Raw genomic sequence first — 144,179 nt, 5'->3', positions numbered from 1 at the left:
AGGCGAGCAAACCCCAGCTGCATGGGTTCACCCCCAGACAAGTCATCCCCAGGAGGCGTGGGAGGAGAGGGAGGCACGGGTGGGACAGCAAACGTAGGCGCCAATCTGTTAGAAGACCTCCGCAGGCTCTCCTTAAAGGAAGGTCTCTCCCTGAGTCTGGTGTCAATCAAAATCAGGAAAGAAATAAGAGACTCGAGCTCCACTGGTAGGTCCTTAGCTGCAACCTCATCCTTCAAGGCATCCGAGAGACCATGAGAGAAAGCAGCGACCAGAGCCTCATTATTCCAGCCCACCTCTGCTGCCAGGGTACGAAACTCAATGGCGTATTCAGCTACGGATCGTGAAGCCTGTCTGATGGACATAAGGAGCTTCGCAGCAGAGGCAGCACGAGCCGGCACATCGAATACCTTCCGAAGAGAAGCAACGAAACCGGAAAACTCGGCAACCACCGGATTGTTGTTCTCCCATAAAGGGCTGGCCCAGGCCAAGGCCTTGTCCGAGAGCAGCGAGATCAAGAAGCCCACCTTTGATCTCTCAGTAGGAAAGGCATGTGGCAGCAACTCGAAATAAATGCCCACCTGGAAGGGGGGCAGAACCGGTCATACCCCGAAACACCGCAGGCGCAGCAACAGGTGTCGGGGTAGACTCTGGCGCAACAACCGGAGCGGCAGTAGGAGCGGGCCCAGGAGCGACAACCGACCCATCGGCAACGGAAGCTAAATGAGCCGTGCGTTCAAGCAGGGTTTGCAACGCCACAGCGAACCGACCCAACAGGTGATCCTGTTGACACATGGTCTTACCTTCTTACTGTTCTCCTTCGTTTGACATGTGCTGGCGGCCATCTTGGTTTCTGGGTTTCTTGTAGCCTCCCACCCTGCGGCTTCTCCTTCCCACTGGGAGGAGCTGGATGCCTAGCTCATATATATAGGAGGTCTGTGGCTTCAGTTCCTTGCTTGGTCCTCCTGTGTTCACATGCTTCTAAGACTGCTGCTGCTTCTGGTTCCTGATCCTGGCCTCGTCTGACTACCCCGTTGGTTCCTGATCCTGGCTTCGTCTGACTACCCTGCTGGTTCCTGATCCAGGCTTCGTCTGACTACCCTGCTGGTTCCTGATCCAGGCTTCGTCTGACTACCCTGCTGGTTCCTGATCCAGGCTTCGTCTGACTACCCTTCTGGTTCCTGACCTCTGTCTACGCAAGACCCTGCTTCGGTTTAGCCATCCGTTTGGACTTTTGCTTACAGCTTGATTTTCAATAAAGCCTTCTTATTTCCACCTATCTCTTGTTGTACGTCTGGTTCATGGTTCCATGACACAGTGTGGGGGAAATTACTGTATGGGGCAGTGTGGGGGAAATTACTGTATGGGGCAGTGTGGGGGAAATTACTGTATGGGGGTAGTGTGGGGGAAATTACTGTGTGGGGGCAGTGTGGAGGCAATTACTGTGTGGGGGCAGTGTGGGGGAAACTACTGTGGGGGGCAGTGTGGAGGAAATTACTGTGTGGGGGCAGTGTAGAGGAAACTACTGTGTGGGGACAATATGGGGTAAATTACTGTTTGGGGGCCGTGTGGGGTATACTACTGTGGGGGCAGTGTGGAGGAAATTACTGTGTGGGGGATACTACTGTGGGGGCAGTGTGGAGGAAATTACTGTGTGGGGGCAGTGTGGAGGAAACTACTGTATGGGGACAGTGTGGAGGAAATTACTGTGTGGGGGCAGTGTGGGGGACACTACTGTGTGAGGGAAACTACTGTATGGGGCAGTGTGGTCAAAATTACTGTATGTGGGCAGTGTGGGGGAAATTACTGTGTGGGGGCAATGTGGGGGAAACTACTGTATGGGGGCAGTGTGGAGGAAATTACTGTGTGAGGGCAGTGTGGGGGAAACTACTGTGGGGGGGCAGTGTGGGGGAAATTACTATATGGGCAATGTGGGGGAAACTAATGTGTGGGGGACACTACTGTATGGGGCAGTGTGAGGAGATACTACTGTATGGGGGATGTGTGAAGGAAAATTCTGTATGGGGGCAGTGTGGGGGACACTACTGTGTGGGTGACACTACTGTATGGGGGCAGTGTGGGGTAAATTACTGTATGTGGGCAGTGTGGGGGAAATTACTATGTGGGGGCAATGTGGAGGAAACTACTGTGTGGGGGCAGTGTGGAGGAAATTACTGTGTGAGGGCAGTGTGGGGGAAACTACTGTGGGGGGGGCAGTGTGGGGGAAATTACTATATGGGCAATGTGGGGGAAACTAATGTGTGGGGGACACTACTGTATGGGGGCAGTGTGAGGAGATACTACTGTATGGGGGATGTGTGAAGGAAAATTCTGTATGGGGGCAGTGTGGGGGACACTACTGTGTGGGTGACACTACTGTATGGGGGCAGTGTGGGGTAAATTACTGCATGGGGGCAGTGTGGGGGAAATTACTGTATGGGGGTAGTGTGGAGGAAATTACTGTGTGGGGGCAGTTTGGGGGAAACTACTGTGGGGGGCAGTGTGGGAGAAATTACTATATGGGGGCAGTGTGGGGGAAATTACTATATGGGGGCAGTGTAGGGGAAATTACTATATGGGGGCAGCGTGGGGGAAATTACTATATGGGGGCAGTGTGGGGGAAATTACTATATGGGGGCAGTGTGGGGGAAACTACTGTGAGGGGCAGTGTGGAGGAAATTACTGTGTGGGGGCAGTGTGTGGGAAATTACTGTGTGGGGACATTGTGGGGTAAATTACTGCATGGGGGCAGTGCGGGGGAAATTACTGTATGGGGGTAGTGTGGAGGAAATTACTGTGTGGGGCAGTGTGGGGGAAACTACTATATGGGGGCAGTGTGGGGGAAATTACAATATGGGGCAGTGTGGGGGAAATTACTATATGGGGCAGTGTGGGGGAAATTACTATATGGGGCAGTGTGGGGGAAACTACTGTGGGGGGCAGTGTGGAGGAAATTACTGTGTGGGGGCAGTGTGGGGGAAACTACGATGGGGCAGTGTGAGGGAAATTACTGTGTGGGGACATTGTGGGGGAAATTACTGTGTGGGGGCAGTGTGGGGGAAATTACTATATGGGGCAGTGTGGGGTAAATTACTATATGGGGCAGCGTGGGGGCGTTGTTATTAGGGAGGCACTGTAGGGGCAGTTCTAATATTTCTGGGAACACTATACAGGGATTATTACCTGGAGCACAATATAGGGTGTTATTATTACTGGGGGCACTCTAGGGGACATTATAGCTGCTGTGGACACTATAGGGACATTTGGGGTAATTTATCAAACTAGTGTAAAGTAGAACTGGCTTAGTTGCCCATAGCAGCTAATCAGATTCCACCTTTCATTTTTGACAGCTCTTTTGGAAATCCAGTTCTACTTTACACCAGTTTGATAAATTACCGCAATTATGTCACTATTTTTTCAGCAGTATAGTACCTGGGGCATTGGGGGGCACAACGGGCACAGTATTGAGAGTGGCAGCAGGATGACACTGTGGTGACACCAGGATGGGGAGGTTGATGGAAAAACTGAGAAATCTAACGTGTCTGTATTTCAAACTCTGTAGAGACGAGATGCGGCTGAAAGAATTTGTCATGGCGGTCTAGCGGAGGAGAAGAGGAAAGAGAAGTTCTACATGACAGGAGAGGTCCCTGGATGTAAGAGGTATGTGGTCAAGTATTGGGGGGGGAGAGGGGTGCCAGAGAAAGGACGCGCCCCACTGCGAACACCCAAGCACCTTGGTGCACAATCAACACTATTCAAACTTTCTAAATTGTGAAAATAAGTTGCCATATACTAACTATTAATATGCTCCACCATTTCAGAATGGCCAATGTTTTATTTTAAAAGGAACCTGTCACCATGAAATGCAATGTAATCTGCATGCAGCATGTTATAGAGTAGGAGGAGATGAGCAGATTGTTATATGATTTTATGTGAAGCGATTCAGTAAAACATGCAATTTATTCATTTCTGCTCTTTTTATGAATAGGAGTCATGTGTGTGGTTCTACTCAATGACTGACAGTTTTTATGTATGCTTAGTCATGTACAGCTATCACTCCCGATCCCTCTGCAAACATGCATGATCAACTCAGCCTAGCATGCATGTGTTCTCAATAGAAACAGGGGGAGGAGGGTGCTGCCAGAGGAATGTGTTTGTCTCTCTCACCATCATCTGCCAAGATGGTCGGATTTGGCCCACATACAGTACATCTAATGTGTATGGCCAGTTTATGAAACACACTTTATAAGTTACGTAGTATATAGGTTGCATTCTTGCCAGTGCATTCTTCAGACCCTATCACTTTTTTTCACATTGTGTTATGTTCCGCCTTGTACTAATAATTAAAATTCTATTTTTCCCCCCTTATTCTGCACTCAATGCCCCATAATGACTAAACTAAACTCTTCCACTGACGTAAGTATTAAGACTCTTTACTCAGGACTTAGTTAAAGCACCTTTGGCAGTGATTAGAGCCTCCAGTGTACTTGGGTATAATGCCACCAGGCTTGCACACATGGATTTGGGGAATATATGGCCCTTTTTCTCTGCAAATCCTCCTGTCAGATTGGATGGAGACCGTCAATGGACATCCATTTTTAAGTGTCTCCAGAGATGTTCGAGTCAGGGCTCTGGCTGGGCTACTGAAAGACATTCACAGATTTGTCCCTAAGCTATTCCTGTGTTATATTGGCTGTGTGCTCAGAGTCATTATCTTGTTGGAAGGTAAACCTTCAGCCCAGTCTGAGGCCCAGAGCACTCTGGATTAGGTTTTCATTAAGAATATCTCTGTACTTTGCGCCATTTAGCTTTCCTTCAACCTTACCAGTCTGTGTCCCAGGCACTGAAAAACACCACCAAAGCAGAATGCTGGCACCACTATGCTTCACTGTAGGGAAATTATTGGCCAAGTGATGGATGAGCAGTGCCTGTTTTCCTCCAGACATGACACTTAGAATTGAGGCTAAAAAGTTCTTGTTTGTCACAGTCTGGGAGTCCTTTAGGGGCTCTTTTGCAAACTCCAGGTGGGTTTTCACGTGTCTTTTACTTAGAAGAGGATTCTTTCTAGCCACTATACCATAAAACCCAGATTGGTGGAGTGCTGCAGTGATGGTTGACCTGCTGGAAGTTTCTTTCATCTGCACACAGTATCTTTGGATCTCAGCCAGAGTCACAACTGGTTTCTTGGTCACCTCTCTTACAAAGGTCTTTTCCACCTGATTACTTAGTTTGGTGGGGCGGCCAGCTCTAGGAAGAGTCCTGGTTGTTCCAAACATCTTCCATTTAAAAATTGTGGAGGCCACTGTGCCACTTGGGAACTTTCAGTACAGCAGACATTATTTTGTACCCTTCTCCAGATCTTGTATAGTCAGTTCTTTCCTCCTCGGGACTTCTTTTTTGCTCTGATATGTATTGTCAGTTGTAAGACCTTCTATAGACAGGGGTGTGTCTTTACAAATCATGTCCAATCAACTGAATTTACCATAGATGGACTCCAATCAAGGTGTCGAAACATCTCAAAGATGATCAAGAGAAATAGGAGGCCCCCAGAGCTAAATTTCAAGTGTCCTAGCAAAGGGTCCGAATACTTATGTCCATGCAAAATTTCTAAAATTCTGCTGTCATTAGCGGGCAGTGAGTGCAGAATGATGGGAAAAATTAGATTTATGAATTTATTTAAATTTTAGCACAAGGCCGCAACATAACAAATGTGAAAAAATGAAAGGGTCCGAAGACTTTCCAAACGCACAATAGGAACTACATTGGACCAAATGCAGCATACATATAAAATCAAGTCCCCCTTGTCATAGTAGCTCTCCAGTCATTTCAAAGGGCACAGAGCATGAATAACCTTTTATACGCATCACAATACTTTCCTAGCAGAAAAATGCTAAAAATGAATCATAGTTTAGACTGTAATATGGGAGCTTGCTAATTCCATTCTGAACTAATCACTGGGAACTGTGGAAGGCAGATAGAGATGCAGTCTGATGAGACTTTCTCATGCTCCACTTGGGACTCCCTTGCCAGATTTTCGGCCACTGGGAGAAATACCAAGATGTATCAGACAGGACAGAACATTGTAAACATCCCAGCCAAGCTTCCTTCCTTCCACCAGAATATGGACTGTATTGAAAAGAGAAAGAATTAATCATCTCGAGCGTGAGAAATTCTAAAACACGGGCACCGATCTGTTCATTTCCAGCCAGATAGGAGGACACGATCATGATCCAGATTATTGTCCTAGACATTGAAAGGCATTGCAGATGTCACATGAGGCTTTCATAACAATAATCTATCAGGGGGACAATTAATTTGTTTTGCAATCTGTTTGTAAAATGTAAGCTCAGAAATTATATTTTTTTGCTTTTTTTGGCATAAACTTGTAAACTGTGCAGCTGTATCAACAAAAGTGAGATGCGATGATGTCAAATGCAATTTATGAATATTATGTTTTTAAATTTGCATGCATGCTAGTATGTTTAGGCTTTTGGAGCGCACTCTGAATGAACCCGACGACCTTGGCTCTTTCAAGGTGAACAAGGCTGCCGGAGTCGATGACACGTCTTCGGAAGGCTTTGAATAAACTTAAAAAAGATTCCAAGAAAGGTCACATAAAATGAACTACGCAAACTATCCCATGGAAAACATGAAAATAATTTAATTGAAACCTTTTTTACAGGAAAGAACAAATCACTTGTACTTTGCTTCATATTGATCTATTTTTTCTTCATCATTTGACACTAAGTTCAGACAGTTGAGTTTCCGTTATCAGGGTTCTCTGGGAATTATTTAAAATGGCCTCCAGCAACCTGTCCTAGAATGTGAGTTGGACTGGCTGTCTCCACTTTCAGAGCTGCCTATGAGGGGGGTTGTGGGACCAGGCCTTACTAGACACTATGTTCTGGTACTTACATATACTACATATTGGTGAGTGTTTCTGTCAGGCTGCTCAGCCATGATGGCATATCATAGGATCACATCATTACCATCTATTTTAGAGCATTGTAGTGTGTAGTGAGGTCCCTGTCCCCTTACCCACCTAGGCAGCTCTGCAAGTGGTAGCAACCAGTACTGCTCACATTCTAGGGCAGGCTGCTGGTGGACATTTTAAATGATTCCCAGAGAACCCCTTTAAAAGCTGGCCCTGAAGTACAAGTCAATCTTGTGTTTTGGCCTGCGACATTGGCTGAATTTCCTTGGGACCACCAGAGGAAACTATTCTGAGGGCCCAACCTCTTTATATAGGACTTATGCATGTTCACATTTAGGTTATTTTTCTTATCATTGCACCTTCAGGACTTATCGTCAATAAGATTTAATAGGATACCTGATATATGAGCTCCAAATTATTCTCCTCAAGACCTTAAAGGCCCTGTTTTATAAAAGGCTGTTTCATAAAAGGCCTATTATTCTGTCAAAGCTTGGGCATAACGGGAGGTTCCTCAGGGACTCTGGTGGGCCACATCAACCTTGTAGACCTTGTGAGGTAGTGACAGGCCTCATGGCTGTTAGGGGAGGTGTATGGCAGGTTTTTCCAACTCTTCCCCGTCAATCATCAGGTCTGAGGCAGCACCAGGTGCCACAATCATTACTGGGGAGTAAAAGCCCATCCCAGACTGTCAGTTGGGGGTGCGGTTACAACCAGAGGCCAGGTGAGGCTCTGGATGTGTGGTTTCAGCCGGGCTTGGCTGAGAAAGCATGAGGCTGGGAAATAGCCTGGACTGACCGTGACAGCATGGGGGCTGGTTTACGCTTGGCTGAGGAGCCGGATATGATACTTTATCTGAACAGCACTGTGTAGGTGAGTCAGGGATTGTATTGTATGTTTAGTTAGAGCCCAGCCGGGCAGGTGTTTGCTTATTGTTTTGTCGTTCTGGTATTGCTGATGTGCCAAAATAAATGCACTGTTTGGACTGCAACACGGTTTTCAGCGAGATATCTGTGACCGAAACCCCAAAGATAGAGCTAATCCCTCACGACCTATATACAAAATTTACAATTTAGAGAAGAGGAGAAATAGGATCTGCTTATTACATTTTCTCTCCCTTGAAGGGGTTATTGCTATGATTATCAGGCTTCATATAGTACGTGACTTTCTCTTTCTAATAAATGAAGAACTGGCCCTGTACCTCAAATGGATCCAGTGATCTCCCCATTTATTTTTCCAATTGTTCTGCTATATTTTAGCCTGGCAGCTCAGCCAGTGTGTCCTTTCTAAGGGGCGTGTTCTGTCTGCTGCAGGTGGTGGCAATTGAAGGATGGAACTGAGCATATGTGTCCACCCCAGGAGGGGGACAGAGAAATTAGAAAAATAGCAAAGAGCAGGTGGTGCTATACAGATAGATTTCATTGAATATTTCAGTGGCTATGCTAAATTTTTATTACATCCAATTACAAAAGTATTCAGACCCAGGTGCTGGTTGGAAAACTGTAGAATATTTTTCCCTGGGACAACCCATTTAATGATTCCTTTATGATCCACACCTGATTTTAGATTCAAAAACTATATTAGAAAACCTGAACAAAAACTGGTACAGGCAGCCTAATTGTATAACCCCTTTATTAACTACATCAGCAAATTACAGCAAATATCCCATATACCAAAGGAATTGCAGCAAAACAAAGTGTAAATGCAGACATAGAGCAGGATCAATACAGTAGTTCCTCAGACCACCATAAAGTGGAAGAAAGGGTCTCTTTACTGTACATGCTGTTACGCTGTGCAATAATCACACCAGGAGATGGATGGATTGAAGCAGAAATAATCACCCCTTTAAGAAAGTCTATGATGATTTCTTTGAAACAAAATGACATCAATGCTTCTGTAAATATAAGCATTGATACAGTCTGGCATTTACAGTAGACTAGCTTATGTGTTGTTGTTTTATTCCTTTCCTTGAATCAATATAAGATATTTAAGTTCTATAGGCCTATTCTTCCAACTTTCTTCCACATCAAATCAACTTAAAGGGGATTTCCAAGTGTTTTTTAACTGATGACCTATTATTTGGATAAGTCATCAGTATCTGATCAGGACCCTGGAAGGCCTTTGTGCTACTGTGAGCACAGGTGCCTTTTCAGAAAGATGATTGGTGGGGTCCAGAGGATAGGTCATCAGTTAAAAATAATAGTTCTAAAAGTCCTTTAATGAGAATATATACTATGTGATCAGTATGGCTCTGGAATTCTTGTTGCTACAGATGGGATTCTTAGAGTACTTTGGAAAGTGGTGAACTCCTGGGATCTTCAGCCATATTGGTCTCTAGGGTTACTGGGAATGATGCTAAAGACTAAACACGTCTACTCTTTGGTGAAAACCCCTTGGTAAGAATAGGACCACAGGATGTGGTTGGAGGCACACAGCCAAGCTCTCTCCACCCACAGCGGCTAGTGGGTGCATGATTCTACTGCCATTAGCTGGGATGTGGTCTCAAGCTTAGCACAAGCAGTCAGACAATCAGATTGATTTTAACACTTCAGATGGTGGTGGAAAGTTGTGCGGAATGTTTTATTTTCATACATTATATCACTTAAAGGGATTTAACCGTAATATTCATTTCTTAGCACCCTGCCCCCTGATACACAAGATTCATACTTACCTGCTCCACACCACTCCAGTCCTCCACACTGCCTCTAGTGTCTCCATATTCCAGACTCTGCAATGTTTACACCTGGCAGTGCATGGACATGGTCACATGCACTGCTCCAACCAACGACTGGCTTTCACGGTGACGTGCAGCTTGTGGCCAAAACATCACAGCTACAAGCCACCACAAATAAGACAAAATGGTTTATTAGAATTGATTCGCCCATCCCTACTGCCGTTGCTCGGCTGTGCCCATATTGGGGGGCCACAAACAGCGGGTCCACAATATATAGTCACCGGCCGTGTGCACACCATATCACAAATGCAGACCTATTCACTTGAATGGCTCCGCAATCTGGAAGGAGAGGTGCGGAATGGAGGCACAGAACCCCACGGAAGCACTATGGAGTGCTCCCGTGGGGCTTCTCTCCGTGCCTCCGCATCGCAAAAAAAATAGAACATGTTCTATTTTTTGTGGTGCAGATGGATCACAGACCAATTCAAGTTGATTGGGTCTGGCTCCGTCTACGGCAACCTCACGAATGGTCCCCATTGCACGGAACAGCCTGGACACGTTCGTGTGCATGAGCCCTAATAGTGATTACAAAAAAAAGCTGAAATCATTTTCTCTACTATAGTATATTACCAATGTCTGAGCCCCAACAGGTTGACCAATGTTAACATTATGTAATGTTTTACCTTATGTATAAAGAAAACTCGAAAAAACTCAAAGGCGCCGTTTTTTTTTATCATTGTTGCTTTCCTTTAAATAAATGCAACAGTTAATGTTATAATGTAATTCTCCATTCAATGAACAAAATATCCAAAGGGCTTTCAGGTCTTGATGGCCTCCACGTGAAGCTATAGAATAGTGAAAGCTTACAATGTAGTTTCCAGTAACTCATTAAAGATATTACATTTACATTTTTCAGCTTTTTAGAACAAATGTAAATTGCATCCTCATTTACTTCCATATACAAACACATTAATCTTTCTCCTTGTTCTTCCATCACATTTATCCTGATATGCCCTTTTCTTTCCTGCTCTGATTGATGCATATCCTAGTTTCTTGCTTTCTAAATTCCATAACCCAGTGCATCTTGTCTCTAGTCAATCAAGGTATGTTTCTGCCACTTCTACACCTTCATAGGCATTGTAGGAGCAATGTTAAAATTAAAGGCTTTTCCAAGTAAAAACACTGATGTTTTATCCCACCTCAGAAACTCGCAGATCAGCAGAAGAAATGGGCAACAGCTACAATGTTCAGCATAGGGTCGTCCATAAAAATGTGTCTGTGAATGGGTCTGAACATGGTTGAGCTTCAGTACCTTGCACAGCCGCAATCGCATCGAGACTGCAGTTTTGAGAATTGCAATACTGCCATTTCTTTTGCAAATTATCGGGGTACCTGAGGTCAGGATCCCCATGATCTTACCTTGATCGACTATCTAAAGGTTAGGCCATCAATGCAAGGTTTAAAGAAGAGCATGTTTTAGAGGGAAAAGGCAAGACTAGTTTACCATCAAAACCAGACAGACTGACTTTTTGGATGTCTGGTTTAGCTGTGGTATTATGTCTGACGTCTTGTTTTTGTTTGGAAATGCAGCTTTGTCATTCCCATTTAGTATTACTGAAGTTCTAATGCAAGTCTATGAGAGACAATAATTGTAACATTGCATTTGTTTGGGTTGTTTTTCTCCACTCCACCCACTAGAAGGTTCTAGTTCATCTAGAAACTGTATATAAGGAGAGCAGTCAGAGCCCCTAGTGTTCAGCAGTTAGGAATCAGTGCTCAGAAGAAAAGACTCTGCCAGATTACATGAGTGGCCAAAAGAAGAAGACGCTGAGACGGGGATACTCTACGACAGACCCTGGGCTACCAGCCTTTATCAAAGGTACCAGCCTTCTGAGAGACGGCGAGAGACAGAGGGACTTCTAGTTCAGTCCTTTCCTCAGCACCAAACCTTCTTCTGCCAGGGGAGAAGATTGGGGAAGCCAGCCTATACCTCGCCTGTATTGTTTTGCACTTGAATTCCTCCAGTAAAAAAGTACACTGGTTTACTGAAGTCCCTGACTCTTATTGCCCATTGGGGTGCACTACACCTTACCATCCCTTCTGGAGAATAGCAACACGTGGTGACACCTAGATGGTGTCCAGGGGACCAAGCATAGCGTTGGGGCCACCCCAAACACGGCCACCGCACATGTAAAATTGCTATCTGGCTCACCCACTTTACCCATCTTCTACATCGGGAAGGGTGGTACAAATACTTCATAAATATAGCACTCATGTTTCCCAATGTATTTACAATAGACATATGTCATAAATACATTGATAAACATCCTGCTTCCTTTAAGTAGTATAAAGCCACCACTAGAGGGAGCTCAGTATACAGGAATGTATACAGTTAATGGAAACTGTTAGGCTACATTCACACGACTATATGTGTTTTGCGGTCTGCAAATTGCATATCCTCAATGTCCGTATGGCATCCGTTTTTTTTGTGGATCCATTGTAACAATGCCTATCCTTGTCCGCAAAACAGAGAAGAATAGGACATGTTCGATTTTTCTTGCAGGGCTACGGAACCGACATACGGAAGGGGATAGCACACGGTGTGCTGTCTGCGTTTTTCGCAAACCTATTGAAATGAATGGGTCTGCATCCTATCTGCAAAAAAAAAACGGAACGGACATGGAAACAAAATATGTCCGTGTGAATGTAGCCTTAACAAACTCTTTGCACTGTCAGTGTGAAAAACTCTGCAAACATGAGATGTCGCTGAAAGAAACCAGGTCTGAGCTGAAGTGAGATGATGAGGAAAGAGAAACATATAAAATCAGAGGAGAGGTCACTGGATGTAATAGTTATGTATTCTGTATTTTCCTTTAGTGTCACTGAAGGCAATGCTGGCTCAGTGCTCTGGCACACGCCTCTCCTCTTCAGGTCCCACCTCAATATCTTAATCTTTCACAACTGGTGGAAGAGGACAGAGCATGGCAGCTGGCGGAGACCACCATAGAGGGGCAGCTTCTAGGAAGGGTTTTTTCTGCTGCACTGTGGTATTTGTTGCTGCTGGGGTGGTATTTTGTGCTGCGCTGTTGTATTGATGACCAATCTACTTGTGTTGGCCCCTCCTTCTGTCAATTTGGGCAGACCTACAACGTGAGGCTACTTTTAGTTTATTTCAGGGAATTTTTAAGTTCCAAAAATGAGGGGGAATGGGTTATCAGAAAACAAAAGTGGAAGAGATGCTCATAGCTACTACTTATGTTACTTCTTTTACCTAATATCAGATGACCTGACACCAAGTCTACTTTAACTGATGCTGATATAGATCTAATGTTCAGCTATGAATAGGGTGGGGTTGGAGGGGTTGCAACATAACAAGAATATATTTAATTTCACTCTGTTTTCAAAGGAGTAGAAATATTTAGCAGGCCTCTTGGATCCCAGCCTCAGAACATAGAGATAACTTTTCTATCACTATTAGTATTAGCTTTTGGCCCATAGGAAGTTCTCTCCCTCAGTTTTCTTTTAACACACAACTGCAAAGTTATAAGAACGGAAGATATTGGGGTCAGGATCCAGCAATCATTGCCAGACGACGTTGCCAGCTGCAAAAAAAAAAAAAAGAGTAAATTTAAAAAAATTAACTATTTTTTAACAAGATAGACTAAAGTATGTCACAAGATGGAGCATTGCAGAACGATCCTTTAACGAAGGAAGTGAAAGGGTAGCACTCGCAGCTGCAGGTCTGAAAAGAAGGAATGCTGATTCTTCATTTATGACTGACTCATTCATATCCTCCGCACAAAGAGATGGCAATGAGGAAGTCCTCAAACTTACTGTGCAACTAACCAACAGTACTGTGATTCATTGATGAGCTATTCTCAGATGCATAAGGAAGTCCATTGCAGATCTATTCCATATATTCTGTGTTTTCAGTACCAAAAGTCCCATTTTCCTATTTTTTTATATATACGTGCATAAAACGCGTCTATGGAAGATTATGGAGAATTCTTTGAAACAGACAGTATTAAGAATAAGAGGACTTTATAAGATAGATAAGAAGTACACTGAGGCCAATTTCATAGACTGCAATGTTAAGCCAACATGCTGTCCAGCATGTATGTGGACATAGGGCTTTGGGTGAATGAAGGATCTACAGTATCAGTCACAAAGAGGTGCTCCTGGAATCCATAACCCCGGAATAACGGAACACTAGACATACTCTGATTCCCACTATTCACTGGAGCAAGGCCCCTTTGTACTATGGACGTTTGTGGACATTTGACCCTATTGCTACTATGCAAAGCCATCAACTCCTTTATAAACTACTTTAGTGTACTTGGATGGTTTAACTTGCACTATGATTTATGCTGTTCTTTACACTTATATATATCCTGTTCATTGCACTGTGGAAAGGGTCAATGTATAGCCAGCTAATACAGAGAGACTGGTCTTTTCTATCTATGCCCCGACATTTACATTAAAGAGCTATGTAAAGTTTTGGATGGTAAACACAGACACACTGACCTTTTGATTTTCTGGTTTAGCTCTGTTGCTTACATCTGAAAACTTGTTTATGTCTGGAAAAACTGCTTCATCTTTCCCCTTGACTTGTATTGAGACTCTGTACAAGTCTATGGCAGACTAAAACTGCAACTGTTTAGTCACTGATTCTCCACTGTACCCCTCCCACTAGAAGGTTCTAGTTCGGATAGAAACTGTATATAAAGAAAGCAGGGAAGAGGGGTTTGCGTGGGATACGTGATGGCAGAAGGGATACGCCCCCTGTTTCTGAGTGAAATGCATCTAGCTGTGCAGCTGAAACAGGGAATAATATGGCTGAAAAAAACATTAAGGAACCCTAAAAAAATAATGATTGTCAAAGAAGCATAGCCATTATGCATACTTTTTTGGAAAACTCAGGTACGCTTTAAGTTAAAGTTCTTCACATTAACCAGGGGTCCGAGACAAAGCCGGATTGACTTAACTTGTCGGTACTAACAGCTTTTTGTTCTACCAGCCTATGTACAAGATGTTCACATACAAGTCTGTGTGTTAAATAAAGCAGGGATATAGTTTTACCCTTTTTTTTGTTTCTCCATCATTCCCCTTGCTGTGTGAACCTGGACACAGACAATGAGGATTCAATAGAGTGGAGTTTGGAGACAGTGAGCATGCAAGCTGAAGAAGCTGAAGCAGAGAGGACTACAAGGGTAGAGGACACTAATGTGATGGACATTGTGGGTGTGGTGAGCAAACCCCCATAAGAAAAACTGAGCGATAAGTCTGTGTGTGGACAGAGTTTTACATTTAACTGACACATTGCATCCAACTTCTGCCCCGAGGCAAATAACATTCTATACAGCTGTGTGGCGGACTACCGGAGCTACAGCAGACCTCACCGCATCTCTGTTATCTGTGTGCGCTCTATTTTATTTGTTTTTATTGGGTGCAATCTGCTAATGCATTTTAACCCCTTCCCGGCAGCCGCCGTACATGTACGGCAGATGTCTGGTCTTTTAAACATGGCGCCCAATCATGAGCTGAGAGGCACGATAGCCCTTTGGTGGTTGCTGTTTTACACAGCAGACAACTGGTGACAGAGTCTGTGATAAGAGACAACCACAATCATAGACTTTTAACCCCTCATGCGCCATCTGCATCTGAGAGGTCATTTGCAGGGAGTGCTATTTCCTCAAATGGCTAAGTAATTGGAAAATTGAAAAAAGTTATGGCTTCGTAAAGGTCGTGAGTAGAAAATGCCAAAAAATGGAAAACCTCTGAAGCTAGAAGGGGTTAAACTTGTCTGAGAATAGAAAAAAGGGTCAATTTTCTTCCACAAAAAGACAATTTGTCTTGTACTGTGGCTCTACCACATTCACTAGAATTGGACTAACCTGCATTACCAGATACATGGACAAGAATGGCACCGTTTCTTCTAATTTAACTCTTTCTCCATGAAAACATGTTGCAATAGGATGTGTGGCTATTCATAAAAATGTAGTAATTCACTTCAATGGGGCCGCAAAAGATGCGGACAACACTCCGTGTGCTGTCCGCATCCGTTGCTCCATTCCGTGGTCCGCAAAAAAAATATAACCTGTCCTATTCTTGTACGTTTTGCCGAAAAGAATAGACAGTTATATCAATGGCTGTCCGTGCCGTTCCACAAATTGCGGAACGCACACGGACACCATCCGTGTTTTGCGGATCTGCAATTTGCGGACCGCAAAACACACAACGGTCGTGTGCATAAGGCCTAACAAAGATAGAACAAGCCCTGTACCTTACATGGATCCTCATTCATTCAGTTCTTTGCTAGATTTATTTAAAGCTGGCAGCTCATTGGGTGTGTCCTTTCTACTGCAGCTCTCCCTATCACAGCTGAGGGGGCAAGTCCTTTCTGTGCAGCTCTTTTCTTGTAACTCACAGCTTCTAACAGAAGATTGGCCTGCTGGCAGTCGAAGGATGGAGCTGAGTGTGTGTGTGTGTGTCTACCTCTTTGAGGTGGACAGAGAAATAAGTAAAAGAACAAACAGCAGGTGGTGCTGCACAGATAGATTGTATTGAATGACTCAGTGACTAAGGCCTCTTTCACACTACCATATGGCTATTTCAGTGTTTTGCAGTCCCTTTTTTTACGGATCCGTTGTTCAGTTTTTTTGTTTCCGTTGTGTTTCCGTTTCCGTTCCGTTTTTCCGTATGCCATATACAGTATACAGTAATTACATAGACAAAATTGGGCTGGGCATAACATTTTCAATAGATGGTTCCGCAAAAACGGAACGGATATGGAAGACATACGGATGCATTTCCGTATGTGTTCTGTTTTTTTTTGCGGACCCATTGACTTGAATGGAGCCACGGAACGTGATTTGCGGGCAATAATAGGAAATGTTCTATCTTTCAACGGAACAGAAAAACGGAAATACGGAAACGGAATGCATACGGAGTACATTCAGTTTTTTTTTTGCGGAACCATTGAAATGAATGGTTCCGTATACGGACCGTATATGGAACGCAAAAAATGGCCCGCAAAACTGAAAAAAATAAAAAAAAAAGTAGTGTGAAAGAGGCCTAAGGGTACTTTCACACTTGTAGCAGAGGATTCCAGCAGGCAGTTCCGTTCCGTAGGCAGATCCGGCAATTAAGACGCAAACGGATGCTGATCCGTCTGACAAATGCATTGAAATACCGGATCCGTTTCTCTGGTGTCATCCGGAAAAACGGTTCCGGTATTAATTCTTTTTTTTTGCATTTTTAAAAGGTCTAAACATGTGCAGACTGGAAAGCTGGATCCGTTTTGCCAGAACATTTAATGCCGAATCCGGCACTAATACACTTCAATGTAAATGAATGCCGGCATTCCGGCAAGTGATCAGTATTTTTGGCCGGAGAAAAAACTACAGCATGCTGCGATATTTTCTTAGTCCAAAAAACGTAAGAGGGACTGAACTGATGCATCCTGAACGGAATGCTCTCCATTCAAAATGCATTAGGATAAAACTGTGACAACTAAATACCGGAAAACAAAAACGCTGGTGTGAAAGTCCCCTAAACTAAATGTTTAAGTACATGCAATTACAAATGCATTCAGATCCAGGTGCTGGTTTGAAAAATGTAGACTATTTTTTGTGGGACAGCCCCTTTAAAAGTAGACCAGTATCCTATTTGTATGTGACCTAACGTTCTTCCACTTTCACATCTACATAAAGTAAGTCTCCTTGGAAATTAGCGAGTACATAAATATGCCCCAGTATATAATCGTTCATTTGAAAAAACGTATTCCTCGTGGTTCATTACACTCATGAATTTTTACACCTTGTCATGCATTTTATGCTCATTTTATATATCAGGGAAAACCTTCACTTGAAGAAAATGTTTATTTTTTCTAAATCTAACGGCAGCGTACTGTAAGATGTATCGGTTTATTCAAGGGAAAGAACGTCTCAGGAAAGCGAGTACATCTGGAAGAATTCTGTATATATTGTGAAGGAAATGTATAAACAGGCTTTTCTCTTTGGGGAAAACAGATGGATTTTTTTTTTTTTTCACTCTCAAAAACTTGGAATCCAAATGGTTTTAATCAAAAGTATTTTTGGTCCTGTTCCTGTAAGTAGCCTCCCACCCAGAGCAAATGCTGACAGTCCAGATATACATCTGGGAACCTTTTGCTTGCCCGGGTTGTATGCTACATTCTTATAATGTAGGTCGACAGTGTGTAAATAATATAATAATTATACCTATAGAGACGGATCGGCTCAGCCGGGAATTCCTCGGAAAAGGAAGTGATAGATGAACTGCTGCTGATGAAAACATGGAGAACAGCGTTGAGGGAATGGGGGGATAGGTAAGTACTACAGTAGAAGGCAGTGTGGCCGGCACCATATAGAGATTAGTCCTTGTAAATGCCACTATATAGTGACATTTTTTAATGGCACCATATAGGGGGTCACTGGCTGATAGTGTTTCGAGGCTCTGTTGGCATTGACTAACCTCTGTATGGAGACTATTGTGACTGACGCTGTCTGGATACAGGCTACACCAACCATTTATGTACCTAGAGAACCCCCAAAATAAGCAAAATGGGCAGCAGCACTCACTGTGGCTGTGTTTGGTACTGCAGGCAAGCCATTCATTGCAATACCAGATGTGTCCCAATGTGTATTGCCCACACTGTCAGGTCCTGGAAAAAAGGGCCTAATAATAAGCTATATAGTGTAGGTGATGGGGATTGAACTGTCATTCATCACATAAGGATAGGCTATTAACGTAGATCACAGGAAACCCCTTTTAATTAATTACTTACCCCATACTCTAAAGGGAATGTGCCTCCTAATATTTTTAGTGCCAGTTAAAACCATATAGCAACACAAAGATTTTTTTTTTAATGGGACTGGCCATCTTGCCCTGAGCTACTCTTTTTTTAAAATAAATCTTTTTTATTATTATTATTATTATTATTGTTAAAACAATTAATTACAAGCATCAAAATTTAATTATTTTTAATTATTTTTACATTATAAACACAGCATGTATGCAATTTTTTGTTGCCCACCCAATTTACCCCAGTGCCTGTTGGTCCCCTTCTGGGGGGCAAAAAAAAAAAAATTGGTCATCAAATGTGATCTGATCTTCATCAGCAGTCTCTTCTCTCTTCATTGAGCAGGACTTGCCAAAGGACCTGCGATCTGCGTAGTGTGACGTAACCACGTGGGAGCGCTCAGTGATGTCATCGCGAACCTTCGGCAGGTCCTGTTCTGTGAAGAGAGAAGAGACTGCTACAGCGCGAGCAAATAGATAGGGTGAGGGTTTATTGTTTTTTTGGGGCTGCAGGACACTATGGGGGCAATATATAAACCATGGGGGACATTATAAAGCTGGGGGCCCAAAAAAAATAAAAATAAAAAAAAAACACACTATGGGGGACATTATTCAAGATGGGGCCCTACATTGGGGGCATTATTAAAGCTAGGGGCGGTTAAAAAAATGATATACACTGTGGGGGACATTTATTTAGCTGGGGGGCCTACATGGGGGCATTCTAAAAGCTGGGGGCACTATAAAAAAATGATATACACTGTGGGGGATATTCCTGTGGGTGTTCTCAGAAGGGTGGGTCAAAATCATCAATTTTTATCCGTTTTTAACAGACATGAAAAACTGATGCAAAACGGACATTAAAAACGGACACGCGGCCAGAAAATGGATGCACAATGAAAAACTGACAGTGTGTCCGTTTTTAACGAACATTTTTTTTCACTGTTGTGTGCATGTAGCCTTAGTGTTTGTTTTTTCCTGTCACCTCTAGTTTAGGTTTCACCTTGTGTCACGGTGGGGAGTGGGGAAAACCCCCCACCGTACGATGACTGGGGGATAAGGAAAGCAACTAGGCCTGAACACAAGGATAAGGGAGCAGGTCACCTCCTAAAGCATCCCTATACCTAGCCCTAACTCCTCACCGTATGAGCGGACCTGGATGGTAGGGCAGCTCATACCCTGGATACCTAAGGCTCTGAGTCGCCCTGAGAATCCCTCACAAAGAAGCTGAGAAGAGGTGCCCTGTTCTTCCAGGACACGGAAGAACAGAAGTCTCAAAGGCCTAGAAGCAGGGAAAGGAAAAGACCATATGCAGCAAGAGAAACGGCAGGTAAGAAAACAAGACAACACACCTACCTGCTGCTGCCACAACGACTGGAACCCGTGAATACATACCGGAGCCCTAACACCAAACAGGACATCATACCAGCAACTCTCACAGGTATTCAGCACACCAGACTCCGCTAGGATCCCCATGCCGCAAGGTGTATGGCAGCCCCAGGCAGCACTGCATACAGGCTTGTGGATCAATAACACACCAAATCATAACCCCACACCAAACATACAACACATGTAAGGGAGGGAAGACATCGCTGGAGACCTCGATGTCCCACTAGGAGGCCCTCACTCTGGGAGATGGAACATGAAGACCAGGAGCATAACTCCAACACACACCATGGCTGGAGTACCACTGACACCTGGCCTCTAGCCACAAGTAAGATGAAGCACCTAGTGACCACGCCCAACAAGGTGGTTAACCTCTCCACCACCGGACAGAGGAGGGAACAACTGACAGGGGAAGTGCATACACCAGCATAAAAAGCTACACGTTGCCGCAGGCAACAACATGCAAGGCAACCATGTCACGGCACATACCACAAAGGCCGTGACACTGCCGAAACAGTAACACATTGCCACAGGCAACAGCAAGCGTGGCACAAGTGTCACAGCGCACACAAAAGGCCGTGACACCTTGTCTCCCCAGAATTCAGCCCCTTCCCTGTCATCCAAAGTCTAAGACTCAAACATGTTCACCCTAAATCTCAGTTTCATCATTGTCACCTCCTTAGGCTCCAGCCTGTCACCCCAAATCTGTGCATCTTTAAAGTTCCCTCACATCTTAGCCTTCTCCCTATGTTTCTATATTCCAGGTCTCCATGCTATGTGAGATGGGGAAACAGCTCTAATTGTCTGAACACTGTGTAGATTAAATTAAATGACCTGGACTGACATTCTGCATTTGGCCACAAGATGCCGCTGTTTCCTAAACACAGCTAACAGGCTGCATATTTTCCATATTCATGAGAGGTGGAGTTTCAGAGCCTGGAGAAGAAAAAGGAAGCATCCATCTGTGTGAGCAGAGGATCTGACGGCATCCAGGTGTGGGTGCATACCTCAGTGACCAGAGCTGCAGCTAAGTGAAGCTGATCGTGTCCAAGACCCTGATCCTGTCTGGATGAACGAGAATTGCTTCCAGGAACGCTGATGAGAGCTGAGGAGCGAAGTAACATATATTGCAGGACCGCATGCTTGTTGGAGAGGCATTTGTTCGGTTCAGAGTCACCAGCGAATGCAGACCGCAGATCGGTAAGATCGTGCACGTACTCAGTTACAGTGTTGGCGCCTAGAGACTGATACCAGGCCTGTAGTTAGTTAGTTAGGGTTTCTGTTTTTGTCAGGCCACAAGTGTTGCTATTGTTCATTGTAAGGACTCCATAACTTAAAGTGGCATTTCACATTGGAGAGCTGATAAACTTCCCACAAACTCAAGCCAGGCTGGCGTTTTGCTCAGGAGGAATACTCAGGCACGTGCTACAAGACCAGTTATGGGAGGGGGAATACTGGAATACTATAGAGCACTTTAAGATTGTAAGCTGTTGTGCTGCACCGCAGGCTAGCCCACACCACGCACCCAAACAATTGCTCTTGTTTTTTTAGGGTAATAACAGGTAAGCTGTGGCTGTTTAGTTGTGCCCGCCAGTAGGCAAATTACCGCACTTTCCTCCTGCATCCATCGGAGGGTGCCGTTCTGTGCAGCACAAGGGTGTCAGCCTTCGGGCTGGGTGTATGTAACGTTATTGTATGTTCCCAGCCTTTGTGGTTGTGTTCATTGCCACGTTTAAGTAAAATTCTGTTTTGGCAAAAGCTGGTGTTGGGGTTGCTTTCCTCATTTGTGACTTCACTGTATCCTGGGGAGCCCACCACAGTACACGGCTTACAGCTACTTTAGGCTCTGTGCTACGAAACAACAGCTAAGCTGTCAGGAGTCAGTCTGTCAACCCCCACCCCCATACCCTACCCTGGGCATAGACAGGCTGCTCTTTGATCTGACAGTCAGCAGGTCACAGACGCTGTTGTCACTATGTGCAATGCAGGCGATACTGATCTGTGGAGCAGCAGACAGAAGTCCCAACTGACCACTGATCCATCAGTCAGTCACTACCTGCACAGGAGAGGGAGGAGACGTGCTTGACTTCTTCTTTCTCTCAGTCTAAGGGCTCGTTCAGACGACCATTTGAATGAGTCCTCGTCCGTTTCACAATTTTGCAGAATGGGTGCGGACCCATTTATTTCAATGGGGCCGCAAAAGATGTGGACAGCATACCATTTGCTGTCCACATCCATACTTCCATTCCGCGGCCCCACAAAAAGATAGAGCATGTCCTAATCTTGTCTGCAATTGCAGACAAGAATAGGTATTTCTATCATAGAGCCTGCCATGTGCAGTCCACAAATTGTGAAACGCACGTGGGCCGGTATCTATGTTTTGCGGATCAGCGATTTGAATGAGCTCTAAGACATGCGCTCCATATGTGTCCCCCTTCCTCCTAAAACTTGTTGGTTTTACTAGAAAAGTCTGGCATGAGGTTAGGGAGTTAGTTGTAAAAATATGTACGGTATATATAATTGTCACCTTGCACCAACCCCCCTAGGTGCCACCCTAGGCACTGGACCTCTAGTGCATATGGACAAGTATAGCCCAGAATACAATTTAGCTCTGTCATCAGAGCTTACATAATTTACTACACATTGGTAACCAAATACCTGTGTAACTAGCCAGTAGTGAGCGGGGTTAAATTCTAGGCAGCCATATGTAGAGTGCAAGTGCATTCAAGTTTGTTTTACTGGCAGCAGAACATTTCTGGTATAGAGGTGGACACTTTCAGCAACTTATGTAGAGCCAACTAGACAGTTTACTCATGAGTAGGAATTAATTTCCTACTGATATCATCATAAAATATCAAGGCAGCCAGTGGTGTGGCTACCATGGAGGAAGACCATGCTAAGCGGCCTGGGTGGGATGGGTGTCCAGAGCTGATCTGCTTCTCCTATTCCTGACACAGATCTACTGTATTTTCCATCAGACGCCTACTAGGAGGAGCTCAGTGCAAAGAGATCTTTTACAGCTTTCATTAAAGTCAATGTTACTGTAGTCTTGTGCATTTGTCATTCTTGTGCATTGAACTCCCCCTAGTGGTGGCTGCAGTTAGTTTTATAATATGCTGTGTGAAGAGACGCAGGAGATTTACATTCATACTTTTTGTCAGAGAAATATGAGGTCAAAATCAGCGTTTTAGGCGCTTGCTGCACCTAAGTTATGTAGAGGCGCCAGCTGACGAACAACAGCCTTAAATCTGGTCCAAAAACTGGCATAGAAAATGATAAATGAGACAGGCCTGCCAGCCCACCCAAGCCACGCTCCCTTTTTTAAAATTGGCGTACGTGGCGTGGAAGGGGAAGAAGTCGCAGATCTTGCCACAAATCACCTTTACGACAAAATCTGCGCCAAATATATGCTAATAAGTGGCTTAGATTTGGTCATAAATGACCCCTATGGGTTTTTCATGACAGCTTGCCCTATTTTTGTCCATGTTCATGGATCTCCCATGCCCATTGTAGTCCATGGCATCCGTGTTTCATCTCTGTTTTTCGCGAATCATTGCTAGGAAATGCTCTTAAAATTTATTTTTAACTGAGCATTGTCCATGGAATACAGATGATACATGGAGAGCAAAAAATGGACACACAGACCAAATACGGATCCTTTACGGACATCTTCAAAGATGAACCGCTGACCATCTTGTCACGAGTGCCATCACGGACATATGAATGAGGCCTTATAGGCATGGGGGACATGGTGGAATCTGTCGTTGTGCATCATCGGCACCAAACTACCTACCAGTTTGCAATATTTTGCAGCAAGAGTCCCAGACCATCCTTAGTGGAGCTGAAGAATACCAATATAGGAGATAGAGCTTTTTACTGGACTTGTAGGTCGCACTTTGTATTGCGTGTTAGTTACATAAGGTGGTTTTAGGACGTTGTTGCGCCTGCCTTGCACTTTCTGAAGGTTAACAATATTATTATGGGTTGCCATAGCGAATAATACAATGACAATGTGTTGTTGATAAATAAATACAATGCAGAAACTCCCTCTCCCGGGATGCATAGTCTGGCACAGCAATGAGAGCTACAACATAAGGAAGGAATTTCTGTTTCTCCCAATTGGTTGCTGTACAGAGGTTATACAAGAGCAAATTAATCCCTGGGATTCTTGCAATTCTGCTTTTGACTTTTTATGGCCTAAGCTAGCGCTCCCTTGTGAAAATTAGTTACATTAATTGAGTTGTTTTAAATTCTTTTGGTGGATAACTTTGCTCTGAATTCCATCGGCCGCATTAACTCCTAATATGTCGTGGACCACTAGTTATATGGATGAAAAAATTCCCATGTCACTTAAAGGGGGCACTGCTTTCAATCATCTTCTGCCTTCACAGTAACATGTCAGAGGATGACAAGGATAGAGGTCTATTAGCTAAGGTTGGCCACAGATATGATTTTGACAGGACTGACGACTTGTCTAAAACAGAGATCAGAAACCTTTGGCAATCCAGCTGCTGTGGAACTACAACTCCCAGCATGAAAACATGTTTGGCTGTTCTTTTAACTCCCATAGAAGTGAATGAAGCATTCTGGGAGTTGTAGTTTCTGAATATCTGGAGTGCCAGAGGTTGCTGATCCCTGATCTAAACGTTACCGGGGCCTTCTATTTCTCCCCTGACGGCAGATATTGCCATGCCCGATTCTTTTGATCTCAGGGAAAATCACCTTTTACCAGATATGTCTGGCAGCATCTTGATCCCATCATCCCATTAAAAACATGTCTGTACAGCTGTGTCCACAGTGTAGCCGATTTAATATATAGGCATATAGAGTTTTCTTTCTTTTTGTACATCAGTGTACTGTGTAGTATGTGCAGTGTCCCACTACGTGATCGTGGGCACCGCAAACTTGTTTTATTGTCATATATTATGCCTGTATGCTGTATTTCATCTCATGTCATATTCTCCCATATCATTATGTGATTTTTACATGTAAGATCCTTTACACAGGCCTAGTTAGGGTGCACTACACTAGTTTCTCCACTAGATGGGGCAGTGTTACAGTGTATATATAGCTTAGCTCAGGGCTAGTTAGGGCTCTTTCTTCTTTTCCGGAAGTCTAGTCAGTGTGCTCTGCTTGCTGGAGAGAGGCCTCCTGCCTCTCTGCTCTCTCCCTGTTGGCTCCACAGTCCAGGGTTAAAGCCCACAAGATTCAGCCCAGAGGTGAGAAGTCCACTTCTACAGCTCGCTCCTCCTGGGTGACCAGTGACAAGCTGCAACTGCAGGTGTTCAAGGGGATTATTAAATGTACTTCAAGTCAAAGGTTGGAAAACGGCTGTACTCAAAGGCTTCACAGGCACCTTTGCAAGCAGGTGTAGGACACAGCTTCTGTTTAAACCCTGAGGACAGATAGGCCATCTGCTGGAAAAGCACTGGAAAATAGAGGTTTAAGGATTCTGAAAACCACCTTCCAGTCAGGTTAGAATCAGACGAGAGTTAATACCAGCCTGAGACGTTTTATACTTCAAAGCCTAGTCTGAAGCAGTAGCTTTCATATATAAAGACTAAGAGCCTGTTTTTATCTGAGGACTTACATCACCCTACCCTCGTATGCATGAGAGACTGTATTTCATACATGGATGTACCAAAGACTGTTTATTCCTTGGATGTAATGTTACCAGGAGCAACGTTCAGTAAAAGTTATAAGCTGGATTGCACCATCCTTGTCTCAGTCCCAATTCCTCAGTTAACACTACAGTAAATGGTTGTACCACCACAAAAGGTACTGGCGTCACGACTACAAGGGAACTTGCCATAGGCACATTAATACAGTCCATCAAGGGCACCTCGAACCACCATCTGCCCTGTGTCCCTTACAGAGAATTCCTGTGCCGTTCTCCTCATCACTTGTGCAGGCCTGCCCAGGGACGACATATCCGTGAGTAACCAGAACTGTATTTACCTCGGCCCACCTATCGCTCACACCGTGACCTCACGTATAATTCCCCTGTCGGTCTGGCATACTGCATATGGAGGTTATCGCTACTAGAAACTTTGAGGGATTATTTGCTAAGTGGCACGATAATACAAACGGATCCGTTCTGAGCTGATGCATGCGGTTGTATTATCGGTGCGGATCTGTCTGTGCAGATCCAGGACGGATCGGCACCAAATGCCAGTGTGAAAGTAGCCTTAAAGAGGTTGTCCACCTTTTATAAAGTCGTGGCCTATCCTCAGGATAAGCTATCACTTGCTGATCGGCAGGGGTCCTACACCAATCGGCTGTAGGCAACAGCTCCGGCGCCAGAAGCAGACAGCCTTATCTACTTTGTAGTGGACGGAGCTCATCACTGCCGCGCTGCTCCCACTGGGAAACCCTTTTAACCATGTTCATAAGTAGTGCTGAGCGAACTTGTGTTTCAAGTCCGGCGTACAAGGTTCGGGTTATCTAAGAATTCTGTTATGGATTCCACTACCACGGACCATAACTTATGGTCCGTGGTAGCAGAATCTGTAACGGAATTCTTAGATAACCCGAACCTTGTACGCCGGACTTGAAACACAAGTTCGCTCATCCCTATTCATAAGGCCTTAGTGAAGGTATGTACATGGAAGAAGAATCTCTCGGCTGATCCTTGCAATTTTAAGGGTCATCGGGTTGATTCACACCTGCTAGCTTCATACTAGTTTAACACACAGGATTTTTTTTTTAAAAAAAGTCATGTTTTTAGTGGCATTTTAATGGCTGTTTTCCCTTTTGTTTGTGGTCAGTTGTTACTTAAAACTCTATATTGAAACATAAAACACACTACAAACACACTACATACCACATTTTGGAATGCTTTCAGGTCAATAGAGTTTATGTCAAAAAGCACAGAAAGCCCTGGCTTTTTGTGATAGGATTCTTTATGGGATTTGAAAACTGCAAGGAAAACACAAGTATAAAAATTACCCAAAATAAAAAAATATTATTAAAATTACTATAAATAAGGTAATATTTCTTTCACTCATAAAAAAAAAAAAGAAAACTAATGGGAATTGTAATTTCCATCATGCCGTGACAGTCTGACAACTGTCAGAGCCAGCTGGGAGTTGGAATTAGACCACGGCCAAAGCAGCAGGGGTAGTGGACAGGAACAGGGCAGTGCTCTTTTTTTAATTGGACACAAACTGTAATGGTTCTGAAAATGGCCATTAAAAAAACTCCACTGCTCCACTGTAAATGAGGCCTAAATTTCTCACCCCTTCGGCCTTTGGTCTTTTACAGCAGTTTTGCAATGTATCATATAGGCGATCAAAGAATTGAAGGCTGAAGTCCTCTACTGTTTAAACCCCCTCCCGCAATAAAATCACCTTTTTCGTTAAAAGCAGCTTTATTTGTGTTAACCCCTTAAGGTCACCTGCCTACATGTATGCCGGATGTCCTTCTTTAACCCTTTGGCTACCAGAGGTTTTTTAGTTTTTGCGCTTTCATTTTTCTTCCCTATTTTCCGTGAGCCATAATTATAATTTTTTTCGGTCACATAGCTGTATGAGGGCTTATGTTTTGCAGGACAAGTTGTACTTTCTAATGCCACCATTAATTATGGCATAAAATGTTGTGGGAAGCGGTAAAAAAAAATTCCAAATGGGGTGGAATTGGAAAAAAAATGCAATCCTTCCACCGTTTTACGGGTTTTGTTCCCACGGCGTTTGGTTTACGCCAAAACGGACCAATGCCCTTCATTTTCTGGGTCAGTCTGATTACAACGATACTCCATATGTATAGGTTCTTTATGTCTAAATAGTGTAAAAATAAATGTCAACTTTTCTTTTTTTATATCACCATATTCTGACCCCCATAACTTTTTTATACTTATGTCTACTGAGCTGTTTAGGAGCTCATTTTTTTGCGGAACAATCTGTACTTTTCATTGGTACCATTTTGGAGTATGCCTGACTTTTTTATCACATTTTATTACTTTTTTGGGGTAAGAGAAGCGATGAAAAAATGGCAAATCGGCCATTTTGATCCTTTTTTACATTACGCCATTTGCCGTATTGGATTTTTTTTTTCTATTTTAATATTATGGGAATTTTTGGTTGCGGTGATGCCCATGATGTTTATATTTATTGTTATTTAGTGTTTTTTTTTATTATATGGAAAGGGGGGTGATTTAAACTTTTATATATTTTTTTAAAATTTTAGTGATCATTATGTGCCTCATATATCAACTTATTACATTTTTCTTTATTTTGGTTTATCAGGAATTTATTATTATCTTGTTTTGCTCACTTTTTCTCATTTCTTTCCTGGCCTGCCATCTGGTGGCCAAAATAAAAATTGCTGTTTGAATACAGTTAGCCTACTCAGTAAGGCTACCAGTATTCAGCGCAACTACCTATGCCCGGATTGGACACACAGGGTATAGGGTTTTTTGCGCATTTAGGTGCCGTGATCTCTCTTGATCACGGCATCTAAAGCATTAAATTACTGCGATCGGCATTATTGCCAGTCATGGTAATTAGCCGCAGGTCTCTGCTGTATGAAACAGCATAGGTCTGCCGGCCACGATGCCCGCTGCACGTGCGAGCGGGCGTCATGTTTACACATCGTACCAGTGCCGTACATGTATGGGTCTGATATCATAAGGGTTAAAGGTTCCTAATTTAAACAGCAAACACCTGGAGCTAATGTCTGTGATCATCAATAGCACCAACCACAGACATTTACCCTACAGATGCTGTGATCAGTTGTGAACAAGGCATCTGAAGTGGCTGATATTGGGGGAGCCATTTGTTCCTTGTGATAGCCTCAATCTCTCAGGTTATCACAGCAACAGTTCCTATGGTGGCCTGCAGGTGGCAGGGCACCAAAAGAACATAGTGCAACTCCTATAGGCTGCAATGGTAATTCATTGCACTCTATGGGACAAGCCATCTAACAATCGCTTGTCCAAGTCCCCTAATGGAACTTAAAACATGTGTAATGAAAAAAAGTAACTAAAGAGTTAGAAAAAGTAAAACAATGTTTAAAAAAAAATTAAAAATATATATAAAAATTCAAACCACCCCCTTACTCATTATAAAAATAAACAATAAAAAATAAATATCACTTGCACCACCACATCCCAAAATGCCCATACTATTAGAATAAAAACGTATTTATCCCATTTGGTGAACACATTAACGGACAAAAAAAAAATCTAAATGGTCGACTCGCCACCTTTTCATCGTTTCATCTCCCCCCCCCCCCCCCCAAAAAAAAGCATAATATTGATCAAAAAGTCATACACACTCCAAAACCAACTTACTGCTTTAAAAAAACTATACCCATAAAATTATGGCAGAATTGCAATTTATTCCAATTTCACCCCATTTGAATTTTTTCCAGCTTCCCACTACATCATATGCAACATTAAATGGAGACATTAGAAAGTACAACGTGCCCCACAAAAATCAAGCCCTCAAAAGGCTATGTGAATGGAAAATTAAAAAAGTTATGGCTTCAGGAAGGCAGGGAGTGAAAAACTAAAAACGCAAAAATTGAAAATAGCCTAGTGCTCACGGGGTTAACATAAAACTTTACGTCATTGGTTTTGATCCATCCATAATGATCCGTACAATAAAACAATTATATTATTGTCAAAATGTCAAAACCGCTGTTTATTGTTCATTCTACCACCTAAAAAAACGTAATTCTTTCTGCATCCGTATGTCCGTTCCGCAAAGGATAGAACATGTCCTATACTTGGAAGCGAATGCAGACCACAGGCCCATTGAAGTCAATCAGTCTGCAAAAAAACGGATGCAACGTGGACGTCATCCGTATTTTGCGGATCCGCGTTTTGCATACAACAAAATACCTATGGTCGTGTGAATGCACCCTTACTAGAATAAAAATAAGCTCAAAACGGATATTAAGACAATCTAGAAATAAAGCAGTAAGCACATAACCTAAAATCACTATTTAGGTTACATATCTCCAATAAGATACTGAGGCTGAGACGCCAATTTTATGATTTTTTTTTTGCCTTTGAGCGCCATCTACAGGTAAGTGGTTGGATTCACATGAGGCAGATGTTGTTGCAGAGATGTCTCAACTTTGTCATTCAGCTGACTGGAGCTTGCAAAAAATGTTATGCTCACCACCAAGACAACCAGCGCAAATGTATGGATGTGATTTTTCAATGGCAGAAAACTAACAAATCTGCTGAGTGTGAATATTCTTTAAACTGTAACAAAAAGTGAAATCTACAAGGAATAATGCACAAGGCACAAATAAGGGCTCATGCACACCAATTTTTTTTTTTTTTTCTGTGTCTGTTCAAGTTTTTTTTAAAGTTTTTTTATGGCCCATATGTGGATCCATTCACTTCAATAGGGCCGCAAAAACGGAAATGACTCTGTGTGCATTCGGTGGCCCTTTGCTCGCATGGCCTTTCTGCAAAAAAGTAGAACATGTCCTATTATTGTTCACATTACAGACAAGGATAGGACTGTTCTATTAGGAGCCAACCCTTCCGTGGCGGAATGCACACTGCCTGTATCTGTGTTTTGCGGATCCGCAATTTGCAGACCGTAAAAGATCCAACGGTCGTGTGCATGAGCCCTAAGGCCTCGTTCACACTTCTGTTTTTCACTAGCATATGCTGTCCGCGTTTTTCATGTAGAGCAAATTTACCCATTGATTTTAATATATTTGTTCACACATCAATATTTTTTTGAGGGGGTCAGTGAAAAATCACGGAGACATGCACTACTACTTTGGTCCGTAATGTTGAACAAACACGCCCATCGAAGTCTATGGGTCCATGAATATCACGGACCAAGCGCAGATGGCATCCGTGTTAGGTCCATTTTTCAATGACCACTGATAGGAGATGCTTTAGAAATTAATTTTCAGCTGAGCAGCGTCTGTGGTCTAAGGATGACACTCAGAGGGCAAAAGCTGGACACATGGACCAAACATACAGCGGGTCCGCAATGCACGGGCACCGGCCATGTGCACCCTACATCACGGATGCGGACCCATTCACTTGAATGCGTCTGCAATCCAGGAGATGTGGTGCGGTGCAGAACGGAAGGACTGTTCAGTGCTTCCGTGGTGTTTTTGTCCATACCTCCGCACCGCAAAAAAATAGAACATGTTCTATTTTTTTACTGTGCAGACGGATCACGGACAAATTCAAGTTGAATGGGTCTCGATTAGGGATTAGCGGACCCGTGGATGTTCGTGCGAACTTGACCCGAACTCGAACCCTACAGACGGATTAACTATATTAATTTCCCTGTCACATATGCAGTGCAGATGTACCTCACACCAAAAATGGGTATATGTCACCGGCCGAACTAACAGTCAGATTAATTATATCAATTTCCCTGTCACGTATAAAGTGCACGTGTATCTTACACCAAAAATGGGTATATGTCACCCACCGAACTAAGGTTACTTTCACACTCACGTTTTTACTGTATCCGGCAGGGTTCAGCAAAAACGCTTCCGTTACTGATAATAAAACCATCTGCATCCGTTATGAACGGATCCGGTTGTATTATCTTTAACATAGCCAAGACGGATCCATCATGAACTCCACTGAAAGTCAATGAAGGACGGATCCGTTTTCTATTATGGCAGATTGTAGGAGAGAAAACGGATCCGTCCCCATTGACTTGCATTGGGGGTCATGCCGTATCCGTCTTGCTCCGCATTCCAGGCGGAAAGCAAACTACAACATGTTGCGGTTTGCTCTCTGGTATGGGAATGCAACTAAACTGAATGGAATTGTCACAATCAGTGTGGGGGGAAAACTCCACGCTGAACACAGGAGGGAAGGGGAACAGTAACTGGGCCTGGAAACTAGGGAAGGAACAGGTCACCTCCTAAACAACCCTAATCCAGGCCCTAACTACCTATTAATATGAATAGACCTTGAAGGAAGGAATATTCATATGCAGGATACCTAGGCCCTTTTTTCCCTATAAGGCTCTGGAAAAAGGTTAGGACCAGAGACAACCCATTTCTCCCCAGATGGACGAATGGAAGTCACAAACACAAACAAACACGACACTTAACTTAAGTGAGCAACAAGAGCCTACACAGTGAATAGCAACTGACCGGACCCAAACTAGGGAGGATAAAGGGTGACCCCTGTCAGACCCTAAAAGCTCTCCCTAAGCTGCTATGCACATGTCCAGATCCAGATGGTGGATCGAGACATGCCCGCGTACCTAAGGCTGATGACCACTGAAACCCCTACAATAGTGGAAGGGGCACGGCCACCGGTGCCCTGCTCAGTATATGGACGGAACCGCGGGGTCGCCTTGGATCCAGTCAGCAAAGAAACAGAAACACACAATGTCTGAACACTTAACTGAAGGAGCTGAAGCTGCAGTGAAAACAGGTCCAAAGTCAGCAGACAATATCCGAAGTACTTGCTTCAGCAGAACACAGATCCAGTGAAAAGATATCACACAGGTGAAGATACTCAAGCGAGAGATACAGCTCAAATGAAAAGTATAATCCGCACCTCTACAAAGGAGGAGGGGTGATTTAAAGGCAGCGAAATCAAACACAGGAGGGACAGCTGGGAGGAAGGAAACAGAAAGTAAAGACCTCATCATAGGGGCGGAGAAACAGGGCAGAGGGAACTCCTCCAAGCTCTAGTAGTGACATCATCACAGGGGTGGAGAAACAGAGCTGTGAGAACGTCTCAAAGCTCTGGTAGTGACAGATGGCCGAGCAGGAACACCAAAGACAACCTCACACCAGCTCAACCAAACCCAAATTAAGCTATCTACCGCATAGTCAGAAGGGTGTGGTCAGACTATAAAGGGTAGAAGTGATAACCCACAAACAATGCAAATAAAATTTATATAAAATATATAAAAAGCCTTAGGTACGTTGCCTTTCTTTTAGTGCGTCGCGAGTCCAGTAGTGAAGTGGGCAAAGTTCACATCTATAAACACGTTTTCTTTGAAAGGACCACGCTGCACCCGAACAGAGCTGACAAATCCTCCCTTCCAGATCTCACAGGAATTTTTGGGATATGGGTAAGCGATCAGTCCACTTATGTTCACCTTTCCTCCAGGTAACCTTATGAGAAATCAAGGTGCCACCAATAGTGAAGTACAATCACACGAGGTTTCAACTGCAAGGCTTTTATTATACTTACAAGATGGATAAACTAACATGCGGTGTATACAAATCAAATCACCCTTGCAGTTGGAACCTCGTGTGATTGTACTTCACTATTGGTGGCACCTTGATTTCTCATAAGGTTACCTGGAGGAAAGGTGAACATAAGTGGACCGATCGCTTACCCATATCCCAAAAATTCCTGTGAGATCTGGAAGGGAGGATTTGTCAGCTCTGTCCGGGTGCAGCGCGGTCCTTTCAAAGAAAACGAGTAGAAGTGATAACCACTGAACAACAGCTGAGAAAAGGAAAGTTGTTATTAAATCAAGGAGGCTGTTAGATTCCTCTCTGCTCAGCCAGTCTCCTTGATCTCCTGAAATCAGTCACCCGAGGGACCATGACAGGAATGCATTTTGGAGCATTCCGTTCAGTTTTGTCCCCATTGACAATGAATGGGGACAAAACTGAAGCTTTTTTCCCGGTATTGAGTCCCTATGATGAGTCGCTAAAACACTAGTATGAAAGTAGCCTAACAAACAGATTAGCTATATTCATTTTCCTGTCATGTATGCAGTGCAGGTGTACCTCACACCAAAAATGGGAATATGTCACCCACAGAACTAACAGACGGATTAACTATATTAATTTACCTGTCACGTATGCAGTGCAGGTGTACCTAACACTATGTCACCCACTGAACTAACAGACAGATTAACTACCGTATTTTTCGCCCCATAAGATGCACTTTTTTTTACCCCCTAAAATGGGGTTAAAATGCTAGTGCGTCTTATGGGGTGACTACAGGGCAAAAAAAGATAAAATGTACGGCACATTGCTTGTGCACGGTACATCTCAGGCTGCGCTGCATATAAACAGCAGCCTGCAATGTATTAGACATCCGTGTTACCTGAAGAGGGAGAGCCCGGTGGCCGCAGGGCGTGCTTGTTGATGGGGACGGCCGCATCATGTGCTGGGTGGTAGGGAAAGGTCTGCTGCAGCTTGCGCTGCGTGGTAGGTTCAGGTGGTTTGTCTGGTGCCGGTTGATAGGGACCGGCCGGCCAGCAAATTTGCAGGGAGACGTTAATGGGAGCATGGGAGCAGATGAGGGGGGGAGCAGGCTTTCCTGCCACACATGCCTGCTCCGCCGCTAAGTGTTCACACATGTCTGCTCCAGTGTATGAGCTCTAGAAGCTGATTAGTGGAATGGGGTCTGATAGGAGGCATGGGGTCTGATAGGAGGCATGGGGGACTGATGATAAGAGGCATGGGGGCTGATAAGAGGCATGGGGGCTGAAAGGAGGCACGGGGCTGATAGGAGGCATGGGGGCTGATGATAAGAGGCATGGGGCTGATCTGAGGTCTGAATAAGGGTCTTATTTAGATTGGGGCTCTTATCTGAGGTCTGATTGGAGGTCATTTACATTGGGGTCTGAGCTGAGGTCTTATTGGGGTCTTATTAACATTGGGGGTCTGATTGGGGCTGTCAGCTGAGTTCTAATTACCATTGGGGGCTAACTGCTGGTCTGACCTGAGGTCTAATGAAAAATACTGTCTTATGGACCGTTGTGTCTTATAGGGTGAAAGATAAGGTATATTAATTTCCCTGTCACATATGCAGTACATGTGTATCTCACACCAAAAATGGGTATATATCACTGGCCGAACTAACAGTCAGATTAACTATATTAATTTCCCTGTCACGTATAAAGTGCACGTGTATATCACACCAAAATTGGTATATGTCACCCATTGAACTAACAGACAGATTAACTATTATATTTTTGTGTCAGGGGTACAAAGATGGTGCATTGACCCACAAAAATCACTATAGGCCACCCACAGAATTAACAGACAGATGAATTATATTTCTGTGTCAGGGGTACAAAGCTGGTTATTGCACCCACAAATCATTATAGGTCACCCACAAAACAAATAGCCAGATTCCTAACATTCTCCCTCACTTCAGCCGCCTGCTTCCTGTCCCTGCACTACTCAGAGCTGATAGGCGGTGCTACACGTGATCCAGCTTGTATAGAGGCTGGCACACATGATGCACCGGCCAATCACAGCCATTAGTAGGCATGGCTATGATGGCTTCTAAGTGCCCACATCTTAAAAGCTTGTTGATTGGCTTCCCTACAGCCTTTCAAAAGCTTTATTAAATGCCCGAACACCAAACTTGAACTTTTCCAGCAAGGTTCAGGTCCGGTTACCCGAATTCGCAAAGTTCAGAAAGGACCTGAACTTTACAGTTCTGGTTTGCTCGACACTAGTCTCCATCCATCCTGGCTGCCGCACAGATGTTGCTCCTGCATTGGGGACCGCAAATTGCAGTGCCCAATGCACGGAACGGCCGCACAACAGCCGTGTGCATGAGCCCTAATGCTGTTAGATCCTGATACAGAAGTAGAGTAGAGGCCTGGAAAATCACACTGTAATAACACTGCTTCTTTAAAAACCACATTGCAAAAACAGGTCTCAATTTGTACACATCATTTTCCCCACTAGTCAATGTATAAAATATAAGAAAATCTGAAAATCTAGAACATAATCACAAAGCAGCAGAGCGAACCAGTCAAGATTAATTATGGGTCCGGGTCGCCAAATTTTTTAACCCAAATCAGTTACTCCAATTACCCTGAAAGTTGGTATATAACCCCTCTAGCCTCCTAGGACTCATTTTTAAGAAAACGTGTTATCTCATTAGTTTATTTTTTATGATTTTTTTTCCCCCCTCCCCAAGCTCTGGAACGCAATAATAAATCATGTGGGAATGACACTGACATAAATAGCTGTGGGTAAAAGCACGGGGGTTAACATACAGTGTGTTTAAAAAGACACCGCGCCGGCAAATGTCTCATGCTTTTTCATATTCCAAAGCTTCCAAAAAATTGGCGCTTATCGGGAGCAGATGATGTTTAAACACACGGTGTTATGAGAGGAGAAATTGGCTTCAGGGAACGTGGCATTAGTGGCATGATGCAGGCTGCAACAGCAGCCGTACAGAACGTGATGGTAGGTAGGCAGACAGCAAGAGTGACAAGATGGAGCACCAGAAGCAAGGAGAGGTCTTTTGATTGCATTTTTTGTTTATTCCTGTTCCAGTCTGCCTGCCCAAAAATCCAAGGGGTCAGGGAACTGGGTACACAACAGACTGGCCGAATTTAGGTAGGCCTGCACCTGGGCCTTTGAAGTGGGACCTGACAGGTTTGCCGACTGGCCTCAGCCAGGCGCGGCACGTGGAAAACTGCTCTATCATGTTGAGGAGACTGAAATGGCTGCTGCAGCTTCTTCTGCTTGTGGCGGCGGGAGTGGGGTGAAGAGGGGCCTCTCTTTTAGACATGCTGGCGGCAGACGTCTGTTCGCCATAAGATGCAGCAAGCTGTGTACAGAGTGTTTCCTGGTAATAACTTCACTTGTCCATCATTTCTGCCAGTGGAAAACATTTCCTCATTTTGTCTTGGTAGCAGGGGGTCTAAAAGCATGACTATCAAGTAGTCATCAGACTGCTTGATGTCACCGAACTGCCTGTCACTGCATAAGCAAGCAAGTCTACAGGACACCATTGTGGCCAGCGTGCCTGAAGAGCCACTTCTTTCCGGCTTCCCACTGAGACGATTAGGTGTCTTGACCGGTGCCATCCTCATCATTGTCCTCTTGCTTCTCCACTTTGGACCCTTACTCCATCTCCTCTTGCAGTGGCAGCTCCTCATCCTCCTCCTCCATGACAGATTTTCTTTTGTGTGTCCCCAACAGCTATAGGGAGGACAGCAAGGATGCATCAGTGGCCCCCTGCGGCATGTTCTAAGATAAATATGAGAGGGTTGACATTGTTTATGCTGCCACTGTCCCTGCTGACAAACTTTGTGGCCTCTTCAAAGGGCTTCAGCACCAGACAGGTGTCTGCCACTGCCTGACCTCGAAGCAACACATGCTTCCTGCTGCTGAGGCTGTCTGGTGCATGGCAAATGCTTTCCGCTGCTCATGCAGACACTTGAGCATGTGCAATGTCGAATTCCAGCGAGTTGGCACGTCGCAGGTTAAGCGGTGTAGCGGCAGGCCGTTCTGTCGCTGCAGGTCCAGAGGAGGGCTCCTCGCCACATAAGAGTGGCTGAAGTCTCCTGGACTTTGCCAGCACCTTGCGCAAGCCAGTGTATATATTTAGAAAGCAGTGCACCACTAGGTTGATATTGTGCACCATGCAGGAAGCTTGTGTTATTTCATGCAGGTTCAGGGCGACCCCCTTGCCCAGTTGGGGTTGGAAGGGTGACAGCCAACCGGGTGTTTGCTACTTAGCGCTGTGGCTACTTTTTCCCAGGCTGATCAGCTCCAATATGGCATGGCAACGCTTGACCTGACACATGTGATAGGAAGGAGGGGTAGTGCGATCGATGCTGTGCCCTGCTGCTGTTGGGGATTGGACCATAGCCATGGAGGAGGAGGTCGAGGAGGCAGATAAGTGCCTGCTGTGGGAGACAGCCCCATGATATGGTGGGAGGTGGTCAAAAGAACCTGGTCATGTTGCTGGGGTGCTGCCTCTATCGCAAAAAAACATTGACCCAGTGGGCCGTGAAAGAAATGTACTATCCCTGCCCGTAACAGCTGTTCCAGGTGTCTACCATGGAGTGTAGCTTGATACACAGGGAGAATTGCAAGGAGTGGCCCACATTCTCTGCCATGTCAGAGTACAAGGCTCTACTTAAATGGTACTACAGTTACTGGACTGCCAGAAATGTGGCCAAGGGGGTGTTCAGCTTGTGGACAAACTAATTGCTGGTGGAGAAAAGTTTTTTCATGGCCAAACGTTCCATTATAGGTGTCTCACAATGAAGCCGAGGACAAGGAGGAGTCTTAGCAGGAGATGAAAAAGGTAATGATGATAATGACAAAGATACCGTACTGCTTTGGGATGTAAGTTGGCTGCCACAAACAGGACCAGGAAAAGGACAGACTTGTTCTGATTTGGAATGATGGCCAGTTGTATTTTCCCAAAGGATTCAGTGATGCCGCTTTATGTGCTGCAATTGACCTTTAGTACTTATAGTATAATTGTGTTTGACCGGCCACGTCTTATTTTAATCTTGCAGATCTTGCACACTGCTGTGCTTTTGTGTGCCTGCCTTGTGGAGAAAAAGCACCATATGGGAATTGCTCACACAGAGCTACAGGCCAAGCTGGACTTAACGCTGGCACCTTTTAAATCACACACAGCGTCAGTTGCATCACCAGATCCCGAAGTAGATGTGTCTGTTCTTTGGGAGGTATGTGGCCTCTGCTCTTTATTGCTACTGCCACCACTGTTGTACACAGATGTTGCCTCCTCCTCAGTACCCCGATCCGGCTCCCAGGTCGTGTCCAGCACACAATCGGCATCGGAGTACTCCCCCACCCTGCCCCTTTTATCAGACCGTGAGATATCATAGTGGGCTCCTGGGCCCCTCTCCCCTGCTCTGTTTTCCCTGACTTCCACTGTTGCTGCCCCCACCACCAATGCCATGGCTACAGGTGGCCCTATTACCACCACCATCAACATAGGCGTGACTGGGGTCACCAGCCTCCTCCTAACCTTCTCCACAGGGCAGCCCAAACGGTGAGGGCTTTCACACAAGTCATCAACAGGGAAACTCTCTTGACTATCTACTATAGGGAGTGGTGAGGTTTTACTGCCACTTCTTAGGAAAAAGGAAGGCTCCCCTCTAGGAAGGAGCAGTGAAGACTGGGAGAACTCAACTGAAAGCCTTCTTTGGGGCTGCAAGGACGAGGAGCAGGAGGAATGCTGTGTCATACTCTGAAGTCACCTTAATGCCACCCTGCTGAGACTGAGAGGAGGAGTGAGCCATCCAATCCAACATCTCATCCTCAACTATAATGTTGCGTCTTTCTGAATCCAGCAGGGATAATTGTGGCCTACTTCTACTAACACTACTTCCGGCCAGATAGATGGTGCTGCTACTGCCCACATCATGAACCCCCCCCCCCCCCCCCAAAAAAAAGAAAAGAAAAATGATTAAAAACGTGTAAAATAGGGAAACGGATTTGGGTCTAAATTTGTTATCACTCCCATATACTTTTGTGTGCTACCCTGTGTATTGGTGTAGTAATCACATATATATTCTGGTGGTTTGAATGTAATCAGTCTCCAGTAAAAGAAAAATTTATTGGAAATGTGTTTGTGAACACAAAAATAAAGGGAAACTGATTTAGCTTTAAATTTGTTATCCCACACATATATTTTTGTGTGCTGGCCTGTGTATTGGTGTTGATCATCACCTATATGCTGGCTTAATTAAACTGAACAAGTCCCAAAAACATTGAAATTCAAACCATGTGGAAACTAAAAATACATAAATGAACAACTGAGGCTTGACGCTCAATTTCTACTTAATACACACAGGTAGATTGCTGCTATACCTTGTGTCTTGTAGTAATCATATATGCTGGTTTATTTATATTTAACAATGCCCAAAAAAATATAATTGCTACCATGTGGAAACTGAAAATATGTAAATGGAGAATGGAAAATTGAGGCGTGACGCTCGTTCTCAACTTAACACACAGGTAGATTTCTGCCACACCGTGGGTATTGCTGAAGTAATCACATATACAGTACAGACCAAAAGTTTGGACACACCTTCTCATTCAAATAGTTTTCTTTATTTTCATGACTATGAAGGCATCAAAACTATGAATTAACACATGGGGAATTATATACATAACAAAAAAGTGTGAAACAACAGAAAATATGTCATATTCTAGGTTCTTCAAAGTATCCACCTTTTGCTTTGATTACTGCTTTGCACACTCTAGGCATTCTCTTGATGAGCTTCAAGAGGTAGTCACCTGAAATGGTCTTCCAACAGTCTTGAAGGAGTTCCCAGAGATGCTTAGCACTTGTTGGCCCTTTTGCCTTCACTCTGCGGTCCAGCTCACCCCAAACCATCTCGATTGGGTTCAGGTCCGGTGACTGTGGAGGCCAGGTCATCTGGCGCAGAACCCCATCACTCTCTTTCATGGTCAAATAGCCCTTACTTTCAAAGTTTTCCCAATTTTTCGGACTGACTGACCTTCATTTCTTAAAGTAATGATGGCCACTCGTTTTTCTTTACTTAGCTGCTTTTTTCTTGCCATAATACAAATTCTAACAGTCTATTCAGTAGGACTATCAGCTGTGTATCCACCTGACTTCTCCACAATGCAACTGATGGTCCCAACCCCATTTATAAGGCAAGAAATCCCACTTATTAAACCTGACAGGGCACACCTGTGAAGTGAAAACCATTTCAGGTGACTACCTCTTGAAGCTCATCAAGAGAATGCCAAGAGTGTGCAAAGCAGTAATCAAAGCAAAAGGTGGCTACTTTGAAGAACCTAGAATATGACATATTTTCAGTTGTTTCACACTTTTTTGTTATGTATATAATTCCCCATGTGTTAATTCATAGTTTTGATGCCTTCAGTGTGAATCTACAATTTTCATAGTCATGAAAATAAAGAAAACTCTTTGAATGAGAAGGTGTGTCCAAACTTTTGGTTTGTACTGTATATGTTGCGTAATTAAATTGAAAGCACTCCCCCACAAAAAAATTTTTTAATTGCAACCATGTGGACCTGAAAAAACGTAAATAGACGATTGAGGCGTGATCCTCAATTTCAACTTAACACACAGGTAGATTGCTGGGTATTACTGCAGTAATCAGGTACAGTACAGACCAAAAGTTTGGACACACCTCATTCAAAGAGTTTTCTTTATTTTCATGACTATGAAAATTGCAGATTCACACTGAAGGCATCAAAACTATGAATTAACACATGTGGAATTATATACATAACAAAAAAGAGTGAAACAACTGAAATATGTCATATTCTAGGTTCTTCAAAGTAGCCACCTTTTGCTTTGATTACTGCTTTGCACACTCTTGGCATTCTCTTGATGAGCTGCAAGAGGTAGTCACCTGAAATGGTCTTCCAACAGTCTTGAAGGAGTTCCCAGAGATGCTTAGCACTTGTTGGCCCTTTTGCCTTCACTCTGCGGTCCAGCTCACCCCAAACCATCCCGATTGGGTTCAGGTCCGGTGACTGTGGAGGCCAGGTCATCTGGCGCAGCACCCCATCACTCTCCTTCATGGTCAAATAGCACTTACACAGCCTGGAGGTGTGTTTGGGGTCATTGCCCTGTTGAAAAATAAATGATGGTCCAACTAAACGCAAACCAGATGGAATAGCATGCCGCTGCAAGATGCTGTGGTAGCCATGCTGGTTCAGTATGCCTTCAATTTTGAATAAATCCCCAACAGTGTCACCAACAAAGCACCATCACACCTCCTCCTCCATGCTTCACAGTGGGAACCAGGCATGTAAAGTCCATCCGTTCACCTTTTCTGCGTCGCACAAAGACACGGTGGTTGAAACCGAAGATCTCAAATTTGGACTCATCAGACCAAAGCACAGATTTCCACTGGTCTAATGTCCATTCCTTGTGTTCTTTAACCCAAACAAGTCTCTTCTGCTTGTTGCCTGTCCTTAGCAGTGGTTTCCTAGCAGATATTCTACCATGAAGGCCTGATTCACACAGTCTCCTCTTAACAGTTGTTCTAGAGATGTGTCTGCTGCTAGAACTCTGTGTGGCATTGACCTGGTCTCTAATCTGAGCTGCTGTTAACCTGCGATTTCTGAGGCTGGTGACTCGGATGAACTTATCCTCCGCAGCAGAGGTGACTCTTGGTCTTCCTTTCCTGGGGCGGTCCGCATGTGAGCCAGTTTCTTTGTAGCGCTTGATGGTTTTTGTGCCTGCACTTGGGGACACTTTCAAAGTTTTACCAATTTTTCGGACTGACTGACCTTCTTTTCTTAAAGTAATGATGGCCACTCGTTTTTCGTTACTTAGATGCTTTTTTCTTGCCATAATACAAATTCTAACAGTCTATTCAGTAGGACTATCAGCTGTGTATCCACCTGACTTCTCCACAACACAACTGATGGTCCCAACCCCATTTATAAGGCAAGAAATCCCACTTATTAAACCTGACAGGGCACACCTGTGAAGTGAAAACCATTTCAGGTGACTACCTCTTGAAGCTCATCAAGAGAATGCCAAGAGTGTGCAAAGCAGTAATCAAAGCAAAAGGTGGCTACTTTGAAGAACCTAGAATAGGACATATTTTCAGTTGTTTCACACTTTTTTGTTATGTATATAATTCCACATGTGTTAATTCATAGTTTTTATGCCTTCAGTGTGAATCTACAATTTTCATAGTCATGAAAATAAAGAAAACTCTTTGAATGAGAAGTTGTGTCCAAACTTTTGGTCTGTACTGTATATATATATATATATATATATATATATATATATATACATATATACTGCTTAATTATATTTTGAACCCCATAAAAAAAAAAGGGAAAATAAAAGAAAAGTGCTTGCTTGCAGGTAGCTGCTTTTGAGGTGCACCTGCACTTTTGATAGTAGGCACAGCCACAGGTCCTGTCTGACGTCCTAAAAATAGCAAAGTTCAGACAGAACTCAGTTCGCTCATCCTTATTTTACAAAAATTTAACATTCAGCTGCTACAGCATATTAACATTGCAGACACACTGCAACAACTGTCTGAACTTTGGCCATGAGGTAGGTACATTTTAGTGCCCATAATAACTAGTTGAAACTAGGGTAATTTTGGTCTTCAGGGACAGACACGGTTTATCAGTTTTTCACACGTGATTATTTAAAGTGGTTTTCTGGTTTAAAACTAGCTTCCATGTGCCCTATATTTTACCCACAAAATTTTCAGTGGTAGCCTCAAACTATTTAATAAGTGTTTTCTCATAAAAAAGAAATGTGTTTGGGCGAGCACTCTACCATAAAGCACACATTTATTCAAAGTAAGTTGCAATATAAAACAGGTTAAAAGACACAAGTAAAACAGGTTAAAAGACACAAGTAAAATACATCGATATAACCACAGTGGGGTAGATGGATATTGATCAATGTCCATAAAGGGCTATTCAATCCTCTGGCGTGAGTGGTGTCTAGAGTTCTTTATAGGGCCTTCTGATATGGCCTTAGTTTCCAGCAGAGGTCCACTAAGACCACAATGATATGTGATAGGTGTTATAAATGCCTATACAGCGCTGAAGAGGATTCTTGCAATCGACTAATACTTTTATTATGTCGGACTTCAATCCCGAAGTATTTTTATCAGAAGAAAAGGATAACGGTATTCTCAGCTAATCTGCCGCTTACCTCCTCTTTGTAGGAATATTCCACGTGTGTCCGCGGTATTTGTCGGGGAGCGGGTGATGTGGGAGACACCGGGTGATGTATGAGACACCAGCGTCTCACGTTGCTCTCCTCAATGACCGCGTTCAGTAGTCCTCGCGGGATTGCACTTACGTGGCTTCCTGTTTAGTCCGGTAGTGACGTCTTTCCTATATTCGATTCGAAGATTTGGAATTCGATTTTTCGAATATTAAAGTCCTGTCTGCATGGCCATGCGACTAAAGAGATTTCGACAGGTGTATGGCATTTACTTGTTTTATATTGCAACTTACTTTGAATAAATGTGTGCTTTATGGTAAAGTGCTCGCCCAAATACATTTCTTTATTTCTAGTCTAATCCTGAGAGGTAGGGTGTCCTCTCCCTGGGTTCGCAGAACCATACCATAGGTTATATAGGAGAGTAGCCACCACCACTACCATATATCCTTTGTATTCGTTTCACCCTAGTGAATGAGCTCCTCCATATAGCACTATGGACATTTGGCATCACATTCAAAATAAAAAAACCAAAGCTGACACATTTAAATTCAATGATGTGGATTGTGAAATAACAGTAAATGACAAGAATATGGTGGATTTATTTAGAGACCTTGAAGGCTTGTTGCAAAAACAGCTTAGGCAACATTGGGAAATAAGGTCACTCCAATTCTATATAGAACATCAAAAAGTTCCCAAAGGGTTATTGTTACACAAAACCCCAGCCCAAGATTTGATGAGTGAGACCTTTGAGGAAGAGTGGAATACACTATTACACAACCACTCTATCTCACTTATCAAACTTATTGTCAAAAGGAGAACTGAAATATTGGGAGACCTAAATAAAAAAAATTTAAGGCCTAAAGGAACAGATAGACAAATATGTGTATCGACATAATATCTGTACGGTACCCAGAAATGGCGATTTTGAAATCTGGCAAGAAAGAATATGCAGGGGATTAGATAAAATAGAAAATGAAATTATCAACAAAAAAACAAAGAAACATTTGAATACGTATAGGAATTACCAAACAGAAGAATTGGGGGATCGCCTTGACTCACCCCAGAGAGAAATTTCACAAAGGCAAATAGACCTACAAGACACTGTACACAATAATTACGCTGTGTCAGTAAATAACATATGAACAACTTTCTGACCAGCCTTTTTTAGATCACACTCCAGCTCACCACAGGACATGAATAAGACACAGAGAACAAACACCCCCTACCCACAATCAGGAATCACACAAACACCAATATAACTTGAGACAGAGATATCACCATGCACAACAAAACACAAATCAGTATTACAACACACAAAGAAAAAATCACTACTCACATTCCAATAAATCACAGGGAAAATCCGAGACACCAATATCACAGACACATAGACGAACAAGAAAGACGAGAAGGAGTAAGAGGAAAAGAGCCACCACACAAGAGACACCGATAGGGAATACAGCATCAGTAATCAACTTAAGTTCGGTCACACTTACCACAACACAGACCAAATTATTAGAAAAGGGTCTTAAATTTGCCCTGACTGAAAAAAATTGATAAATTCTCAACGTATATAGGAGTACAAAAGTTCATCAGAAGTGTTTGTTTAAAGAAACATTTCTTGAAGAACCCTATAATAAGAAATGAAGTGAGACAGGACAATTGTCAAATAAATTCCACACAAAAAAAACCTGCAATACAAAGCTCTGGTCTTAAAAATAGATCCACCATGTTCCCAAGGAATGAAATAAGCCGAGAAATGGCAGCTTTCCAGAAAAACGCGGAGGAAGATATTAGAAATTTGAAAGCTAGACCCCCTTACCGAGATAATTTAACAAAACAAGAAGTTTCAGCATTAAAATCACTACAAAAAAAAGAATCGATTACCATACGCCATGCTGATAAGGGAGGGGCAGTAGTCATATTGGACATAAAATATAACAGTGAATGCTTTAGAAAACGTATGGATGATAAAACTTACAAAAGGCTGAAAAATGACCCCCTAAAGGAATTTGACCAGGAGTTGAAAGAATATTGCAAACAAGGTCTGGAGCAGAAAATAATATCCCAGCAGGAATTCGAATTTATCTTGGGCACACAGAGAAGACTTCCAGTCTTCTACTGTCTGCCCAAGATTCATAAGGACCTAAAAAATCCCCCTGGCCGACCAATTGTATCGGGTATTGAATCAATCACATCGAATTTGTCTAGGTACATAGACACACAACTACAACCGATAGTGAAAAGAACAAGGTCATATATAAAGGATACAACCCATATCATTCAGGCCCTAGAAAGTATAGATGTCCAACCAGAATGGATTATGGAGACCCTGGATATACAATCCCTTTATACATCAATTGACCACCAACAGGGAATGGCAGCAGTAAGACAGCAAATAAAAAGAGAAGGAACAATGGAGGAAGCCCACGTTGAATTTATCGTAGATGGCATAGAGTACATCCTCAATCATAATTACTTTTATTTTGAGGGTGTCTACTACTTGCAGAAATGCGGGAATGCCATGGGGACCATATTCGCCCCCAGTTATGCCAATTTATTTTTGGCAGAATGGGAACATCAGTACATCGGGCCGAAGCTGGGGGCGGATCTGGCCCTATGGCGTCGCTACATCGACGATGTGGTCTTTATTTGGAAGGGTGAAAGGGAAACTCTAGATCTCTTTCTAAAGGAGATCAATGAAAACCAATTGAATTTAGTCTTTAGTGCTATTATTAAAGAAGAGACGGAATTCCTTGACTTGGTGATCAAGAAACAGAATAATAAATTTGTCTGTAATACCTTTTATAAACCAACTAATAGAAACAGCTTTATTCAATATTCCAGCTGCCACCTCCCAAGATGGCTGAGTAACATCCCGACCGGTCAGTTCCGTAGAATTAGGAGGAATTGTACGGAAGACCACTGTTTTGAGGAGGTGGCAGCTGGAATGTGGCAGCTATTCCGGGAGAAAGATTATCCGGATGAAATAGTACAGAAAGCCTTAGAAAAGGTTAGAAAATTAGACAGACAGACTTTCTTTGATAATCAGGTCGAAAAGAAGAAAAAATCCCAGACAACTAAAGAGATCAATAGTAGGATTGTCCTTCCCTTTAACGACGATTACAGAAAAATACAGCAAATAGTAAAGACACACTGGCACCATATACTGAATGATAGGGTGATAGGCCATCTCCTACCCACATCCCCAAAGGTCACTTTCACTAAGGCACCAAATTTGGGAATTAAAATAGCCCCCTCTGTGAAACCTAGAGATAAAAAGAGATCACTTTTGGGGACTTGGATGGATTTAAAAGGGTTTTTCAAATGCGGCTAGTGTATTGCATGCAAAATTAACAACAAACCCCGTAAGACTACCACAGTCCCCTCTACACAGAATACATTTGTCTGGGATATCAAAGACTGCCTTACGTGCAACTCTACCGGTGTGGTCTACCTGATCCAGTGCCCTTGTAATAGACAATACATTGGTAGAACCAAACGATTATTAAAGACGAGACTGGCTGAACATATAGCCAATATCAAGAAAGGTTATGAAAAACATTCCCTGTCTAAACATTACAGGGAGGTCCATAACAGTGACCCGGCCAGTCTCGACTTTACAGCGCTGGAAAAGGTAGACCAACACTGGAGAGCAGGTAACTTCATTAAACAGATGTCCAGGAAGGAGTCCCAGCGAATCTACGAGTTTGGGAGCCTGCTACCATCAGGATTAAATTCAGAGCTGGAACTGTTCGGTTTTTTGTAGGGGGGTGTCCCCGGTTCGATGGAGGGTCGTAGGTCTGGCCGTGTATCGGCACTGCGACCCTCCCTCGATCTGAGGCCTCCTGCCGACTTCGTCACTGTTGTCACTACTATTGTTGTTACTATCATCACCATTATTGTCATTATCAACACCATTGTTATCTTCCAAAAATGAAATATATGTGTAAGCCCAATATGTGGAGTATAGTCTATCATTAATTATCAGTACCCCACGTTGAGACTGCAAGAAACAATCCACATTTTTAATATTTGAATATATTTTATTTTTTAATATTCAAATATATTTTTTTTAATATTCAAATATATTTCCAACATTTTATTAAAAAGTTTTTACTTAGTGTAAATTATTGTATTATATATGCTGAAAAAAGGATGTATCCACAAATGAGGTATTTGATGAATGTATTCTCCTTCCTCAATATTCTACTATCTATATAAGAATCTGTGAGAAAAGTATAACAAAGAAAATATATCTAGAAATTATCAAAAGCCTTCTTCAAAAAAATCGACATTAAAAAATCGAAAGTTGAAAAAAATCGGAAGTCTTCGATAAATATAAACTTTAAAAAATCGGAAGTCCTAGAAATTGGAGGTATCGAATTTTACATAATCGGAAGTACCGAATCCCGAAGTTTGGTCCAGGTTTTGACGACAGCTCTGTGGAGTATATAAGGTGCACATAGACAGGTGTAGCGTAACCACTGAGGAAGGGATAGTTACAATTCCCGAAACGCGTCTGGGTAAACGCCATACACCTGTCGAAATCTCTTTAGTCGCATGGCCATGCAGACAGGACTTTAATATTCGAAAAATCGAATTCCAAATCATCGAATATAGGAAAGACGTCACTACCGGACTAAACAGGAAGCCACGTAAGTGCAGTCCCGCGAGGACTACTGAACGCGGTCATTGAGGAGAGCAACGTAAGACGCCGGTGTCTCATACATCACCCGGTGTCTCCCACATCACCCGCTCCCCGACAAATACCGCGGACACACGTGGAATATTCCTACAAAGAGGAGGTAAGCGGCAGATTAGCCGAGAATACCGTTATCCTTTTCTTCTGATAAAAATACTTCAGGATTGAAGTCCGACATAATAAAAGTATTAGTCGATTGCAAGAATCCTCTTCAGCGCTGTATAGGCATTTATAACACCTATCACATATCATTGTGGTCATAGTGGACCTCTGCTGGAAACTAAGGCCATATCAGAAGGCCCTATAAAGAACTCTAGACACCACTCGCGCCAGAGGATTGAATAGTCCTTTATGGACATTGATCAATATCCATCTACCCCACTGTGGTTATGTCGATGTATTTTACTTGTGTCTTTTAACCTGTTTTTTATTTGTTTTATATTGCAACTTACTTTGAATAAATGTGTGCTTTATGGTAGAGTGCTCGCCCAAATACATTTCTTTATTTCTAATCTAATCCTGAGAGGTAGGGTGTCCTCTCCCTGGGTTCGCAGCACCATACCATAGGTTAGATAGGAGAGTAGCCACCACCACTACCATATATCCTTTTCTCATAATAAGATCTAAATCTATTGCTGTGCTTGCATCTTCACTCTGGAAAAGACACATGCAAGCTAGTCTCCGTTCCAAAAGGAAAAGAAAACTGTCTCACACCAGGAATCCAGCTCTTTCTGGGCAACTACTCTTTAACAGAGCTGAACAAAGAAACCTTACTTGGCTGCCTGAGAGGCCTTGGGCTACTATTTTTCTTATGGAGGGCACCAAGTATGCATGAGGAGTGTCCTATTTGTAACCCAGTACACGTTCCTCTGGGTTTCTGGGAAAGATATATAAAATTTAGCACATCTTACATCTGCTGGCATCAGATAGGCTTAGAAAACCCCATTTGAATATTCAGAGGGGTATTGCCCAGCCTATAATGCTCCATACACCTACTATGCATACTAGATGCTCTCCGTAATAAGAAAGAGTGCCCCCCAGAAAACATGATCAGCACATGCAGTAGTTGTCGTATTGTCACGTGCCAGCTGCATTGATTGGCAGCTTTCTCCCCATACACAGTGTTAGGAAAAAAGTGGTCATTCATCTGTGGGAGACCAAGAAGAGAAGCAGCTAATGAATACCATGATTCCACTGCAGGCGCACATCACTAAATGGACTCCAGTGCTGGAGCACAAAAACAACTGCACAAAAAAATGTGACCCTGCATTCGAATCAGGGTCTCCATCACCAGTTTTTGTTGTCCTCATGTTAAGGTCATGTTCACACCTAGTGGGGCAGACTTACTAATCCTGTAGATGGCACCAGATTTATCACAGGATCTCAGATTGGAAGAAGCGCAAAAATGTTGCATAATAGACCATGCTTCTTTTCCACGAAGTTACACCTCCCTTGAGCCAAGCCCTCTCCTCAGGCTAGCTGCAGATATGTTCTCTAAATATTCTTACTTAGATATACCAATTTTGGAAAAAATTAACGCCAAGGTGCATTCACCTAAAAAATAAAAAAAAGTTCAGCAGCAGTCTGCAGAATCTTGTCTTGGGGGAAGAATGTATGCTCCAGCAAGACAGGGACTACACAGTGACATTTGCTTGCAGCCTCATTTGCAGTAAAGTTACAGGAGTGCTGTAAACTTAAAGGGGATGCCCAATTAAGATGACTTATCCCAAGAACCGTGGTCCCCCATTCTAATGGAGTGGTGGTCACACGTGTACAACCGCTCCATTCAGATTCCTGTGTCTGAATGGAGAAGACTTCGAACCATGTGACCCTGGCAAACCTATAGCAATATGGGCTGCATTAAATACCAATTCGCCTAAGTTCTGGCCATTAAGAGCTCATGCACACAAACGTATTTTCTTTCCGTGTCCGTACAGTTTTTTTTTTTGCGGACCATATGCAGAACCATTCTTTTCAATGGGTCTGCAAAAAAAAAAAAAAGTTACTCCGTGTACATTCTTTTTCAGTATGTCTGTTCCGCATCACGGACAAGGATAGGACTGTTCTAATAGGGGCCAGCTGTTCTGTTCCGCAAAATACGGAATGCACGCGGATGTCATCTGTATTTTTTGCGGATCAGTTTTTGCAGATCGCAAAATACATATGGTCTTGTGCATGAGCCCTAACTGCCATTCTTATCATTAGCCTGTTACACAATCTTAAAACTTTTTTTTCACGGATCCAAAACATAAAAGGGAAAAGGATTAAAGGTACTGAGTATGTAGCGCATTGTTGCTAACTGATCATTTGCATCTATCTACATAGTATCCATCTATTTGCCTATCTATCTCAGATAAATGGAGTGATGTACACTGTCACTTCCCACTGTCTTGTCTGCTATTTCAGTTGCCGATTCTATCCGTTTTCCTTGCTCTACTGCTCTCTAAAAAGGGCCGGACTGGCCTACCAAGATACCGGGAAAATTCCCGTTAGGCCGGTAGCCTTGACTGCCGCACGGCTGGTGTTCTGCCAAATCTCTATACCTTGCGAAAAGTCTATACCGGAAGTGACGCGGCCGCACAGGAATCAGCTGGAGGAGGGTGTGAGCGGTGCTGCGCTAGCGCACATCCACCAGCTTAGCAAAGAATTATTGCAGTGCCGCGATAGTACTTCGTACACCGCGCGTGCACACTTAGGGGTATAGAGATTTTGCAGCGCAAAATGTTTCATCAGATCTCCATACCCCTGAGTGCGCAGGCGCCCACAAATCATCAGTTGCAGTCCAGCTCTACTATGTGGTGAGCTCGGTATCCAGCACTCAGCTCTGCGGTAAGGATGAACTGCAACTGATGATTTGTGGGCGTATGCGCACTCAGGGGTAGGGAGATCTGATGAAACATTTTGCGCTGCAAAATCTCTATAGCCGGTGTACAAAGTACTTTGATCGCGGCGCTGCAATAATTTGCTAAGCCGGTGGATGTGCAGCGCCGCGCACACCCTCCTCCAGCGGATTCCTGTGCGGCCGCGTCACTTCCGGTATAGACTTTTCACAAGGTATAGAGATTTGGCAGAACACCGGCTGTGCAGACAGCGAGCAGGCTCCTTGGCCGGTGTAGCGAATGCCACAAACACCACACACTGTAAGGACATGCAGGATGGCTGTGCAGTTAAGTGCCTTGCCTCTGATACCGAAGGTCGTGGGTTTGAGTCCCAGCAGAAACTTTTCTGAAATACAGGCAAAATTAGAATACACAAGCACTGACTCCATATATGGACACACAGGCCAGAAGAGGCTGCATCACATCGCTGACATGGAGGTAAGTATAAGTGTTTTTTTTTGTTTTTGTTTTAATACCCGACTGTTACTGCCACATGGGGGGAGCAGGAGGCACTTGATACTGGCACATGGGGGGGGGGGGGGTTGGCACTATGATACTGTTGAGTTTTGGAGTACCGCACACCTGTATAGTTCGCTGGTGCCTGCAAGGACTTATTCAGTCACATATAATAGTAAAGAAGTTGCAGCACACAGCTTTTCTTGTTGCTATTAAGGTTTAATTTCACATTTTTTCTTTTCACATTTTTTACATGATTAAGGTTCCGGTGCTATATTTCACAGTAATGAGAAGAAAAACGACCAGACGTTTCGGCCTTTCACGGCCTTCCTCAGTGGTCTAAATCTTGTCTGCTGTGTGTTGGGTGAAGCGCCGGATGCGCAACAAGCAACAAGAAAAGCTGTGTGCTGCAACTTCTTTACTATTATAGGCACTATGATACTGGCACGTGGGGGGGAAGGAGAAAGGCACTTAATACTGGCACATTGGGGGGGAGATGGCACTAGGATACTGGCACATATTGGGGGGTGGGAAGGAGAGAGGCACTATGATACTGGCACCTTGGGGGGGAGATGGCACTATGATACTGGCACATGGGGGGAAGGAGAGAGGCACTTGATACTGGCACATTGGGGGGAGAGATGGCACTATGATACTGGCACTTTGGGGGGGGCGAGATGGCACTATGATACTGGGACATGTCGAAGGGAGGAGAGAGGCACTTGATACTGGCACATTGGGGGGGTAGATGGCACTATGATACTGGCACATTGGGGGGAGATGGCACTATGATACTGGCATATTGGGGGGGAGATGTCACTATGATGCTGGCACATGGGGGGGGGAGGAGAGAGGCACTTGATACTGGCACTTTGGGGAGGCGAGATGGCACTATGATACTGGGACATGTGGAAGGGAGGAGAGAGGCACTTGATACTGGCACATTGGGGGGACGATGGCACTATGATACTGGCACATTGGGGGGGAGATGGCACTATGATACTAGCACATGGGGGGAGAGAGGCACTTGATACTGGCACGTTGGGGGGAGAGATGGCACTATGATACTGGTACTTTGGGGGTGGCGAGATGGCACTATGATACTGGGACATGTGGAAGGAAGGAGAGAGGCACTTGATACTGGCACATTGGGGGGGAGATGGCACTATGATACTGGCACATTGGGTGGGAGAGGCACTTGATACTGGGACATTGGGGGAGAGATGGCACTATGATACTGGCACATTGGGGGGGAGAGGCACTTGATACTGGGACATTGGGGGAGAGATGGCACTATGATACTGGCACATTGGGGGGGAGAGGCACTTGATACTGGGACATTGGGGGAGAGATGGCACTATGATACTGGCAAATTGGGGGGGGGCAAGATGGCACTATGATACTGGGACATGTGGAAGGGAGGAGAGAGGCACTTGATACTGGCACATGGGGGGGGAGATGGCACTATGATACTGGCACATTGGGGGGGAGATGGTACTATGATACTAGCACATGGGGAAGGAGAGAGGCACTTAATACTGGGACATTGGGGGGAGATGGCACTATGATACTGGCACATGGGGGGAAGGAGAGAGGCACTTAATACTGGCACATTGGGGGGGGAGATGGCACTATGATACTGGCACATGGGAGGAAGGAGAGAGGCACTTAATACTGGCACATTGGGGGGAGATGGCACTATGATACTGGCACATGGGGGGAAGGAGAGAGGCACTTAATACTGGCACATTGGGTGGGAGATGGCACTATGATACTGGCACATGGGGGGAAGGAGAGAGGCACTTAATACTGGCACATTGGGGGGGAGATGGCACTATGATACTGGCACATGGGAGGAAGGAGAGAGGCACTTAATACTGGCACATTGGGGGGAGATGGCACTATGATACTGGCACATGGGGGGAAGGAGAGAGGCACTTAATACTGGCACATTGGGGGGGAGATGGCACTATGATACTGGAACATGTGGGGGGGAGGCACTTAATACTGGCACATTGGGGGGAGATGGCACAATGATACTGGCACATTGGGGGGAGGTGGCACTATGATACTGGCACATGGGGGGAAGGAGAGAGGCACTTAATACTGGCACATTGGGGGAGATGGCACTATGATACTGGCACATGGGAGGAAGGAGAGAGGCACTTAATACTGGCACATTGGGGGGAGATGGCACTATGATACTGGCACATGGGGGGAAGGAGAGAGGCACTTAATACTGGCACATTGGGGGGGAGATGGCACTATGATACTGGAACATGTGGGGGGGGAGGCACTTAATACTGGCACATTGGGGGGAGATGGCACAATGATACTGGCACATTGGGGGGAGGTGGCACTATGATACTGGCACATGGGGGGAAGGAGAGAGGCACTTGATACTGGCGCATTGGGGGGAAAGATGGCACTATGATACTGCACTTTGGGGGGGCGAGATGGCACTATGATACTGGGACATGTGAGGGGGGGAGAGAGGCACTTGATACTGGCACATTTGGGGGGGAGATGGCACTATAAAACTGGCACATTGGGGGGGGAGATGGCACTATGATACTGGCACATGGGGGGGGGAGGAGAGAGGCACTTGATACTGGCACTTTTTTTGGGGGGGGGGGCCAGATGGCACTATGATTCTAGTACATAGGGGGGAGAGGCACTTGATACTGGCACATGGGGGGGTTTGGCACTTGATACTAGCACATGGGGGGGTTGGCACTATGATACTGGGACCTAGGGGGGTGGGAAGGAGAGAGGCACTTGATACTGGCACATGGGGGGTGGGAAGGAGAGAGGCATTTGATACTGGCACATTGGGGGGGAGATGGCACTATGATACTGGCACTTTGGGGGGGCGAGATGGCACTAGGATACTGGGACATGATGGGGTGCATCTATGGGGGTCCCTTTTTACTGGCACATTATTGGGGGGCACTATGGGGGCATCTACTGAGGCCACAAAGAAGGGCTATTTTATATGGGGGGCTCTGTGTGGTACTAGTATTATCAGGGGTATTATCTGATTCTGCAGTATAGTATTGGGGAGCACAGCGGCACAGTATTGGGGGTAGTAGGATGATTTGTTTAAAAGATGCGAGAATGATGGAAAAGTAGTAAACTAAGATTTTTTTTTTTTTGTCAAACTGCAGAGACGAAAAATGGCTGAAAACTGGTGGTCTGATCTGAAGGTCTGAAAGGAGAAGATGAGGACAGAGAACATCGACGTCAAAGAGACGTCACTGGATGTAAGAGGTATGGGGCGCTGTATTACCCTGGATGTAAGAGGTATGTGTGTTAAAAAAGGACTCTTTATTTTTTCATATTAAAAGAATATTGAGTTTGGATCACTTTGTTTCTTACACCGTTCACACAATTCTTATGTACAGGATTCGAGATTCGAAAGATTCGAGAACCTTTTCGGATTCGAAAAAAATTGGATTCGTCCCACCTCTACTTTAAAGTAAAGTTCTTTGATTATTCTTAGTTCTGACCCAATTGGATGGGATAATGGCCTACTGTAGTGTTTCCCTACCAGGATGCCTCCAGCTGTTGCAAAACTACATTTCCCACATTTCCCAACATGCCCTGACAGCCAAACGCTGTCTGGGCATGCTGAGAGTTGTAGTTTTCCAACAGCTGGAGGCATCCTGGTAGGGAAAAGCTGGTCTACAGTGATATAATATGAACAATATGGGTTCTACAAAAGAGCTATTGTGGGGCAAAGTTCATATTCGTGTTTACACACGTGTTTTAAAAAGAATGCTTTCCCCTTTTATAAACAAGTAAATAATGACGCAATGCTGTAGGGCTGGTATGCAACTTTTTACAGAGCTGGTTTTTATCCCCAGTCCGGCCCTGATCACGCACATATTCACTCTCTGCCCCGAACATGTTTCGACAGATCCTTGGGGTCTTCAGGGGTTTTATTAGATATGGTCCTTGTCTTGGGAGACAAGTGGCCTTACCTCATTGTCCTTGACCTTCTCTTCTCAAATTAGTTCTGACATCAAAGTGCATATTCTGGCATGGGTCTGATCTCTTTCCTGCTCTTTTAAGCAACACAACAGTTCCGTTAACTAAATAAATCGCCATAAAAGAAAAGTATTTATTTAACCTGTGACACAAACTTGACAAACTAGTGTTTCTCTTTCTAATAATGCCATGTATACTGTATGTGACAAACATGGGAAAGAAGGCTAGGACTCATATTAATCAGGGCATGCCACGGCCGGACTTTCCCACTGCTAATTTCCATGCAGCATTCCAAGGCACCTTCAGTGTCTATTGACATATTACAACGAGGCTCCACTGGGAAAGTGGCAATTCTTTAATAAAATGTAATTGTCTGATATGGTCCCCTCCCTAGAAGAGGAGTCCTGATCACCACACTGCAAGGCTAAAGGAAATTTCAAAATGATCATGGATGCAGATAGGTCTACTCCATGGATTCCGTATGCCGCTATATCCAGCTACATCAAATGCCGTATGTGGAAGATGTTTTCACCTAGAAGCAATGCTCCGTGATATAGCATGCAAAAAAGCATGCCATAATGTTCTGTTGCAGAGACATAACTAGAAATGACTGGGCCCCACAGCAAATTTTTGAAAAGGCCCCCCCCCCCCCCCACCAGCAACTTCTTTGCAACCCCCACTCCTGTGGATAGTCAAGATCACGCTCTAAGAATAGGCCTGGCAGCCACTCCGTCCGTTTTCCTACAGTGTCACTATATATAATGTCATTGTATAATACTGTTGAGGTGGGCCTGGCAATAAAATCTTTTATTCCTCCTCCTGGGTGGGCCCTTTCTGAGTTTGGGCCCCAAAGCAGCTGCTTTCCCTGCTTCCCTATAGTTACTTCCCTGTTCTGTTGCATGGATTCCAACTAAACAAAAATCTCTGCAAGCCTCCCTATGGCATTGTACAGTACCTGATGCCTCCACCAGTGCCCTCTTACACCTCTACACAAGACTGAATTGTAATACTGTAGCGGTCAGGGAAGGAAGAGACTGCAGGGCAGGGTTCAAAAACAGTACAGCAGATAAGGAGGCTAAAGCAGATACCGGCTTTATTAAATAACAAAATAGAACAGCCGGAAAATCGGTTTAACAGTTTTGTGCCGATGCACCAGGAGCGCAATCGACAAATGACAGGAACAATGTTAACAAGTTTACACAAATTTACAGGAAGGGTAACTGATCCGTGATATACTAAATGCGCTCCAACCAGCAAACACATAAAAATACAGGCTACTCTCCTCTGATATTTTCCTGTCTGACCCCTGCTACTCGGGGCACGTTGCTACAACACTATGACTAAAGGTTCCTGCTCTATGGCCTATCGCAGGTTAGCACCGGTGCACACTCACAGTTCTGTAGGTAGCTGGGCAGAGATCAGTCAGGTCACATTCTCCCACGAGGTAGCTGCTTGTCTTGGCCTGGTGCGCGCGGGCAGGTGTCATCTGGCTCCTGATACAGTCACTTGCTTGTCCCAGTGCGTTGTCTTTTCCCCTCTCTCTCTCTCTCGCTCTGTCTCTCTAGATTGCAGGTACAGGAATCCACATCAGTTCAGTTCTGCCAGGAATCCCCCGTCTTCTGCTAGGTCCCACTAACCTATAGCACGTTAGCCAGGCCCAGTGTCCTGTCACAAGTCTCTCAATTGGACGACATCACTATTCTCAGAATCACTTTTTAGTCTCTGTGGCTCTGTCCAACTGCAGCCAGACTCTCAGCTCACCACCAGCCAGGAAGACACACACCAGACAAAGCCTGGGAACTTGAAACTCCTCCTACATCCTCTGGAACAAACAACTTCATTTCCTTCTTACTCAAAGACACAGAGGCCTCTTGTGGCTGAAAGAAGTCATTACAGTATGTGTAAAACATTATCACTAGCAATTCAATGCAACTTGGTCATTCTAGGGGCTGACCCTTACAATACGGCCATATGTATAAAGCCTACTACCAATAAACAGTAAGGGTACAGCCACATGTTTTATAAAAATCCACAGCATATCTGGCAAAAACAGTTCAGATTTTGCTTCGTATTTTAGTGTGGAAAAGCTGAGGATTTTCATGATGTCAAAAAAGGGGCCCGTTCACATGCTGTCAAAATCCGGCATCACTCTATCTACAACTGTGAGTAAAACATCTCCGGCTTATCCCTAATAACAGGCAATAACATTGTAGCGATAATACATGTGTTACGACTATTAAGCCGCAAAGACACAAGTGACTATTCAAAAACTGTATCTAAATATCAAGTTCATCTTTACTATTGCAACCTTACCTACTAGGGTATTGATTGGGTTAAATAACCCGTTTGGAAAGACATTTTTGTATCACACAACAAACTTTGGTCAAAGTACAGTATTAATATCATGTATTATTGTATTTAATATTTTATTAATTTTAGTTTGTGTAATTTTAAGCATGTTCATTTAATAGTGTATATTACTTATAAATATTGTTTATATTAATTATCCGTGTGGAACCGAATAGTGGTGTGCCCTACTACTTTTTTCTCCCTAGATCTCAATTATGGTCATCTTCCAGTTCAAAATGTACTTGGATTGGGATAGAATGTAGAGAATGACAAGTTCTTCTTTAAAGGGAGTCTTTCACCTAATCTGAGCGTTTTAGACCGCTCAGATCAGGTTATAGACTCTTTAACCCTCATTACGATCATACCTTTCTCTTATGTGTCCCTCGCCCAGATAATGAAAATAACACTTTTTAAACTTATGCAAATTACCTTCTGAAGGTGCCCAGGGGCGGCGTTACTGGGCGATGTGCCCAGAAAAACACACCTCCAGCCGGCGGACGTCACGAGCGGCACCAGAGGACGGCGGGCTGGGAACTGGCCCGCACCTGCGCACTGCTCTGCCCATTATGGGCAGAGGAACATCCTTTCATATTGCGCATGCGCCAGCCGGCTGTATTTAGTTGGCCGGCGCATGCGCAATATGAAAAGCTGTTCATCTGCCCATAATGGGCAGAGCAGTGCGCAGGTGCGGGCCAGTTCCCAGCCCGCCGTCCTCTGGTGCCGCTCGTGACGTCCGCCGGCTGGAGGTGTGTTTTTCTGGGCACATCGCCCAGTAACGCCGCCCCTGGGCACCTTCAGAAGGTAATTTGCATAAGTTTAAAAAGTGTTATTTTCATTATCTGGGCGAGGGACAGATAAGAGACAGGTATGATCGTAATGAGGGTTAAAGAGTCTATAACCTGATCTGAGCGGTCTAAAACGCTCAGATTAGGTGAAAGACTCCCTTTAAAGTATCTATTAAAGAGAAAGTTGCAACTAGACGTACGATTCTTTCCGTAGTGGCTTCTATATTTGATCCATTGGGATTCTTTCTTTTTTTTGAAAATCTTTATTTGTAACATTTTTCCGAATATAGACATACAGTGATCAGGTAAGTGCATTTGATATTAAAGACAACATATCCAATACTGGTACATCATCTTGTTCTTCATACAAAGCAGAGCGAGGATTGACCAGCAGGGCAAGTCCTCTCCAGCCACAAGTAAGAAAAATCATACAATAGCCTACAAAGCTAGAGTCCAATGGCTCTACCATTCATGCTGTTTTGTATCCTAAGGCTACCAACATAAAATTGGCCGGCGGGGCATCCCCCTCGTCGCTGCCACCCCTACTTCAGGCAGCATAAAGCAATTACCTAAAAACCCATTAAACAAAAGGACAACAAGGGGAGGGAAAACAAGTCAGTCAGGAAGTCAAATATTGAGTCTTCATATTATCACCTCTGAACCTATTCCTCTGGAATCTATATAAAATGTGAGTGAATGTGAATGAATGTGAGTGAATGTGGTTGGATGAAACTCGCAATCTCAGTTATACACCTCGTTGGAAGCTGCGCTAATCTGTTCCCTGAGCATATTTCTCTTCCATATGTACCAGCCAAGGCTGCCATATTTTAAGAAACAATTTCCTATTATTATTTTCCCATCCTGCCAACTCTTCCATCCGACATATTAAATTCATTTTCTCATACCACATTGCTAAGGTTGGTGGATCTACCTCCCTCCACTTAATAGGAATAAGGAGTTTTGCAGCTGTAATCATGTGGGTAGCTAGCGAGGATTTGTTCAGTCTAAAGTTTTTCTCTGGACGCCATAATAAGATCAGCGGCCCAGTGAGAGCAATATTGACATGGCATACCTTATTAATAGTGGTTTCGATTTCATGCCAAAAATGTCTCAGTGACTGACATTCCCACCAAATGTGTGAGATGCTACCGATCCCATTGGAACATCTCCAGCATTCACTTGAGGGGAGTAAGTTAATTTTGTGGAGAAACTCCGGTGTACGATACCACCTAGTTAGTATCTTAACTGAGTTCTCTTGGACCCGCACACACCTTGAAAATCCATGGGAGTGAGATAGCACAAATGCTTTATCTCGTTCATTCAGTGTGATACCTAGTTCTCTCTCCCATTCCCTCAAATAAGCCGGAGTCTGCATATCTCTACCAGACAGTAACTGTTTATATATTACCGAGAGGCATTTTGGAGGGGAGGATGGGAGAAGGACATAATTTTCCAACCAGGTAGGATCTGGAAGAGGCAGAAGGGACGATCTCAAAAACCTGGCGCAAGTACTCTCGAAATCCCATTTCTGGATCATATCTATTTCAACTACCGATTTACCAGTTAGAGTTGTATAATAATCAATGTTTGGGCCCAATTTCACCAAGTCCCCCAATCTGAGATCATGAGCAAATCCCCATATCTTAGGGCAATTACCTGGTGAAATTGAGAGCAAGTGTGGAAGAAACTGAAGAGGCACCATGGGTGAAAGGCGATCTTGACCCATATTAAGAGCTGAAGAATTATTACAGTGTGCAATTGTACACCTCGTGATGTCACTTAAGACTGCCTGTCTATTGGGGGGCTTGTTATTATGTCTCCAAAGGAGGAGTTCTTGATTTACTCCCAGAAGAGCTTTTTCTAGAGACATATGCATGGGGATAGAATGCGACCTAGAAAGTGTCAGCCACCTTTCTAAGTGGATAGCCTGGATGTACATAGAGAGATCCGGAAGGGCTATACCTCCTTGTTTCCTACGTCTGGTTAATAGTGCATAAGACAGTCTGGCTCTCTTGTCGGCCCATAGGAACCTACCCATGAAAGATTTCAATTTGTTCAGAAAAGACTTGGGTACCCTAATTGGAAGAGACCTAAAAGTGTACATGACCTGAGGCAGGACATAAGTTGTCAGAACATTTTTCCTCCCTAACCAAGAGAGATTGGGTAATGAAGGTTTAGAAAGGAAACCTTTTATTTTGTTAAGTAAGGGGGTATAATTTAACCTGAAAAGGTGAGCTGGATTTGCTGGTACCATGATCCCTAGGTATTTTATAGCTTCAGAGGGCCATCTAAAGGGGGTCAAAGCTTCTAACTGTTTCCTTTTGGTATGGTTTAAAAAAATACCTAAGGCTTCGGATTTATCCATATTTATTTTGAAGTTAGAGACACCTCCAAACTGTTCAAAAATTCCTAAGACATGAGGCAAGGCCTCCTCTGGATTCGTAATCATCAAAAGAAGGTCATCTGCAAATGCCGCCATCCTATGATGAATACCTCCAATTCTCAATCCTTCAATAATGGGGGATTGCCTAAATTTCAGTAAGAGGGTCTCCAAGGTCAAAACAAACAGGGTTGGGGATAGCGGGCATCCCTGCCTAGTTCCATTTTTAATCTGAAAGGCGTCCGACAGAGTTCCATTAACCAACACTTTGGCCGAAGGGGCTGAGTATAGTGAAAATATAGCATCTATGACCTGTAACGGAAAACCAAATGCCACCAAGCAGGCTTTCATGAAAAGCCAATTAACTCTGTCGAACGCCTTTTCAGCATCTGTCCCTAGGAGCAGTAACGGGGTCCTTTTTTCCTTGGCTACAAAAATGGAGTGCAAAACTCTACTGATGTTGTGTCTTCCCTCCCTCCCCGGCACAAAACCAACTTGTTCTTCCCCTATTAGATCAGGAAGTAATTTGGAGATGCGTTGACTCAATAACTTCGCCCACCACTTCAAATCAGTGTTGAGCAATGAGATGGGTCTATAACTACCACATTCCTCAGGGTCTTTCCCTTCTTTATGTAAAATAGTGATATGAGCCATTTGGGCCTGGGGAGTGAGAGAAAAACCCGACATCAGAGAGTTGCATACATTAGTGAAATGGGGCAATAATATTTCCTTGAACTTTTTATAGTATGCAATCGGGAATCCGTCTGGTCCCGGACTTTTGCCCGACGGGATAGTGTGTAGGGTTGTTTCTATCTCCTTTATAGTAAAGGGCATTAATAAGCTGGCTTTCCCATCTTCAGAGATGGTAGGTATTTGTATAGATTGAAGAAATTTATCAATCTGGTCCTGCCTGTGGTGTGGCGCACTTCCAGGGGCTTCCTCTAAGTTGTACAACGAGGTATAGAATTTACAGAATTCCTCTGCAATGGCAGGGGTTGTAGTCATTCTATTACCTGTTTTAGTTTTTATCGCACTAATAAAAGTCTTATTCCTCTGGGCCTTCAAAAGAGCCGACACTAGTTTCGAACCCTTGTCTCCATGAGAATAATATTTAAACCTTAACTTTTGTAAAGCTCTAGCAGATTTGACATTGAGTACATCTTTTAACTGAGAACGTAATAAATTCAACTTATTTTGGGCTTCTTCTGACATATTGGACTTATGTTTCCTTTCTAGGTCAGAAATTTGTAATAAGAGTGCTTCTACCTTGTTTGCTCTTAGTTTTTTTTACCCTAGTTCCTATACTAATCAGTTCCCCTCTCACAACAGTTTTATGGGCCTCCCACAGTATAGTTTTGGATGTTTCAGGAGTGTCATTAAACTTGAAATAGTCTAATATTTTATCTTTAATGAGGTCCCTATTAACCGCATCTTCTACAAGCAGGGTGTTGAGCCTCCAAGACCAAGCCTTAGGTGGGATGTCCTGAAGCCTAAAACAAAAACTGACAGGTGCATGATCCGAAACAGTAATATTCCCGATCCGAGCACTAGTTACTGATAATAAAGCCGAATTAGATAAAAACAAATAATCCAATCTTTGATAGGATCTATGAACTTGGGAAAAATACATATAATCTTTCTCGCTCGGATGGAGTATCCTCCAAATGTCTGAAATATCCAAATCCGCAAGACTAATTTGAAGCCTTCTGATCTGTTTCCTAGGTATAGAAGCCTGTCTGGAAGTGGAGTCTTTTGAAAAATCTAAAGCTAGATTGAGATCCCCCCCTACAATGAGAGTCCCTTCGGTAAATGTCTTAAGCTCTTCTAATATCTGGACCACCCATGATACCTGCTTAACATTAGGGGCATACAAAGCGGCTAGTGTAACCGTGGAATTCAAAATTCTCCCTTTTATGAACAAATATCTGCCCTCAGGGTCTATTCTTTTATCCAGCACTACCAAGGGTATACCACTATTAATCCCTATAGAGACTCTGGCTGCAGACGTATAGGTAGCATGATACCATATGTTAAAGTGTTTGTTCACCATATTGGGTACACGTGAATGTCTGAAGTGTGTTTCTTGTAAAAATGTGATGTCAGCTTTTTCTTTTCTGAGCATGTGATATATCTGGCTGCGTTTTTGCGGCGTGTTCATCCCATTCACATTCAGAGACACTACCGTGACTTTAGCCATAGGTGAATCGAGACCAGTACACAATGAGCCTTATCATCCATTCCTGAACTGACCGGAGGGAAAACAAATATTTAACTAAAACTGACAACAGTTCCTCATAGAAGATGAGGTAAGCTGTAAACCTACTATCGTAGGCAACAGAAATGACATACATGTGAATGTATGTGGGGGGAGGTAACTTATTGGTGAGAGCCACGATCTCATCCGGAGTACAACCTCCCTGGCTTGGGTATAATATTACCTGCCCTATGTAAACCGGGTACATGAAGGAAACCATACCAGTGTATATATATAACTGTGGGTCTATTTCTGGGTTCTTTATCCCCTGTCAGGGTCATACAATTACTATCATCCTCATAGCCATCACTCAGAACACTCTATATGTGGAGCAAAAACCTTCAACTGTGATGACAGTTTCATCTGGTAGTGGCGCTGTATCCCCCGACCCAAGATGTCATTGTCACAAACCCGCATATATATGAATCAACAATCAAACATTAAATAACAGTAATATCAAGTCCCTTCATGTAGCCCTAAAAAGTAAAATAAAGGGTTAGGCAAGGGTGTGAACGTCTCACGTGAGGAAACTCAGTCCGCAGGACCTGCTCTCTTCTTAGGGGATTTGAACTTCCCTGCTCGGTTCCATGGAGAGGTAGCCGTTAACTTAGGGAGATCGTCAGTATCTGCTACCGGCAACCAGGGTGTTATTTCCATCGGTGCGATATCTAAAGCTTCCCAGATCTTTTGCAAATCGTCTGGATGTTTCACCAAAAACTGTTTGCCGTTTATTGTGGTACTGAGTCCGAATGGGAACAGCCACCTCAAGGGGTGCTTCCTCGCCCTTAATTCTGCCGTCAACGGTTTCAGAGCTCTCCGTTTAGCAAGAGTGCTTGCGGCTAAGTCCTGAAACAGCAGGATCTTGTTGTTATCAAGAAGAACTTCTTCTTTTTCTCTAGCCGCTTTTAGAACTTCTGCAGTGTCCAGAAAATTAAGTAAAGCGCATATGGTGTCCCTAGGAGGGTCGCCTGCTGGGGGCTTTGGACGCAAAGCTCTATGAGCCCTTTCTATTATAATGGCTGCTGCGCGATCCGGTCCCAGCAACATGGCAAAAACACTACGTACTGTGTCCGTCAGGTCTTCAGAAGAGACCGTCTCCGGGATCCCTCTCAGCCGCACATTCTTCCGACGCCCTCTATTTTCTTGGTCCTCCATATATAGGTAAGCATTATTTACTTGTGTGCGTATCGCTCGCATTTGAGATTGCATACCTTTACTGTGTTGGATGACCACAGCTTGCACTTCCTCTAGGGCCTCAACTCTTTGCCCCACATGTGTCACTTCAGATTTTATATCGGCCAGTTCCTTCATTACTGGAGAGAGGGCCTGCGCCAGAGTGTGCTTCAAAAAAGACCTGGTTATAGGCATCGGGTTCTCCCGGTCCTGAGTTTCGGAATGCGCATATGAACTCGCGCCGTCTGAATCTTCTTCTTCATGCGCCGCGTCACTGTAGTCAGCCAGCGCCATTTTGCCGCGCTCGGCCGTGAGAGACAACTTCTTCTGAAAGAATTTGTTCATGTCGCCGTGCGACTTCTTTACTCTCGGAGTAGCCTCCGCTTCCTTCCCTCTCTCCTTGCTGGTTTTGCCCATGGTTTGGCAGTGATAAACGCTGCTGTAGCTGATAAGCCAGGTGTTGTGGCGAGGAGCTCAAGGTTCAAGCGTCCTCCACCATGCTCCGTTGGCTCCGCCCCCCCTCCATTGGGATTCTTGGCCCCAGTAATCCTCAGAGCAAAATAAATACTACAAGAATTATGCAGACAGAAGTTTGGATGGGACAAGCGCATACCTGAAAATTTGAGGCCAAGGTGGGAGAGTTCAGATACCCAGATGTTTTGTACCTCATGATTTCGGAAAGTACAAGAAAATAGAACTTCAGCACTTTTCAGATGCCAATAGTTATGGTTATGGTCAGTGCACCTACATCAGAGTGATAGGAGAAGAAAAGATACACAGTGCCCTGGTTATGGGAAAGGCCAGAGTTAGTGATGATCGAGCACCCCGATGCTCTATAGAAGTCAATGGCAGGACAAGAGCATTAAACCAGGCACACCCTGCTCTGAAGAGGGGAGAGTGCCTGATTCATAGGAAAAGGTCAGAAATTGATGGAACCACCACCGAAATGGGTCGGGGACAGCATGGGGAGGATGTCGGGATGCATCTTGGACTACAATGTCGCTGCTGGTAACGATGTTGCCCGAGTTGTACGCCACTTTTACAGACTGACCATAAAACTCTGAAGATAAAAGCGATTTTAGATGAAAAATTGTTAGGAAACATTCTTTCCTGTATATTTACTTTTATATAAAGAGCAAGTTCAGACACAAAATTTCGTGATTTTGGGAACTGGTGCCATGACTAAGAGGGACGGCCGGTGGTTTTGATTGTGTTGACCGGACTCTTGGACGATCAAACTGAACTCATTGGAAGAGGAACGGCCAGTGGCATCCGTATTGTACCTGTAGAGGTGGAATTCTTGTACCGGCGCAAGCCGAACCACAGCCTTTATTGCCACGAACGTTTTCATTAATCAACAACTTAAGTTGGAGGTTCGAAAACGATCCCCGGCAGCAATATTCCCATTTCCCGCTGAGCATTTTCTGGGAAACTAAAGTCTTTGGGTTCCAGGGGGAGTATGGTTGCAAAGCTGAAACTTAAACTAATTAATGGAAGGGCACCACCAGGAGTGGAGCCTGCTGCTTAATTTGACTACGCACGGGAAGCCTCACCCGGCCCAGACACAGAAAGGATTGACAGATTGATACCTATTTTGCGATTCTTTGGGTGGTGGTGCATGGCCGTTTTGAGTGTGTGGATCGAGTTGATTTGTGTGGTTTATTCCGATAACCAAAGACACTCCTCCGTGCTAATTAGTTACGTGACCCTCCGGTGATTACGATTGTGTTGACCAGACTATAATCTGATGATAATGAACTTGGAAGAGGAACGGATGTTGAGCTGACTGTGTAAAAAATTGTAGGTGAGGGCCTGCTGCCACTTTGTTAACTCTAGATAACTTCTAAGCTGATCGCACGTCCCTGTGATGTTGACGATCTATTCGGATGTCTGCTCTATCAACTTTCGATGTTCTTTTTTGCGCCTACCATGGTGACCACGGGTAATGGGGAATCGGGGTTCGCTTCCGGAGAGGGAACCTGAGGGATGGCCACGGCTACCACTTCCAAGAAAGGCAGGCGGGGGCACGCAAATTTCCCAGTACTAGGGAGGTAGTGACGATAAATAACAATACAGGACTCTTAAGAGAGCCTGTCACTGGAATGAGTACAAAAAAATTACAGGGAATGTCATGGGTATTTAGGATGAGGAAACGTTATACAGGAGAGGTAACTAAAACATTAGGGGTGAGGGTCTTCAGCTGAGCTGACCATCTAAAACATTATGGGTGAGGGCCTGCTGGTGAGCTGACCATCTAAAACATTATAGGTGAGCTGACCATCTAAAACATTATGGGTGAGGGCCTGCTGGTGAGCTGACCATCTAAAACATTATAGGTGAGCTGACCATCTAAAACATTATGGGTGAGGGGCTGCTGGTGAGCTGACCATCCTAAAACATTATGGGTGAGGGGCTGCTGGTGAGCTGACCATCCTAAAACATTATGGGTGAGGGCCTGCTGGTGAGCTGACCATCCTAAAACATTATATGAGAAGGCATATACGTGATGGATGAGGAGGAGGAGAAAAGGAGGATTCAACCATATACCCATTTTTGTGGCGGAAGGGGTGCATGAGAATACAGAGTATTCAGTACATTCTAAACAACACATTTAAAGTGCCTTTATGTTCAGTCATGGCTTTCCTCTGGTGGAGTGGAGAAGTCAGGGGCAATCCAGGCCTTGTTCCTTTTTATAATGAGTCAACCTGTCAGCATTTTCAGTTGACAGCCGGATACGCTTATCTGTTTTAATGCCACCAGCAGCACTAAATACCCGCTCAGACAAACTGCTGGCGGCAGGGCAGGCCAGCACCTCCAAGGCGTAGAGCGTTCATGCCACGTGTCCAGCTTGGACACCCAGTAGTTGTAAGGCACTGAGGGAACACTGAGGACGCTGACACGGTCTGCTACGTACTCCTTTACCATCTTCCAAAACATTTCCCTCCTTGTGACACCAGGACGTGCATCATGTTGAGGGTGCTGGCGGGGTGTCATAAAACTGTCCCAGGCCTTGGAGAGTGTTGCCCTGCCTTTGCTGAAAGGTCTGTGTGTTCCCCTTGTCTCCCCACCTCGGTTGCCCAAGGAAGTACGGACTCTGCTGCCAGCGCTGTCAGATGGAAATTTTTGCAGCAATCTGTCAACAAGGAACTTCTGGTATAGTACCATTTTTCTCGCCCTCTCCACTGCAGGAATGAGAGATAAGAAGTTCTCTGTAGCGGGGGTCCAGAAGGGTGTCAGCACCCTGGGCGTCAGTAGCACCTGTGCCATCCCACGGTACAAGTCGCTCCCAGCCTCCACTACGTTCACCCAGTGTGCCGTCAGGGAAATGTAGCATCCCTGGCCACAAGCACTTGTCCATGTGTCAGTCGTTAGGTGGACCTTAGCAGTAACTGCATTGGTCAGAGCACGGGTGATGTTAGCAGACACATGCTGGTGTAAGGTGGGGACGGCACACCGTGAAAAATAGTGGTGGCTGGGGACTAAGTACCGAGGGCTGCCGCCGACATCAGGCCGCGAAAGGCCTCGGTGTCCACAAGCCTAAATGGCAACATTTCAACCGCCAGTAACTTAGAAAGTTGGGCGGTTAGTGCCATGGCCTGTGGGTGGGTGGCTGGGTATTTGCACTTGCGTTCAAATGCCTGGGGTGAAGACATTTTGGACGCTGCGCTGGGACAGGGAAGTGGATGTGGTCGCTGATGGTGCTTGCGACGGTACAGGTGCAGTGCGGGAGGCATCTGGGCCTGCGCCTTCGACAGGCGATTGGTCGTCGCCCAACATAGGGGAAGATGAGGCAGTGGTGTGACCTGCGGACACAGATTGTGGACCCAGGCGTTCCTCCCACTTATTGCAGTGCTTGGCTGCCATGTGGCAGATCATGCTGGGGGTGGTGAGGTTGCTACTGTTCACACCTCGGCTCATTTTGGTGTGGCACAGGTTGAAAACTACTATTCTTTTGTCGTCTGCACTTTCCGCAAAAAAGCGTCATACCGCGGAACACCTACCCCTTGGCAAGGGAGATTTCCGCAAGGGGGTGCTCCGTGGAACACTTGCGGGCCTGTTTGGCGTGGCCCGCCTTCACCCCACTGCCTCTTCCAGCCTGTTGCGGTGCTGCAGATCGCTTTCCCTCGAGACTGCTGTCCTCGCTCGCGTTTCCGCCTTCCTATGTTGGGTCAGTGACCTCATCGTCCACCAAGTTCTCTTCAACTTCCCCACTAAGATCATCCTCCTCATTTGCTGACCCCAACACAACTTCAGTGATTGACAACGGTGTATCATCCTCTTCATCAACCTCTGCAGACAGTAATTGTGGTTGACTTGATGGCAACTGTGTCTCGTCATCATCCACCTCCTTAAACACATTATCTTGTGAGTGTGAAGGCTCTAGAGGTTGAGAATCAGGGCACAAGATCTCATGTCCCTCTTCAAGAGTGCTTGGGGAGAGGGACAAATTAAGTGATGGGGGTGAAAATAGCTCCTCGGAACATCTGAGTACCAGATCGCTTGTTTGGCCAGACTCTACATGGTGGGAGGAGGGATATTCAGGGTGAGGATTGTGTTGTTAACCAGACTGTTGGCTACTGAGACTGGACTTGGTGGAAGACAGGGTGGTGCTTAACCCAGTGGAAGCATTATCTGCTGCAATCCAACCGACCACCTGGTCGCACTGGTCTGACTTCAAGAGTGTTGTCTTGCGACGCCCTGCAAACTGGGACATGAAACTAGGTATCGTGGATGACTGTTTTCCTTGTGCTCTGGCAGCAGGCACAGTTACAACGTGCCCTGAGCCACGGCCTCTGCGTGAACCATCAGAATCACGTTCACTTCCCAGTCCCTTGATACTCGCCTTCTTTATATTGACATGGGATGTCACTGATATTTGGATTAAATATAGGCCTCACATACTGTCTAGAAATAAGTGTATATTTGCTTCTCACTGGTCACAGCAAAGCAGAGTTTGAACAATACAGAAACTGACTGTAACTGCAATTTGGATTAAATATAGGCGTCACACACGGCCTAGATATCAGTGCTGATTTGCTTCTCACTGGTCACAGCAAGCAGAGTTTGAACAATACAGAAACTGACTGTAACTGCAATTTGGATTAAATATAGGCGTCACACACGGCCTAGATATCAGTGCTGATTTGCTTCTCACTGGTCACAGCAAGCAGAGTTTGTTTAATACAGAAACTAACTGTAACTGCAATTTGGATTAAATACAGGCGTCGCACACAGCCTAAATATCAGTGCTGATTTGCTTCTCACTGGTCACAGCAAGCAGAGTTTGAACAATACAGAAACTGACTGTAACTGCAATTTGGATTAAATATAGGCGTCACACACGGCCTAGATATCAGTGCTGATTTGCTTCTCACTGGTCACAGCAAGCAGAGTTTGTTTAATACTGAAACTGACTGTAACTGCAATTTTGATTAAATATAGGCATCACACACGGCCTAGATATCAGTGCTGATTTGCTTCTCACTGGTCACAGCAAGCAGAGTTTGTTTAATACTGAAACTGACTGTAACTGCAATTTGGATTAAATATAGGCGTCACACACGGCCTAGATATCAGTGCTGATTTGCTTCTCACTGGTCACAGCAAGCAGAGTTTGTTTAATACTGAAACTGACTGTAACTGCAATTTTGATTAAATATAGGCGTCACACACGGCCTAGATATCAGTGCTGATTTGCTTCTTACTGGTCACAGCAAGCAGATTTTGTTTAATACAGAAACTGACTAACTGCAATTTTGATTAAATATAGGCGTCACACACGGCCTAGATATCAGTGGTGATTTGCTTCTCACTGGTCACAGCAAGCAGAGTTTGCAGAATGCAGAAAATAAATGTCGCTAACGGTCGCCCTGACACAAAAAAATAAATCCCCCAAAATAAATTTTGCTGCCACCTCTAACAATAGTCCTTAAAAGGACTTTTGGGTCTCTGAAAGGTTTAAGATCAAATTCGCTCTACACTCGCTCTGTCCCTTCCTAACAGCAGCTCTCCCTAACTCACAATGAGCCGAACCCGCGTGACCGGGTGCTATATAGCACCCGATGACGTGTTCCGGCCAGCCAATCACTGTAATGCCAGTAGAAAACATGTCTAATGGCTTTACAGTGATGGCAATACTTACTAGCATGTTTATTGGCTGCTTAGAAGGTGCTAAACGTCCGGGGAGGAGACTCGAGCATGGCGCTTGAGCACATGTGGTACTCGGCAGAGCGATCGGATCTGCCAAGCATAGCGATGCTCGAGCCAAACCGGTACTCGGCCGAGCATGCTCGATCATCACTAGCCAGAGTCGCACCTACCAGTATTCAGACAATACCAAGACTTGAACTGACAGCAGCCCTAGTTTCAGCATCAGTAAGCAAGTTTCTGAGAGAAGATAGATTTAGAATATTTTTGGACAGACTCACAAGTTGTTCTAGGATACATAAACAACGAAGCTCAAAGATTCCATATCTTTGTCGCCAAGAGAGTTGAGAAAATTCGGGAAATAACAAATCCAGAACATTGGCATCACATTGACACAAAGCATAACCCAGCAAATCATGCTTCAAGAGGCCTGAATGTAACAGAATTGAAAAATGCAAACTGGTTCACAGGCCCAGAGTTCCTTTGGGAAAAGGAAATCACGCCCAGTAAAGGTTACACAGAATTGTCTATGGGTGATCCAGAAGTAACAGTTGTACAAAGATTGAGCACTGCTGCCTAGTGTCAAGATGACATACTTGAAAGACTAGCCAGATGTTCAAAATGGAATACGGTCATAAATGTAGTAGCTCGAATTCAACGTTTGGCAAAGGGAATCAGAAAGAAGGAATTGTTGAATGTAGAAGAAAGAATGAAAGCTGAAGAAACAGTCATAAGACTCATTCAACAGAGATTCTACAGTGAAGAGTTGAAAAGACTTAGTCAAGAAACTAAAAGGCTTCCAAACAACCACCTATTGTACAAGCTTAATCTTGTTCTGCAGGTTGGTATACTTAAGGTGGGAGGGAGACTGGAAAATGCATAGTTACCTAGCAGAGTTAAGCATCCAACAATTCTACCCAAAAATTCAACCTTCACAAGATTGATTATTGACACAACAAATCCTTGCATCAAGGAAGAAGCTTTACCCAAAGCTGTTTGAGAGAAGGTGGTTACTGGATAGTGAAAGGAAGCAAAGTTATAGCAAAGAATATAAGTAAATGTGTAGTCTGCAGAAAGGCACGTAGACCTACCGAAGAACAAAGAATGGCAGATTTACCGCAAGCTTGTGTAAACCCACCACCACCATTTCTTTATAGCGGAATGGATTGTTTTGGCCCATTCATCACCAAACAGAACTGCAAGGAGTACAAGAGATATGGTTTAATATTCAATTCAGTAACATAATCAATACAAGTAGAGTCGAAAGGGACAGGACATCTTTTGGGGCTCAACAATGTGGAGAATCGCACTAGAGGTAAGTTTCACCATGAACAGTAGATTCTGACGAAGCCTACGTGGCGAAACACGTGTCGAGGTTGAGGCGATTGGGGATTTGTTTCACCAGCGAACAGCAGCAATATGGGTATGTAACGTGATACTCTGCGACAAAATTAGATTGTTAACAGTTGTCCACTTACAGTTGATAACATCAACGATCCAACAAGTTTGGACCCTTTAACTCACAACCATCTACTTCACCTTAAGGCCTCATGCACACGACCGTTCCGTTTTTTGCAGTCCGCAAACTGCGGATCCGCAAAAAATGGAAGCCTGTGTGCTTTCCGCAATTTGAGGAAGAGAAAGGGCGTCCCATTGTAGAAATGCCCATTCTTGTCCGCAAAACGGACAAGAATGGGACATGTTCTTTTTTTTGGGGGGGGGGGCCATGGAATGGAGCAACGGGTGCTGTCCGCATCTTTTGCGGCCCCATTGTAGTGAATGGGTCAGCATCCGAGCCGCAAAAACGGCAGCTCGGATGCGGACCCAAACAACGGCCGTGTGCATGAGGCCTGAGTCTGATTACATACAGCCACCTCCTGGCAAGTTCACCAAACAGGATTTATATGCCAAAAGGAGATGGCAAAGAGTTCAATATCTAGCAGAACAGTTTTGGAAAAGATGGAGAAAAGAGTACTTAGCCAATCTGATGCTAAGATGTAAATGGCAAACACCCAGAGAAAAAGTCCAAGTTATTGAAAGAAGAAGATTTACCTAGAAGTCAATGGAAATTGGCCAAAGTTCTAGAAGTTCAAAAGGATGAAGACAAACTAGTAAGAAGAGTGTTGTTAGAAATAGGAGACTCAAAAAAGGGAAAGGTCTCACTACTCCACTCAAGTTGGAATGTCCTATACAGAAGTTAGTTGTTCTACTTGAGAGTGATAAAAGACACTTGGAAGTTGAGAACCTAATGGAAAATTCTTTACATTCATGTTTAAGTCCTACCATTAAGAACATAGAATTATAGGTAATTTTGGTGGGAGTGTAGATGGCCAGCTGAGACCTGTCCTAGGTTGCTAATATACCTTGTGTATTTATACAGCTAGACCTGCCAATAACCTTAATACAGTTCCTATGTTTGTGTGTTAAAGACAAAAGCAGAGTTATTTACAGTGACTTCATGTTTGGATGTCATATAACTGTTATATATTGTGTTCACAGAAGCAGAAAAGATAATATGCCTTTAAGATTCATTATATAATGTAAGGGAAGCTCAATGACACAGCAGAAACAACAGAAAGCATAGAGTTAAACTCTTGTTGCTGGGCAGGAGTCTTGACCAATCACAGCTAGCCTCACACACAGCAAGAGTTTTGATGAATCACAGCCAGCCTCACACACAGCCTGGGTGGAAAATTCCCCTAACAGGAGCTGCTAGAATCATTACACCAGAGGAGAGAAGCTGAACAGACATTCACTCCACTAAGAGCTGTGTTTTATGGAAGCAGAGAGGTCAAAATAGGTATTTAAAATATTATAATGTTCCTACTGTTAATATTGTGATTAGACCTGTATACTGAACTAGCTATATATGTGTTTACTTACAGTTCCACCAATTGCAAACTACAAATACCATACAAACAATTGCAATCATTCAAATGGCCATATTGCAATCCAAATTGCATACAGCCATACCAGATCATACTCAACCAATCTGCAAATAGTTACTGCTAACTGCATACTGCAAATTGCGACCAAATTCAGCAAGTAGAACTATTAGGTAGACCTCAGATATACCTCTCAGAGAGATCATAAAGTGCTTAAATAACTTAAAGTGAGAGTACAGATACTGAAGAGAGAAATATATCCACCATTTTATGTTGAATGACAAGATTGAACAGTTGAACCACCTTCCCATGCATACCACAATTTTATGATACCTTTTCAACCCGTGTTATGTAGATGGGCTATCTGTTGCGGAGGCGGCAGTGTTACATATGAAGAAAAGTTGAAGTTAATAAAGAAGTTATTTCAAGCATTTGGTGTGCTCTTTATACCTACTGTTTCCATAGAACGGAGCTAGAGGAATTACAGAGTAATAGACAGTCTGGTTAGACTAAAAGTCACAGATATCAAAAAATTTCTAATGCCACAGCGCAAAAGGCACTTTATAGTGCTGCGCCTGCCACAGTGACCATTGGCTGCTGTTCCTAATGTTTGCCCTGTTCAGAACGAGTTTTGGCAACCACCATCTCCGCCTGTGACTCTTAAACCTATGTCACATCCAACACTTCACAAGGACACCAGATTGAAACAGGCATTGCTGTATTTGGCAGAAGTATTCAAAGAGCAGAAGTTCCTCAAATGTTCAGAGCAGGCTACAGGCGTCAGCATTGTCTGAACAGAGACAGCAGTGAGCAAGCCGTGCCCCCCAGACACAGTTAACTCCTTGTGATATGGCCAGAAGCAAGGAGGTAATCAAGTGCACTTCTGATGAAAACAATGTCCGCTCTCTAGATCACCTCTGGGAACAAGGATCCTGTAAAAAAAAAAAGAAATGGTAGGTTAGTAAGAATACAAACCAGTGTGAGCAGAAGAGTAAAAAAAAAACATCTCCTTGCATCTTCCAAGGGGTGTTGTAGGAGGGTCTAATGTGTGCTAGTTACGTAAACTCATTTGCTTCTAATTAGTCTGCTCTTCTATGGCTGCAGGGCAGAAGATTGAAAAAAATGCTGCCTTAGGACGATAAGGAATTAAGCGTTTCATGGTGAAGTCCAAGGTATGCGGGAGTACTGTCTAATAACCATTTTTCCACGCCCGGTCAAAGAAAGCACAAACTGAACATGTGATGAATTTGGGGGAAGGTTCCCCGTAAGCGTAGGCTAGAATAGTGGGGAGCTTCTTGGGGTACGACCACGCGGTCAAGTCAAAATCAGGAGTGGATCATAAAAGAGAGAAAGTATAAAGGAGAGAGACAAGCGTCTCCTCTTTTGTGAATTCACTTCTGGTTTTGACTTCCAAAACTGCATCAGTAAACCTGACCGTGTGGCCAGTACCCTTACAGCTCAGTTCCTTATTCCGACGTCGCTTAGAATCCTGGAAATAATAGTTCAACCTTTGTTTCCACGTGTGCATAGTAATCATCCAGAGCTGCTGACTAAACTACATTTCCCTTGGATCCTAAAGCGTCCTTCTGTTGGTCACAAGGGCAGCGAATGGCTTCTCTTGTGAAGTGCATGCAATGCATCCTGGGAATTGTAGTCCTGGCCATGCTTGCTGTAAGAGGAAGTAGATCCTTGAGAAACTACAACGTCCACAATGCCTACAGCGTGAAGAACTGTGCTGGCCAGTTGAAATGTAAAGCGCAGTAACTCGTCTCCAAGGGGTTCTCCTCTTGCCAGGTAGTCTGCTGCAGATCTGCTTGTTGTTTTGTCCAGCTTTAGTAATGCATGTGAATGTGACGCTTATTTTAAAAGCGGGGGAGGGCATGTATGTAATTTAATCTGCAGGGGGTGAGGGAATTGTATTGCAAGGATCTATACGCTGTAACAATCATGCATGTGTTGTCTTTGCTCTATCGTGTGTTCATATACGGCTGTGGCTCTCTCGCTCTCTCTCTTTTGTGAAACTAGAACTCCCAGCATGTCCTGAATGCCAGAAGCTGCTGGGAGCTGTAGTTTCACAACCGCTGGGGAGCCACAGGTTGCAGACCACTTTTAAATTTATTTTCTGACTTGCTTTTATTTTTTAAATCTAGCTTTTTCTGTGGCACATTGTTAGGATATGTCCATGTGGGGTATATAAACTGTAGACGGAAAACCCACAATCGCAAATCGCCGGATCTGCAAAACATGAATACGTTCCATGTTGCATCTGCAATTTTTGGGTACCTATTGACTTCAATGAGTCTGCATTTTGCGGACAAGTATAGGACATGTTCTATCTTTTTGCACAACAGACATATTGAGATGGAAAGCACATGGCTCATCCATGTGCCTTCCGCATCTGTATTTCCGTAGCCGCAAAAAGACAGGACATGTCTGCAAAATGTGGATCACTGTTCCATGAGAAGCATGGGTCCGCAATTAAAATGCAGACGGCACAAGGACCGCACCCGTATTTTACCCCACTAGACGAAAACGGTGGAAAATTTTTAGGAAACTCTGTGTCAAAATACATATTTAACAGAATTTCGATGCTGACTGTGTGTGGATTTTCCCCAGCAATATACGCAACAGATGGCTGTAATCCATATGTGGAAATTCACTTTAAAAAGTCACAGTTTTAGGCCCGTTTCACACGGGCGAGTATTCCGCGCGGATGCGATGCGTGAGTTGAACGCATTGCACCCGCACCGAATACCGACCCATTCATTTCTATGGGGCTGTTCACACGAGCGGTGATTTTCACGCATCACTTGTGCGTTGCGTGAAAATCGCAGCATGCTCTATTTTGTGCGTTTTTCACGTAACGCAGGCCCCATAGAAATGAATGGGGTTGTGTGAAAATCGCAAGCAAGTGCGGATGCGGTTAGGTGTGTCCTAAGATTGATATTTCTCCCCTGTCGTTAAACTACTTGTACCCCCCCCCCCCCCTCCATGTAATAACAACATATGACCTTATGTTGCACAATTCCTCTGTTATTCCTGTTATTAGTTATGAAAGACTTGCTGGCAGTTTTCAGTGAAGGTCCAGATGGGGGTGTCCCTGCACAGCCTGACATTATTCAATCAGTGCTGTCAACTGGTAACATCCAGCTGGACCCTTATTGCAGACTAGTAGCAATTCGTTCATAAGTTCTAGTGGGAATAATAAAGGAATGGTACAATATAGAGTCACAAGAATTGACTCCCCAGAATTGTTATTGCATGGGAAATGCAAGTTGTTACTAAGGGTACATTCACGCTTGCGGCAGGACGTATCCGGCAGGCTGGTCTCCCTGTCGGATCCGTCCTTACGCTGTTTCGCCGGACCGCCGCTCCGTCCCCATTGACTATAATGGGGACAGGGGCTGAGCTCCGGCGCAGCACGGCGAAAGCCGCCGGACTAAAAAGTCCTGCATGTCCGACTTTTTAGTCCGGCGGCTTTCGCTGTGCACCGCCGTGCTGCGCCGGAGCTCAGCCCTTGTCCCCATTATAGTCAATGGGGACGGAGCGGCGATACGGCGAAACAGCGGAAGGACGGATCCGACAGGGAGACCAGCCTGCCGGATCCGTCCTGCCGCAAGTGTGAAAGTACCTTAAACAGACATGTCCCCTTCAAGTACATGATTGCTGGGGGTCCCACCTTGGTAACCATGGTCTAGTGTTCTCTGGGTCAAGTATGGATAGGTAAATAAGTGTTGATCTTGGGACAATCCCTTTAATTTTTGCTGCTGTTTCTGTGCCGCTGGTCACTGGGGTATGCCATCCATCACGTGGCCATTGCTGCTGCCCTCCAAAGTTACGTCCTTGTAGATGAGCTGTCAGGTAGGTATGTCGGTGCCACCGGGGCTGTTGGTAGACTCTGAAGAGACCTGAGGCACTGGCGGAGCAGGACACAGGCACAATGGATGGTGGTGCATGCTGGTGCCAAGGGCACAAGCGAAAGACCCGGGCACATACCTTGCACCGCCACAGTCACATGTTGTGGATCTGGATGATGTCATCACGCAGTGATAACCACTGATCTAGGGTGCAGCAACCTTTGGCACTCCAGCGCTGCTGTGAAACTACAACACCCAGCATGCACACTTGCTCAGCTGTTCTTGTAACTCCCAAAGAAGTGAAAGGAGGATACTGGGAGTTGTAGTTTCAAAACAGCTGGAGTTCCGGAGGTTGCTGATCCCTGATCTAGAGGCTGATCTATTTTGTTATGCTTGATCTTGCTATAAAGGGGAGTTCGTCTTCCATGACCCTGTTGCCCTATCTCATGCCACAAAATTGCCACCACCTCTGTGGTTATTGAATTATACAATTTTATATCGAAGACTTCATGCACTTGGCAGAGGGGCTGTATGTCCTGGAGGCTGTAAATGTCCACATGCAGTCCTTGTAGCACCATGTGCCGCCATGCGGCTCCGCATTACAGAAGAAATCCTTATAGCAAACAATATGTCTAGCTCAGCATCTGATGGAACATGCTGCAATAAATCCTTGATGGATTCATAAGAAAGCTGACAAGTGACATAGGTAGAGGTCTACAGGTGACAGATCTGTCAGTTATGGAGGTTGTATGGAGGTCTCCTGTTGGCGTGTCCAGTGCTGGGACCCCCGCTGACTTCTATAAGCAGGAGTCTGAAGTGCTCAGCCACTTTTCCTCACTGCTGAGCGCCGTAGTGAAGACGGTCCCCTAGACCTTCTATTGAGGCCCTCTTCACTACCACACCCAGCAGAAGTGCCTCCTTCCTCCCTTCAGAGCGGTGTGCCATAAGCTAGGCAGCCCTCTCAAACTGACCAATAAAAAAGCTCCTTACTTTAAGGAGCCTTGTTATTGGTTGTTTCAGGCAGCAGCAGCATCGCTGCGCTGCCTGTGCCGTTCACAGCGCTCACTGCGCTGATGAATAGCAGTGAAAAGTCTAAGGCGTATCGGTACGCCTTAGACTTTTTCCAGGGAGTAAAATGGCCTGAACAGGCGTCTATGACGCTTGTACAGGCGTTATTGCGACCTCTGCCCCGCCCACTTTGCTTATGTTCTGTTCCGGGCCCTGCTTGCTTGACCTATGCTCAGTCAGGGCCCCCCTTCCTCCCACGCGCCGCTGATGTCCTGAGTCCAGACCCTCCCTGTCTTACCAGTCCATCCAGGCTCCTAGCTACACAGCATAGCAATAAGCGCTCTCTCATGGGCGCTGATGCACTGCACACTGGCCAATCAGCATTAGGCCCCCTGCACACGAACGTGTGCACCCCGTGGTCGTGCTGCAGCCCGCAAAATGCAGGCCGCAATGCACGAGCACAGTCCGTGGAGCAGCCGCAGCGGATCGCAAAAAGATAGGCACATGTTCTATCTTTTTGCGGAACTGAAGTACGGGACGAAACCCCACAGAAGCACTCCGTAGTTCTTCCGTGGGGTTACGTTCCGTGCTTCCGTTCCGACCATTCCGCATCCGTGATGCGGAATTCCCACGGAACGGCGCCCGTGTATTGCAGATCTGCAAATGCGGTCCGCAATACGGCAACAGGAAGCACACGTTTGTGTGCAGGGGGCCTTAAGCAGTGCAATTTTTAAGCTCAAGCACAGCAGGCTCAAGTAGACAGAACTTTGAGGGCGCAGCAGTTGTATACCGCGCTAACGCGCTGCCTTCCTGCCTCATCAGCCACCCACCGGACCGGACTGGAAAACAGTTGGTCATTGAACATAGCCAGGCCACACACACCCCAGCATCAATAAACACTTGCCTGCCCCTGATGTGTGCCACAGCCGAGCTTCCCACAGTAAGAAGAGTAAAAAAAAAAGTTCATGTGGGTATTCTTGATGGGGGAGGGCAGCAGCAAGCAAGCAGATTTCCTGTGGGGTTGGGGGGGGACACTGTAGGCTCATAGATAGAGGACTTAGGACAGTGTGCTTTCCCTCCCCCATAAACTCTGCTTGCTGATAGAGGACGGTGTGCCCAGCCAGCACAGCAGCACATTCCCACTCAGTCACCTTACAGGGTTATGCAAACTAAGCATCAACAGAAAGGAGTTATAGGGGTTATCCAACCCCTATAATGCCCCCCCAAATGCCCGGGCACCTCATACAGGTTATACTTACCAGCACCCACATCCCTCCCGAAGACTGTACTGCCGCCACTGCATCCCCCTCCCAGGCATAAGTATTACCTGTATGTGGTGCCCGGCATTTTGGGGGGCATAATAAGGGTTGGATAACCCTTTTAACCATTAAGATACCAAAGGTTTTTTTGTTTTTGCATTTAAATTTTTCTTCCCTATCTTCCTTGAGCCATAAATTTTTCCGTTCACATATCCATATGAGGGCTTATTTTTGGTGGTACAAGTTGTACTTTAATATGGCATACAATGTAGTGGGAAGCAGGCAAAAAATTCCAAACGGGGTGGAATTAAAAAAAACTATTCCTCCACCATTTTATGGGTTTTGTTCCTACGGTGTTCCCTTTGCTGCAAAACTGACCTGTGCCCTTCATTCTCTGGAATACAATCGGGGGTGGCAGCGGAGGAGCCAGGGCAGGTGGTGGGATGGGCCAGGGGTGGGTAGTGGGCAGGTGGTGGGATGGGCCAGGGGTGGGTAGTGGGCGGAGGTAGGGGGGCCCAATTCAGATTCTTGCTATGGGGCCCAATGATTTCTATGTACGCCCCTGGTTAGGAGTTCAGTACAGGGATGGCAAACACACATCTGAGGCCTGAGTGGCCCCCAACCCTTGTAAAGAAGCAGACTGGCACTCAGTGGTGTATCTTGGTTTTGTGCTGCCCTAGGCGAGACTAAACTCGGGCACCCCCCTAATATAAATTTGACCCACCCCTTCCTGTCAAGGCCAAACCCCTTTCTCTCTAAACCCCACCCCTTCCTATGTGCCATCCACAGATCCCCCCTAAAGAGTGCCATCCACGGATCCCCCTCCCCTAAATAGTGCCATCCACAGATCCCCCTCCCCTAAATGGTGCCATCCACAGATCCCCCTCCCCTAAACGGTGCCATCCACAGATCCCCCCCCTCCTCCCCTAAACGGTGCCATCCACAGATTCCCCCCTCCCCTAAACGGTGCCATCCACAGATTCCCCCCCCTCCCCTAAACGGTGCCATCCACAGACTCCCCCCCCCCCCCTCCCCTAAACGGTGCCATCCACAGACTCCCCCCCCCTCCCCTAAACGGTGCCATCCACAGATTCCCCCCCCTCCCCTAAACGGTGCCATCCACAGATTCCCCCCCCTCCCCTAAACGGTGCCATCCACAGATTCCCCCCCTCCCCTAAACGGTGCCATCCACAGATTCCCCCCCTCCCCTAAACGGTGCCATCCACAGATTCCCCCCCTCCCCTAAACGGTGCCATCCACAGATTCCCCCCCTCCCCTAAACGGTGCCATCCACAGATTCCCCCCCTCCCCTAAACGGTGCCATCCACAGATTCCCCCCCCCCCCTCCCCTAAACGGTGCCATCCACAGATTCCCCCCCCCTCCCCTAAACGGTGCCATCCACAGATTCCCCCCCCCCTCGCCTAAACGGTGCCATCCACAGATTCCCCCCCCCTCCCCTAAACGGTGCCATCCACAGATTCCCCCCCCCTCCCCTAAACGGTGCCATCCACAGATTCCCCCCCCTCCCCTAAACGGTGCCATCCACAGACCCCCCTCCTCCCCTAAATGGTGCCATCCACAGACCCTCCCCTAAACGGTGCCATCCACAGATTCCCCCCCTCCCCTAAACGGTGCCATCCACAGATTCCCCCCCTCCCCTAAACGGTGCCATCCACAGATTCCCCCCCCCTAAACGGTGCCATCCACAGATTCCCCCCCCCTCCCCTAAACGGTGCCATCCACAGATTCCCCCCCCCTCCCCTAAACAGTGCCATCCACAGATTCCCCCCCCCTCCCCTAAACAGTGCCATCCACAGATTCCCCCCCTCCCCTAAACGGTGCCATCCACAGATTCCTCCTCCCCTCCCCTAAACGGTGCCATCCACAGATTCCTCCTCCCCTCCCCTCCCCTAAACGGTGCCATCCACAGATTCCTCCTCCCCTCCCCTCCCCTAAACGGTGCCATGCACAGATTCCCCCCCCCTCCCCTAAACAGTGCCATCCACAGATTCCCCCCCCTCCCCTAAACAGTGCCATCCACAGATTCCCCCCCTCCCCTAAACGGTGCCATTCACAGATTCCTCCTCCCCCTGACGCTCACAGGAAAACATTTAAAAACAAATCAGTAGCCTAAACTTTATTCATTAGTGATGTCTTACTGTATACCTTACTCTGTCTTTCAGCTTCGGTAACAGCAGGCAGTGCAGGCGGGCGGCGCTCACTCACTGACATCACGCGCCTGCTCCTCCCACTAGGCGGCGCAGGAGCGTGACGTCAGTGAGTGAGCGCCGCCCGCCCGCACTGCCTGCTGTTACCGGAGCTGAAAGACAGAGTAAGGTATACAGTAAGACATCACTAATGAATAAAGTTTAGGTTACTGATTTGTTTTTAAATGTTTTCCTGTGAGCGGCGGGGCCCTGTATATTCTAACCCCCAGGCAAGCGTCCCTGTCACCATGGGAACGCCTGGGGGTTAGAATATACCATCGGATTTGTGTTTTCACGCTCTCACTGAGAGCGTGAAAACTCAGATCAGATGGTATATTCTAACCCCCAGGCAAGCGTCCCCGTCACCATGGGAACGCCTGGGGGTTAGAATATACCATCGGATCTTCTGAATATACCGGAGGCAGATGAGACTGATGGGACAAGGGGCAAACAAGGCATTTTGCCGCCCCATTGGCAAGTGCCGCCCTAGGCAAATGCCTTGTTTGCCTCGTGATAGATACGCCCCTGCTGGCACTACTGGAACTGCTCTGCATATGCTGCTGTCAGTGCTTGGATCTCTAGTCCCACATATTCCTTAGTGGTGCTCTGTGTCTTTAAAGAATCCATATACAATGTGTAGTAGAGCATAACATGGCACTCACCCGGGAGAAAAATCTTCTTGCTTTATTGCTTTCTGCAAGTTCATAGATATAAACATCTAGGCAGGGCCAGTTTTAGACAAAATGTGGCCCTGGGCAAAATAAAAAAATGGGGTCTACATCATGTAATAATGTTCTAAAAACACAGTCCGACGTCCGACACCCCCGCCGATCAGCTGTTTGAGGAGACGGCGCATGCGGTTCTCTGCTGCTTTCCCATAGACATAGAGCAGCAGAGCCGGACGAGAGAAGGGAGACGGCACGGGCGCACATCGTCTCCTCAAACAGCTGATCGTCGGGAGTGCCGGGTGTCAGACCCCTGCCGATCTAATATTGATGACCTATTTAAGAATAGGTCATCAATGTGAAAAAACCCAGAGAACTTCTTGAAACTACCCCCAATACTGTGCCTGTTGTGCTCCCCCCATGTCCACAAACACTATACTATACACCCGGACTGCCCTCATTAGTAATGGTGCCCCCCAATAGTGTTAATACTCCCCAAGATAGCCCCCATTAATAGCAAAGCCCTCCATATTGCGTCAAATAATAATAACGCCCCTGCAGTACTCTAGTAGTAATAATATAACCATTATGCTCCCAGTGGCTCTAATGTTCCCACTAGTTCCAATATATAACGCTTCCCCCCAAAGTGCTAATATATTAGGGATCGACCGATATTGATTTTTTTAGGGCCGATACCGATAATTTGTGAACTTTCAGGCCGATAGCCGATAATTAATACCGATATTCTGGGAATTTTCATTTTTGAAAAAAAAAAAATAATTCACACAAATCTGAGGTTGGTCAAATGCCAACTTTGTATAAAAAAATGGGAAAAGTTGTCTTTTGCCAAGATATTTCTCTCACCCAGCATGGGTATATGTAAAATGACACCCCAAAACACATTCCCCCAACTTCTCCTGAGTACGGCGATACCAGATGTGTGACACTTTTTTGCAGCCAAGGTGGGCAAAGGGGCACACATTCCAGAGAGCACCTTTCGGATTTCACAGGCCATTTTTTACACATTTTGATTGCAAACTACTTACCACACATTAGGGCCCCCAGAATGCCAGGGCAGTATAACTACGCCACAAGTGACCCCATTTTGGAAAGAAGACACCCCAAGGTATTCCGTGAGGGACATGGCGAGTTCCTAGAATTTTTTATTTTTTGTCACAAGTTAGCGTAAAATGATGATTTTTTGGGGGATTTTTTTTTCTTTCTTACAAAGTCTTATATTCCACTAACTTGCGACAAAAAAATTCTAGGACCTCGCCATGCCCCCCACGGAATACCTTGGGGTGTCTTCTTTCCAAAATGGGGTCACTTGTGGCGTAGTTATACTGCCCTGGCATTTTAGGGGCCCATATGTCTGAGAAGTAGTTTGCAATCAAAATCTGTAAAAAATGACCAGTGAAATCCAAAAGGTGCACTTTGGAATGTGTGCCCCTTTGCCAACCTAGGCTGCAAAAAAGTGTCACACATCTGGTATCGCCATACTCAGGAGAAGTTGGGGAATGTGTATTGGGGTGTCATTTTACATATACCCATGCTGGGTGAGAGAAAAATCTTGGCAAAAGACAACTTTTCCAATTTTTTTATACAAAGTTGGCATTTGACCAAGATATTTATCTCACCCAGCATGGGTATATGTAAAATGACACCCCAAAACACATTCCCCAACTTCTCATAAGTACGGCGATACCACATGTGTGACACTTTTTGCAGCCTAGATGCGCAAAGCGGCCCAAATTCCTTTTAGGAGGGCATTTTTAGACATTTGGATCCCAGACTTCTTCTCACGCTTTAGGACCCCTAAAAAGCCAGGGCAGTATAAATACCCCACATGTGACCCCACTTTGGAAAGAAGACACCCCAAGGTATTCAATGAGGGGCCTGGCGAGTTCATAGAATTATTATTTTTTTGGCATAAGTTAGCGGAAATTGATTTGTTTTTTCTCACAAAGTCTCACTTTCCGCTAACTTGGGACAAAAATGTAAATCTTTCATATACTCAATATGCCCCTCAGCGAATACCTTGGGGTGTCTTCTTTCCAAAATGGGGTCATTTGTGGGGTGTTTGTACTGCCCTGGCATTTGAGGGTCTCCGCAATCATTACATGTATGGCCAGCATTAGGAGTTTCTGCTATTCTCCTTATATTGAGCATACAGGTAATGAGATTTTTTTTTCCGTTCAGCCTCTGGGCTGAAAGAAAAAAAATGAACGGCACAGATTTCTTCATTCGCATCGATCAATGTTGATGAAAAAATCTCTGCCCAAAAAAAAAAGGAGGGGAAAGGCGTCTGCCAGAACATAGGAGCTCCGCCCAACATCCATACCCACTTAGCTCGTATGCCCTGGCAAACCAGATTTCTCCATTCACATCAATCGATGTGGATGAATAAATCATAGCCGGGATTTTTTTTTATATATATATATATACAAAGTGTTTGCCAAAGCATAGGAACACCGCCACCTCCTCAGCTCATATGCCTCGGCAAACGTATCTTTTACTGCAGAGGAGAAATCTAGTCTTGCAGCGCGCATACACCGACTTGTGTGTAATCTGACAGCAGCGCAATGCTTCTGTCAGAATGCACATCAGTGCTGCAGCTAGTCGATCGGTTGGTCCACCTGGAAGGTAAAAAAAAAAAAGAAAAAACCAGGCCTGCAACGCAATAAATTTTATTAACTTTATAATAACTTTTGAACAGAACATATAAACTTTAACTTTTTGAACTGAACGTTAACCTTTTTGCTTACTGGTGATTTTTTTTGATTTTTATTTTTTACCTTTATAGGACAAACCTCTCCTTCCCCATGGGACAATGTGCAAAGCGCAAATCGCCCAAAGATGTGGCAAAGTACATTATGCACTTTGTCCCAGGTGAAAGGAGAGGTTTTCAGCAGCTCTGTGTGTAAATGGGCCCTAATAGCCCTGCGTGCCTGTCCTTGTGAGATGTGATCCCTATGCTAGGTGTACCTATGTGTGGTACTTCCGGAAACACTCCCCTAAGCATAGGGTAGGGTGGTCAGGGCAGTCAGGACAGAAATAGCGGGTGTCACGCCTTATTCCACTCCTGCTACAGACACAACATTTTTTTTCGGGGTGACGGATGGGTTGAGGTACCAGCAACGACATTGGGGAAATGTCGCTTGTGTAGACGGCTAACTACACTGGTGGATGGGGCCACGGAACCTCCTGGATACAGGAGGTTCTCGATGATCTCTTCCTGAAATTTGAGGAAGGATCCAGTTCTCCCAGCCTTACTGTAGAGAACAAAACTATTATACAGAGCCAATTGAATCAAATATACAGACACCTTCTTATACCAGCGTCTGGTGCGTCGGGAAACTAAATACAGAGACAACATCTGGTCATTGAAGTCCACCCCTCTCATGTGAAGGTTATAGTCGTGGACTGAGAGGGGCTTTTCAATGACACGGGTTGCTCACTCAATTTGTATTGTCGTGTCTGCGTGAATGGAGGAGAGCATGTAAACGTCACGCTTGTCTCTCCATTTCACACAAGGCAGCCCTCTCCCCCCTTGCAAGACGGGTGGTAACGAGCCGTTGGGGGAAGCCTGCGCGACTAGTTCGCGCGGTGCCACAGCAGCCAATCTGTTCTAGAAACAAATGCCTGAAGAGGGCCACACTTGTGTAGAAATTGTCCACATAAAGATGGTACCCCTTGCCAAATAAGGGTGACACCAAGTCCCAGACTGTCTTCCCACTGCTCCCCAGGTAGTCAGGGCAACCGACCGGCTCCAGGGTCTGATCTTTTCCCTCATAGACACGAAATTTGTGGGTATAGCCTGTGGCCCTTTCACAGAGCTTATACAATTTGACCCCATACCGGGCGCGCTTGCTTGGGATGTATTGTTTGAAGCCAAGGCGCCTGGTAAAATGTATTAGGGACTCGTCTACGCAGATGTTTTGCTCTGTGGTATACAAATCTGAAGTGGTCTATGAGTGGCCGAATTTTGTGGAGCCGGTCAAAAGCTGGGTGGCCTCTGGGACGAGAGGTGCTATTGTCGCTAAAGTGCAGGAAACGCAGGATGGTCTCAAATCGTGTCCTGGACATAGCAGCAGAGAACATTGGCATGTGATGAATCGGGTTCATGGACCAATATGACCGCAATTCATGCTTTTTAGTTAGACCCATGTTGAGGAGAAGGCCCAGAAATTTTTTATTTTGGAAACTTGGACTGGTTTCCACCGGAAAGGCTGGGCATAAAAGCTTCCCGGGTTGGCGGTTATAAATTGTGTGGCATACCGATTTGTTTCTGCCACAACTAAGTCCCAGAGCTCCGCAATCAAGAACAGCTCAAAAAATCCCAGGGCCGAACCGATCTGAGCTGTCTTAACCCGAACTCCAGACTGGGCAGTGAAAGGGGGAACTAATGGTGCGGCTGAAGTTGGGGACTGCCAATCGGGGTTTGCCAGCACCTCAGGGATTCTAGGGGGTCTACGGGCCCGTCTGCGATGGCTGCGACGGGGTAACTAATGCACGTGCCACCGTACCAGCCTCAACTGCCCTTCTGGTGCTCGCCACTTCACCATGTTCTACGGCAGTGCTGGTACTAGGTCCAGGATGGGCTGCGCTGCTGGTGTATGCCTCACCATGTAATCCGACAGCGCCAGCCCCACTCTGCTGCCCTTGAAGCGGATCCTGCGCAACCTGTGGCCTAGCAACACAGGGCCGGGTACGCCTGGTGGTATCAGGGACCTCAACCTCCTCGTCCGAACTTTGGGTCAGAGAGCCACTGCTTTCTACAGGTTCATATTCTGACCCGCTAGATTCATCAGAGGAGGGTTCCCATTCCTCATCCGACTGGGTCACAAGCCTGTAGGCCTCTTCAGAAGAATACCCCCTGTTTGACATTTGGGCAACTAAATTTAGGGGTATTCCCTGAGACTACCCAAGAAAAAAAGCAAGCCTGTCTTACAAATGGGAGGCTAGCGAAGTACCGGAGGCCGCTGCGGTTGATAAAAAATATCAAAACTGATTTTTTTTTTATCGCCGCAGCGCTTGTAAAGTGAATGTGCAGTGATCAAAAAAATAAATAATTTTGTCACTGCGGCGGGGCGGGCGTGGGTGAACGCACGTGTGGACGACCGATCAGGCCTGATCGGGCAAACACTGCGTTTTGGGTGGAGGGCAAACTAAAGTGACACTAATACTATTATAGATCTGACCGTGATCAGTTTTGATCACTTCCAGATACTATAAAAGTACAAATGCTGATTAGCGATACGCTAATCAGCGAATAACGGACTGCGGTGCGGTGGGCTGGGCGCTAACTGATCCCTAAACTACCTAACCAAGGGGCCTAAACTATCCTAAAACCTAACGGTCAATACCAGTGAAAAAAAAATTTGACAGTTTACACTGATCACTTTTTTCACTTTCACTAGTGATTGACAGGGGCAAGAAGGGGTGATCAAGGGGTTAATTGGGGTGCAGGGGGTGATCTGGGGCTAAAGTGTAGTGTTTGGTGTACTCACTGTGAAGCCTGCTCCTCTGCTGGATCCAACCGACGAAAAGGACCAGCAGAGGAGCAGGGAAGCCATATAACACATCATATTTACTAATATGATGTGTTAGCTGGCTTCTGATTCGATTTTTTAAAAATCAGCAACCTGCCAGCGACGATCATTGGCTGGCAGGTTGCTGACGAAATACTGCTTTAACTTTTGCCGGCCCGCGATGCGCATACTCCTTTAACTTTTGCCGGCCCGGCTCAGACCGAAATCTCGTGTCTCGCGAGAGGATACACGGATGCGTCCAGGAGGAATGAATCAACCACCTTCCGGACGCATCCGTGCGTTCGGCGGTCGGGAAGCAGTTAATATCAGAGCACATTACAGGGGGACGTATAAGAGGATGGGACTACAACTCCCAGCATGTCTAAGCCGTTATAATGTAATATTAGAGTACATTACAAGAGGAGGTATAAGAGAAGACTACAACTCCCAGCATGTCCAAGCAGTTATTATGTAATATCAGAGTACATTATAAGAGGCGGTATACAACTCCCAGCATATCCAGGGTGTTGTAATGTACCCTGATATTATATAATAATGGCCTGGACATGCTGAGAGTTGTAGTCCTCTCCTCGTACCGCCTCTTGTAATGTACTCTGACATTACATAAAAGGAGGTATAAGAGGAGAGGACTACAACTCCCAGAATTTTCCTGGCACTTATATTGAATCCATACTACTTCACATGCATGGCTGGTCTTGTTCTTCTTCTTCATCACTTTACTGCACTGCTGAGCTCCGCCTCCTGTTCTGGTCACATGATGGTGAGGTCATCGCAGGTCCTTCATCTCCTCTTCTCTGCTGAGCTCCGCCTCCTGCATCTGACATTATCGCAGGTCCTGTCAGCACTAGGTAATGATTTCTCTTACAAGTGAGGGAGGTGACCGTACACTGCATTGTAAAGTGCAGCTGTTCAGCTGGCCGCCGTTTGCTTCTTCGGATGCTCAGCTGAAGCAGGGGGCCCAGTGAGACCTCTCCAGACCCCCCATTAGACCTCCATATCAGACCTCAGATCAAACTGTAAAATAATAAAATAACTTGCCTCTCCTGCCGCCACTCTCCGTGCCCTGGCTGTCTTCTCTTCTCAGGGCCCGCGCTTAGGGGCCTAGTCATAAACACGACCACTGCGACCCCAATAGTTACGCCAGTGCGCATTTGGCCAATAACGCCTCCATGTTGCTCACACATGTGGTCGATTAATCTCGGTGCTCCCACCTTAGTTCTAAGTGAGCGTGTATGCTCGCCAAAGTGAACCTGCATCTCCCTATTGTTTTCCCTATATAATATAAACCACATGTGCATATAATGGCATACACTACATAGTTAGGCTACCTTCACACTAGCATTATAGTTTTCTGGTATTGAGATCCATTATAGGGGTTTAATACCGGGAAAAAAACCACTTCAGTTTTGTCCCTATTCATTGTCAATGGGGGAAAAACTGAACTGAACAGAACGGAATGCTCCAAAATGCATTCTGTTCCGTTCAATTGCGTCGCCAGACCGGAGAGCAAACCGCAGCATGTTGTAGTTTGCTTTCCGTCCTGCGATGTGGAGCAAGATGGATCCGGCATGACCCCCAATGCAAGTCAATGGGGACGGATCCATTTTCTTTGCCACAATCTGCCACAATAGAAACGGATCCGTCTTGGCTATGTTAAAGATAATACAACCGGATCCAATCATAACGGATGCAGACAGTTATATTATCAGTGACAGAAGCATTTTTACTGAGCCCTGCCGGATCCAGCAGAAACATTAGTGTGAAAGTAGCCTTAATCTTACAGGTATATGTTTAATGTATGCAGGGTGGGCACTATCATATCACAATAAGGAGTTAGTAGCTGTACTCTTCCTAAATTCTCTAGTATGAATCATTCCTTCTTTTATCTGTTTCAACATCTAGAAACTGTAGGACATTACCTCCAAACTGTGATGTAAAAAACATATTACAATTGTTATTATTTAGGTATGTCATAAACTTGGTGAATTCCTCCTCCGACCCTGACCAAACCGCAAACACGTCATCAATGTATCTCAAATATAACTTGATATACTGTACATATGGATTCCTAATATCATAAGTCTTGTCATCTTCAAATTCCGCCAGGAACAGGTTAGCGAAAGTGGGCGTCTGAACAGCGACCTAACTGGTTAAGACGCATGATGCCAAAGGGTAATCATCGTTGTGGTCAGTGTCGTTTTTGCAACAATTTATTAAAGGGATCATATGTAAAATTGGGCAATAGTGAATTTTTTTTAAAGAAGTGTTTTTATCTGTAAGACTAACTATGTAGTGTATGCCATTATATGCACATGTGGTTTATATTATATAGGGAAAACAATCAGGGCGATGCAGGTTCCCTTTGGCGAGCATACACGCTCACTTAAAACTAATTGGAAGCACCGAGATTAATCGACCACATGTGCGAGCAACATGGAGGCGATATTGGCCAAATGCAGTTTTGTGGTTTGTTTCATTTAGAACAGCTAACAAAAGGAGGAGATAGAGAAAGAATTTTATTGCAAAAGGAGGCAGAAATTATCATAAAAACCAGAGTTTTGGGCTCTCTAGGGTTAAATGACAGGAATGACCTTAGTGTGTTTTTATGAAATATCTTGCAATACTTTAAAGTTAGGGTGAAATTCCCGGTCTCTGATACACATTTTTATCTTTGTTTTTAGTGCTATGATTTGTATCATGTGCTGTATAATGTGGTAATTAAGTGACTTTAAGGGGCGTGCCACAGTTTGTGTGGGAAGGCCAGACGAAGTGCAGGTATGCACGAAACGTCTGTCACCTAGATGTTCATGTTTATGTAACCCGCAGAAAGTAATAAAGTAAGAAGATTCTTACTCACGGGTGAGTGCCGTGTTATGCTCTACTAAACATTGTATATGCCCCCAACCCTTGTATTGCCACACCATAAACACTAACAATACCTTTAAATAGTGACTAAATCATATTACCATACTATTACTGTACAAAGCCCACTATACAAAGACGGCATCACCCTCATATAGTGATCATATAGAGGTGGGTGCTAGGATTACACAAGCTGTGGAGTCGGGGTCGAGGCTAGTTTTGTGGGTAGTCGAAATTTACTGACTGACTAAAGCTTAAAAATATTCTGTTATTATGTTCTCTCCTGTCCTTATACTATAAACTGTGATAAGCAAGGTGTTCTAGAGGTGATAGATAATCAGTTCTCAATTCCCCTATGTTCTCTCCAGTCCTTATACTATAAACAGTGATAAGCAGGTGTCACGGATGAGGTATATGAGGAAACACCACACTGACAACCAGGAGGGAAAGGGAAAGCCACTAGGCCTCAACGCTAGGGAAAGGAAAAGGTCACCTCCTAGAGAACCCTACTCCTGGCCCTGATTCCTAACCATATGGGCACCCCTTGAAGGTAAGAATGCCCATTCCCTGGAACCTGGGACCCTGGAGACCCTAAAGATCCCTAAAGATATTGGCAGGGCTGAGACAACCCGTTCCTTCCCAGATTAAGATACAAGCGTCTCCCTAGTAACAACCAACAAGAATGGGAAAACAAAACACGAACAAACGCGACACTTAATTTTTGTAGTGAGATGGACAAGCAGGAACTCCACAGAGGACCCCTTCTACGGTTGACCTCCGGGCACCCAGGACTGACCTTATCAGGATGAGCTCTCTGAAAGGCCTTCACAAGACAATTAGCATTAACATTGGCTGCTGGAACCCACATCCTCTCCTCTGGTCCGTACCCTTTCCAGTGGACGAGATAATGGAGGTATCTATGGAGAACTCGGGAGTCCACAATCCTGTTGATCTGAAATACTAAATTACCGTCCACCATGACAGAAGCGGGAGACAAGGAGGATGGCTCAACAGGTTTGACACATTTCTTCAACAACGACTTATGAAATACGTTATGAATTTTCAAAGCCTGAGGAAGTGATCTTATAAGGACCAATAAATCTTGGCCCCAAATTCCAAGAAGGTACCTTAAGCTTAATGTTTCTTGTGGACAGCCACACAGAATCACCCACTCTCAGGTCCTGTAATGCCGCCGACGCGACGGCCTTTTCTTCATCTGCCGCGCTCCTTGCGTTCCACCGTGGAACGCGGAAGACGCGCGGGGGCTCCAGGTTGTGACGCGGCGGCTGCGTTCCACGGTGGAACGCGGAAGTCGTCCGGGCCAATCAGAAGGTCCTATGACACTTCCTGCTGCTATTTAAAGGGGCTGGTGAGGCGGCATGGCGTGCTGTGATTGTAGTCGGTACGCCTGCTGCCTCACCACCTGTGTTTGGGACATCAAGAGATCGAAGCTTGCACGTCTCCCTCACTGTCATCTGGGAGACGGATCCGCACCGCAACCGGACCCGCTCCAGCTACCCCGCTGACATCTGCGCGACGGATCCGCACCGCAACTGGACCCGCGCCAGTAACCCCACTGCCAGCTGGAAGACGGACCCGCTTAGGAACCGGACCCTTCTCATCTCCTCACTAACATCAAGAAGACGGATCCGCTCTGCCCTGAAACTACGGTCTCCAAGGGAGTCTCCACCATCGCATAGCCGCTGCCAATCGCAAGTACCCTCTCTGTGAGAGAGCACCTCTCCTTACTTACATACAGGCTGAGATAACTGTGTAGGTCCCTTGTTGAGTGGCCTCTGTTAACCCCGCGGCAGCTACCACATTCTCGTATGCTAAACACCTACCCGCAGTCTATGAAGCAATAGAACTGCGCCGTCCAGAGTTGTTTTCTCCTGATCACGTGATGGTAGAATCTCAAACTCACCGTTGAGGTTGTGAGTGACGCCTGAGATTCATATCTGATTGATCCTAATAAATCCGCAGTTGAGATCCACTGTTGAAAAATTGTAGGCGTGACAGTATCACAGCACCCCGTAAGATGGATCCAGCGGAACTCGCTAGACATATGGTTTCTTTGTCCCAGAGAGTCGAGACCCTGTCTGCCTCTGTGCAGGACCTGCAGCTGGAGAACCAAAGATTGCGTACTTTGGTTAACCAAAACGCAGGTGCTGCACCTCCCAGAGAGGGACCTGAACCCAAGGTCTGTGCCCCCGAACCCTTCTCCGGGGATAGGAAACTATTCCGTCAGTTCATAAGTTCGTGCAGACTCATGTTTGATCTGCGGCCACGCACTTATTACAATGACCGTATAAAGGTTCTCACACTCATTTCCTACCTTAAAGGGGAACCCCGAGCCTGGGCCGAGACCTACTTTGATGAAGAGGATGAGGTCCTAGATTCCTTCCCCAGATTCATGGAGGCCATGGCACTCCTCTATGATGACTCCAGTAAACAATTGACCGCAGAGACTGCCATCAGAGCACTTAAACAAGGCCGCCGACCAGTCGAAGATTATATAGCCGAGTTTAAACGGTGGGCCTAGGGAGACGGAGTGGAATAATCTCAGCCTCCGTAACCAATTCCGCCTCGGCCTTTCGGAGGCCTTGAAAGATGAGATTGCCCGAGATGAGTTACCCCCCACCTTAGACGACCTTATCCAACGCTCTGTTACAATTGACCGCCGCCTTCGTGAACGGAGAGCAGAGAGAGTCTTTACCCCCACACCAGCTGTAAGAGGAGCCAGATCTACCCCTAAAGAGGAGCCAATGGAGCTGGGAACCTTGCGAGGACCCCTCACGCCGGCTGAAAAGGCAGGAGACGCACGCTGAACCTATGTCTCTACTGTGCCTCCCCTGACCACGTAGTAGACGACTGCCCGGCGGTTAAAAAGAAGACAGAAGGTAGGGAGATACATATCTGTAAATTGACACATAGTCTCTGCCACCGCAATTCTTACATATACATTTCTCTCAGCTTACAGTGGGATACCGAGAGGATTATCGTCAAGGCCATGATAGACACCGGAGCCTGTGGCAACTTTATAGATTCACACCTGGTTAAATCCAATAAAATACCCCACACCTTGAAGCAGAACCCGGTCTCAATTACTTTTTTAGATGGGTCCACATCCCCTTCTGGACCCATCTCTCACCACACCCAACCATTACTCGTGGCCTGTGGAGAGGGTCACATCGAACACCTTATGTTTGATGTAATTTCCTCTCCCATGTTCCCTGTAGTATTGGGACTTCCCTGGATCAGACTGCACCAACCCTCTCTCCTCTGGCCTAAAGGGGAGGTACAGTTGGATTCCCACTACTGTACCTCCACTTGTTATCCAAACACTGCACTCATGCAGATCGCTCCCACGGGGATACCTCCCCATCTCGCTGAATTTGAAGACGTTTTCAGCCAATCAGGTGCAGCCACACTTCCCCCACATAGACCCTATGACTGCCCTATAGACCTCATTCCAGGCAGTCCTCTTCCTACGGGCCGCATTTATCCGCTTTCCCAACCCGAATTAGTCCACCTGAAGGCCTACTTAGACGAGAACTTAAAAAAGGGTTTCATAAGGCCCTCAACCTCACCTGCTAGTGCAGGGATGTTCTTTGTGAAAAACAAAGATGGCGGATTAAGGCCAATAATTGATTACAGGGGTCTCAACAAAATTACCATAAAAAAACGCTACCCTCTTCCACTCATCCCCGAACTGATCGAGAGGTTACAATCATCCCGTATTTTCACCAAACTCGACCTCAGAAGCGCATATAACTTGATCAGGATCCGGGAAGGAGATGAGTGGAAGACGGCATTCAGAACCAGATACGGACTGTTCGAGTACATGGTAATGCCTTTCGGGTTGTGCAATGCCCCGGCAACGTTCCAGCATTTCGTTAACGACATCTTTCGAGATCTGCTGGACGTCTGCGTGGTAATCTATTTGGATGACATTCTGGTGTACTCGGACAGTCCTACCGACCACAGGAGGCACCTAAGATGGGTGCTGTCCCGTCTTCGGGTCCACTCCCTTTTCGCTAAATTAGAGAAATGTATCTTCGAACAGCCTTCCATTTCCTTCCTGGGATATCACATCTCCCCCCAGGGGATTCAAATGGATCAGTCCAAAGTGGAATGCATCCAGGCCTGGCCTGTGCCCCACACACGCAAAGCACTCCAACGATTTCTAGGCTTTTCCAACTATTACCGGAAATTCATAAAAAATTCTCAGAGATAGTAAAACCCTTGACAAGACTAACCAGTACTACAATACCCTATACATGGTCCTCCGACGCCCAAAAGGCGTTCGAAATACTCAAACAGAGATATACCTCAGCTCCCATACTCCAATTGCCCAACCCCGATTTCCATTTTGTTCTAGAGGTTGATGCTTCCCACCTCGCCATTGGAGCAGTTCTATCGCAACAACCATCCCTTTCTGATCCCTTGCACCCAGTTGCATACTACTCCCGAACTCTCAATACTGCTGAAAAGAATTACCCCATTGGGGAAAAGGAGCTGCTAGCTATTAAGGATGCTCTGGGCAACTGGAGACATCTTTTGGAAGGAGCCAAACATCCCATCATGATCTACACTGACCACCGCAATTTACAGTTCCTCAAAACTTGTAAAACCATGTCGGCAAGGCAAGTACGGTGGAGCCTTTTTTTTGATCGTTTTGATTTCCATATATCTTACAGACCAGGTTCCAAAAACACAAAGGCTGACTCTCTCTCCAGGTTATACGAGGAGAGTACTGACACAGAACCTCCTGCCCTACTACTTCCGGCCAACCGGTTCGTGGGTCTCACCACGGGATTCAAGGAGCTCTTGAAACATACTCCCTCTGAAGGGGATCCTCCTGCTCCTCCGGGGTTGACAACAACCGATGGATTTCTTTTCAAAAACGACAAACTTTACATCCCTCCTAGAATGCAACCTTCTGTCATTCGACTCATGCATGACACACCCCTAGCGGGCCACCCAGGCATCACCAAAACCTTGGAGCTTGTACGCAGAAAATTCTGGTGGCCAGACATGACCAAATCCATCCACGAATATGTCTCCACCTGTGATGTCTGTGCCTCTACCAAAACCGACAGAAAGCCTCCCTATGGGTTACTGATGTCACTAGAAACACCCAGCAGACCTTGGCAGATGGTCTCTGTCGATTTTATAGTCGACCTCCCTCGCTCAGAGGGTTGCAACACCATCATGGTTACTGTCGACCTACTAACCAAAATGGCTCACTTCTCCCCACTTAAAAAATTACCATCTTCCAAAGAAACCGCCCAAACTTTCCTCAGTCAAGTCCTTCGATTGCACGGTTTACCCTCCGTAATTATTTCCGACAGGGGCAGTCAGTTTGTATCAAAATTTTGGAAGGCACTTTGCACAGCCCTCCAAATTGATCACAGAATGTCAACCGCATACCACCCACAAACTAACGGCCAAACAGAGCGAGTAAACCAGTGTCTAGAACAATACATTCGATGCTATTGCAGCCATCTCCAAGATGACTGGTTCGATCTACTGCCTCTCGCCGAGTTTGCATACAACAATTCAATGAACTCCTCCACTCAATACTCTCCTTTCTATGCAAACTACGGTTTCCACCCCACCAACCTGCCCCCTGATTACTTACCCGGGAACGTTCCTGCAGTTCAGGACTATCTCGAATGTCTAAGAGAGACTTCCCTTACAATACAAGGTAACCTAAAGACCGCAAAGGAGCGACAAAAAAGACATTATGACACTCGACACTCTAATCCCCCCGCATACTGTGTGGGAGACATGGTGTGGTTGTCTACGAGAAATCTCCGCCTTAACGTGCCCGCTAGGAAACTCGGTCGTCAGTACATCGGGCCATTTCCCATCGAGAAAGTCCTGAATCAAAATGCGGTTCGCCTAACTCTTCCTCCCGACTGGAAAATCCATCCCTCCTTCCATGTCTCCCTGCTTAAACCGTACAAACCTAACCGACTCCCCCTTAGAGCCTTCCCCCCTGGCCCCCCAATTCAGGTCCAGGGTGAGGTTGAGTACGAAGTCGACAAGATACTCGACTCCCGTAAAAGAGGATCATCTATACAGTATCTCATACGATGGAAGGGTTATACTCCTGCGGATGATTCTTGGGAAGACTCGCGGGACGTACATGCTCCTAGATTGACCCGTTTGTTCCATCGTAGGTATCCTGATCGGCCTACTCCCAGGGAGAACTCCGGAGGCGTTCCTTTGAGGGGGGGATACTGTAATGCCGCCGACGCGACGGCCTTTTCTTCATCTGCCGCGCTCCTTGCGTTCCACCGTGGAACGCGGAAGACGCGCGGGGGCTCCAGGTTGTGACGCGGCGGCTGCGTTCCACGGTGGAACGCGGAAGTCGTCCGGGCCAATCAGAAGGTCCTATGACACTTCCTGCTGCTATTTAAAGGGGCTGGTGAGGCGGCATGGCGTGCTGTGATTGTAGTCGGTACGCCTGCTGCCTCACCACCTGTGTTTGGGACATCAAGAGATCGAAGCTTGCACGTCTCCCTCACTGTCATCTGGGAGACGGATCCGCACCGCAACCGGACCCGCTCCAGCTACCCCGCTGACATCTGCGCGACGGATCCGCACCGCAACTGGACCCGCGCCAGTAACCCCACTGCCAGCTGGAAGACGGACCCACTTAGGAACCGGACCCTTCTCATCTCCTCACTAACATCAAGAAGACGGATCCGCTCTGCCCTGAAACTACGGTCTCCAAGGGAGTCTCCACCATCGCATAGCCGCTGCCAATCGCAAGTACCCTCTCTGTGAGAGAGCACCTCTCCTTACTTACATACAGGCTGAGATAACTGTGTAGGTCCCTTGTTGAGTGGCCTCTGTTAACCCCGCGGCAGCTACCACATTCTCGTATGCTAAACACCTACCCGCAGTCTATGAAGCAATAGAACTGCGCCGTCCAGAGTTGTTTTCTCCTGATCACGTGATGGTAGAATCTCAAACTCACCGTTGAGGTTGTGAGTGACGCCTGAGATTCATATCTGATTGATCCTAATAAATCCGCAGTTGAGATCCACTGTTGAAAAATTGTAGGCGTGACAGGTCCGGACCATTCATACGTCTCCTGTCAGCCACACGCTTATACTTGTTGCCCATCTTTTTCATCCTATTTTGAATTTTCCGCCAAATAGAAGACAAAGAAAAGGAAAATCTTTCCTCCTCAGGAATACCGGAAGTTTGAGAACCAGAAAATGTGCCAAACTGCAGATGGAACCCATATGCCCTCAAAAACGGCGACTTTTCAGTGGACTCCTGTCCACGGTTATTATTGGCAAACTCTGCTAATGAAAAGAATGAAGACCACTCCTCCTGGTTCTCCAAAAAAAAGCATCTCAAGCAAGTCTCCAGATTCTGATTGGTGCGCTCACTCTGTCCGTTCGACTGAATGGACAGCCTGAGGATGAAAAGCCGAAGAAAAGGACAATTGCACCCCCAGCTGAGTACAGAACGCTTTCCAGAATCTGGAAACAAACTGAGTCCTCCTATCAGACACCACATAAGAGGAAATGCCATGTAGTTTCACAATGTTATCAACAAACACCTGTGTAAGAGTTTTGGCCTTAGGTAGAGCAGGTAATGCTATAAAATGTGGCATCTTACTAAAACGATCAACTACCACCAGAATCCCGTTTCTTTTCTGCAGAATTCGGTAAATCCATGATAAAATCCACGGACAAATGAGTCCAAGGTCTGGACGGGATGGGTAACGGAAGAAGGGATCTGGAAGGCGGAGTATGTGTTACCTTAGCACGTGCACAGGTACAACAGGCTGACACATAGTCCTCAACACACTTACGCAAACCCGGCCACCAAAATCTACGAGAGATGAGATCGACAGTGGATCTCCTGCCACGGTGTCCAGTAAGCACCATACAGTGATATTCCTTTAACACCTTGTGACGTAATTCGGAGGGAACAAACGATGTCCCCGGAGGACAAGAGTCCGGTGCATCCTCCTGGGCCTCTAAGACCCTTGTCTCAAGATCAGTATATCGGGCAGATATGACTACCCCTTCAAACAAAATAGGACTAGGATCTTTAGAATCAAACCCCCCCTCCCCCCAGGAAAGCTGCTTGTCAAAGCATCCGCCTTGATGTTCTTAACCCCAGGGAGGTAGGTGACAATGAAGTTAAATCTGGTGAAAAAAACAACGACCATCTGGCCTGCCTTGGGTTCAGTCATTTAGCTGATTCCAAGTAAGTCAGATTCTTGTGATCAGTAATCACCGTACTAGGATGAATTGATGCTTCCAACCAATGATGCCATTCCTCCAAAGCCAACTTAATGGCCAGCAATTATCTATTACCCACATCATAATTTCTTTTTTTGCGAAAAAAGCACATGGGCGCCATTTACTAGGTGAAGGACCCTGCGACAAAACTGCTCCCACCCCTACCTCGGACGCGTCAACCTCTACAATGACTGGCTGTGACACTTCTGGTTGTACCAGAATAGGGGCTGAAGCAAAACATTCCTTCACTGCAGAAAAGGCTTGTAATGCCGCATAAGACCAAACAGCCATATCGGCACCTTTTCTAGTTATATCTGTTAAAGGTTTAACCACAGCCAAATAGTTCAAGATGAATTTACAGTAGTAGTTGGTGAACCCAAAAAAACGCATAAGCACTTTCAGATTTTTAGGTCGATCCCAGTCCAACACACCACAGACTTTCTCAGGATCCATACGAAATCCTGAGGATGAGAGCAGGTAACCCAGACTTTTCCATCTTAGCATACAACTTATTCTCCCTTAGGATCTGTAACACCTGTCTCATATTATCCTGATGAGTCTCCATGTCTGGAGAATAAATTAGTATGTCATCCAGATATACAACAACAAACCTCCCCACCAGATGTTGAAAGATGTCATTGACAAAGTGTTGAAAAACTGCTGGAGCATTGGTTAACCCAAAAGGCATGACCAGATTCTCAAATGACCCTCAGGGGTATTAAAATACGTCTTCCATTCGTCCCCCTCCTTGATCCTTACCAAATTATATGCTCCCCTCAGTAATATGGTTGAGCTCACGGAAGTCCAGAATTGGCCTAAGAGTACCATCTTTTATTTTACAAAGAAAAACCCAGCAGCCACTGGGGATTTGGATGGTCTGATATGTCCCTTCGCCAAACTCTCGGTAATATACTCTCGCATGACCTTTCTTTCAGGTTCCGAAAGATTATACAACCAAGATTTGGGCAGTTTAGCTCCGGGAATAAGATTGACGGGACAATCATACTCCCGACGCGGAGGCAACTCCTGGTTACCACTCAGAAAATACATCAGAAATTTTGTAAATGAACAAGGGTACAGTTTTAGTGGTAACCACAGAGAACGATCTATTAAAGGGGTTTCCCGGGTTCAGAGCTGAACCTGGACATACCTCCATTTTCACCCCGGCAGCCCCCTGACTTGAACATCGGAGCACTTCATGCTCAGATGCTCTCCTTTGCCCTGCGCTAAATTGATAAAACATGAAATGGCTTCCTGATGAAAATCACCCACTCTTAAATGGATGTCATTCACCACCTGCGACAAGCATTTCTGGATAAGAGGTGCTGACTCAATTGCAAAGACAAAAATACTTTTCTCTAATGCACTAGTAGTCAACCCATGAATACAAACAAACTGTCTATCAATCAGGTTAACCCCTGCCCCACTTTCGATTAAATACCTTGTTTTCCACAGCTCTAGACTTCAGCACCACCTCGGCAGACAGGAGAAATCGGGTACCACCAGTAAATGACAAAAGTAAGTTTTCTTGCTCCCCACCCACACCACCAATAGTAATTTGGGGATTAGAAGTTTTTAGGGTTTTTTTTTCACCTTGACGCTGTATATACGGAGAAATATTCACAAAATATCCTTTTTTTTGCCAGCAGTCCCAGGAGCAGCTCCGCCTAACTGCATAGGCTCATCACAAGGCGTAAGTGTTAAAGGAAGCTGCCACCTTATTTGACAGTACATCCTGAGGGTGAGGACTCTTAGATCTCTCCCTCAAGCAACTATCAAGACGTAGAGCAAGGGACATAGCTGCTTCCAATGACTCAGGTTTTTTATGAAAGGCCAACGCGTCCTCAGCCTCTCAGATAGACCCTGACAGAACTGGCTAAATTCAGAGCAATAGATCTCTGCGGAGTGCTCTCCCTGCCGTAAACCACGTAACTTGGTCTCGGCCTGAGAGATCCGATCCAAGTCCTCGTAAATAAGACCCAAGGCTCTAAAAAAATCATCTACCAACCGGAGGGATGGTGATCCGGTCAGCAGAGAAAAAGCTATAAAATGATCATACCCACACGTTGACACTCATCCCCAGAAGAGTATGGACGCAATTTAAAGTATAATTTACCCAACTCCCTGAATCTAATGGCATTGTCACTACCCCTGGAAAATCTGTCTGGGAGGGCAACCGTAGGTTCAGGGCAGGGCAGGTACCCACCACCAGAACCAGTTGCCTGTGGTCTCTGAATCTGCAAGACTGTCGCGCTGAGGTCCGCTACCTCCCTAGACAGCCCCTGCAGCTTCGTGACCAGTGCAGACATAGGATCCATAGCTGCCAAAAATGGAGTTTTTTAGGCAATAAGATAATGTCAAGGATGAGGTATAGGAGGAATCGCCACACTGACAACCAGGAGGGAAAGGGAAAGCCACTAGGCCTCAATGCTAGGGAAAGGAAAAGGTTACCTCCTAGAGAACCCTACTCCTGTCCCTGACTCCTAACCGTATGGGCACCCCTTGAAGGTAGGAATGCCCATACCCTGGAACCTGGGACCCTGGAAACCCTAAAGTTTCCTAAGGATATTGGCAGGGCTGAGACAACCCGTTCCTTCCCAGATGAAGAAAAAAAGCGTCTCCCTGAGGCCTAGTAACAACCAACAAGGAGGGGAAAACAAAACACAAACAAACGTGACACTTAACTTCTGTAGTGAGATGGACGAGCAGGAACTCCAGAAAGGACCACAAACCAGCTCCTCCAAAACCAAATTAATCTATCTTACCGCACAGTCAAGAAGGGAGGGGTAAGACTAAATTGGGTAGAAGTAATGACTACTAAGCTACACCTAAAACAAGGGATGTGGTCATTAACAACAACAATACTGAATCAAGAGTTTAATCAAAGAGGCTGTTAGATTCCTCCATGCTCCACCAGTCTCCTGATATGTGTCACCGGAAGGACCGTGGCAGCAGGGCGGTCTAGTGGTGATAGAAAATCCATTCTCAATTCTCTCCTGTCCTTATACTATAAACAGTGATGAGCAGAGTGTTCTAGTGGTGATAGATAATCATTTCTCACCTCTGCTGTGTTCTCCCCTGTCTTTATCCTATACACAATGATAAGCAGCATGTTCTAGTAGTGATAGAAAATCAGTTCTTACCTCTCTCCTGTGTTCTCTCCTATCCCTTATACTATAATCAGTGATAAGCAGGGTGTTCTAGTGATGATAGAAAATCAGTTCTAACCTGTCCTTTATACTAGGTATCTTCATGCTGATCCTAGGTCCTTAGTTACAATGCCTGAACCTGTAAAAAGTAAGTTCCTCCTGTAAAAAAAAAAAACTGAGGAGAGGAGGAAGCTTACTAATGGGCATGCCTACAGTCATCTCAGAACTGCTAGACAGAACCTCCTACTTTTCACATGTTTCTTTTATTCCCATTTAGTCTTGCACATGATTCTCTGCATTTCCAGGACTTGCATATAGAGCTTTTTTTTTTGCTTTTTCTGAGGACAAATTCATAGTGTGTATAACTGTTTTCTAGTTACCAAATGCATAGTGCATTGCAGATTTATTTCCAGGAATTAAAAGAATTTCTGAAATTGTATTGCAATAAAAGTGATTTAAAGGGGTTATCCAATGTCCAAAACATGTCCCCAAATGCCCAGGCCCCTCATATAGATTATACTTACTAGTCAGACCACACATGGAGTACTGTGTACAGTTCTAGGCTTCTGTGAACAAGGCAGACATAGCAGAGCTGGAGAGGGTTCAGAGGAGGGCAACTAAAGTAATAACTGGAATGAATGGACTACAGTACCCAGAAAGATTATCAAAATTAGGGTTTTTCACTTTAGAAAAAAGACGACTGAGCGGAGATCTAATAACTATGTATAAATATATCAGGGGTCAGTACAGAGATCTCTCCCATCATCTATTTATCCCCAGGACTGTGACTGTGACAAGGGGACATCCTCTGCATCTGGAGGAAAGAAGGTTTGTACACAAATACAGAAGAGGATTCTTTACTGTAAGAGCAGTGAGACTATGGAACTCTCTGCCTGAGGAAGTGGTGATGGAGAGTTCACTAAAAGAGCTCAAGTGGGGCCTGGATGTATTTATGGAGTGTAATAATATTACAGGCTATAGCTACTAGAGATGGGTCGTTGATCCAGGGAGTTTTTTTCCCCTAAAATGAGGAAAATTGGCTTCAACCTCATGAAGGAATTTTGCCGATCGCAGGATAACAGGCTGAACTGGATGGACAGATGTCTTTCTTTTAGCCTTACAAACTGTTACTATTGCTACAGTGCGGTTCATTGTGACAGTTGTCCATGTAGACTGGATGAATTCTCCCTTGCGTACTGGCTGCAGGCTGTTACCTGTGCAGGCTGGGGGCTGTGTGCTGGCTGCGGTGTCTTTATCTTGCCTGTGTATGCTGCTCTCCCCATGTCTGTTGTGTCTTGGCATGTTAGCTCTCCTCGTGATGCTTCCTTGTTTGTCTGTGGTGTCACAGGTTGGTTGTGCCCTGGTATAATGGCTGCGGGTGTCTCCGTGTATGCTGGTTGCCAGGGGCAATGGCATATGCTGCAGCCTGTTTGTCTTGTGTTCGGTTCTCCGGTTCTGTTGGGGTTAACTTCCCTGATCTGTGCCTGTTGATCTGTGCCTGGGTGGGGCTTTCCAGGTGCCCTCATTATCCAGCCTTATCCATCTAGTGGCTGTGGGGCTGGAAGTCATTTTCAGTCTTGTCTGTGCCTGGCTAGGTATAGTACCTTGCTTCTGTCCTGGGGTTCCTGTTACACTTCTGCATGATGTCACCTGGTTTTACATTGTTGGTCTTCGTTTGTCTGTACCTGCTCTGTTTTGGGGTTTTATGTCATGTCCTGCTCTGTACCTGCCCTGTATTATGTTATGTTCCTGATCTTTACCTTGTTCGCCTAGCAGTGCGTAACTGCATCCGTTTGTTGTCTGTTCTGTGTCTGCCTTTCGTGAGAGGGTCCCTGGCTTCCCCGGAGGGGGAATCTCTAGCCTGTATGAATCTCTAGCCTGTTCTGTGCCTTGTATCTCTGATCTGTGTTTCTCTTGTTTTGTGCCGTTGATCCAGGTTTCGTCTCTGCCTGCCTGTCTACGCTTCCTGCTGGTACCTAATTCAGGTACCTCCTAGTCTGTCTGGACAAGTTGTCACTGACTAGGGGATTGCTCTGGAGTAGCCGCTGGCAACTACCTTACTGGCTCAAGTCTATCGTTACCATCTGAGGCTCTAGTGAATACCAGGGAGTTGCTTAGTTTCACCCCTCCAGAGTATTGCCAGTCAGTGGCGCAGTGGGTCCACACCCGCTGTTCCATGGAATGCGCCTGTGCATACATCTGTACGTCCTGATGCAGCTCTGCTAATTGTAGCTGCTGGTCTGTGTTGCCATGTTCTGTTTACTTGACGCCCCTTGGGCCCCGACACATGATAACTATGACCTGAAAGCTTCTTATTTTCTATAGAAAACTATATCATAATTTTCTCTTTGCCTTTGTGAAGTCCAAAAATAAAAAGGCAGTTCCTTAAGTGGTGATCACAGCCTGAAGCTCTAGACCACAGGTATTTCAAAGAGCTTTACATATAATTTTGCATTTATGGCTGTTTTGGTCAAGTTTCTCATAGGAGACCAATGAGCAATAAAACACAAAACTGGAATACTCCCCCTGAGGAAGCTGATGCGAAACATGTGTCGGGGTCTATGGGAGGTGCCACTAGCCAGGTCTGTATTGTGTATATGTTGGGAATCATGGTTTTTTATCTAGGTGGGGGAGCCACATGGTTTGATTTTATATTTATTTATACTTGTTTTTTTTTTATCCCACCTTTCCAACTACTTGCAATGCTATAACCTGATGTCCCGTGTTTTGTACACTCTCCATGTGGTTGTGTTTGTCTTTGCCAATTTATGCATCTATTTATTTGTTTTATCAATTTCAATAAAGATACATTTTTGGATATACATTTTTGTATTATATCTGTGTATATGCTGAGTGCCTGGGTTTGTCCCATCTAGGAGCTATTCAAGTTTCTCATAGTGAATATTTTAGGCTAAATTTACACTGAAGTCCTGTCCTTTATTATTGACTAAGACCAGAACCGTTTCAGAACAAGGGCATGGGAAACCTTCCCAATGGCAAAGTTTAGCAATATTTCCTTTTGTGTCCTGTTTTGAGACCTGTTCCCATCATCGGTGTCTACTGAAGGACTGGGCAGCTCTCTGCACACTTATTTGGGGCTCATGCGCACGGGCGCTGTACAGGAGCACGTAGATTCCCAACATTTCTGTTTTATGGCACCAAGTCATATGTTGCACTTCATTCTGTCCGGGAAGCAATGACTCCAGGGAAGAAAACCTCTGCCAGATAGCATAAAAGCAATTGTTGCATAAGATTTTGCAGCAAACTAATAGAAGATCCAAATAGTTAAATCCTCAGCAAATCTGCATATAAGGCATATTACAGGTCCGAGAAGCCACAGCATGCCCTAACACTCATACTGATGCTTCCTGCAGACTGTGAAATGGGTTTTGTAGCTGCATTCACTAACTTTGTTGTGTAAATTAATAATTTTGTTCACCACAATATAAATCCCCACCAAGTCAGTGAATGTGAAATGCTAGACCTTTAACCCCCTTATTCCTATTTGCATCACTCGTGATTTGTATTTTTTTGCCCTGCAGCAACCTTTGATACCTTAGGAGTAGTTGAAGATTACTGCAGAGTTCCTGGTTCTTCAGTAAGGACTGCTTTTGAAGACGCCACTTTAGAAGGTTTGTAGGTTTTTACTCCTTTTAATTTGCTTTTATTTCTTTACCGTCTTCATTATGCTTTTGATGAAAGCCAGAAGTCTCTTGATTCATTCTTAAAGGGGCTTTCCAATATTTTTATATTGACAGCCTACGCTGCTAACCATCCTAGTTAATCCTACAAATAAAGGCCCCGATTTATCTAACTCGTTTTGTCTTTATTTTGGAGTAGATTGCCACTTTTTTGCTGTTTTACTTGTAAGACAAATGACAAAAAGTTATTTTTTTGTGCCTGCTAGGTCAATTTCAGAAATCCAGCTGCTTTGTGGGTGTTCTTATAGAGTATGTTGGTTTTTGGTCTTATTTATTATTGGGGCATTTGGAAAACTCCCCAAAAATGTCTCAACTTCACTCTGCTCCTGACCTGTCGTCGCACTGGCAAGTGAAAATAAGTCAGAATGTGATAGTTTTCCAGTGCTAAATTTAACAATTGCTATATCAGTAGAGCTGTAACCCAGACCAGGGTAATTGCAAACTGTTTCTAGTCATGTAATGTTATTTAGTGTATTGATGCATTATATTTGACCCAGAATAGCTTTTGTATGGATCGGTCAGGGTTAACAATCGTAACTCAGCCCCTGCAAGAGCTTAAGTGTGGATTTAGATGCACCCCTAGCTCAGCATAGTCACTCTTGAGTTAGTAGAACTAGGGGGAGAAGCTACAAGTGCTTCACTCCTCCCAGGACTAAGCCAAAGAACCACCATCTCTGAGGAATATCTACTCCAGAGAAAGTTCTCCCCATTTTTACAGTACTTCAGAAAGAGAGATAAAGAGTAAACTCAGAAGGTCCAGAATCTGTATGGCCGAGCATTGGAGTCAGTCAGTAAGGTATTTTGCTGTTTAAGGCTACATGCACACAAACGTATGTGGTTTGCGGTCTGCAAATCGCAGAGCCGCAAAAAAAAAACGGATGACAACCATATGGCATGTTTTTTTTTTTTTTGTGGATCCATTGTAATAATGCCTATCCTTGTACGCAAAATGGATAAGAATAGGACATGCGGATGCGGATAGTACACGGTGTGCTGTCAGCATTTTTTGCGGACCCATTGAAATGAATGGTTCCGCATCCTATCCGCAAAAAAACGGAACTGACATAGAAACAAAATACGTTCATGTGCATGTAGCCTAAGGCTGCAACAGACATTACTGCAGTGAGAGAAGCATTGCTAAAACACCCTTCACACTTGGACATGGTCTTAATCCTGTATTCCTCAGTTGAAAATCACATCCCCCATTGTAACAGTAATATTGCTGAGGTTCTGCTTAGGGAGAGAGGGAAAGAGTACTACGATTCCCATCCTTGCATACATCCATCTATTGTGATCTGGGAAGATTTGCACTGTGAATTGTTTGGAACTTTGTTGCAACTCTCATTCTGCATTTAAGTACAGAGAAACATTTATTTTTTTACAACTAGCCTGTTTATTGACTCCAGCATCATACGGCCACCGCACCCTACACCTCTTGCCTTTCAGCCACACCAAACCTATAATACCAACAGCACACTAACTACCATCAGGCAGGAGCTCCAAAATCAGGGTATGCTTCGGGAGAAAAAAGGATGTGTCCTCCTAACACTGCCCTGACCCTAGGAAGCATCAGTGTGGGGATTGCAACTGTGATTGACTGTTACAGACAGAGCCACTACCCCAGAGCTTGTGGCAGTAGCCATAAGTCAAAGCAACTGGACTTCTTGTGTTTTCTCTTCAAGATGTTTTGGATTTCTAATTAGAATGACTTGTACAAGAAATCTCTGACATTAAATACTCGTGACTCGCCCTTCAGTCAGCATAACCTGTTTATCCTAATCTATACCAGGTCAAGTACCTCATGGAAGTAAGATGTTGACTGCAATGTGCATGACTGAAGCTATTCGTGTGATTAAACTGCCTCAGGAGAGGTGTTAGGAGAGCATTGTAAGAGGTTGTTTAATCACATCTATTAGCTTCACCCATTTTACTCTCATGAAGTCCTTTTGTGGAACGGAACATCCTGCCATCTATAGAACAGTCCTATCCTTGTCCGTAAAACAGATAAGTATACGACATGTCCTGTTTTTTTGCGGGGGCCACAGAACAGACATATAGACGCGGACAGTACACGGTGTGTTTTCCTCATCTTGTGTGGCCTCATGAGGATCGGATATGGATAAAAAATACGGTCGTGTGCATGAGCCCTAATTGAGAAAGCCATCTTCCAGAGAAAATACAAGTCCAGTTGCTTTGACTTAGAACTTCTGATATACCATGACCTGGATAAATGAGACCCTTCATAGACACTTAAAGGGGTTGTCTCACTTCCGCAAATGGCATTTATCATGTAGACAAAGTTAATACAAGGCACTTACTAATGTATTGTGATTCTCCATATTGCCTCCTTGGCTGGCTTCTTTCATTTTTCCATCGCATTATATACTTTTTTCCATGGTTGCGACCACCCTGCAGTCCATCAGCGGTGGTCGTGCTTGCACACTTTATGAAAAAGTACAGGCCTCTCTGGTGGCCGGGACCGTGGGAGTGCACATAGGCTGGCGTTTTTTACTTTAGTGTGCAAACACGGCCACCGCTGATGGATTGCAGGGTGGTCATAACCATGGAAACAAGCAGTGTATAATGTGATGGAAAAATGAATCCAGCCAGCAAAGGAAGCAATATGCAATATGGACAATCACAATACATTAGTAAGTGCCTTGTGTTAACTTTCTCTACATGATAAAGGCCACTTACTGAAGTGAGACAACCCCTTTAACAATTGCTATGCACCTCTTTTATAAATATGGCACAGGGACCGTTGCCTTAACACAAATTGACAAATATGAAGACAAAATAAAAAAAATTCACTGTTGATAAATTAGGTGCAAAGTCTTTATAGTAGAAGAAAACTACTAAAAATGTGCAGAGGTTGTTTGTGTCCTTTTTGCCATGTAATCTTTGCTGTAATTAATATTGCAGGGAGACAGGTCTGTGGGTCTCTTTTGATGTGCACTTTAAGATCTGTAAGAGGCGCACGGCTGAGAGGACATCTGCTTTATGAATTAGCAGTGCCCCGCTGGTAAAGGCTTCAGTGTAACCAGGCTGTGTCTGCTCACCAGCCGCTTATCTTTGCCTTCCACCCTGGAGAGATTAGGCTACTGGCTTAAAACCAAATTCTCTAGATGTGCGAGTTCAGTGCAAATAGCAGTCGCTCTTCTTCCTAGGAACATATTGACATTCGGAGTTGGTCCGAGCCATGCCCAAAGGCAGTCTAACTTTCCTAATTGCTTGCTGTTGATGGCTGACTATACAGCTGAGACCTGGAGCGGGGACACAATAGGTGCTGACCTCTTACAAGGTTTCCTGAAAAGTCAGATTTTCTCCCACTAATTTTTTTCTGTTTGTTCCTGTTGCTAATATTTAGTCTTTTACTCACTTTTCTGTCACTTTCTCTGTGATTTGCTGTTGGTCGCTTTCTTCTCCTCTCTGCAAAATCTTAAGTTTCTTGAAAAGTCAGATTTTCTCCCACTTATTTTTATTGTTTGTTTTTGTTTAGTTTTTATTTAGTGCTTTACCCCCTTTTCTATCACTTTCTCTGTGATTTGCCGTTGGTCAATTTCTGCTCCCCTCTGCAGAAAATTACTAAATTTCCCTATAAATCAGATTTTCTCCCACTCCTTTTTATTGCTTGTTCCTGTTTGCTTTTAATTAGTGTTTTCTGTCACTTTCTCTGTGATTTGCTATTGGTCACTTTCTGCTCCTCTGCAAAATCTTATTAAGTTTCTCGAAAAGTCTAATTTTCTCACGCTCATTTTTATTGTTTGTCCCTGTAGCTTTAGTGGTTTACCCCCTTTTCTGTCACTTTCTCAGTGATTTGCCGCTGGTCACTTTCTGCTACCCTCTGCAGAATTTTTCAAATTTTTCAGAAAAGTCAGATTTTCTCACACTCATTTTTTCTGTTTGTTCCTGTTGGTTTTAAGTTGTGGTTTATCCCGTTTTCTGTCACTTTCTCTGTGATATGCTGTTGGTTGATTTCTGCTCCTCTCGGCAGACTACTTCTGTCCTATGCTCATCTTCACTCATCGCTGATGCCATTCTCTCCTGGAACAGGATGTGGTGTCGCAGGCTGGCCTGGCTCTTCCCAGAAACCAGAAGGCTTCTAACCAAAGTGGCTAAACGACAACATCAGTGGACACCCAAATTGCAAAGGTCTTCTGCTTCAATTGTTCGATGGTTCGGTACTGCTCCAGAGGCTCGGGAATGCTCATGGGTCTTACATGCTGATCATTTTGGTGAGTTGAGACTTCTTGGGAAATGAGTAACAATTATTGTTCAGTTGGCATTTGCTGTCAGTATACAAAACACTGGGGTTCCTAGGGCCCACCCTTAAATACATTCTGGGCGCCCACTGTAAAGCTACATGCATATACTACTTGCACACACTACCCAGTTTTTCATGTGGACATAGACCGTGTACTATATAGCATTTCAACCAGTCTATCTGTATGTCAGTCTACTGTGCCATGTGCATCTTTAGCAAGGGGTGGGGAACTAGGGGCCCACCTTGCTCAGGGGCCCATTGTGGGATTCACCTGTTCCCTTGTGGGCCAGTTCAAGCCTGATACAGAATATAAACTGTAAGGGATGAAAAATCTAGATTTTTGCTCATTTAAGAAAGCATAAGAAACCAATTATTTTTTAGCTCATAGTAGGGAGCTTCTAAATTAGATGAGAATTAAATTGCACTTCTAGTTCTACTTTTGGTTACTGTTTTGCTCTACTATATATCCATAGATTAACATTGTTGTATATTTACTAAAGGGAGTCTGTCAGCAGTTTGGACCATGCTATACTGCTTACAGCACGAGGTAGGGGCTGGAGAGAGCAGCACAAATATACCTTTTGTGGAGCTTTTCTCATCACGAGTAGTGAGAATATGAAGGTTTATTCTGCTGAATTCTGTTTTCTTAAGTGTCCAGGAGGCGGGGCTTCACTGTAGTTCTCTCTGCACTGAGCTGCTTCAGAGCCCCTCCTCTGTACTCTGAGTCACAGCTGTAGAATGCAAAAAGGAGATCACTAATGCTGTCACCCAGAGGGGAGGGACTGTGAAGCAGAGCAATGCAGAGAGCACTTCCCAGTGAAGCTCCACCTCCTGGGTACTTAAGAGAGTAGAACTTGGCAGAATAAAAGTTCATTTTCACACTACTGCTGTTAAGAAAACCTCTATCATAGGTATGTTTGTCCTGCTCTCCACAGCCCTTATCTAGTGCTCTCAGCAGTTTGGCATAGTCAAAACTGCTGACAGACTCCCTTTAAATGATGTCTTTCTCCAGAACTGATATACTCCGGTACATGCATGCACTTTGACTATGTCTGGCTTCGGGATCATTGTCGCTCAGCCTCATGTTATAATACCAAAACCAACCAACGCAGTCTGGACACGGCCAGCGTGGAACTGGACATCAAACCGGCACAAGTTCGAGTAGATGAGACCACTCTGTACCTGACATGTAAGTAGCCATTGATCTGTGAATTACATCTAGCTTTAGTCACAATCTGACAGTTTTTTATCCTAAAAACAGAGCCACTTTTGTCCGTGGCTGCATTCTTTTGAATGGGCTGAACTGCAATATCTGACACGGCCCATGGTCAAGAGTGGCGCCATTTCATACTTACCTCATCCATTTGAAGAGACGGCCGCCTCCATCTTGATTAAGATCTAGCGCGAAATCTCACGTGGCCCATAATGGCATCATCACGTCAGCCGGCGTGGTGACGTCATACGTCACTGAACACAGGAATTTGCATTAGCTCTTCAATCAAGATGGCGGTGGCCAGCTCTTTGCACTCAAATCGATGAGGTAAGAGTGATTTTTATTTTTTTTATACATTTTTTGCTGCCATTCAGGGAAAATCGATTTGTTACCACAATGGAAACTCGGCTTCCCGGCTAATCAAATTTTCCCAGAAAGTCGAAGTCCCGCTCAGCACTACTTAGGAAGTCTGAGGCACTTCCCTGGGTAGATGTCATGGTCATGTGATCAGTCTTATGTGTGGGGGGAGTCTGTTGCCTGAGGAAGTTCATGTGGATCTGTCTTGAAAGGATGAAAATGCTCTCCTGTGCAGATAACAGAAGTGTGTGTGCTTCATGAGCTTTAGAAATACACATCTGTGCTTCTGCAGTACGCCGACCTGCAGGGTATTGCGATGTGAGGTCACGGTTAATAGGCATACAAGGGTTGCTCTGGGTTACTCACAGTTTGTAGGGGGACCCTGGGCAGGCGTACAACAGTGATGGAGAGGCTGGCACAGGGGTCCTCTGGGGCACTCTCTGTATGTAGGGACCAGGCCTGATGTTGGGTGAGGTGCCCTAGATGTTGCAGGTGTTTAATGTGCCTGGGGCAAGGTCCCTTTAAGATTCGTGACGCCAGTGTCTGTAACGGTGGCACACCGATGATAGTGGTAATGAGTGAGGAACACGATGTTATGGTGAACCAAGCTTTCTTTACTGAAACAGTCAACTTTGTACAGTTTAAGTTCAGTTCCACTTGGCAGCAGCAGTTATAAGCAGGCTTACACAATAATGGCAGGTACAATGTTCTTTGCAAGATACTCAGAGGGTAAAAAAACACTTACAGACCAGGCTGCACCTTTTCCTCAGAAATCCTGTGCACTATTCCTCAGAACTCCTGGCTGTCTCAGTCCCAAGGCCTGTATGCCCTAATGCTGGCTTTATCCTTGGTAGAAAACTTCCTCAGGTATATATCCCTTGCTTTAGGTAAATAATCCTTCTGCCCTTCAGCTCCTTTGTTTAGCTGGAATACTGTCTCTGCTCTGCTTATGGGAACTTGGTTTCTCTCAGGAGGCAAACCCTTCTCCTGGTGTAAATCTTCTGAGCTAACTATGGCTCAATATCCACAGGCTGGCTAGTGTGCACTTACTAGTCCCCTGGACTACACTACACTTTCCTGTCTGGGCCTGACTATATATATTAGGGGCTCCCTAGCTCCCTCTAATGTCTAGGAGGAGGAACTACACCCTAACAGGCCAGATACACAGACAATAGGAAAACACGTAAAACATCATATCCCTTACGATGGTCATATTAACCCTTGTGTAGTGCCCACATTTGCCTAGTGGGACACTACACTTCTCTACAGAGCTTTTAATTACACACACAGCTCTGCACTGTATGATTTATACACGCACAGCTCTGCAATGCATGTTTTACACATATACATACCTCTGCATAAAGTACACAGTGTAGAGATATGTTTATATAAAAGATACAGTGCAGAGCTGTGTGTATGTGGAGCTGTGTGAGTGCAGTGACCCAGAGGATCACTGCTAAAGAGTTAATATCATTGCTAATAGATTAATGTATTTTTAAGTCATGTTTGTGATGCAAAGAGCTGGGGTAGGCAACAGGGGTGTGAGGAGCTGCATGTATCTGTGCAGTGTGAGGGTTACTGCTATACTCCATCCCTGCATGCTGAGAACAAGCAGCAAGCCTCAGAGAGAAGGAAGGAAGGTATTTACAGACTGCAGGTTGCAATTACAAAGGATTGGTGCAAGGACAGGCCACGTTTATGGCAACAGACCTTACTGTTTATGTAGAGAGTATATTGCTTCAGTGCCCACCACACTTTCATAACGGACTGGCCATCTGTTTGAGGATCTGCACTCTGCAGCCTGGAAACTTCAGTACATATTGTGAAAGACATTTTACACCTTTTCGGCCGATTAGGGAAGTTGTTTCGATTCAATACAGAGAGAGAGTCTCCGAGTCAGCCATCTTACAGCTTGTTAGCCCATGCTCTGGAGAAAAACTGAACTTATTACTACCAGTGACTTTGTTTCTGAATTGCCAAGACTACCTCCATAAAGTACCTTGGATTTGTTGCCCTCAAATACGGTTATTGTCCTGCATCGCCAGGCCTCCTGCCTTGCACCCTATCGCCACACACATCTAACATCAAGGGCACGCCAGCCAACAACAAGCAAGAGCCCCAATACCAAGGTGTGCAGTACTGTGTGGGGGCACTAAGGGGGTATAACTACTGTATATGGGCAACTAAGGGGCTGTATCTACTGTGTGTGGGCACTAAGGGGGTATAACTACTGTATATGGGCAACTAAGGGGCTGTATCTACTGTGTGTGGGCACTAAGGAAGTATAAATACTGTATATGGGCAACTAAGGGGCTGTATCTACTGTGTATGGGCAAAAAAGGGGGTATAACTACTGTATATGGGCAACTAAGGGGCTGTATCTACTGTGTATGGGCACAAAAGGGGGTATAACTACTGTATATGGGCAACTAAGGGTCTGTATCTACTGTGTGTGGGCACTAAGGGAGTATAACTACTGTATATGGGAAACTAAGGGGCTGTATCTACTGTGTATGGGCACAAAAGGGAGTATAACTACCGTGTGGAGGCAGAAAAGGAAACAGAGGGCATTGGGTAGAGTTAAAGGCATGGTTTGGTGTCAAAATATTTACAGATGTTGTTCCTCCTTGGGCTTTTAAAAAGTTGGAGGGTATGCATATGTGTGTTTCTCAGTCTCATCAAGTGCACACATCTCCGTAACCTGCTCATGAGAAGGAAAGATCTACATGAGCCTCCTCAGGCAGCACATGAGACTTATAACATGGTTATGACTTCATCAAGTCCCCTTTATCCCCTAGTAGCTAACAAGGGGACGTCTCAGACTTCCACAATACACTGCGTTTAGTGTAGTCTAAGACTGGTGGCCATTTTGCAGGTATGCAAACAAGGCTTGGAACGGACAGGCGGCAGTTTTCAGAAGGAGGGCACCGGGTATAATTACTGTACATTAGCTAGGCATAGCCAGACTTTTACTGTAGACTGAGGGGTCACTGTAAGCCCTCTGTATGCTGCACAATCTATATAGCCTATTGTACGTACATCCATACAGAAAGCCACCTAAACGCCGTACTGCATATTTCCCTGTTCCCTTTCGCAGGGCCGGATGGTCACATGACTCGTTATGGCTTGGAATGGTTGTCCCAGAACAGCTATGAAGGACAGACGCAGCAGCTCGTGCAGCCGAGGATACTGTGGAATGACGAGATCTATAAGGAGGCAAACGTCCCGGCCGTCAGTTACCTGGATTTCCTGGAGACAAACGAGGGGTTGAGAGACTTTCTGCGCAATTTCCTCCTTTATGGTATTGCTTTTGTAGATGATGTTCCAGCCACCCAAGAAGACACCGAAAATGTGGCAGAGAGAATTAGTCACATCCGGTAACGTAATCTATGGACCTTATATATTACTGAACTACGTACCTCGGTCAACAGCCGTGTGCATGAGGCCTTATACTGATAACCGGGATGTAGAACACTGACGATAAATTAGCATTTTTTATTTATTAACCACTAGGGGGCACTGTCACCTAAATCTTCAAAACTCTCAACATTTTTTTTTTTGGACTGATGACTTGTCCAAACATTTTTTATTTTTATTTTTTATATCTATCTATCTATCTATCTCTCTTGCTGACTGCATGTGTTATTATGCTGCTGGTTAATGTACATTACTATCATTATTTAATACTACATTTACAATTTCTTCAGGGAAACTATTTATGGTAAAATGTGGGACCTCAAATCTGATTTCTCACGGGGAGACACGGCGTATACCAAACTCGCTCTGGATCGTCATACAGACACCACGTACTTCCAAGAGCCTTGTGGGTGAGTGAACTTTATTTGGAAATTATAAGACCACAACTGGACTTAAAGAGCATCTGTCATCAGGATCAATAATATTAATCCAGGCATACTGCCTGGGAGGGTTGATCCTGCTGATTAAAATGGTACCTGTCTTGTGAAAAGCGCTGTGGAGTTCCCAAAAATACTTGTATTCTTTATGCATGTAAAGGGTTCAGTGCACTGACGGGTGTGGCGAACATCAAAGGAGGCCCCAACCCTCGGTGCACTAAATCCCTCACTTGCATGCATGAAGATTAAACACCTCTTATTCTCAGGAACGCTATAACCGATTTTCACAAGACTGATACTCTTTAAGTGCCCCCTAATCCCCTCTATTTTTAGATAAAATCCATCTTATGGGGCAGGGCTTATTTCCTGATCTCGGGGGGGAACTTTCTGCTTCTGCAAGAGGATTCCTAGTCACACAACTGTTTGGAGGGGAGTGCAAAATGGATGCCTCCTGAGATGCCTATAGAAGACTTTTTTTTTTTTTTCTCAATGCTGCAATATGCAAGAGAGTAGGATCACAGCAGAAGTGAACCGCATGCCGTGTTACTAGTAGTTTGTAGTTCTTTTTTCTACATTTAGTGCCCCTTTTAAATTCCTGGAATGAACCAAAAATGTTGCTTCAGCTTTCACACACTAACCACAGAGCCTCGTAATAGACTGACACTTACTGTTCTGTAGAGATCACTTCTCAGCAGTCATCTCATTATCATAACAGGTAGGATTGCGAGGAGAGGTAACACCTATATCTAGATAATACGGGATCTACCATTGACAGTAAGTGATAGGGACAATTCCCCTCCTCACCATTCATGCACAATGATCCCATTTTATTTTTACCCTAAATGCCCTGCGCTCATTTATTTCTTAATATTCCTCTATAGCTTAGATTGTGGGCCCCATGGGAACAGCTTCATGTTATTGCCTGTAAAGCGCTGCAGAATATAGCAGTGCAAAAAAAAATAGTGGTTTTCTGATACATAGCTTCAAATTTCCGGTATAGACATATAATGAAATTGTGATATTCTGGCTGTTACCAGCAGCCACCACTAGGGGGAGTTTGCTTCTACAGTAGGCAGTGAGCTTCTAAACTCATCCTAGTGGTGTATCCTGGGGCGTAAATAGCATAGTGGCAAACAATGCGACTGCTATGGGGCTCAGTTGGGATCATCTCCTCTTCTACTAGGGGTGAAAAATTGGTCAGGACTCTACCCTCTCTAAAGGAACAACTTTTAGCAAACAAGGCAGTGGAAAAATGGCCCAAGGGTCATTGAAATGGGTTTAGGCTGAAACCCTTCTGTCCTGTGTGGGGGCCTGGTTTGATACTTGCTATGGGGCCCTTACACCCAGCGGCGTACATAGAGAAGTATCATTTAAATCTACACATACAGGAACTGAAGCTTTCCATCAGAAAGTGTAATGCAAAGGTACGGCCACATGGGGGACGAATTTTCTGCAGCATCATTTCTGCTGTGGATTGTGCATTGATTCCACAGCAGAATTTCCTCCGTAGATTAGTTGTAAATTTTGCTGTGGGTTTCACCCTCTAATAATAATAATCTTTATTTATATAGCGCCAACATATTTCGTAGCGCTTTACAATCCGAGTCATAAATAACATAGTAACAGACAAGTCAACAACTCAAACAAGAGGAAAGAGGGCCCTGCTCGCAAGAGCTTACAATCTAGGAGGAGATAGGGGCAATGTTTGATTTGGACAATGGTCCGGCCATCTTAACTCAATAGGGGAGTAGATATACAGCTCCATGAGCCCATCACCAGCTGATATCTTTAGTGCTTCTGAGTGCATGGGGTATGGACATTTGATGATGGATTAGGTTCTGAAGAATGATTCTGATGGGTGGTGTGGTGGGGACGGTGAATGGATAAGAGTTAGATTAGGGGATGTGATAGGCTAACTTGTGTTTTTAGGGAGAGACTAAAATTGTGTTGTGAATTAATCTAATTGCTTGAGGTAGAGCATTCCAGAGAAGTGGTGCAGCTCAGGAGAAGTCTTGGAGACGGCAGTGAGAGGTTTGGATTATGGTGGATGTTAGTCGTAAGTAATTACCTGAACGGAGAGCATGGGTAGGGAGGGAGACAGAGATGAGGGAGGAGATGTAGGGAGTGCAGTACTGTGGGTGAGAATGAGGACTTTAAATTGTATCCTGTACTGTATGGGAAACCAGTGCAATCAGGGCCGTCTTTAATATTGATTGGACCCTGGACAAAAATTTACTTGGGCCCCCTGGATCCCGCCTTCCCACACCTTAGCAGGCAATCACGCCCTCCACCACAACACACACACACACAAAACCCACACACCTGGTAGAGTACAGTGAATGACTGTAAATACTTCGAGTTTTGAAGACTCCAGCGGCTCAGGATCAGTGCTCTGGGCAGCTGGGCTCAGGCTGGAAGTGGGCACCGCTCTGCAGGAAGGAGACCAGTGCTCGGCTCACCCTAGTGTTACAGTGCACCCCAGCACCCCACAGTATGCAGTATAGCACCCTATAGTATACAGCACCACACAGTATACAGTATAGCACCCCACACTATACAGTACCCCACAGTATATAGTAGAGCAGTATAGCAGCCCACAGTATACAACACCTCACAGTATACAACACCTCACTGTATACAGCACCCCAAACTATACACGATACAGCCCCCCACACTATACAGTACAGAGGTATAGCACTCCACACTATACCGCACCCACAGTATACAGACCCCACAGTATACAGTACAGCAGTATAGCACTCCACAATATACAGCCCCCCCCCCACTATACAGGCCCCCCACACTATACAGCCCCCCCACACACACACTATACAGCCCCCCCCACACACACTATACAGGCCCCCACACTATACAGACCCACACAGTATACAGGCCCCACACAGTATACAGGGAGTGCAGAATTATTAGGCAAGTTGTATTTTTGAGGATTAATTTTATTATTGAACAACAACCATGTTCTCAATGAACCCAAAAAACTCATTAATATCAAAGCTGAATATTTTTGGAAGTAGTTTTTAGTTTGTTTTTAGTTTTAGCTATTTTAGGGGGATATCTGTGTGTGCAGGTGACTATTACTGTGCATAATTATTAGGCAACTTAACAAAAAACAAATATATACCCATTTCAATTATTTATTTTTACCAGTGAAACCAATATAACATCTCAACATTCACAAATATACATTTCTGACATTCAAAACAAACAAACAATCAGTGACCAATATAGCCACCTTTCTTTGCAAGGACACTCAAAAGCCTGCCATCCATGGATTCTGTCAGTGTTTTGATCTGTTCACCATCAACATTGCGTGCAGCAGCAACCACAGCCTCCCAGACACTGTTCAGAGAGGTGTACTGTTTTCCCTCCTTGTAAATCTCACATTTGATGATGGACCACAGGTTCTCAATGGGGTTCAGATCAGGTGAACAAGGAGGCCATGTCATTAGATTTTCTTCTTTTATACCCTTTCTTGCCAGCCACGCTGTGGAGTACTTGGACGCGTGGGATGCAGCATTGTCCTGCATGAAAATCATGTTTTTCTTGAAGGATGCAGACTTCTTCCTGTACCACTGCTTGAAGAAGGTGTCTTCCAGAAACTGGCAGTAGGACTGGGAGTTGAGCTTGACTCCATCCTCAACCCGAAAAGGCCCCACAAGCTCATCTTTGATGATACCAGCCCAAACCAGTACTCCACCTCCACCTTGCTGGCGTCTGAGTCGGACTGGAGCTCTCTGCTTTTTACCAATCCAGCCACGGGCCCATCCATCTGGCCCATCAAGACTCACTCTCATTTCATCAGTCCATAAAACCTTAGAAAAATCAGTCTTGAGATATTTCTTGGCCCAGTCTTGACGTTTCAGCTTGTGTGTCTTGTTCAGTGGTGGTCGTCTTTCAGCCTTTCTTACCTTGGCCATGTCTCTGAGTATTGCACACCTTGTGCTTTTGGGCACTCCAGTGATGTTGCAGCTCTGAAATATGGCCAAACTGGTGGCAAGTGGCATCTTGGCAGCTGCACGCTTGACTTTTCTCAGTTCATGGGCAGTTATTTTGCGCCTTGGTTTTTCCACACGCTTCTTGCGACCCTGTTGACTATTTTGAATGAAACGCTTGATTGTTCGATGATCACGCTTCAGAAGCTTTGCAATTTTAAGAGTGCTGCATCCCTCTGCAAGATATCTCACTATTTTTGACTTTTCTGAGCCTGTCAAGTCCTTCTTTTGACCCATTTTGCCAAAGGAAAGGAAGTTGCCTAATAATTATGCACACCTGATATAGGGTGTTGATGTCATTAGACCACACCCCTTCTCATTACAGAGATGCACATCACCTAATATGCTTAATTGGTAGTAGGCTTTCGAGCCTATACAGCTTGGAGTAAGACAACATGCATAAAGAGGATGATGTGGTCAAAATACTCATTTGCCTAATAATTCTGCACTCCCTGTACAGGCCCCACACAGTATACAGGCCCCACACAGTATACAGGCCCCCACACAGTATACAGGCCCCCACACAGTATACAGCCCCCCACACACACAGTATACAGCCCCCCACACACACAGTATACAGCCCCCCACACACAGTATACAGCCCCCCCACACAGTATAAGTCCCCCCACAGTATACAGCCCACCACACAGTATACGTCCTCTCCCCACAGTATGCAGGCCCCCCACACAGTATGCAGGCCCCCCACACAGTATACAGACCACCATACAGTATACAGGCCCCCCACAGTATACAGCCCCCCCCCCACAGTATACAGCCCCCCCCACAGTATACAGCCCCCCACACACAGTATACAGCCCCCCACACACAGTATACAGCCCCCCACACACAGTATACAGCCCCCCACACACAGTATACAGCCCCCCACAGTATACAGCCCCCCCCCCACAGTATACAGCCCCCCCCACACAGTATACAGGCCCCCACACAGTATACAGGCCCCCACACAGTATACAGCCCCCCCCACACAGTATACAGCCCCCCCCCCCACACAGTATACAGCCCACCACACAGTATACAGCCCACCACATAGTATACAGCCCACAGTATACAGCCCACCACACAGTATACAGCTCCCACAGTATACAGGCCCCCCACAGTATACAGCCCCACACAGTATACAGTCCACCACACAGTATACAGTCCACCACAATATACAGCCCCCCAGAGTATACAGGCACCCACACAATATACAGCACCCCACTATACAGTAGTTTACAATATATTAACATAACAGCCCCTGTCACTTTTTTCTGATGTAATCTTCACACACAAAAAGCTCCACAGTTAACTTCTGCAACACTCCTGCTAGGACCTGTGATGACCTCATAGCCATGTGACCAGTAATTGCTAGGTTACTGGTCACATGGTGATGATGTCATCTAAGGTCCTAGATCACAACGTTAAAGTACACAGACAACTTGACACCCGGGGCCGTAGCTAGCAGGGCTCAAGAGGCAGCTGCCCCTTTTGCCCCTTGGTAAAGACGGCCTTGAGTGCAATGACTGGCACAGGGCGAAGGGACTGGCATGCTACTGATTTAAAATCCACAGCTCAGGTTTATTTACACTGCAGATTTTTTTTCGCAGTTTGTGGATGAGGTTTCTGAAAATCGCACCCACGTCGTTGGTACTGTATCCGCAGCAGCAGACCTGCAATGAGTCTAAGAGTTATAACTAAACCCTCAAATGTCACAAGAAATACTAATTATGTGTCTTACGGTTTGAGCGTCTTGTGGTCTAGGTTCCGTAGTGTTTTTTTTGTTAGCTATAGATGCTTTTTTCAGGAAATCGTTCATCACATGCAGATTGTAATCTATGAAGTTAAAACAGAAACTGAGCATTTTTTTGAGTCATTTATCAAACTGGTGTAAAGTAGAACTGGCTTAGTTGCCCATAGCAACCATCAGATTCCACCTTTTATTTTCCAAAGGAGCTGTCAAAAATGAAAGGTCGAATCTGATTGGTTGCTATGGGCAACTAAGCCAGTTCTACTTTACACCAGTTTGATAAATTACCACATTTCTTTTTTATATATTAAAGGGAACCTGTCACCGGGATTTTGTGTATAGAGCTGAGGACATGGGTTGCTAGATGGCCGCTAGCACATCCGCAATACCTAGTCCCCATAGCTCTGTGTGCTTTTATTTTGTAAAAAAAACAATTTGATACATATGCAAATTAACCTGAGATGGGTCCTGTAGGTGAGATGAGTCGGGGACAGGACTCATCTCAGGTTAATTTGCATATGTATCAAATCAGTTTTTTTACACAATAAAAGCACACAGAGCTATGGGGACTGGGTATTGCGGATGTGCTAGCGGCCATCTAGCAGCCCATGTCCTCAGTTCTTTATACAAAATCCCGGTGACAGGTTCCCTTTAAAGGGATTTTCTGGGATTTTTCAACTGATGACGTATCCTCTGGACCCCCGCCGATCAGCTGTTTGAGAAGGCATCGGTGCTCGTAGTTGTACGTAGCGAACAGACACATACACACAAGGACACACACACAGGGACAGATGCGCGCACACACACACACACAGGGATGGACAGACACACACAGAGGGATGGACAGACACACACAGAGGGATGGACAGACACACACAGAGGGATGGACAGACACACACAGAGGGATGGACAGACACACACAGAGGGATGGACAGACACACACAGAGGGATGGACAGACACACACAGAGGGATGGACAGACACACACAGAGGGATGGACAGACACACACAGAGGGATGGACAGACACACACAGAGGGATGGACAGACACACACAGAGGGATGGACAGACACACACAGAGGGATGGACAGACACACACAGAGGGATGGACAGACACACACAGAGGGATGGACAGACACACACACAGGGACAGACACACACACACACACACAGGGACAGACACACACACACACACACAGGGACAGACACACACACACACACACAGGGACAGACACACACACACACACAGGGACAGACACACACACACACACAGGGACAGACACACACACACACACAGGGACAGACACACACACACACACAGGGACAGACACACACACACACACAGGGACAGACACACACACACACACAGGGACAGACACACACACACACGCACAGGGACAGACACACACACACACACGCACAGGGACAGACACAGACACACACGCACAGGGACAGACACAGACACACACGCACAGGGACAGACACAGACACACACGCACAGGGACAGACACACGCACAGGGACAGACACAGACACACGCACAGGGACAGACACAGACACACGCACAGGGACAGACACAGACACACGCACAGGGACAGACACAGACACACACACAGGGACAGACACACACACACACAGGGACAGACACACACACACACACACAGGGACAGACACACACACACACACAGGGACAGGGCACACACACACACAGGCACAGACACACACACGGACGGACGGACATACACACACACACACACGGACAGACACACACACACACGGACAGACAGACACACACACACGGACAGACAGACACACACACACACACGGACAGACAGACACACACACACACACGGACAGACACACACACACACAGGGACAGACACATACATATGGACAGGACACACACACACAGGGACAGACACATACATATGGACAGATACACACACACACACACAGACAGACACACACACACAGGGACAGACACACCACACAGGGACAGACACACACACACAGGGACAGACACACACACACAGGGACAGACACACACACACAGGGACAGACACACACACACACAGGGACAGACACACACACACACACAGGGACAGACACACACACACACACAGGGACAGACACACACACACACACAGGGACAGACACACACACACACAGGGACAGACACACACACACACACAGGGACAGACACACACACACACACAGGGACAGACACACACACACACACAGGGACAGACACACACACACACAGGGACAGACACACACCACACAGGGACAGACACACACACACACAGGGACAGACACACACACACACAGGGACAGACACACACACACACAGGGACAGGCACAACACACACACAGGGACAGACACACACACACACACAGGGACAGACACACACACACACAGGGACAGGCACACACACACACACAGGGACAGACACACACACACACACAGGGACAGACACACACACACACAGGGACAGACACACACACACACAGGGACAGACACACACACACACAGGGACAGACACACACACACACAGGGACAGACACACACACACACAGGGACAGGACACACACACACACAGGGACAGACACACACACACACAGGGACAGACACACACACACACAGGGACAGACACACACACACACACAGGGACAGACACAACACACACAGGACAGACACAACACACACAGGGACAGACACACCAGACAGCAACACACACAGGGACAGCACGACACACACACACAGGGACAGACACACACACACACACAGGGACAGACACACACACACACAGGGACAGACACACACACACCACAGGACAGACACACACACCACACAGGGACAGCACACACACACACACAGGGACAGACACAGCACACACACACAGGGACAGACACACACACACACAGGGACAGACACACACACACACACAGGGACAGAACACACACACACACAGGGACAGACACACACACACACACAGAGACAGACACACACACACACAGGGACAGACACACACACACACAGGGACAGACACACACACACACAGGGACAGACACAACACACACACAGGGACAGACAACAACACACAACAGGGACAGGCACAGACACACAGGGACAGGCACAGACACACACACAACAGGGACAGACACACACACACAGGGACAGACACACACACACACACAGGGACAGACACACACACACACACACAGGGACAGACACACACACACACAGGGACAGACACACACACAGGGACAGACACACACACACAGGGACAGGCACAGACACACACACAGGCACAGACACACACACACAGGGACAGACACACACACACAGGGACAGACACACACACACACAGGGACAGACACACACACACACACAGGACAGACACACACACACAGGGACAGACACACACACACACACAGGGACAGACACACACACACACACAGGGACAGACACACACACACACACACAGGGACAGACACACACACACACACACAGGGACAGACACCACACACAGGGACAGACACACACACACAGGCACAGACACACACACACAGGCACAGACACACACACACAGGAACAGACACACACGACACGGCGACAGACACACACACAGGGACAGACACACACACACAGGGACAGACACACACACACACAGGGACAGACCACACACACACACAGGGACAGACACACACACACACAGGGACAGACACACACACACACAGGGACAGACACACACACACACAGGGACAGACACACACACACACACAGGGACAGACACACACACACACACAGGGACAGACACACACAGGGACAGACACATACATATGGACAGACACACACCACACACAGGCACAGACACACACACACAGGCACAGACACACACACAAGGGACAGACACCACACACACACACACAGGGACAGACACACACACACACAGGGACAGACACACACACACACACACAGGGACAGACACACACAACACACACACACAGGGACAGACACACACACACACACACAGGGACAGACACACACACACACACAGGGACAGACACACACACACACACACACAGGGACAGACACACACACACAGGGACAGACACACACACACACACACACAGGGACAGACACACACACACACACACACAGGGACAGACACACACACACACACACAGGGACAGACACATACATATGGACAGACACCTGTGTGATGGTGAGATCGTCAACCAACTTCTATCTAATGTGTATGTCCACCTTTAGGGGACATTAAAAGGGAGTTCCACCTTTAGTTATGCTCCAACCTTTTTTTACCTTCTAATAGGACTCCCTCTGATTCTCAGTACTGAGGGGACATGGAATGGCGTTTAAAATGGAATTATCAACATGTACCAGAAGATGGTCTAAACTGTAACCCATTAGGCACTGGTTAGACTGTGGTATGGAGTCTAAGCAATGCCTTAGACACACACAGGGGCACACAGCACAGGGACAGCTAGGCCTCACCACATTCCAGCCAGGCTCCTGTCTGTACAGGAACACAGCTCTCTGCTCCTCCGGCTCCTCCCCCACTGGTCACATGGGCAGATGACATCAGGAAGGTCCTTTAGTCCGGTAGGAAACTCCATCTACCCTGTTCTGAGTCCGGGGCCGCCCCCACCCCAGCAGTGCACATGGCGAAAATTATCTGCATTGCTGGAGTAAGCTGCCCTAGAATTCAGGACAGGCAGTTTTATGAAGACCAGGACACAGCTGCAGGAGTGAGCGCGCATAGTGGGCCCCCCCAGGAGCAGTGGGCCCTGGTATGCCAGGTGCTGACGCCAGCCCTGCGTGCACCCCTGGGGGAAAATGTCCACAAATGTCCAGACTTCACAGTACCCCTGCTCCAGGGCACTACACTCATACAGTACTATATTTTGTGCCGTTAATGTATATGTTTCACTGTTGCAGAATGCAGCTTTTTCATTGCTTGCGACACGAAGGTACGGGCGGGCGCACCCTCCTGGTAGACGGCTTCTATGCTGCCGAGCAAGTGCGACAACATCACCCTGAAGACTTTGCCGTCCTCAGCAATATCCCACTAAAGCATGAGTACATTGAAAACGTTGGGGGATCCCACAACCACATGGTTGGCATTGGCCCAGTACTGAATGTATATCCCTGGAATAAAGAGCTTTATATGATTAGGTGAGTGGCAACTGCACAGGTCCTGAACGCCTCAGAGATTTATCCAAAATGATGCAAAGGAAAATTGGCTTAGTTGCCCTTAGCAACCAATCAGATTCCACCTTTTTATTATCCAAAAGAGCTCTGAAAAATGAAAGGTGGAATCTTATTGGTTGCCAGGGGCATCTAAGTCAGTTTTCTTTTACACCAGTTTAGATAAATCTCCCTCTGAGTGTTTATTTCTTTTCTCAATACTAAAGCGCTTATTATACAGGGTGACCCAAGGAAAAATAGCCCACCTCAAATATCAAACTGCCTAATAGTAAATCAGCTTTCATTTTTTTCATAGCCCTGTAGGAACTGAAAGCTGAGCTCTGATTGGTTGCTAAGGGCAACTAAGACTGATTTACTATTAGGCAGTTTGATTTGGAGATATTGGAGGCGGGCTACTTTTTCGTGCGCCACCCTGTACATCTATTGGGCCACATTTATCAAAACTGTCTAACAGGAAAACTGCCGCAGTTCCCCATAGTAACCAATCAAAGCTTACCTTTCATTTATTAAAGTGTTCTGAATGAAAGCTGAGCTCTGATTGGTTGCTATGGGCAACAAAGACAATTTTGCTAAATGAGGCCCATTATATCAGTTAGCTTTCCTTACATACATTGGGGTGGAATTATTAACGTTAGACCGACCACAATAATTGTAATGAATTATTTATTAATGTTAAAAATGTATTAATCAAAAAAGGCAAAACACACATGATTGATGGTATAATCAATAATTAACCTACATTATTAATGCAATATTAATGGTACATGCGCAAACGGATAAAAGATAAAGTAAAATATTATAATAAAATAAATTAAAATACAATGTATAACAGTATAATATAACCTGTATAATATTATGGGCCCACTGCTGGTAAACTAAGTTCAGTTATAAACGGTAGATCCACCTAAAAAACTTCTGACAAGGAAAGAAATAGTATTCTCAAAACCTGTTATCAATATATTGGAAATCCCTGTAGGGCAAATAGGAAATTGGGACTTCCAGTGGCCTAAAGGTAGTTGGGGCCTCATGCACACAACCGTTGTTTCATTCCGTGTCCGTTGTTCCGTTTTTCATGTTTTTCTGCAGACTCGTTGACTTTCAATGGATCCGTTGAAAACTCAGCTAATGCACCGTTTGTCATCCGCGTCCGTGATCAGTGGTTCCATATATATAACCTGTCCTATTTTTTTCACGAAAAACGCGTAGGCACACAAGATTATCATCCGCGTCTGTACGTCCGTGTCCGTTTTTTCCTATCATTTGCATGGCAAACTTGACTTAGACTTTTTTTTACTTTGCTTTATGTCTGGTGATCCTCCAAAAATAAAGGAAGACACACGGAAACGGATCACGGAACAACGGACCCCATTTTGCGGAACGGAACACAACAACGGTCGTGTGCATGAGGCCTTAATTGAACAACGATATCTGTTTGTAGCAGACAGCACTACAATACATCCATAAATCCTAAGTACCTACTAAGCCATTGGAATTTTTCTTGAACCCTCTATTACTACTACTAACAACATCAGTGTGTACAATATATGGACAGCGCTACAATATATTGACAAATCCTAAGTACCTACTAATCCATTGGAACTCTTCTTGAATCCTCTATTACTACTACCAGCAATGCCACCTATGATTGCTTGAAAGCATTTACCTTCATATCAGAGAAACGGGGAGTAGAGCAGCTGTGAGTCTGAGGACTATAGCAGCACAGGCACAAAGGGCAAGCGATGGAGAAGGTAAGCAATACGTTGGATGTGACACTGGGTGACGAGGAATGCCGCAGGTAGCAAGGTCTGTCTGTACACGGTACTGCTGCAAACTACCACTGGATGTATGACCATATTATCACGGAGTGGGCACTGTGTATATCACAAGGTGGCATGGAGTCCTGTTTGCAGTTTGGTTACAGGGCGCTCTGTATGTGTCACAGAACCTCAGGAACGGTTGACTGTATATTCCATTACATCACCAGAAAATGACCACTGTACATTTTAATTGTATTTTTCCCCGGCGCCTCCACAACGGCATTCACAGGAGGGTGTCCCCGCCTCCAGGACAGGAAACAATGAGGAAGCACAGGATTTAAGGAGCCTCCTCCCCTTACCTTACCAGTCGTTGTTTCCTGTCCTCGGACGTGCGTGGAAGCCGCTCCTGGGGTTATCCAGGAAATTGGATACCGCACCGGCCTGGTCCTTTCCCTGTTGTTCAGGAGGGTCGGTGCAGGGATTGGGGGACTCCGGGGACGCATTGCCTCCCCTCCTCGATCCTGCGGAGTAAGCCCTGTCTTCAGGCATCCCCGGGCTTGCGAGTCCGTCGGAACTAGCGCGGGATCTGGCGTGGTGACGTCAGCGGAGCGAGATCTCCTTGGGCAAGAGGTTCTCGTGGGACGCTCCTGCGCGCGGCGGGAAATTTAAAAAGAGCATCACATCCTCCTACGCCGGTGATCTGCAGAGATGCCTTCCAGCGACAGAGAGTCGTCCAAACGCTCCGGTGATCCCGCTGTCTCGGCCCTCAGCCCGGTAAGCCTCCTCCCGGGGGGGAGTAATCCCTATTTCCTTATGTCTTCCTAGCAATAGGTATATACAGGTTGTGGGATCCCGTACCTCCCCCCCCCCCCCCCCTACACGCTGGGTGTCCGTAGTTTTACTATACTGACCCTTCACCACCCTTACTCCGGGTCCCTCTTTGGCCTATACAAAGTTTGTTTTATTCCCTTTAGGACAGTGAGTCCAGGAAGCTTAAAGCCAAAGGGGATTCGGGGCGCAGGAAGTGTGGTGGTTGCCGTAAGGGCCTGGTGTCGGACCCAAAAAAGTCCCTCTGCCCTAGATGTATTGAAAGGGTTATCGCTGAAGAATCCCCTTCCTTCGTGGAGTCCATGCGAACCCTCATTAGAGAGGAGATTAAGGCTGCAGCTGACTCTAGACAACTGGCGCCTTCCCCTGGGCCTTCCCGTTCCCTAAATCTGGAAATATCAGAACAAGTGGATCTGGATGAAGGGGAGTTGCAGGATGATCAGGTCTCCTTATCCTCTGAGGAGGCCGCAGGGAGGCCTATGTGCTTTCCTGAGGAAACACAGTCCCTACTGAAGGATATTAAATCTACCCTGGGATTAGAAGATGTTAAAGAGACTCAGTCCCTTCACGATCAAATCTTTCAGGGCTTGGGGGAGAAAAAGAAGAGATCCTTCCCCATCCACAATAACATCAAAGCCCTTATTTCCAGGGAATGGAGGGATCCTGATAAAAGGTGGACTGTCTCGGCCGCCTTTAAGCGCAAGTACCCCTTTTCGGAATCTGACTCTGATTTGTGGGACAAAACTCCCAGAATAGATGCGCCAGTGGCCCGTATTTCTAAAAAATCCTCGCTGCCCTTTGAGGATATGGGTCTCCTGAAAGACCCAATGGACAAAAAATGTGAAAACCTATTAAGGAAATCCTGGGAGACAAATACAGCGATGTTGCGCCCCAGCATAGCGTCCACTTGTACGGCCAGAACCCTCTCGGTTTGGCTAGACCAGCTTGAGAGCAATCTGTCGGGGGGTACGTCCAGAGAGGAGATCTTAAACTCCCTTCCCTCCCTGAAAAGAGCATCCAATTTTTTAGCAGACGCCTCGGCCTACTTGGTTAGACTCTCTGCAAGAAGCAGTGCTCTAGCCAATGCGACCCGTAGGGCAGTATGGCTCCGTTCATGGACTGGGGACGCAGGTTCTAAAAACCGCCTGTGCTCCATCCCATGTGAGGGGGATAGATTGTTTGGCTCCGCTCTGGACGACATTCTGGAGAAGGCCTCCGATAGGAAAAAAGGTTTCCCCTCTGATAACCGTTATTACCAACAGAGACGCTCCTTTCAAAGTCAAAAAAGGGCAAGATCTGATCAAAGTAAAAGGGACGGCTCAAAAAGATGGCAACCTTCTAGGGGTAGAGGAAGAGGATACCTTTCTAAGCCAGAAGCCTCTACCCGCCCTACCCAGTGACACGCCAACCCAGGTAGGAGGCAGACTAAAGCAATTCTCCTCCGCCTGGCAAGGAATTCACGCTTCCCCTTGGGTCACTCGTACCGTAAGAGAAGGCCTAAAGTTAGAGTTTGTTTCCCCACCCCCAAGTCTTTTTTGTATCAACCAAAGGCAACAGCCCGACAAACAGGCATCCCTAGAGTCAGAAATAACTACTTTAATCCTCAAAGGAGTGCTCATCCCTGTTCCGGAAGAACAACACGGCAAAGGCTTCTATTCCCCTATATTTTTGATTAAAAAAAACAAACGGCTCCTTTCGCCTAATAATAAATTTGAAGTCCTTAAACAGGTCCATCGTTTACAAAAGATTCAAAATGGAGACCATAAAATCTACCACTCAGATCCTTCCGCAGGACTGCTTTATGGCTACCGTCGACCTTCAGGACGCTTACTACCACGTCCCAATATACCACAGGCACCAGTGTTTTCTGAGGATCGCAATTTATTATCAGGGAAGATTGTCCCATTTTCAGTTCACAGCCCTTCCTTTCGGCCTATCCTCTGCCCCCAGAGTTTTTTCAAAAATAATGTCAGATGTCATGAAGTTCCTTCACCTTCAGGGGGTACAGATCGTCCCATACCTGGACGACTTTCTGGTGTTTGCAGAGTCGCGCCAACTTCTACATTCACGTCTCAAACAAATCCAGGACTGCCTTACAACTCTAGGGTGGATAATAAATCCCAAAAAATCAGACCTTATCCCCAGTCAGGAAAAAGTGTTTTTAGGGGTGCTGTTGGACTCAAGGCGTCTAATGTCTTTTCTTCCTCAAGACAAACAGTCTCACTTAATCCAGACAGTGTCTCTTTTTTCCAGCAAAGATCGGTCCTCGATAAGAGACATCATGGCGGTGCTGGGACTGCTAACAGCCGCAATCTCGTCAGTAAGGTGGGCCCAGAGTCACACAAGAGTCCTTCAGGCCTTTCTCCTATCTTCATGGGACGGAAAGAACTCATCTCTAGACAGAAAGGTTCACGTTCCCAGACAGGTAAAACAGTCACTAACCTGGTGGAGAGTAAAAGGGAACCTGAGCGTAGGGGTTCACTGGCGCCCAAGAGATGTCATGGTCATTACAACAGACGCCATGGTGGCCGATTATCTCAGTCGACACCTCTTAAGGGAGGCCGAATGGTCCTTAAATCACCACGTCTTCAGCCAGATTTGCCAAATGTGGGGGACCCCAGTGTTAGATCTGTTCGCCACCAAAAGCAACAAGCAGGTCAGAAAGTTCTGTTCCCTCTTGCAAATGGATCATCCGGTATGGCTAGACGCCCTCTCCAGGCCGTGGCCAAAACAGCTCCTTTATGCCTTCCCTCCATTCAGCCTCATTTCAAGAGTCCTGGTAAAGGCTCAGGAAGAAGGGGTCCATGTAATTATGGTGGCCCCCTTCTGGCCAAGAAGGGCTTGGTTTCCACTCCTGCTCAGACTGTCAGCCGGTGTTTATTGGACACTGCCATCAATCCCGGACCTACTCCACCAGGGACCAATAAATCACCCCAGTGTAAATCAACTCAGTTTGACGGCCTGGAATCTGAACGCCTCCTGCTAAAACGGAAGGGCCTGTCGGACGCAGTCATCTCCACGATGCTCAAAAGCCGGAAACCGGTAACTTCCCGGATCTACCTGAGAACCTGGAATGCTTTTTTGTCCTTCTTGGGAAGTGTAGATTTTCCTGATATTCCTCAGGTCCTCCAGTTCCTGCAAGCGGGGCTAGAAAAAGGCCTCCGCCCATCAACTCTAAAGGTTCAGATTTCCGCGCTCAGCGCCTTCCTGGACGTAAAACTAGCAGATTCCCCTCTGATCAAACGTTTTTTGAGGGGGGCAGGAAGAACTTCGATCCTCCCTCGTCCGGTGGTTCCTCCCTGGGATTTGGGCCTGGTTCTTTCTGCTCTCACTACTCCTCCGTTTGAGCCAATTGATGATATCCCTCTAAGGCTCCGCACCATGAAGACGGTTTTTTTAGTTGCCATAACCTCTGCCAGAAGAGTGGGGGAAATTCAAGCATTCTCTTGCAAGCCTCCCTATCTTACAATTCTGGATGATCGTATAATCCTCAGGCACTGTCCGGCCTTTCTCCCAAAGGTGGTATCCAGATTTCATCGTGAGCAGGAAGTCTCCCTACCTTCTTTTTTCCAGTCTCCTTCTAATGATTCGGAGGGTACTCTCCATAATCTGGACGTTAGGAGATCAGTCCTTTCTTACCTTCAAGCCACTAAACCGCTTAGAAAATCGGACCACCTCTTTTTGCAATTTCAGGGCCCTAATAAGGGGCAAGCGGCTAGCAAGTCAACCATAGCTAGGTGGATTAGGAACATAATATCCTCTGCCTATGTTACCAAGAACTGTCAGCCACCAGAGGTACTAAAGGCTCATTCTACAAGGGCAGTAGCCTCATCCTGGGCAGAAACGAAAGCAGTCCCTCTGGAACAGATCTGCAGGGCCGCCACATGGGCCAACCCTATGACTTTTTTTCGGCACTATAAGCTAGATGTAGTAAGGGACCAGGACTTGTCCTTTGGTCGTGAGGTCCTATCTATTGTGGCCCCCCCCTAATATTGATTACTCTGTTAATCCTCCTGTGAATGCCGTTGTGGAGGCGCCGGGGAAAAGGGTAAATTACTCTTACCGGTAATTGGATTTTCCAATAGCCTCCACAACGGCATTGGGTTCCCTCCCAAGCTTTAAATGTAAATGAATGATGTAATTTGTTTACTATAATATATAATTTGTTATGCATCACTTCTGTGTCCTCTCTTATTGACTGGTAAGGTAAGGGGAGGAGGCTCCTTAAATCCTGTGCTTCCTCGTTGTTTCCCGTCCTGGAGGCGGGGACACCCTCCTGTGAATGCCGTTGTGGAGGCTATTGGAAAATCCAATTACCGGTAAGAGTAATTTACCCTTTTCTTCTCTTTTTTTCAGGTACAACAACTATGACCGCGCTGTCATTAACACAGTGCCCTACGATCTTGTGCGGCGATGGTATTCCGCACATCGCGTCCTCACCACTGAACTGAGGAAGCCTGAGAATGAGCTGTGGGTGAAACTAAAGCCGGGCAAGGTGAGTGGAGGGGAAACCGATAAATGTGAAGCCATTGAACACTGTCTTAGGGCACAAAAAGGTAAATTTTTTGTATGTACTGGTCTTTGTTTTGTACATCCACTATAGTAATCTGGTATTAGATTGGATCTTTTTACCTCTATAATATTTTGGTGGCTATTGCTATAATTTGCCTTTTACAAGGACAGAATCAGCAGGCAACTATCCGGAACCATTCCCTCCCAATAATTGCCTACTCAACTGTATCACAATATGCCTTAAATTAGGGCCGTTTCAATTTTTGCCTCAGGCAGCAGAAAGGCTAGGTGCACCTCAGCTTCACAGGATGCCACATTGGGGGTTTTATGCAGAGCAGGAAGTGGAGCTGTCTGTATATTCTGTCTCACTTATAGGCACCACATGTGCCGCCATATGGTGCTTTGTACAGCATCATATTGATATAGTCAACTGGGAGCAATGGTTCCTCCATAATATTGAATATGACACAATTTTTGTTAATCTCCGTTCATGGGACATTAGGGAGACCCAATGCACTGAGACACCCACTTTTGCGCTGTCCTGTGAAAAACAAGGCTGTTAGGAGATATGCAAACCACTATCACAAGTTATATCATTTCTAGCAATATTTTAAAATATCGAATGACCTTTAGTGAATTTTGGCTTTTGTTGTAGTGCTGCTGTTATTGGCAATCTTTTATATCTTTTTTATATGTAAATATTATATCTAATGATATACATTATATGTAATTATTTGATGAAAGTAACATTAGAACTTCCCCACAAGTCAACCACTACCCTATTGCCCATGATGTCACAAACGGTAGGGATAAGTGCAGGCCTGAGCTCCACCCACACCACTATCCCTACCTACTTGCACGGTCCGTCCTAACGGATGGTGCACAACTGAATGGCAGTCCCTGACTTAAGTACGTGCAGGGGCCTACAGAAAGGGAACAAGGTGGAAGAAAACAAGAGACTAAGACAGAAAGGTAAGCTGCCAGGCTGGATAGAAACAAAGCAAACAACAAACCGTAGGCAAAATCAGAACACAATGGAAGCCGACGTCAAGTGCCAGGTGGTCACGTCAGTACAAAGGAATAACACGGGATCAAGGTCAAATACAAATCGAGGTCAGGAGCCGGGAGATCACGTAAATACAAAAGGATTACACAAGATCGAGGTCAAATACAAGTTGAGGTCAGGAGCCAGAAGGTCATGTCACTGATGCAACAGCATGAGCCCTTACTTGGAAAAAAAAAAATTCAAGCCGTGGATTATACACCAAAAGAATGTCTATGTGAGAAGTTGAGAGACAACTCCTTTACTGAATAAAACCCCTCTACTAACTACTATGGTAATTCAGATTATACTTCTAGCTTGAACCCTTATGGTAGGACCACCAGTAGTTGCCTATAAATTTGGCAATTTGTTCACCATGGAGTTTGCAGTTTTCCATGCTCTTGCATCTTCCCTGGTCTCCAGGGTCCTACCACCTTCTAAAAATATAGTGATAGTTTAATCATCTTCTCGTTTGAGATGGAGAAAGTACTGTAGATCGCACCACTTTGGCCAATTTTGGGACTGAATTATACAGCACTGACGAAGATGTTACAGCAAGGTCTTGACTTTAATACATTTCATCCCTAGTGTTTTCTTTGAAGCCCATAGAATGGGTTTTTCCAGCCTTGTACTAGATGAACCTAGAGATTTGCACCCCCAAATCTGTTACTGACATCTATCTTCAGTTGATGTCTGTAACCATCGCCATGTCACAAAAAAAAAAGTCAAGTTGGCTCCTGGAAAGCTCTTACTAGATCTCCATTAGATTGTCCTCTTCTATTCTAGTGTGTGTGGTGGCCACGGTTGGAATCTGTGTTTCCTTGTGTTGCTCATACTCCTGAACCTAAACTGATTTCTCTCTTTTCAGGTTCTATTTGTGGATAATTGGAGGGTACTACATGGACGGGAGTCCTTCACAGGTTTCAGACACCTTTGTGGTTGCTATCTCACCCGGGATGATGTCCTGAACACTGCACGTTTACTGGGCCTTAAAGCCTGAATATATTGCAGAGATTGCAATGACATCACTATATACACAATACAATATAACCAAAGGCTTACAGAATTGTACATTGTGAACTCGCCTCAGGCAGACTTTGAAAGTCAACATAGGAATGATCTACCAATGTAATTGTCTCTATTACTCAATGCTTCACAGTCCTATTCTAATGTAAATTTTTTTAATTATAATCAGATGAATTTACAGATTATTATTTTTTATCTTCATTGTATTAGTATCTCTATTAAAGGTACAACACCAGCAACATTTTTATCACATATTTACATACAGTACAGACCAAAAGTTTGGACACACCTTTTCATTCAAAGAGTTTTCTTTATTTTCATGACTATGAAAATTGTAGATTCACACTGAAGCCATCAAAACTATGAATTAACACATGTGGAATTATATACATAACAAAAAAGTGTGAAACAACTGAAAATATGTCATATTCTAGGTTCTTCAAAGTGGCCACCTTTTGATTACTGCTTTGCACACTCTTGGCATTCTCTTGATGAGCTTCAAGAGGTAGTCACCTGAAATGAGCGGTTAAGGATTTTTTCTTTGAATGAGAAGGTGTGTTCAAACTTTTGGTCTGTACTGTATATAGGAATATTCTATGTTTTTTTTGTTTTTTTTTGAGTGGACCAGTTTCAGGATATATATTTTTTTTAAGTCACTCCGTGTATTTTGCTTCCTTTCCAGGGTCTTTAGTTTCCTGTCTAGAATTTAAGCATGCCTCGTATAACACTTTTTCTCAGGCCAGCACTCAGATCAGGGAGAAGTAGGTTGATGACTCAGTTAGATCACCACACCTCCCCCTATGCTGTGGCTGGTCAGGGATTCTCACATTACACTTATTAATGAACTGTTCCACTGTGGACTTGTATTTAAACATAGGACAGTAGAGAGTAGTCAAACTATAGAGAGTGTCTAAAAACTGAATATAATACAAAACCTCAGTGTATATTGACACACAAATATTTATGCCATATGAATGCCATAAATGTAATGCATTAGCCACACTCCCAAAGAAAGCATGTGCCAAAAGGCTCATTGGAGGGTGATATAGAGAACATTTTCGGCTGACCAGACATAATTCACTTGGGTCAGTATAGGTTTTTGCGATGGCGGTTAGTTCTTTTCAAAACTGTTTAGAGTTACAAACACAGATTGTTGCTGGTGCAATCATATTTTTGGTAAATAGCACATATTTATCTTCAGGTGTATCAGTATACATTTATTTTTGCATTGTATTCAGGTTGTTTAATTGTTTGAATGTGTCTCTTTGTCACGTATGGCATAGCTTGCATATTGATAAAGAGATCAGTTTTTGAACAATATTCGTTTAGCGGTTTAAGGATTTTTTTCTTGGTTTAATGATAAGTGTCTATATAAACTGCTGACTTGGAGGTTCTGTTCATTTTGCAGCCCTTGACTGTCTAATATATGTCAACCTGTCTTTCCAATCCTACACCTACTATGATAATGAGGCTTACCCTGCTGAGAACATCATCCCTTTACAGCAGCAGTAAACTAACAATGGACTGCCTTTTTATTTAAGAGTTTTAATCATTTGTGCTGACTGCTATGGTCGGACAGTATTTTTTATTTACCGTATTTTTCGCCGTATAAGACGCACCGGCGTATAAGACGCACCTAGGTTTTTGGGGAGGAAAATAAGAAAAAAAATATTTTTAACCAAAAGGTGTGCTGTGGGTTTGGAACTAGGTGGTCTGTGGATGGCACTATTACTGGGGATCTGTGGATGACGGACACTGTTATGGGGGGATCTGTGGATGACGGACACTGTTATGGGGGGATCTGTGGATGACGGACACTGTTATGGGGGGATCTCTGGATGACGGACACTGTTATGGGGGAACTGTGGATGACAGACACTGTTATGGGGGGATCTGTGGCTGGCACTGTTACAGGGGGGGGGGGGGATCTGTGGATGGCACTGTTATACATGTGTCATCCACAGACCCTCCCAGCCCATAACTGTGCCATCCACAGATCCCCCGCCGCTCCAGTATACTAATATAATATGTCTTATTCAATTAATAGTTATTAAATATGCCTCTTTATTCCTAATAGTACCTTAAATCCTAAGCGCTTCAGTACAATGCCGGCAGGCCGGGCAGCCGGCGCGGCGCGTCACTTGCCTGCGCCGCCTGCTTCATTCATAAAGTAGGCGGCGCAGGCACGTGACATCAGGGAGTTACGCTGCCGCCCGCCCGGCCTGCATTGTACGGATGCGCTTAGGATTTAAAGGTACTATTAGGCATAAAGGGGCATATTTAATAACCATTAATTTAATATGACATATTTTATTAGTACACCGGAGCGGCGGGGCGGGCCTTTAGTACAGTGACTGCACCGCCCCGCCGCTATTGCCGGCCCCAGCTCCTCCTCCCAGTCCCTCCCCGAGTCCCCGCTCGCTTTACATCGCTGCCAGCGATGTAAAACTGACTGCATTCGCCGTATAAGACGCAGGGGCATTTTCACCCCATTTTTGGGGGTGCGTCTTATACGGCGAAAAATACGGTAATTTCTAAAGCATTAGGCTACTTTCCCACTTGCGTTCAGAGCGGATCCGTCTGAGACGGATCCGCTAATATAATGCAGACGGTGGATCCGTTCAGAACGGATCCGTCTGCATTATATTGTAAAAAAAATTCTAAGTGTGAAAGTAGCCTCAGACGGATCCGTCCAGACTTTACATTGAAAGTCAATGGGGGACGGATCAGTTTGAAAATTGAGCCATAGTGTGTCATCTTCAAACGGATCCGTCCCCATTGACGTTCCATCCGTTCCCATTGACATTGTAAGTCTGGACGGATCCGCCTGCCTCCGCACGGCCAGGCGGACACCCGAACGCTGCAAGCAGCGTTCAGGTGTCCGCCTGCTGAGCGGAGCGGAGGCTGAACGCTGCCAGACTGATGCATTCTGAGCGGATCCGCGTCCACTCAGAATGCATTAGGGCTGCACGGATGCGTTCGGGGCGCGTGTGAGAGCCTTCAAACGGAGCTCACAATCGGACACCCGAACGCAAGTGTGAAAGGAGCCTAACACTGACAAAATGGAAAAAATAAATAAATAAATTAAAAAAATATGAATATCGAGTCAAACAAATCCCCCTATTCTGATGGGATTGTCCTTTTTAAATAGAAAGCTGAAACAACATGAGTAATATACTGTTGACTAGATTCTGGCAATATGACCACAGGAGTAGATGACGCATCTAATCATTGTGCTGATGAGGTACTGGCTTGGCTATAATCCTAAATGACATCTCAAGGCCTGTTTAAATGGTCAAACTTATAGGATAGCTACCTTACATCTGGTGGCATCAGAGGCTCAGCTTTGTTTTCTTTTTGGAAAGAGAGCTAGTTTGCAAACCATTTGTTCCCAGAGGAGCATTGCCTGGCCTATAAGACTTCTTATGCCCAATAGGCACTCCTCATAAGGAAAAAGAGAACCCCCCATCATTGTGGAATAATTCTATGGAGATTTAAGCAGGCCAAATTCTGTCTAAGAGCAAAATAATAGATCAAATTGGCTGCTAGTAGGAGTTTAATATGGTAATTAGGGTTGAGCGAATCGGGTTTGGATTGCCGTATCTGATCCCGATTAGTTTAAAAACTTGGTTAATAATATGGGCTCCGTCTTACCTCCTCGGTGGTCTTTACTGAAGTTTCTGCAAATATCATGAGACTTACTCCGTCTCGCCTCTATCTCGTGTCATTTCGTATATTGGCATAAATGACTGTTTCAAAATACTAAGCCAAACTCAGCTTCGTACCTGATTACCCCTAATGGTAATATAAAGCTTTACCATGAACTAACTTTTCTGAGACCTGGATCAACTGTTGTCTGGATTACTTGGTCCTTCAATACTCACTGGCCTACTGTATATGCTCTTACTCACGTTAGATAATCAAGTGCCTAAGGCCTCATGCAGATTGCCGTTGTGTGGCCGTTCCGTGCATTGGGGACCGCAATTGCGGTCCCCAATGCACGGGCAACTACCATGCAGCGGGCCGGACCTATTCAAGTTGAATGGGTCCCTGATCTATCCACACCGCAAAAAAAAATGACATGTCATATTTATTTGCGGTGCGGAACAACGGAAAGAAACACCACACAGTGCTTCCGGTGTTCCGTTCCGTGACTCCATTCCGCAGCTAATTGGGTCCGCATCCGTGATGCGTGGTGCACACGGCCGGCGGTCGTGGATTGCCGACTTGCCGTTTGCGGGCCGGAGTACGGCCACGGCAGCCCAACGGCCGTGTGCATGAGGCCTTATGCTGTATAGTTATATGTCGTACTAAAAAATAAAAAGTTAAAAATGTAAGCACCGTCATGTCACGAGCATGCGCCAACCGCCCATAAATTTCTGGAAAGTTCGTAAAAATAAGCAACTTTTTTCCACGATTTTATAAGGCTAGTGGTAACTTGACTAGATTATTTTGGTGGTAATTCTCACAGTTTTACACCTCAAAGTAAATTCCGGTAATAAGTTCTTATCAGTATATTGAGCTATAGACATGTACCATTCATTTATTTTGGTTTTCCAATTTGTCCGTAAAAAATGTTGGCTGTCCGTGATTTTGGGATAAGTTGTCTAGCAAAAAAGAAAAAATCTGGTCCAGGAGCGTTGCCTCGTTTTCTACTTTTTATATGTCCTGCTACCTATTGTTCTACTTTATTAAATGTCTTATTACTAATGTGAATCATTGGCTTGAATGTAATAACATTAATGTGTCTTGTTTCATTTTTGGAATTGAAGAATACTTATTTTATAGCAATATGAAACGTGTATGTTTTAACTTCCACGTTGAGTTCTTGCACTAGTTCTACACAATCTCCTGTATTTTACTACATTCGTACACATATGAAATTCTGCTGCTTGCCCTTGGAAACAGACAGCAGTTTATCTTCACTCCGCTGTCAGACCTGTGACCTGACAACCCTGAGTGTACAGGTATCTTCTAAGCTTTTGTATAACTAGTAATCAGCAGATTTTTGAATTTATATTTACCATGAATGGAGAAGTAAATATCATGTTACTCCAATTCAGTAAAAAAAAAAAAAACATTTCAAGTGTACTTGTCAAATCTCATGATGTCAGTTTTAATAAATACTTGCATTCCCAATGAAATAAAAACATTTGGGCATCTTTTCTTCGAAGCCAGTCAGTCCGGAGCGCAGCGGTGGGGGAGGACGTCCATGAAGAGGCTTGGCTGGGCAGGACTGGTGAGGAAAGGGTCAGTGGGGAGTGGGGGCGGGAGCGGAGGTGAGGCGCGAGTTGCTTGGGCGACGGGGGGCGTGGCCAGAGGAGAGAAGGAGGAAGAAGGCGGAAGTGAGTGCAGTCTGGCCAGGAGACGGAATCGGACGGACGGCAGCATGTCGGCGCCTGTACTGTCAGTTGAGGAGATGTTGGAGAGGTTGAGGAGAGAAGCGGAGGTGAGGGGGCCTGGCTGGCTGCAGGAGCAGGTTGGTGCCTGCATAGTTTCACCTGCTCCTGTGGCTTCCCCTAATGTTCGGGCTGCCCGGCCGCGGCGTGGTATTCCGCCGGCGTGCCTAAGCCCTGAAGTCACCCCCCGGGCCCGGCGCCGAGTAGGGAGCCCCTCTGTGGACCCTCGGCGGCGGGGAGCGGCCGCTAGGGCTTCCGCGAGCCGCTCCCGCCGTGGGAGGAATCCCGTTACGCGGCGGGGCCCTGTGAGGAGTGGGACGCCCCTTCACCCGCTCCCTGCGGCTGTGCAGCAGGATTCGGGACCGGGTACGGTGGACCGGCCCAGTCCCTCCTTTAGCGGGCGGTCCACTCGGCTGTTTGATGAGGATCAGGTCCCTCGGACTGCGATGGTGGAGGACGAATACCGGCGCAGGTCCAGAGAAGATTTGAGCAGCGTGGAAGAAGGTCCCCTTGCAGTGGCGGAGGCCGCGGTCTCGTCCCGGTGTCCGGCCAGTGTGGTGCAGAGGGTCGTGCAAGTGGTCCAGGAGGAGCAGCCGTCGACGTCCAGGAGCTATGATGGAGCAGTGTCCGTGCGGCAGGAGTCAGGACCTTCGGCAGCGGGAGTCACAGCGCCCGTGGTGCCTGGTGAGATTGCTTGGGGCTCCATGTTAGGGCAGGGTCTCCCGGTGGGTGGGGGGGGACCATGGGGGAGTTTGGTAAGGGTTTGGGGCAGTTGTTGGGGGGATTGGCGGGATGGTTGTCAGGTATGGGAGCTGGTGGGGGGTCTCCGGCGCCTGGGTGGGGAGTGGTGCCGGGGTCAGGGGTTGGTGCGCGGGGGGTTGCGGCGGGTTGGGGTCAGTGTCTGTGGAGACGCAGGCGGGTGGAGAAGGGGAGGGGCAGAGGTTAGATGATAGGGCTCGTGGTGAGGTGTATGTGTGCTTTGAGGGGCCGCTGGGGGCTCATTTGAAGCAAGAGGTGAGGGAAAAGATTTGGAAAGGGGAGTACGTGGAGATATTCTCGCTGCTCCCGTTAGAAAGGTTTAATTTGGATAGGGGTAAGAAGGACGAAGGAAAAAAGGAGGAGGAGGAGAAGCGGCGGCACCGTTTGATCCCACGTACTTTTGCTAATTGGCTTCAGGCGTTTGCCATATTAGCAAGTGTCATTGGGGAAAGGGCTCCGGAATGTTGTTCGGCGCTTTTTTGCTACCAGGACGCTATTGGGGAGGCGTATAGAGTTTATGGGGGGGTGGGCTGGCTCAGGTACGATGAGCAGTTCCGGCAGCGTAAGGCGGTGAGGCCTGATATCCGGTGGGATCATAAGGATATTGGGTTGTGGTTGAGGGTGACGGCGCCTCCTAGGGCTGGGCAGTCCTTTCGGGGGGAGTCCGGGGGATCTTCCCCGGGGGCGTTGGCAGCGGCATCGGCAAAAGGGTTGTATTTCCTTTTCAACGAAGGAAATTGCAGATTTGGGGCCAAGTGCAAGTTTAAGCACGAGTGCACGGGGTGTGGGGGAGCCCATGGAGCTAACCGTTGTTTCAAAGGGGGACGGAATAAGGGGGGGATGGTTCTGGAAAAGGGACGGACGCCGGTGCGGGTGGAAGAGATGCAGGGGTTCCTAGATAGATACCCGGATCGGGTTGCGGCTGGTTTGTTGGGGGATGGTTTCAGGGTTGGTTTTTGGATTCCATCGGTTGTTACGGCGGGGCCTGTGGTTCATAAGAATCTCAGGTCTGCGCTTGTTCATGCGGATGTGGTGACGGAGAAGTTGAGGAAGGAAGTGGAGTTGGGGCGGATGGCGGGTCCGTTTAAAGAGCCGCCGATTGGGGGGTTGAGGGTGTCTCCGCTGGGGGTAGTGCCGAAGAAAGAGCCGAACAAGTTTTGGCTCATTCATCATTTGTCTTACCCGAAAGGGGCGTCTGTCAATGATGGTATAGATCCTGATCTTTGTTCGGTGGTCTACACCTCATTTGATGCGGCTGTGAAGTGGGTGAGGCGGTTGGGGCGGGGGGCATTGATGGCTAAGGTTGATGTGGAGGCGGCTTTTCGCCTGCTTCCAGTACACGTGGAGAGCATGGGATTATTGGGTTGTTTTTGGGATGGGGAATATTTTGTGGATAGGTGCTTGCCGATGGGCTGCTCTCTTTCGTGTGCATATTTTGAGACCTTTAGCTCCTTTTTGGAATGGGTAGTGGTGGAAGTTTCCGGTTGTTCATCCGTTATCCATTATTTAGACGATTTTTTATGTTTAGGGCCGGGGAATTCACGGGTTTGTTCTTTGTTGCTGCATACAGTGCAGTCGGTTTTTGCGCGATTTGGGGTTCCATTGGCGCAGGAGAAGACGTTGGGTCCGGTGACGGAATTGTGTTTTTTGGGGATTGTGATAGATACGGAACTGATGGAGTGTAGGCTTCCCCAGGATAAGTTGGTGGATTTGCGTCAGGAGATTGATAGGGCCATTGGGAGGGAGAAGATTAGGTTGCGGGAGTTGCAGTCATTGTTAGGTAAATTGAATTTTGCGTGTCAAATTATGCCTATGGGTAGAATTTTTTGTAGGAGATTGGCCGCGGCTACGGCGGGGGTGTCGGTGCCGTATCATTTTATCAGGTTACGGAAAGAGTTAAAAGGGGATCTGAGGGTGTGGGCAGAGTTTTTGGGTCAGTACAATGGTAGGTCTTTGGTGATGGCGGAGTTGTGTGATAGCGTGGATTTTGAGTTATATACAGACGCGTCCGGGGGGGGGGTGGGTTTTGTTGCCTATTGCCAGGGACAATGGTGTGCGGGTGTGTGGCCAGAGTCGTGGGTAAGTCGTGGGTGGGTAAGAAACTTGGCCTTGTTGGAACTTTTTCCCATTGTGATGGCGGTGGTGTTGTGGGGCGAGAAATTGGAGAACAGGAAGGTGCGCTTTCATTGTGACAATTTGGGGGTGGTTCAGGCTATCAACAGTTTGCCCGCATCTTCCCCGCCGGTGGTTAGGCTGTTACAGTTTTTGGTATTGCGGTGTTTGTCGATTAACGTGTGGTTGGTGGCGGAACATGTGGCTGGAGTGGCTAATTCAGTGGCGGATTCTCTTTCTCGTTTGCAGTGGGAGCGGTTCCGGCTTCTTGCGCCAGAAGCGGAGGCGGAGGGTCTGGAGTGTCCGGCGTGGCTGTGGGCGATCCTGGAGGAGAAGTGATGGGGTTGTTGAGGGATTCGTTG

General features: G+C 45.5%; 1 protein-coding gene across 4 annotated transcripts; it reads left to right on the top strand.

Moving 5' to 3' along the window:
* The first annotated feature begins 74,846 nt into the window (after positions 1–74,846).
* Positions 74,847–135,925, top strand: TMLHE (trimethyllysine hydroxylase, epsilon). Of its 4 annotated transcripts, XM_044305965.1 has the most exons (11): positions 74,917–74,964; positions 100,313–100,375; positions 100,504–100,550; positions 105,549–105,638; positions 109,761–109,942; positions 110,984–111,160; positions 114,639–114,918; positions 115,249–115,368; positions 126,113–126,349; positions 133,324–133,462; positions 135,390–135,925. In XM_044305965.1, the coding sequence occupies exons 5-11, from the start codon at positions 109,762–109,764 to the stop codon at positions 135,519–135,521; spliced, it is 1,266 nt and encodes a 421-aa protein (XP_044161900.1). In that variant the 5' UTR covers positions 74,917–74,964; positions 100,313–100,375; positions 100,504–100,550; positions 105,549–105,638; position 109,761; the 3' UTR covers positions 135,522–135,925. The 4 variants fall into 4 exon arrangements, with proteins under 4 accessions (XP_044161899.1, XP_044161900.1, XP_044161901.1 ...); XM_044305964.1 differs by lacking the exons at positions 100,313–100,375; positions 100,504–100,550 and having other exon boundaries at positions 74,847–74,964; XM_044305966.1 differs by lacking the exons at positions 74,917–74,964; positions 100,313–100,375; positions 100,504–100,550 and adding an exon at positions 103,583–103,601.
* The last annotated feature ends 8,254 nt before the right edge of the window (positions 135,926–144,179 follow it).

The sequence above is a fragment of the Bufo gargarizans genome, chromosome 9, assembly GCF_014858855.1.
Source record: "Bufo gargarizans isolate SCDJY-AF-19 chromosome 9, ASM1485885v1, whole genome shotgun sequence".
NCBI lineage: Eukaryota > Metazoa > Chordata > Amphibia > Anura > Bufonidae > Bufo > Bufo gargarizans.
Note: the sequence above shows the minus strand (reverse complement) of the source record. Positions and strands in the feature narration are given on the sequence as shown.

Coding starts and splice junctions, on each gene's coding strand:
- TMLHE (XM_044305964.1), top strand. CDS start 109,762: ATGTGGTGTCGCAGGCTGGCCTGGCTCTTCCCAGAAACCAGAAGGCTT. Junction 114,919..115,248: donor GAGAGAATTAGTCACATCCG/GTAACGTAATCT, acceptor CAATTTCTTCAG/GGAAACTATTTATGGTAAAA. Junction 126,350..133,323: donor AAAGAGCTTTATATGATTAG/GTGAGTGGCAAC, acceptor TCTTTTTTTCAG/GTACAACAACTATGACCGCG.